The 144,179-nt window shown below is 42.8% G+C and overlaps 2 protein-coding genes across 2 annotated transcripts; one reads left to right on the top strand and one right to left on the bottom strand.

The window, feature by feature from the left end:
- Positions 1-53,493: 53,493 nt before the first annotated feature.
- On the top strand, positions 53,494-119,471 carry PYM (partner of Y14-MAGO). Its single transcript, XM_086527568.1, has 4 exons — positions 53,494-53,741; positions 53,910-54,026; positions 118,678-118,902; positions 118,983-119,471. The coding sequence occupies exons 1-4, from the start codon at positions 53,544-53,546 to the stop codon at positions 119,109-119,111; spliced, it is 669 nt and encodes a 222-aa protein (XP_086383694.1). The 5' UTR covers positions 53,494-53,543; the 3' UTR covers positions 119,112-119,471.
- Positions 119,472-123,756: 4,285 nt separating this feature from the next.
- LOC147445080 (uncharacterized) lies at positions 123,757-125,053 on the bottom strand. Its single transcript, XM_086527567.1, has one exon. It carries the CDS (start codon positions 124,341-124,343, stop codon positions 123,840-123,842), a length of 504 nt encoding a protein of 167 aa, XP_086383693.1. The 5' UTR covers positions 124,344-125,053; the 3' UTR covers positions 123,757-123,839.
- Positions 125,054-144,179: the final 19,126 nt, after the last annotated feature.

The raw sequence follows: 144,179 nt of genomic DNA, 5'->3' as shown, positions 1-144,179 counted from the left end.
ATGCACAAGCTATGGCTGTGATTGCCTTAATCATAAAGAGGACAATCACACCACATATCAGATCTTGCAAAACTTCTAAGGATGCTTGGGACCCTCTGCAAGCTATGTTTGGAGGAAGAAACGCTGCTAGAATAGAGTTTTTGAAGAAACAACTTGACAAAATACAGATGGACGAAGGTGACGATATCGTCGAGCATCTTACAAAAATCAGGGATCTTAAAGAGAAATTGCTTAGCATTGATGAAGTGATTCCAGAGAAGGACTTGGTTTCCAAAACACTCAATTCACTACCACCATCTTATTTGACTTTTCAGACTTCTTTGACTCTGTCTTTGCGAGCTAATCCTGAGCCTCTTCGTTTTGAAGAGTTAGTGGCTTTGCTATTGCAGGAGGATCAATCACGTAAGAACAAGTCTTTACAGGTGGATGGTATGGATCATGCTCTTGTTGTACAGAACAAAAACAAGGGTAAAGAGAGTGCTCATCACTCCAAGTCTGGTGCAAGACAGTCTTCAGAGAAGTCTAAAGGTGATTCCGACAAGTCCAAGAAGAAAGGTAAATGTCACTACTGCAAGAAACCTGGTCACTACATTAGTGAGTGTAAAAAGCGAATTGCTAAAGAAAAGAAGAAAGAGTCAAGTTTGGTTGTTTCAGCTTCTGGTGATTCTTCTACAGCTAAAGAAGAGTCTGCAAACTTTGTGCAGGTTTCTTATGCTTTCGTAGTATGTTCAGATTTTTTTGCTTACAGTGTTGACGAGACACAAATGATTTGTTACTTTGATAGTGGTGCATCCAGGCATATTACCTCAAGGAAGGATTTGTTTTGTTCATTCGATGCAGCTCCAGCAGGAAAGAAGGTGACATGTGCAAATAATGCTTCTTATCCAATCAAAGGCGTTGGTAAGATTTTGATCAACATTTCAGATGGTTTGGATTTATGCTTGCCAGATGTCTTATATGCTCCAGGGATCAAGAAGAATTTGTTGTCTGTATCCTCTCTTGCAAAAAATGGTCTTCGGGTCATTTTTGAGGATGACAGATGTGTTGTACGAGATCGAGAGAATGGTTATTCTCTTATCACTACAGGTACACTGGAAAATGGACTATTTGTGCTAGATCGTTATGAAAAGCAGTTTCAGGTATGTATTGCAGAAACAAAGACTCAGGCCATGCAGGATGATGAGTTGTGGCATGCTAGATTTGGGCATGTTGGTTATGGCAGTTTGTTGACTTTACAACGTCATAATATGGTGCATGATTTGTCTTTATTGGAGATGCCACCAAGACATGTATGTGAAGGTTGCGTTCTTGGAAAGATGCACAGATTTGCATTTTCGCAGGATGGTTCAGTTAGAGGGACACGAAAGTTGCAGCTTGTAGACAGTGATGTATGTGGTCCTATGAGGACGCCATCTTTGGGAAACGGCCTTTATTTTGTGACCTTCATTGATGACTTTTCAAGGTTTTGTTGGGTGTATCCACTCAAAGCAAAGTCAGATGTGTTTGCAATTTTTCAACATTATGTCGCCATGGTTGAAAATGAAACAGGTTGCAAAGTACAGACTCTTCGTACCGATCGAGGAGGTGAATACATGTCAGGTGCATTTAAGGATTTTTTGGGAAAGAAAGGCATTAAACACCAATGCACTATGCCATACACACCACAACAGAATGGTGTTGCAGAAAGGAAGAGCAGGTCTTTAATGGAGACGGCTAGATGTATGCTCAAGGCTAAGAGTTGGCCTCATAAGCTATGGATGGAGGTAGTTGCTTGTGCAGCACATGTTTTGAACAGGTGTCCTACTCGTGCCTTGAAGACCATTACTCCATATGAAGCTTGGTATGATAGAAAACCTTCAGTCAGTTACCTTCGTGTTTTTGGTTTTCTTGCTTATGCTCACATCCCTCATCAGTTACGTGGGAAGCTTGATGATAAGGCAATCAAATGTATATTTGTGGGGTACAGTAGTGGAAGTAAAGGTTATAGACTTTACAATCCTGCTACAAACAAGATTTTTGAAAGTCGTGATGTAATTTTTGCAGAAACTACTGCTCAACCTATGGTTGCTTTTGATGTACCTCATATGCAGACACATGATGTATTTGAAGATTTGCTTCCTTCTTTTGTGGAGAATCAAGAATCACAACAGGTTGATAATCTTGATCAATCTTTTGATCAGCATGTGACACCTCATGATGTAGAGAAAATTGTGCGTGAAGAGCAAGAAGTTCTCAGGGAAGAAAGAACCTTGCCTAAATGGGTTTAGAAAACTTTGCAGAATAGCAAGTTGGATGCACCGTTACCATGAAAAACACGTGCTGGTACTACTTTTGGCAGAGAGCAAGTAGATTTGGCTTGCTTTAGCACTCTTTGTGATGCAGATGAGCCTGATTCATTTGAACAAGCTTTAGAGTGTGTTCAGTGGAAAGATGCTATGCAGCAAGAAATTGATTCTATTCATAAGAATCATACATGGGATCTAGTGGACTTGCCTACAGGTAAAAAGCCTATTGGTACAAAGTGGGTTTTTAAGGTAAAAAGGAAACAAGATGATATTGTTGACAGGTACAAAGCAAGGCTTGTGGAAAAAGGCTATGCGCAACAGAAAGGCATAGATTATGATGAAACCTTTGCTCCTACTTCTCATGCGTCCACAGTTAGATCACTAGTTGCAATTGTTGCTCATCATGGTTGGAAAGTGCATCAGTTGGATATCAAAACTGCTTTTTTGAATGGTGATTTGCAGGAAGAAGTTTATGTAAGTCAACCAAGTGGTTTTGTTGTAAAAGGTCAAGAGCAAAAGGTATGTAGATTGTGTAAAGCTTTGTATGGTCTCAAACAGGCTCCAAGAGCATGGTATGAGAAGATACATACTTATTTGATTGGCCAGGGATTTCAGAATAGTCCAACAGAAAGTACTTTGTATGTCAAAAAGAGAGATGGAGTTCGCATTATGCTAACACTTTATGTGGATGATATGCTTCTTACAGGCAATACTGCAGATGAAATTGAAGCGTTTAAAGATGCTTTGAGAAAAACCTTTGAGATGTCTGATCTTGGTTTGCTACATTATTACTTGGGTATTCAGTTTGTGCAATCAGAGGATGGCATATACATGTTGCAGGCAAAATATTTGCATAAAATTTTGGACAAGTTTGGTATGCAAAATTGTAAACCAATCTCTACACCCGTAGAAACTGGATCAAAGTTGAGCATGCACGATGCTGGAGAACCTTTTGATGTACATACTTATGCAGCAGCGGTTGGTTGCTTGATATATTTGGTAGGCAACACTCGTCCAGACATTCAATTTGGGGTTTTACAAGCAAGCAGATTTATGCACAACCCAAGTATGCATCATTGGCAGGCTGTGAAGCGCATACTTCGTTACCTTTCAGGTACCCTTAATCTTTCCATGTTCTTTCCAAGGGGGGATATGTATGGAAAGCACAGTTCTATGCAGCTTCTTGGTTACAGCGATTCATATTGGGCTGGTGATTTTGACACACGACATTCCACAAGTGGAAATTGTTTTTTCTTGGGAAATGCATGTATATCTTGGCTAAGAAAGAAGCAACCCACAGTGGCTACATCAACTTGTGAAGCTGAGTACAGGGAAGCTTTCACGGCAACAGTTGATTGTGTATGGATACGCAGGTTATTGGCAGATCTTTGTGAGTGTCAACAGGCACCCACTACCATTTTCACTGACAGTCAGAGTGCTATGGCAATTGCAAGGAATCCAGTATTTCATGCAAGAACAAAGCACATAGAGGTTCACTACCACTATGTCAGGGAAAGGCTACATGCAGGGGAGATCACACTAACTTACTGTCCTACACAGGATAACATTGCAGATCTATTTACGAAGGCGTTATCACGAGAAAAGTTTGAATCTTTCCGAAAAGCTTTGGGCTTACTCTCATACACATGATGATCTGCTACCTTGTACGGATTCACACTATCACTACAGGGGGGATTTGTAGACATGTAGTAGTGTTAGTGTGTATACGCGCTTCACCAGGGGCACTTTTCTCCCACTGGGTTTTTCCCCCTGGACATCTGGTGTGAAAGGACACCTTATCTCTTAGGGTCTAATATAAGCTTTGTAGCTCTGAGTTTGTAAATACTCTATTATTCTAATACAGAGAGATAGACTACAGAGATCTCGTACGCAAGCTCTGTGTCTTCTCCTTCTCCATCTTCTTCCTACTCTGAGTTGCTGTCTTCCTTCTCTTTCCTGTTTCATCATCTTCAACAGTAAAATATATTCTCTTCAATTGATCTCTATTGAAATGCTCAAAAAATAGCCTAGTTTGAAAAACATCATCACATCCTCATGCCAATAGTCACCACAAATAGTGCATCACTTTGTAGATCATCATCTACAAATCGCTTATTCACCTTTTTGGAAAATATTTGGCCTCCTAGTCACATTCAATGTACTCCTCCATAGCCATGGGAAAAAAAATCATTTTAAACTTCCAAGTATGGAGGCTATCTGTTTTTGTTTTTGAAACACCTACACAATTTGCTTGTGTAGTTTGAAGGCTAGATAAAATTTTTGAATTTTTAGTAAATAATAATCACAATGTTAAAGATACATCATAATAACTATGGTGCACTCTCATGCAACAACCACTATGTCTATACTTCCAAATGTCTTGTCTCGAAAGTCACAAAACATAGATCTACAAAATCTACACAATCACCTACACCACATGCAAATTGATGTAACTCATAAATGAAGGCCAAAATGTGACCAAAATTAAAATTTGGCCCCAAAATTGTATACTAATCCACAAAGTCAAGATGCTTCATCTCTAACAAGAAGCTCCTCAGTTGGAGATAGTTTACTCAATATTCACAAGTACAATACTACAACAACCCCTTCTACTTTCCTTGCTTGATGTTCATAGATCCACCGACATAGCTAGGCTCCAAGAGGATGAAAACGTGAAAGAGAGAAAATATCTTGAGCTCTTGTAAGCATGCATTTACACACACACACACATGCATGCATACACAAACTACAATAATCCAAACACAAGGTGAAAGGCTAAAAATATTTTTCTTAATCTTCACTAAAATAAAAAGAGATTACATATAAGAGATTAAAGTGTGTATATACAAGTGGTTTGTAATATGAATCCATGGGAGTGATAGGTAGGTAGAACTAGCAGCATGGTCAAGTTGTATAATCCATTGTGGAAGATATGTTGGTGCCACATGCCGCCACAAAGAAGTGAATGCAACAACCATTGCAAAAGTCATAATTTCCCGCTCAGGTTGACATCTCAACACTAATTTCATTTCTCACACTTGGATTGTCATCATTGTGGAAACTTACAACTTGAGCACCATGGATCATTAGTGGTCTCATAATGATGGACTATTGAGCATATCAGACATCCCTTCAATGCCTTAATGTCTTAATGTGAACCAACTCCGTCGCAAGTTATCAAATGTGAAAGATGTTGAACTGAACTATGAAGCATATCAGACACCCCCTTCAATGTCTTAATGTGAACTAGCTTCGTGGCCAAATGTCAATGATGAAACATGTTGAATTGAACTTTATCCTCTCCAACTTCCTTTGTGAAATATCAAGACCATTCTTTGCTATTGGACAATGGGCAATTTCCATGATCCTATCCTCAATCAGCTACCATATGTAACGATACCAAATTTCAATATATTTGGTACCTGCATGGAATACTCAATTCTTGAAAATAACAATGAAACTTTGACAGTCACATGTTAGCACCATCAACCCTTTCTCATATACTCTCCTATGCCATAAAATCCTCTTGAGACACACTAACTTCACATGATTGACTTCAGATGCAATAAAGTAAGATGTTTTGTAAGATAACACCTTATCATTAGAAATAAGATCTCATACCCAAGAGATAAGAAATACCTAGAATTTTATTTTTGGAATCATTATCTCATGTCCAATGTCGAGGAAATTTATTCACACAAGAAAGGTTGGATATACACCGAGTCTCTTTGCAAACAGAGAGTACGACAAACTAAGCACAACATGTATTAATAATAAAATATGTAATTGAAAATTTGGTCCATCATATGTGTGTCCTAAATGGTTTTTCTTTTTCTCTCTCAAATCGATTGAAATATGAGTTCTTCTTGGGAGAGAGGATCTTCGTTCGGGTTGCCTTCATACTGATTCTCCTCACACCAGATCTTCTTTTGTCTTTTGAGTAGTGTATAACTATATTCTCACTGGCTCTGTAGATCACTCGACTTTAGTAGAGCACAGCAAGCATTGGATGTTTCACGGGTCATCGCGATGGATGTGTAGCCTAGCAAGAACTCCAACAAACATGTATGCCTATGACTCGACTAGTGCATGCAAGCGACTACGCATGTGTCAGATGGTAGTCGAAGGTCGCACTAGTAAACCAACATGACCTAAATGTGGACATCTACCTGTATTCTAATTAATGGGTTCCTGTTGGATCAAGATGTAAGTCTAAACTAGAGTCTATTGCTCACAAACTACCTACCGAGAAACATATAAGCACACAGACAAAGCGAAATAGGAAAAACATGAATCTAATTTGTCAAGATGGAATCCATCTGTAAGTCAACAAACCTAGTAATCTATAGGTCATGCCTAAGAAGTATGAGCATAAGAAACTAATTTAATCACACTTAGTCAAGCAAAAAACCACTAATTAATCCTTAATTACACACATTAGCCTAAGCATGAAAACATGACATAGATCATATGAAACAAAGAGCTTCAAGAGTAGAACAACCTACTTTAATTGGAGTTGGATTTTGACAAATACACCATGTTTAGCGATTGATAGAAAATTAGCACTCTCACAGCTTGTTTCGTTCTTACACAGCTCGATCTAAAAAATGACCTTAAAATTTGACTAATACCAAAAACTTGGGCGATCGGACACAAATTGACCGACTTACTATGGGACATCAATATTTACAAATTGGAAGTTTATTCTCTTTTGTTGCTGTGTTGGCCAGAAATCTACTTGTCAACTTAGCGAAGGGTGTGAAGATACTCGTACATATTTCAAAGAACCCTATATAGAAATGCCTCCTTCCACATGACTATGTAATGTGTAGGTAGGTATGACACCTTGGCATAAAATCCATAAAGGATTTCCTTTGGTAGTGCATGGATCATGTCTAGTTCAAATGCAATCCCCTCTTTGCCTTCTGGGAACCAGTTCCACTTGTCTTGCACTTTATCCAAGTACTCAAACTTTTTGAAGCACACTAATAACATCCTTGGAATCTTGACAAACCTCTTGCATGTGAAATCTGGAACTTCCCTAAGTAGATTTATGTTGTACTCTAAGGTGGTGATGACATACTTCTTAGTTGGATTTCCTCTAGGAGGGGTCATCGTCAAATAGTTAAGATATTGAGGGTTCTCTTTAGTGATGCATTGGTAGTCCTCCCATGTGCGTCTTTGTTTGATGGGACAAAAGAATAGATCTACCCTCGGTTCTCTCAACGATCTCTTATACCATAACTTTGTAAATGGGTGATCTTTGAACCATACTCCTCTCCACAGGGTTGTGTCTTGCTGAAGGCACTTATGTTGAAAGATTCTTCCGAAGTGTCTTCATAGCCTCCCACCTGTGTAGGGTCTGTAGAAACCAGATTCTCCTTCTTGAATAGGTATGTTTCCTTTTTCAGTAATGAGTAGGAAAAGAGTTGCAATTATGTAATCCTTGAGGTCTTGGCATGTTAGGTATGAGTGAGAAGCCGATTTTATAGAACTCTTCCTCCCACTCTACATTCCATCTTGCATATAGGCTCCTTGTTGGTCTAAGGGATTGATATACCTTGAGTGGGGACTCAATAAACTCTTCTTCTTGTTCATTTCTTCCATGGGTGGTGGAGAGTGAGGGATAGGATGTCTCAATGTTCCGTCCTTTGGTATGATAGCAGCAGTAGAAGTAATGGGAGGGATACCAACCACCTAGTAAGTGTGAATTTTCTCTTGTAGCTTGGTCACTTCCTCTACATGCTTCTTTTCCATGTCCTTAATTAGGTGCTCTTGCTAAGCGCATCTAGCACATAGATTTGTTACTTCTCCTCTTGACTCTATCACCGTGGATGTGGAGCCAGTAGGGGATGCTATCCTTCTCATGATTAGGTCTTGTGTGTACTTTTTTGAGCCTCTAGCTTTGTCTTATAGAACTCCTAAATCTCTTTGGTTCTCTTTGTCTCACCGATCTCTCTTCTAAGGTACCCATATGCAGTGTCCTATTCCTTAATCCTTTCTTCAAGCCTAGCCACTTTTCTTTGAGAGGCTTCCAGTTGATCTATAAGTGAAATGCTAGAGATTAGAAGAGAGTTGGCTTCCACCAAGATCCTCTTCTTATCCTTCTTGATTGCCTCATTTTCTTCATCCTTGGCTTGCATTTTTTGTAAGTACTTCTCCACATCTTGGCGTCCTTTGAGGAGCAGTGTGTTGAGAAGGTTAGAAATATTGGCTCCAATTGTGTCAAAGTCTTCCTCCTGCATAACATGTGGTTGTTCCATGGCCTTTTCCTTCTCATGATCACTTGCTTTCTCAATCTCATGCCCTATTACTCGATCAAGTTCTGGCTATGGCTGTGAGATGAGGATTTTTGGAAGAGGTATATCCTCCACATGATCTTTTGGTAGGTGGGAGGGGAGTATTCAAGGCCAAATGCGAGACAACTCCACCCACTTTTGACAGAATCCCACATAGGCTAACCTCATTGATTTTTCATGCCAAATTAGCTATAATTTGTAGAAAAGGGGCTTTTAAGCTTCCAACATTGTACAAAGCCTACCTAGACGAGCCGTAGAATTCAAATTCGATTTAGGTAGTAGTTTTTAGCCCCTACTATACAAGCCAATTTTTGTATATTTTTAGTAAGTCTTGAAATCTACAAAAGGAAGAGCAAAGAGAGCGGATCTGGCTTTTGACACTCATTCCAAATTGTAACCTTATCCCTTTTAAATGGTGATGAGTTCTTTGTGTTCCCCTTAGTCTCCTCTACGTGTTGTCGTATGCATTTAAGTGTTTTGCCATGAAAAATCACACACAACAAAGAGAGCATGCATGTCAAAAATCTGCTATCTAGGATGGTAGAGTGATCGACTTGATGATGCAATTAGATAGCAGTGACCTTAGAGACCCTACGCACTAGAAGACTTAGCACCTAGCTTAGATCCTGAGCTCCAAAAAAGATTGCTCTTTTTTGCCTCTTGCAAGACGATATCGGGATTCATGCTTAGGTAGATTGAGTCCCTATGAGTCTTTAGCCCTGCTTCTAGTTAGCGCATGCCCCTAGCCCTAGTGGTTTGCCCTAGATTGCACTTTCCCCTTATAGATAGAGTATGTGTTGTTGTAGAAACCTCCTCCCTCTAACTCCCCTTGCGCCTTCCATTGTCTCCTGACACTTACACAGCTATTTCCACGTACTAGTTGGGTCAACTTCATCCTTGGAGCACATTATGTCTGTGAGTTCTCGCTAGACTACACCATCCATTTGGTGATCCACAAACACTTACACAAATTTTTCCACGTACTATTTGGGTCAACTTCATCCTTGGAACACATTATGTCTCCGAGTTCTTGCTAGACTACACCGTCCATCCGGTGAGCCGTGAACACACGTCTAGAATTAATTGTGGTTATCCGGGCATGCCAGATCCATTTGAGCCACAACCAATGATTGCATGGATTTGCATTCCAAGATAAAGTGTTGTTGATGTAGGCTTACTCCACCACATGAACGTTAGCTTGAAATGAGAGGTGAGCATGCCTTTTTCTACACATTGTACACATACACAAGCTAGTAGAGAGGAGGGAAAAACTCGAGTTTTTGTGCATGCATGTGATTGGACCTTGCATGAGCCTAGCCAATCACATGAGCCTTGGCCAGGTGTAGCATTGTGCCAAGTGTTCCCCTTCCTCTTCTAGAACGACAAGATTTGCTTAAATCCTATTGGCTAGAAAAGTGGCTAGCCAACGAGAATCCCCATGTAGAAGTGCCTTGTGAGCAATGCATGGTGGGCTTCCAGATGCCTTAGTGCATGGTGGGCTTCTAAATGGCAAGGTGACATGCCAAATACTCCCTCACACTCACGATGGAGAAGCCTCAATTTTTGAATTTAAGTATGCATGGGCATGTGGCAAGCCCACTTGTCCACTTTCCCACCCTTCAAGATTTTTACTTGAGCCATGTTCACCCCCCCCCCCCCTTGGACTTTTGCTTGGGCACCCTTGGAACCTTAAAATTAAGGTTCCTAGTCAAATCAAATAACTCGAAACTAGCACAATGGGTTCTAGAGGTTGAGGTTCTTAAAATACGTGAAAATAAAACCTATTATTTCTGGCACAAAATCTCGCATAAGTTAGTAGAGCCCCTACCTGCTAAATTAAGCAAGGTTTTCACCTGCTTGAAGCATGTAGAACCCCTAGCTATTTAATCCTTAACCAATGTGAGTTCTTTCTAAGGTCTTTTGCAATGTCTCTTGGAGGCTAAATGAAGCTTTTACCCTAAGGTCTTTATTCCTTCTCATAGTCTTTTCCACTTTGGTCTGCATACCTTTGGATCAGAACTATGCGTACTTTTACCCTAAGGTCTTCATTCCTTCTCATAGTCATTTCCCCTTTGGTCCCCATACCTTTGACTAGACCTATGAGTGCTGAATTAGTTTTTCTTATTCCCTTATTTTCTACTTATCATAAATGGCCAATTTATGATAGAAAATACTTTTGGAAGTTGGAAATCAATTTTCATGACAATTAAAAATGTCTTCATTTCTTCTTTCAACAATTGAGTGCTATAGCTCTCTTCTGAGGGGTTTGGGAAGTGTGTATCGAGAGCTTCTTCAATGTACTAGATTTTAGAACAGTCCTGGTCTTTAAACTTGAGAAGTTAGTTGTTTTCATACATATTATGGATTAGTAGATGAAAATGGCTTCAAAATGTCATGCCTTGGCTATTGCCATAATTCACTAAGCCATCATTATTTGTCATACAGTATAGACCCCTTATTGGTGTGGATGCATCATGATACTCATCAAAAAATGTGGCTAGAGACGGGCAACGTGGATGTCCGTTGGAAGGGGGAGGAGAAGGCTCCACCACATTAGGGCCTAAAGAGCTACCCCCCCTCCACCCCCAACCAAAATAAGAATCCCAACAACCACCACCCCTCAATCGAGAAGGGCGACACTCAGATCCCAGACACCAAGAATGATCACTTGATTGTGTGGATGAGCAACACATATCTGATGGGGATGCTTCGATAGAAGCTGTAGGCATGGGATTTTGAGATGGATGAGGTGTGACAAGTGTGTAAGGAAAGATCAAAGCTGGTGCAGTTGGAGGGAGGCTTTGCACAAATGGGGTCCTGAGTGGGGTGGGATTTGGGGAGATTCCAAGAGCAGCCAACTGATGGAGGAATATTGTCTGGAAATTCCATGAAAAGCACGTGTATACTCCTCTCATAAATGGAGTAAATACTCTACATCAGGGTCCATGGGAATAGGGTTCCCACTAGAACTAGCACGATCATGCCATGAACTCTTTGGCCGCATCTCATTTGGTAGTGTAGGATTATTTAATGCATTTATAAACCAATAAAAGTTTCCATGTCCTCTATGTGATGACATACCTACATTCATAAACTCTTTGATGATATAACTACGTAAATGTACACCGCGATAACTTATACATGTATATATATTGATATATGTGTGTGTGTGTGTGTGTGTGTGTGTGTGTGTGTGTGTGTGTGTGTGTGTGTGTGTGTGTGTGTGTGTGTGTGTGCGCGTGCACGCGTGCATGTGTGTGTGTGTGTGTGTGTGTGTGTGTACACATATACCTATACACTATTCAACCTAAATAGGGACCAATAGTTCTATGTTCCCTGAACTTAGTACCTACATACATACATATATAAATACACATAGACCAATCCATATATACTATTAGACCTAAGTACGGGCTAGTAGTACCACTTTCACAATCTCAATCGTGATAAAACCAAAGGTACATTGTAGTCCATACAGAAGTGGACGGAGATGGCAATGTCATGATTAAAAAGGGGACTATAGTCAAGAGGAAGCGCTCACCTATTGGGTGATATGCTCCTTGACTTAGCACCTATGTTTATGCATATACATACATAGATCAATCCATATATACTATTAGACCTAAGTAGGGGAGGGGGGCTCTCATTGGCTAGCCACCTTTTCTAGCCAATAGGATTTAAGCACCTTTTTCATTGTAAAAGAAGAACGGGAGCACTTGGCACAAGGCTACAAAATTGCATGGGATGGCCAAGGCTTGTGTGAAATGTAGCTAACCCAACTAGTGCGGAGGTCACACTAGTGCGACAACATAACCTAGATGCGGATGTCTACCTCTCTGCTAGCTAATGGACACTTATTGGATCAAGATGTGAGTATAAGCTAGATAAACTACCATGCAATACACAAGCACACAAACAAAGCAGAACAATAGAAACACTAATCTAATCTGTGGGGATGAAATCCACTCGCAAGTCGACAAACTAGAAAATGATCACCTAACCACACAAATCTATATGCAGTGCAAATCTAGAAATCTATAAGTCATACCTAGCAAGTATGAGTATAAAAAACTAACTTAATCACACCTAATCAAGTAAAAATCCACCCTTAATTACACACCTTAATTTAAACATAAAGCAAAGGGGGTAAGAAATCATGCAAATGATTGAAAATGTGCAAGAATTTCCTTCACTCTTCAAAGAAGCAAAGGGGATAAGAAAACGTGCCAAACCAACTTGCATTATAGAAGCATGAAAGCCCATAGGGGTTAGGGCATTCTAAACAAGCCTAGTTGTGGCCAAATTTGGCTAGTTCCACCTCGAACACTATGTGTGCAAGGATCATTTCCTACACACACACACACACACAATGCATCCACACAGAATTCGTCCAAACACCAAGTGAAATATTTCAAGCAAATAAAAAACCAAGCAAAATTTTAAGACTCATAAGAAAAGTTTCTCAAATCTAGCTCTTAAACTAATTCTCATTAACCATAGTGTGGTGCTTTTTGTATGGTTACATTGGTAATGGTCTAGTGTCAATGTAATTTGGTTCTTGGTCCTCCTTTTCAAATAATAAATTTCAATCTTTTTCACATTTAATGCTTTTCAAGAGCCAATGTTTCAATACGCTCTCTTAATGCATTAAGTCTCTCTTTTGAAGGAAGCATCAGCTTCTAGAGACTCATTGCCATGATCACTTGGATATTATAACTCATGTAAATAATTTGAGTGGTATCTTGATTGACAAAAGAAAACCTTATCCTTTTTCTTAGTGTTTTCTTAGTAGTATACTGGGATTCTTGTTATGTTTATTTTAGCTTACCATATATTTTTCTAGCCTTGACAACATGCTCTAGTTCAAGAGGCTCAACACAACAAGTACCACACTGCATATACTAGAGAGAAGTAGGAAAGAAATTTTTTTGTTCTAAAACTTAAAGATATTATTGAAGAATCAATGTCACATGCATGCTTAGGATATGTTGCATACACTTCATATTCTAGTTTATAATCAGCATAGTAAGTCAAAAGAACCTTGATTGTTCACCCTAAATCATGAGTCAATCATGACTGGTGGGAGGAAAATCAATTTTTCTACAATTACGGTAAGAAAATTGGAGTTGTCCACCTATCAATAGGGTATTTTTGCACATTTGATTTCTCTCAATCTAGGATGAATTTGGAGGAGCTTCTAGAATCTAGCCTCCTCACATTTTGATCTCTACAAATAGGCCCTAAAGTGTTGTTTTTTTACAGTAGCACCTACCTATGAAGCTCTATATAAAGAGCTATTTAATACATGCTCATAGGAGGTGAGAAAGAGGGTAATCACAGAGGTTTAAGGGCCACATTAGAGACTTATCGGTACTTTGTGACTGCGAATTGAGTTTACTCTCCCATTGATTATTTGGATACACACAAGTCCACATTGTGTTGATGATTCAAATGTATCCTTAACTGCTCAAAATATGACAGGAAGCTTTCCACAAGAGTCAAGTTTCAAGTTTATTAAATAAAAACATATATGCCATAAAAGTTGAAGATAAGGTCAAAGTATCACTATGGAGTGCTCTTTTCAGAGTTTGCAGCAATCTTGGTTGATCGCTCGATGGTTGTGGTAGAAAAGAGAACATTTGGATAAGAGTTCCGTCAAAGCTATAATGCCATATTTCATAAGAATGTTTGTATATTTAGAAATAGGTAGTGATAAGATCCATTTGATACAAAAGTAAGAAAATTTAATCCAATTGTAGGGATAAGTGAACGTTCTCATAAAAATACTCCAAATAACATCAATGTAAGTACATCAAATTGAGACATCTACATCATTCATATATCTATGGTCCCCAATGCCACCAGTTATAACTTAATGGTAATCAGTCTCATCTAATTTTAATTTCATCCAATTAAACGATACAGATCCAAATTAGATTAACTTACTAGGCTTCATTACACACATATATAGCTAGGTAGGTAGATCCAATGCTACTCAAATTCACACCTCTGAACCCATTTGAAACCAATCTTTATTGGTCAGACTCATTTTGCTAGAATGGAACTTGATTTCACTTCTCTGAGTCCACTCATCTCAAATGGTAGGGACATATGAGTCAAAGCATTCATCACATCAAGATATCAAGGTCACCCATTTTTTCTCAATTGCACTCAATTGAAACTTGATCTTGTTACACTTGATTGCACCCAATTTAACTCATGTAGGACCAAAAAAAAAAAATTATGAACCAGATTGAAAGTCACTTGGCATATTACACTCAATGGTACTCCAACAATTCCGTTTGCACTGAATTTAATACTAATGGGCTTAATGCCACTCATTTGATGCCTTTAGACCTAGTTGTCATTTATTGGGGGTCTAGGAAAACTTTATTTAGAATATTAATGATTGGAAGCATTTGGGTCTAGCATTTGGATGTATTTGATTAGACCTAGATACTTGAAAATGTACACACTTGAGGCCTCATGAAGACTCCAATGGATCAAATTCTTTCAAATTGAATTCATATGATCCAATTATATTGGTTTGCACTCAATTTGATAGAATGGAACTTGATTTCACTTCTCTAGATTTGCTCATCTTCAATGGTATAGTCTCATATGAGTCAAAGCATACATATCTCAAATCAAGATATCAAGCTCACGCATGTTTTTTCAATTGCACTCAAATGATTCCATTTGCATTGGACTTAATTCAAGTGGGTTCGGGTTCAACGCAACTCATTTGATGCATCTACCCCTAGTGGTCATTTATCAAATTCAATTTGGGTCTAGGAAAACCTTATTTGAAATCCTATTGATTGGAAGCATATGGGTCTAGCATTTGGATGCATTTGATTGGACTAATTTCTTGAAAATGCACACACTTGAGGCCTCATGAAGACTCTAATGACTCAAATTCTTTTCAAATTGGATTGTGATCTAATTTGAATCAATTCTATTGGTTCGCACTTAATTGGACTCAATTGCACCTAACTACACTAACTTCTTCTTGATTGCAGAGATAAATGTTGCAAATAGAAGAAGAGATTCTTCTATTGTAATTTCTCAATACCTAGGCAAATTCAAAAGTTCATGTTCTCTTTATCATTCAATTGCAAGTGGCTTCTTCGAGAAATAAAATAGGTGCAAATAGAAGGAGAGATTCTTTAATGCAAGACTCATTTGCATTGTAATGTCTTAATACCTAGGCAAATTCAAAAGTTCATGTTCTCTTTATCATTCAATTGCAAGTGGCTTCTTGGAGAAATAAACTAGGTGCAAATAGAAGAAGAGATTCTTTAATGCATGAACATATAACCCACCAAGAAAATAACTTAACAACTATAAGCTTGCCTTGGAACAATAATGAAGTGTGCTATAGCTCAATTTGGCATGATTGAGTTTTGAATGTTTAGAATTTAAGGCCAAATTAGATCCAATTGAATCAAATTGAGTTAAAAGGAGTGTAATTGAGTTTACTTGTGGCCAACATAGTTCTAGTTAAACTTAATCAAACTAAACTACATGAACTTGTGTTCATATAATTGCAATTAGCCACATGAGATCCAATGGGCGTTATAGGGTGCAATGACTCCAAAGTTTCAGCTTGAAAGTAATGCTCATTAATTAATGGTTGTAGTATTGCAGAAGACTCACAGTGTGCCTGAAGACACCTACATGTAGCTTTTGTATTGTCCATACACCAATGTGCACATCGTAATATGTTCTTGATGTCTCCTTCATTGCACCCATGCTCCAACTTGATTCACCCCTTTGTAGATAAAGGTATCACTTCAATAATGATGATTTCACTTTGTTTGCCTGCATATTACATTCCTTATGGTTTATCGCCACCTTCACATTGTTTAAAATTTCCATCGCTATGGAGCTTTTGAATTGTTAAATTTTAATTTACTGATAACATATTCTTCTAACTTCGCTAGAGAGATTTTTTTTGCAAGGATTCTCATCAAATTTTGGGATACAACAGCCAAAATTTTAAAGGTTTTTCTAGCGAGTTCAAAGTGTACCAATTTTCCATTGTAGCCACATTTGTTCATGCCAACAAGTATATGATCAATTTTCTCGACCTTTCCAATATTAACATCTTTTTTTTAGCAGTACTCACCCAAACATAGTGAGTTGATGAAATATATTAGCAAAACAAGAAAAGGAATTACATTTGCTCCTTGCTTAGTTTGAGCCATGGAAACCATACAAAGACATGCGGAGCATATATATTGATCCATACAATCTGGCTTTTTTCTCTACTCGTTTTGGTTGACTCCTAGGTTGTGTGCATCTCTGGTGGGGTGATACATGACACAAGCTTTGGTTATCAGATGATGTGGGATGCCAATATTAACATCTTATTCTATAGCTTACATATAAGTGCTCAAAAATCAACAAGTTTCAACACATTTTTTGAAATTTAGAAAAGTGGATGGCACATGCTTTGGTTATTAGATGTGGGACGCCAATATTAACATCTTATTCTAAGGCTTACATACAAGTGCGCAAAAATTGACAAGGTTCAACACATTTTTTGAAATTTATAAAAGTGGATTTTTCTTCAATTTGGTGGCATGAAAGCTACGTAATTGATTTAAAGCAATCAACGCTTTTCTTTAGTAAAAAATCAATCAAGTTGGGGAGTTACAAGTGCTTTGCTCTTGCTCTAGCAACCATGATTTCATCTTGGATTGCTCACATAACAATTCTTTTGAGGTAATCCATTGCTTTTTAGCATGCACTATGGGGGCACTATAACCATGGCTTCAAACTTACCACCACTCAATGTTTTGACTCCAATCAAGGCTTCCCAACTCATGAGTGAGTTGATCCTCCATTAGAGGCTCACATGGCTAGCACAGACAAGGGCATCACTTATGATGCATGATTTGATTTAGTCAAAACTCAGGATTTCATAGCATTTGAGGCACGCATAGAAGCTTAAGAGACACAAATGGCTACATTTAATGAAGGTGTGACACATCTCATTGACTTTATTATCAATTTCATGAATCAACAATTTGTGGTAGGAAAACAACTTGGACAAAATACCCAAGGGCCTAATGCCTCTCATGAGCCTGGTGTATTTTCACCCTTGCAATTTACCAATGTGGAAAAATTACCCAAAAGTATAAAGGTGCCATTTTTTGGGTAGGATAGGGATCACAACAATGATACGACCGATTTATTCCTCTATAAGGTCCCCAACCCAGAGACAATTTTATATTTATGCCTACCCTTTTTCTTTTCCTCCATTGATGACACCTTACTCCCATTTAGAAAAGGAAGCATACGTGCAACAAAAGTGAGGGAGGCCTCTATCCTTATTGTTCATGAAGCTAAGGGTCCTACATCACAATTCAGGTCAATAGCTCGAAGGTTATGATGGGAGCTAAAATTTATTATAGCTAGACTAAAGTCTCAACTTACCTAGGATCTATAGATGACCTATTTTTACCAATGTTTTAGAGCCATAGCTGCCATCCATAAACTCTTAGATATGTGTAGGAGATTTATCCTTAACTAGTAGCTAGCTTTGTGAAAAGTACCCAACTAATTGGGTCCACCCATCTGTAGACATATTTCCAATTAGATACTGGTCTCCAGTTGTCCAATCGGACTTGCCCATTTCTTTAGTTTTTGAATTACTACTCCATTGTTTTACATGTAATAAGGATTCTTTTATTAAATCGTACAACAACATCATTCACACAATCCTTTAAACATAAACAATTCTTTCTCAAAAAGGTATAATGAAGACAACCATCTCTTTTAGCAAAGCTGCCATCCATAAACTCTTAGATATGGTAGGAAATTTATCATTAACTAGTAGCTAGTTTATGAAAAGTACCCAACTAATTGGGTCCACACATCCATAGACATATTTTCAATTGGATACTAGTCTCCACTTTCGAACTGCACTCACCCATTCTTTTAATTTTTGAATTACTACTACATTGTTTTACATGTACAATAAGGGTTCGTTTATTAAATTCTACAATGATTTCATTGACACAATCCTTTAAACATCACCCAAGCAATCCTTTCTCAAAAATAATATAATGAAGACAACCCTCTCTTTTAGCAACATGACATATGCACAATTATAAAATATTACCACTCTCACGGAATATCTCTATCTGCCTTTGCAAAGGTTTTCTCATTTGCTAGCTGCGAATGGAAAAGTCTTCCCTTTTTGGCACACTGTTATAAGCACTCGCTCACCAAGAGATATAAGAGCTGCTAGCCATAAATTATTATTTGCTAAACATGGTATTTCCTCACTAACCATAGGATCCTCTAGTTATTTGTGAGTTCCATCTGACAAGAAGATGCGTTATCAATAACTTCCTTCTAAAGGGATCCATTTCAATAGATTGATCAAACGCATTACTTAAAGCTAGGCAATACTTTCATCAAAAACTCTTTCAACTTGATTTACAAAACTCATGCTCATCTCTCATAATGAAATTCACATTCTTGGCCGTTTTTGGGACATCATAGGCTTCTGTCACTAAGGTCAACTTATGCATGAATAATGCAAAAACCTGACAATTTGACTTACCGAGACAGGTGTGAGTGCAACAATGGCCTACAACTGAGGATGGCCATTAGTAACTTTGTTCATTGGTGCGATATGTTGAGAGTTCATGGAGCTTTGCATATTCCTCCTTGGTGGTGCCGTATCTCACACAACACATAGAAAAGGCAAAAGGGGATGATACTAAAATCAATCAAAATTGCTTGGATGCTAGTTGCAAATGAGATACATGAACAATTAGAAAAAAAACAAAACGATTTGACCCTAATGTAAAGAAATATGCATCTATATACCTAGGAACACGTTCTAGCGCACATGCAACAATAAATGAAAAGAATGAACAATTAGAAAAAAAACAAAACGATTTGACCCTAATGTAAAGAAATATGCAGATCTATATACCTAGGAACACATTCTAGCGCACATGCAACAATAAATGAAAAGAAAAACCATGCTATACATACCAATTTCAAGTAGCTAAGAGGGAGAAATGAAGGAAGACTAATAACAACATGGAGGGAGATTAAGGTAAACAAATCACAAAAAAAGAAGAGATTCTATCCCCTATTTACTAGTGCGGGCACACCCACCTACATGCACACTTAACTAGTTCTATAAATCTCTTCAAGTACTTATTCTATAGATGGTTTATCATAGGTAGATAGGAGAATCAAACTTAATCTCACATCCTTTTATGGATTTAGACATTAAAAAGTTTTAGCTCAATGTCAATTACCTTGAATAAGTGCGCTCAGATCGAAACACTACTTGGGTGGGTCGCCATCGAGAAGTTTTGACTTTGGAGTGAATGGTTGTCCCTCACTTGCAGACAACAACACTAACAAAGCCTTTGAAGCATAATTTTCAAGGAGTGTTAAGGAATACCAAGGACTATACCAAGGCTGATTACCTTGGAGGGAGTCATGGAGGAGAAGGTGGTTGGATTGTAAATTCAGTATGCTCTCACCGCCACGTAGAAATTTGTTGCAAAGCTCTATTGTTGTTTCCCTCCTCAACCTTTATCCTCTACCTCTCTACATGGGCCTCTGAGGTGTGCTTTTTTTATGCATGCTTTTTGGCTCTATATCTTGCATCACTAGTTTCAGTTGCATATCTTTGGCACCTCTTTGTTTTGCACAATCAACTCTAGCTATCCTCCGCTTTTAGATGCACGTTTGTCTTGGCATTTCTTTTTGGAGATCTTTTCTTTCAGTTATTCCAGCGCCATGAAAATATACAATCACTTTCCTAAATTAAGGACTTCTAGAGATTTCCCATTTTTCCTAAGGTCTAAAACATAAAATTAACATAACTCTTATCTACGATGTTCAATTTCAAATCTAGTTGTTTTGGACATAGTCCCAATCATTAATACGATTAGAAATGCTTCTAAAAATTGAAAATGTTGACTTGAGTGGATGTAGAATTTATTGAAAAAATCTCAAATACATTACAGACTCTCCAACTTAGGGCTTCAACATGTTCTAATCTTGAGAAGAAGTAAAGGTAGTCCTTCTCTAAGGCGGCTTCATCTTCCCATGTTGCATCTTTGTTCGGATGTCCTACCTTTGGACAATGTGTTCTCTAAGAATTCTATTCCAAAGTGTTTTCTTTAGAGATTTCAAAATTCCATAGAGCTAGATCTCCAAGATGTTTGGGTTAGCATGACACTTTGTTTATCATCAATAAAGATTTTCTTGACACTAGGAAGATAGGTTTTCAATAAGCTTACATTGAATACATCATGGACTCTGAGATATGTTGGTAACTTGAACTTGTAATTTTTAGCACCTATACACTTTATGACTTCCTTTGTACGGACCATAGTAACATGAATTCTTGTACCTCCCAAGTGATAGGTTACTACTCTCTAGGTGTATTGGAAGAAAAACCTTATCTCCTTCCTTGAATCTTCTTCCAAACGTCCAACCATTGGCATATTGTTGTTGGCCTTAGTTTGCAAAGTCTTCCATCTCTTCAACCATCCATTTAGAAGCTTCAACTCTTATATATGCGTACTCCACTAGAGGTAGAAATCGAATCTATCACTTTAGGTCCCTACTATAATAAACCCTGAGAATATCTTCAATGACTTGATTAATCTATTTCATTTGCCTATTCGATTGAGATGGTAGGCAATACTAGATTTTCATTCTACTCCAAATTGCTTTAATGGGGGAGGTCCAAAAATTTGAGTAAACTTCACGTTTGGATCACTGACGATTTGTTGAGGCAAATCCATGCCATATGAAAATCTCCTCAACAAACAGTAATGCAACGTCAAACATAGTAAAGGTTGTCTTGACTAGAACAAGATGTGTAACCTTGCCAAGTCAACTATATCCTTTTTGGACTGTAGGTTATCCAATAACTACACTTATACATTCCCACTTTATTTGGGAATATCAAATGGTATAGTTTACCAGGAGACTATATGCCTTTTGCCAAATCCAATAGAAGTTTTTGTGCATAGCATTGAGGGTCTTTTGGATACCTCGGTGTTAGTTTCTCAGCTAATAGGGATATAAATTATTATTTTTTTGGGCTAAATCTGTTGTAATGTATCTCGGTTATTGAATGGTGATCTTGCCAAAGTCCAATATTGCTGTATCCAATTATTCATTTGGATATTTAAAATAGGTAAACAAGGCCGAGGGCTTCTAACTTGTAATTACATTTGATTAGATGCAATGATTAGCCCCATTTCACCCCTATTTTGACTCAAAAACCCTTATTTGTAAACCTCAATTAAGGTATAAAAACCAATTTTGTAAAAATAGACATAAGCTTTTGAATTATAAAAGTGAGCGTACAATTGTTCTATCTACAAAGTCTTCCCTTTTGTTTCTCTTATTTGTATATCCCTTGTATGGCATTGCATTTCACTTCTGAGGTTTGCTACATGTTCCTAGGTGAAAGCTCTTTTATTTAATGTAAGTTTTTGGTGATAGCTTTGTGGTTTAAAGTGTCCCTATCTACAAGCTATTTATGCTCATAATGCACAAAACACATAGACAAATCAATTTTAAAGCATAATAGTGGATAGAGCATGCTTATAGGAAGTTATTAAGCACTTCTAACATCCAAAATGGCTTGCTAAAAATAGGTCAGTTTTGCTATTAGGCGTGATTTTGCCCAAGTGATCCAATGTAGATTCAAGTTTTTTGAGAGGATAGCAAACTTCTTGTAGCCTCTATTCATTGGTGGGCCAGCTATGTCCCACGGCTTGACATATTAGTGAATGTGGTTCTTGCTTTGCTACCATTAATATGGTGAATCTTGGTAGCCGGCTAACATTTTGGTGTCGTTCCCAAGGACAAAGCAACCTAAACTACAGAAATACCCCAAACAACCACGAGTAAAATCCATTACTTCCTCTAGATTACTCTAGAGTAGTCATCTTTTTTATTTTGCATGGTTGAAAGGCAACTTAGTGACTGTGTTTGAGAGTGGGTAAACTTACCAAGGGCCTTGGCAACTTTAAAATAGTTAGGATAGGGTTGGTGGATGCTACTTGAAACTTATGTTGATTCGGTAAGAATAACACCAAGTTAGGAGGTAAAAATAAAAAAATTGTGATTTCATCTTTATTTTTGTATAAATTTATAGTTTCACTAGGAGTAGGATAAGTAAAAAATTGTCAAGATTGCATTTGTGCTAAAATTGTATGAAGTTGTATCAAAATCATCAAGGTCACTTTTAAGCACTCTTGATATACATCACCTTGATCTTTGACTATTTGTGATTATTTGACCACCAAGGCATAGAGAGTATCAATAACACATGACTGGATAAATAGCTCTCATTTGAGCATAAAGCACATAACCATACATGCAAGTTATGAGAATTGTGCTAAAAAACGCATCCCACAAATTTGCCTTCAAAATTGACAATTGTACAAATTTGTACCTTTAAGCATGTAGATCCTGTAAGCACTGACTACCTAGACACTGTATGTACAATCAAAATGTTTGTCGATAAAAAACAATGCATACTATAAATCTACTTTTAGCCACTGCAAGCATGCTATAAATCTCACTTCTACAAGAGGGGATACGAGAACACTAACAAGCTAACAAAATCTATCAAAATGAGAGTCAAAACTCAATCACTATGAAAGTGGGAGTAAATCAACTACTATACCATCATAGAATAAGGTTGAAGATACATGCAACGTATGGTGTGGCAAGAATCTAGGAAAAATTGAACAAAGTCTCCCCTCCAAAATGAGAAAAATCTCAAAGCAAACCTCAACCATAAAAAATTGCATCCAAGATTCCAAAGTGGGAGATGATCTTGACCACCACAAAGTGGCCAAAAAAGTTGTCAATTGCTCAATATAGATAGACTTCCATAAATGCCAACAATGGCTTCACAGAAGTATACAAAGGTAGGAATAGCATGTAACATACATACACAACAAAACTTGCTATTAAATGTAGTAGGACATGTGCTCAAATTGGCTCCTTGTGATGTGAACAATACATGTGGGGATACATGCTCTCAACAAAGCACAAACTGCACTTCTTGGTGCCATACACATAAAAACTATATGCATAAACTTCCCACACTTGTGAACTATTGCAAAACCATAACCTACCATAAATTATCAAGAGTTGTGATATCCAACTAGGCTGGAGCAATTCAATTCTTGGCTTTGATGTCATACATCAAAGCCAAAAATGCATATGGCAATCAATGCAAATCTACTCTCAAAAGCACATGGAAGAGCTCAAGACATCTGTGAATGCACGAAACCTGTCGTGAAGGGAAACATATAACTCCATCTTGTGTGTTTTTTCAAGGCCTTCAATGTTGAAGTTGAGATGAAGCTATGTCTTTCTCTCTCTACACTTTCTCTCCTCTCTTACACAACTCAAATGCACAATTTGTCTTGAGAAAACAACCTCTGTGTTTTTTATTTTAGATATACATGCACTTCGGACCAACTGATGAGCTCTTCTACAAAACTGTAGAGCTTAAAGAGATCTCTGATTTGAAAAAAAAAATAAGTTTTTGAATCCAAATTTTCTAGCTCAAGTCATGAGCAAAACAATGGCTTGTTGTCAATCTGCCCTAAATTGAGCAATTTGCTTCTCTCTTTGTTTGAACTTATAGAAAACTCAATCTCTCTCCTCTTGTAGCTTGTGATGTTCAGCCCCTTGCCACCTTGATACGTGAGATGTATGTGTCAAGCTCACAACGCCTTCATAGCCATGGAAGCTCTGAGCTTTAATATGTTGCCAATGTGAAGCTCATCAAGAAGAGAGAAACACTGAGAGAGGAGTAGCACCACAACCTTTGGCTTTGATACCACTTGTGTGTGTGTGATGCATGCATGTGAAGTGTAGGAAGGGGAAGAGGAGAGACGCTCTGTGTGGGCACAATGAGCGGCCGAACATCGGAAGTCTGGCCCGAGGCAAAGGCACATATTCCTTTAACCCCAACAAGTAACAAGGATAATGGGACCAACACCACATTGGTAAGTGAGATCAATGGATTTTCCCCAATGGATGAAAAAAAAAGACGAGAATGGAGATTCCCTTAATCACTTAGAAATATTTAATCTAATTTTCAATGATGAGAAAATCTATGATTTTCACATGTAGTATGAAGGTTTCGGTTTGACACTTGAGGATAAGGCAAAACAAGAATCAAACATAACAATGTTGCTTCAAATAAAAACCAAGAGAAACATATGAGATTGTTCAAGTTGATTTGAAAAATGCATGGCAAGAGCTCCTAAAAGAGAACTACTTGGACATGAAAGCCTAGTATCTTTGTTTTTAGAGGGTATGCTCAACAAAAACTTTCATGTGAGCTCATAAAGTATGAAACATGGGACATTCAAAGCTTGCACATGTGATGCAATAGATTTCAAAGAAAATTGTGAGATCTCTTCCAAAAAAGAGGAGGGATTAGACACAAAAATTGAACGAAGAACAGATGTTGTGCTCACACAAATTGGACCTATCATAAACCACCTCCCCAAATACTAGCTCAAGTTTGGAGAAAATCCTTATAAAGACAATTACACAAACTCTTACATACTTACAAAGACATATACCCGTGAAAGCACAAGGGCAAGGACAACTTCTTGTCCCACCACTAGCATAACCAATGGCTCCTCAACAAAACAAATGGTGTGCCATAGAGGAAAAATGGACCAATCATGAAACAAATGAGTGCTATTATTGACGTAAGTATGATAGGAATGTGCAATACATGCCCATAAGACCACAAAGACAACCTCTTTATTGATATCCACCCAACATGACACAAGGGCTTTGACCTATAGGGGCAATGGAGAGACCTCAACCTGTATTGGGGCAACAACCCCCTTTGCTTGGCAGTAATGCTATTCTAGTTAAGATTGTACAACCTGAGGAATTGTGGGAAGAACATGTGCTAATTATAGAAATTCCTTTTGAAGAAGCTAGTTTTTCACGAGCGGTAGAGGAAGGTTGATACGAACCACAACCAATTCCTATGTATGAGACATTACATTATGTTCATTCAAGACCCTCCAGTTTACTTCATTACAAATTAGGGAGCCAGATCACCAATGGTAAGACCGCTAAAACCTCAACAAAGAACTAGGGGATGTCACAAATGCGAAGCAATTGCTCGTTGAAAGAATGAGTGCCCAAAATATATAAAGGTTAGTGCCACCACCAATTTATTGCATAGAGTGTAGCAAGAAGGGGAGACACTTTCCTAAAGGCCGTCCAAAAAATCCAACAAACAAGGGAAAGATGCCTATGAATCTAGTAGAAGGAGTTCCATCAAGTTCATCAAAAAGATACCTATGAATCTGGTAGAAGTAGTTCCATCAAGCTCACCAGACAATGACCTGATAATACCTAGCAAGTTACTCACTTGGGCAAAGGTAAAAGTGTCAAACCGGATAAAACCAAGGGTACATATGATAGCATCAAATTTTCATTTGGGACTCAAAAAGCCAAAAGACAAAGGTATGAATAAAGGAAATGGAAACTCACTACTCAAGTTAAATATTTTTGGTTGATAAGGTCTACAAACCCATCAATGCCACCTTAGAAGCAGGCATACAGGCTGAACAAAACCTAGAAAACAAATGGAAACACTACCCACACCCAAAGCTTAAAGCAACAAAACTTGCAGGTTTTCAAAAGTTGGTGAAAATAACCCAAGAGCTGCTGGAATCCCCAAAAAAATACCATAACAAAAAGAGGAAAAGGAGACAAATGAAACAAATGTTGAAGAGATTATTCTCTCAGACCACCTAATTGAACAACCATTGAGAAAAATAGTTCAAATAGTGTCAAACTCTGAAGATGGGCTTGGAGAATTATGCCTATTGATGAAGATTAACTAGCATAATGATGGGAAAGGGCTTATATGGGGTGCAAACAATTTGAACTTGCAAAAGTGATTGGCTACTTTTGAAGAGATTTGCTTGAATCAACCTCCTTTGGATATAGAAATGTAACCTTTATGGGGTTTGGGGAACATAACAGCATCCAAGGCCACCCTTCGAACTCTACCATCATTTTTAGGAGATCACAAAGCGACATCAATTGTTTGCAAAACTATGAAGCTACCTACGATGGAAAAAAACCTAGATGTCAACAACTTACATTCTATTCTATTCACACCAATCAAATGTACCATCACAATGAGGGAATTGTTGAGGATTAAACACATTTGTGGACTAAAATTGCAAAGTAGTCTAGAGAGAATGGGAGTGAAAGGGTTGACCAAGGAACATATTCAACACTTAAAACAGGATAACAAAACTAAAAAAATATTCAAACATGTACTAAGCTAGGGTATGGAGTGACCTTGGTGAAGCAAGCTTTAGAGCGATCTTTTTTTTTCGAGCTGCCCATCCACCACTAATGATGCTAACTTTGGCCAATAGAGTCACCGCCGATGACACCCATGATTCTTCTCCATACTCTCCTCTCATGTTGCACTCTCCTCCTCCTCCACCTCCACCTACCCTTATCCTCCTCCCTATTTTGTGAGTGCTACTTGCCTCTCGTGCCCTCTCCCTTCCCATGCCTACACCCCTCTTCCTCACTCACTTCTTCCCTCTTTCTCACCCCCCCCCCCCCCCTCCCTACTTCCACATCTCTCTCTCTCTCTCTCTCTCTCTCTCTCTCTCTCTCTCTCTCTCTCTCTCTCTCTCTCTCTCTCTCTCTCTCTCTCTCTCTCTCTCTCTCTCTCTCTCTCTCTCTCTCTCTCTCTCTCTCTCTCTCTCTCCTCACTCTCCCCCACCCCCTTCATCCCCTCACTCCCTTGTCGCATATCCCACAATCTCACTTCACTATTCTTTGTACATTACATACCTCTCTTGCTCCCTCCCTCCCCTTGCATCATCATTTATTTATCACTAATTGCTTTCCCTCTCTCTCTCTCTCTCTCTCTCTCTCTCTCTCTCTCTCTCTCTCTCTCTCTCTCTCTCTCTCTCTCTCTCTCTCTCTCTCTCTCTCTCTCTCTCTCTCTCTCTCTCTCTCTCTCTCTCTCTCTCTCTCTCTCTCTCTCTCTCTCTCTCTCTCTCTCTCTCTCTCTCTCTCTCTCTCTCCCCCCCTTCATCCCACTCACTCCTTTGTCGCATATCCCACAATCTGACTTCCCTATTCTTTGTACATTATATACCTCTCTTGTGCTCCCTCCCTCCCCTTGTATCATCATTTATTTATCACTAATCCCTCCCCCCCCCCTCTCTCTCTCTCTCTCTCTCTCTCTCTCTCTCTCTCTCTCTCTCTCTCTCTCTAAATATCTCGCTCAAATAATTGGTTAAACTCCCTCTCTCCCCCTCTCTACATTTGAGTGAGAGATTTAGAGAGAGAGAGAGAGAGAGATAGAAAGATAAACAGACCAAGCACTATATGAGGTTAATGATAGAGAAATTTGAAATGGTTCATGAAAGCTTTCATTTTTAGTGGCAAAAAAATATCCCATAAAATGCTAACATATACAAATGTCAAAGGCCATAGATGGTTGCCACAATATCTATGCGGCACCAAAGACATAAGGTGCTCCCATCTCCACACGGTCCACTATTCTTTCAATTCCCACCGGTTAACCTATACACAAACCAGCATAAACAAAATTTATCATTAGTCATCGAACAATAATTTCATTCTTCTATGCATGAAGCAAACTATCAAGTGTTAAGAAGCGTGATCAATATTGTGCAAATGAATGACATGGTTTTGTTGCAAAACTACAAGAAACCAATCAAAACCAAATGCTTTCATCAATTTCCTACCCTTAATGTAAGGCTTTTGTTGGACAAAGCTTGATGCTAAACCGGGATATGCATGTAGCTTTCAATCTGCTTGCCTTCACAATGACCTTGGTTTAAGCTAAATTTGAAGTTAGCTTTCCATACCTTGCATCATGATGCCTACTTTTCAAAAAATCAAGCATTTCATTCAAGTTGTGCTCTTGCATGGAGCTTCACAGCCCAATTTCAAATAGTTGGAACACCACCCTGAGAAAAACCAAGAATCTAGGCCAAAGCAAAACGACCTTTTCTACCTACATTATGCATGTTTAAGGGGCACTTTCCTTGCGCAAGCACTTTAAAAGGATGCCATTCACATTGAACACAAGTAGTTTTATCTGGAAATTGCATTACTCAATGATGCATGTGCCTTCAAAATAACTATTTTCAAAAGAGAGATACTTAATGTCTTTCACACTCTTAGCACATCTGGGTCATTATGCCTACATTTTGACACACATCACTTTAGGATTTTGTTCTAGAATGTTACCTTTAAGTAGATGAGGTAGTTCACAAACCACCTCCTCCCTGCTGCATGTTGATCGAGTCATAAAATCACCTACCTTAGGGATCCACTATCAGCAAAGGCTTGTAGTATGACATACCTTCATTAGTATACATGCTAAGCACCATATCATGAGAGTTTGGACCCCTTTCCAGTCCCACCACAACAAAAAAATATGAGAAACTTGAAGTTTTCATGTCATTAAAGTTCAATCATCTTATGAGCCTTGTTGATATTACCTCACCACGTTGAGCCATCCTCTCTGCCTCCAATGTTGCTCCTCATGCTAGTCAAAGAAAACATGGTTGTCATACGTGCTAGTAGCTTGTTGGGTGACTAACTAGCATTTGCATTTGCACATCACACCCATTACACTATACTTTTCTACATTAAGGATGTCAAGACTATTAATATCATGGTAAGGTTTGCACTTACCAGGCGTCCTCTTGTGGTACCTTATGGCATATAGCACATCACAATGATTGAATGGTCCTAGTAAATACTTCGCCATGTGAGAGAGAAGATAGTTGCAATGATCTTTGCATGCTAGTAGCACTAGATTGCCATTCCAGTCAAGGTACTCCCTTGCCAAAACAATAAAAGTCTACAAGATGCTTCACATCTAGATGGTCACGATGGAATTCCATCTCCAAAAATCCTAGTGACATGTGTTTGTGGACAAATTATGAATGTATCACAACCAACCATTGTCTCCTATCCGTCTATTCAAAAGATTCATCTTGCCTTTTATGAAACCCTTAAAAGTAGCATGCCAATTTTTCTCTTGCTTCTAATATCTAATGCTTTGATCGGACCTATTGCTAATAATACGTGCTTTTTCAACTAGCTATTTTCATTAGACATGGTGTATTGGCTAACAAGATTTCTTTGGAGTTCAAGTTGGAAATACCAAAAGAAGGCGTTGGTGGCAAATGTGCTCCTTTTCACAAAAGGGTGTTGCATTGCACAAAAACATATACCAAGGAAAAATCTTATAAGTACCTCCATTGATGCATGACTTATAATTCTTGACATGCATGGGAGTGATCTCACCTCTTGACACGCATGGGAGTGATCTCACCTCCAACAATAAACGCGGACTCTCCGCCTTGACCTCAAACCTCTACCACCGTTGACACGACATTGGTCATTTGCTCCTCTAAGAATCCTATAGCCAAAAAAAAGGGGAAATGAGGTGCACCGTAATCATCAATGGCCGCTTGCATTATTGAGCGCTTATAGAATAATCCCACTTTTGGCACACCCATTGTAGATTGAGGGTCTAGAACTTTGCTGAGGGTGTTGAGCTTGAGGATGCCAATGTGCCATGATGAGCTTCACCCTTTTACTTGTTTGTCTTTGTTGAGGTCAACTCTGCAATACTAAACAATTCAAATCCATACCCTATCTCTATTACACAATCTAAAGTTTGGGCTCACATTACTCTCACTTGGCAATACACTGGACACTTGTGGTGGCACGCAGCTTCCAAGTTCTTGTGGTTGGCTTGCTTGTAGAAGCATGGCAGGTAGTTGTGGAGTATTGCTCAACTGGGAACTATAACCTTCCTAGGAACCTCAAGGTGGTCTCCACTTTGTCAATGGCCTCTACAACACTGGACACTTGTGGTGGCACGCAGCTTCCAAGTTCTTGTGGTTGGCTTGCTTGTAGAAGCATGGCAGGTAGTTGTGGAGTATTGCTCAGCTGGAACTATAACCTTCCTAGGAACCTCAAGGTGGTCTCCACTTTGTCAATGGCCTCTACGAGAATAAGATCTCTCCAACCGATAGTGCATCTAATTCTCTAGTCACCAAAGGGCCCTTAGGATGCAAAAGCACTACTGGTTCTTTAGTCACCAAAAGACCCTTAGGAGACAAAAGCAATGATGTTTTATTCCTTAATTTATCGTTGCTCTCCTGTACCAATCACAATAAATCTAGATATAGTGGTCCAATAGCAAACTTAACCTATCAAAGAAGGCTTAGACTAACCTATGTTCATTGCATAGCCTTTGTTATAGAGCATGCAGGTAAGGTGGTGGATTATCACTCAGGTTAGCATCATCCACCTCATCTCACTAGTGGCCTTAAAATTTGAGGGGGACTCTCCCTCACTACCTCTTGGTCTTTGATCCTCATCCTCCTCCTTGTCTAGAAGTCTTCCATTACTTTTTTCTTCCCTTTCAATGATCATAAATTTTTACCCTACAAGAGCATTATTTTGAGCAACGACTTGACTTGATAATAGTAAATCAACAACATATCAAAAAGACATGCAATTCCATTACCTCTTGCTAGTGTTTCATGATTTTCATGCATTAGCATCTTGAAAAACCTTGCTCCTCAGCCAAAAAAGTATCTTTGTGAAAATCAAGAAACAAAGGGTAGGCTTCATATATGTCTTTGGCCATAACGTGGCTCATTGCTTCTCAACATAGATGCAGATGCTATGATTTAAATTTAATGTCATAAAATCTAATATCTAACCAACCCAAATGATTTTCTCATATTAAATTGATCATTTAATGCGAGATAATAAACGAGAACAAGGGTTAGAATATAGACATGTGCTTACGGGTCTATCTCAACATGGAGCCAATGGTAAAGGGGTCCAAATGAGAGATGATATGTCAAAGAACAAGGCTAGTTAATGTAGCTTAAAATACCTTAGGGTTAGCTTCATTAAAGACCTCCAATGGTTAGTGTTAAAAGTCCTTTGACCTTATGCAAGCTAGGGTTGTGCTTGAGGTGGGAACCCGGCCCAAGCTTGAGGTGCTTGATGATTGAGATGCTTGAGGTGCTTGTCATGCTTGAGATGCTAGGGTTGTACTTGAGGTGGGAACTAGGCCCAAGCTTGAGGGGCTTAAGGGCCAAGCTTATGGTGGGAACCGGGCCCAACGTTGAGGGGCTTGAGGTGTCACAAAAGACACCAAAAATCCCTACAAGGAGGGGGGCAAGCCATGCAAGTAGGGGGGATGGTTGGATGACTTTCCTCTCTTCCAAAGGGCACCCCTTGTTGAAGAGGCAACAAGGACACATGTGAAGCCCCTAGCTAGGTTGCCCTCAAGGAGTGTCCCAAACCTATTGGTTGATCCTTAGAGAGGTCCAATGAAGATTTAGTTAATTTAATCAATTGTTTATGCATTTATCAAGTCCTCTGTCTCAAAGAGGAAAGGGAGACACTTGTCCCAAGGCTACACTTGTTGCTTGATATGCACCAAGCTTGTGAATGGCTAGGCTTGGGAAGGCGAATGAGCTTTGATCTTGAGCTAGAAGAGGGGGGTTGACCCAAGCAAGGAGCGGGCCTGCTTGCAGGATATACTCTCTCTCTCTCTCTCTCTCTCTCTCTCTCTCTCTCTCTCTCTCTCTCTCTCTCTCTCTCTCTCTCTCTCTCTCTCACACTCACTCACACACACACACACACACACACACACACACACACACACACACACACACACTCATTGTGTGAAGTGCAAAGTGCAAGAGCTCCATCTCCTTCTCCAAGCTCTAACCCTAACGTCTTTTAATCTCCATTAACTAGCCTTGCTGTTTGATAGATCATCTTTTATTTGGACCGCTTTACCATTGGCCTCGTGTTGAGATAGATGCTTAAGCACATGTCTATATTCTAATCCTTGTTCCCGTTTATTATCCCACATTAAATGACTAGTTTAATATGAGAAAATGATTTGGGTCGGTTATATATTAGATTTTATGACATTACCTCTCTCTTGAAATCATAGTCATCCTCGACTATGAGGTAGAAGAGATAAAGCCTTAGTCACTAGTCAATGTTTCTTAGCAGGTAGAGGATCCCTTTTTACCCTACAACATCTTTCCAAGATGGATGACTAATCCATTTGGTGCTTGGGAGACATAGCTACCGCAAGCATGTCTACTCTTTAGTCCATTTCATTCTCCCAAAGTAGAGTGACAAATCTACTTGTTGTTTGAGAGACGTCGTCATTACAACATGATTCTAAGCATGCCTACTATGTAAACTTGTGCACAATAGAAATAAAATTAGTCTTATAAGACAAAACTATTGGTCATTCAAAAGAAATTTGTATATTTGCTTACTCTAATTTAGCATTGTAAGCATTGACAAGGTTCATACTATCCTTGAGCTGTATTACTTGCATCCATCTAGCATCTTCAAAAGGAGAATTTTTAACCTTAATAAGATACCATCGAATAATCTTACCATGTCGTAGTACCTTGTCTTCATGCCGAAGGATAGCTTCGGGTTGCAGCAACTCTTCTTGGTCTTGGATTTTGGGAGGGTCTTCAATGATTGGTTCATTTGGTGGCTCTCCTTTGTAGGGCTTAAGTAGGCTGACATGAAAAGCATTGTGTATGAGCCAATGGTTATACAACTTGAGTTGATAAGCCATCTCATTGATTGGCTTCAAGATTTGAAAAGGACCATAGTATCTTTTTGCTAATTTAGCATATTACTTTTGATGGTCTGTAGGATTTTTGCCTGTCGTTTGCCTCAATCAAGCCTTCAGAAACTTAAGTAAGACCCAATCATTTTCTTTAAACATTAAGGCCCTTATGTGCTTGTCATCATCAGATCTTTGCCTTTGTTGAGAGATGGATATAGCCTCCTTAATCTTTTGGAAAGATTCTTGTAGGTCAAGGCTATACTCATCGTCGACATCAAAGATCTTCCCATGTACTTTAAGTAGCAAGGGACTTTGAGGTCTTCCCTCTATGATTTCAAAAGGTGCTTTTCCCGTAGAAGTATGGACAATATTATTGTGCGCATACTCTACAAGAGGTAAGTACTTTTCCCATTATGAGAGTTGATCTACTTCTATAACATAAGTCTTTAGTAGATCAAGAATCGTAAGATTGGCTATCTCACTTTGGCCATCCATTTGTGGGTGTTAGGTCGAAGAGAAATTCAACCTTGTACCTAGAATTTCAAAGAGACGTTTCCAAAAATTGCTGGTCATTCAAGGATCTCTATCTGACACGATGGATGTTGGTAATCCATGGTGTTAAAATCTGGGATATGAAGAGAGTTGCCATTTGGTGTGCCTTAATTGTTTTTTTAACATGAACAAAGTGTGCTTGCTTGCTAAACATGTCGACTATTGTCCATATTCCCTTATTGATAGACTTGGGTAATCCAAAGATAAAATCCATGGATATACTCTCTCATGCTGATTAGGGATTGGCAATGGCTGGAGTAATCCAGGTTGCTTCCCTCTATCATACTTAGTCTTTTGGCATACCACACATTTTGAAACATGCTCTTGTATGTTCACTTTCATGGTAGGCCAATAGAAATATGTCTCTACTCCTCAAAGAGTAGGCTGAATGCCTCTATGCCCCGCATAGGGAGGAGCATGGGATTCATACATGACTTTCTCACGAAGGGAGTGGGTAACACATTGCCTATTGCCATGGAGAATATAACTATCCTGCAAGGTGAATGGTTCCTCTTTCTTCCCCAACGCAAGGGCTGACATTATGTGTTTAAAGTCAGGGTCAATAGCATACTCATCTATCATAGAAGATAGATCATTGTGAGTTGCAATAGACACCACATTAACTTTTGGTTGTCGTGAAAGTGCATCGGCCACGTGATTGTGCTTACCAGCTCTCTTTTGAGGGTAGATACAAAGTGGACATGGTGTTCAAGCACTCTTGTCGCCTCGAGCACAACCCAACCCTACAGAGCACGATACGAGAATGGTAGCATCAACATAATGACAAGATGTACGAGATGAAGTGCAAAAAAGTTGAAGGGTGGATCAAAGGCAAATAAGCTTGAGATGCTTGTCGTGCTTGATGACTGAGATGCTTGAGGTGCTTGTCATGCTTGAGATGTTAGGGTTGTACTTGAGGTGGGAGCCCGGCCCAAGCTTGAGGGGCTTAAGGGCCAAGCTTGTGGTGGGAACTGGGCCCAAGGTTGAGGGGCTTGAGGTGTCACAAGAGTCAACAAAGATCCCTACAAGGAAGGGTGAGATCCATGCAAGTAGGGGGGATGGTTGGATGACTTCACTCTCTCCCAAAGGGCACCCCTTTCTCAAGAGGCAAGAAGGACACATGCCAAGCCCCTAGCTAGGTTGACCTCAAGGAGTGTCCCAAACCTATTGGTTGATCCTTAGAGAGGTCCAATGAGGATTTAGTTGATTTCATTAATTGTTTATGTTGGAATTAGGGTTGCAGAGAAACGCACACAGCTTGGAGAAGACGAAGGAATCTCAAAGCACACAATAGAGAGTGTGTTACTTAGTGTGCAATAGAAAGATAGATAGCCCTAGAGTGATGGGCGTATATACAATGCTCGGGGGGAAAAACCTCCTAAAGAGGGGAAAAATGCCCTAGCGGTCCTAGTGTGTTCGCACACATCACTACCACTGTATATGGTAACAAAATCCCCCCTGGAGTGATGTGGTGAACGAGAGCTGGCACATGAGTAAAGGAAAGTGCCATGCCCTGAGGACGTGATCAGTCTACAAAGGGGAGTAAGCCCAAAGCTTTACAGAAAGGTTCAAGCTTCTCACAAGACAATGCCTTTATGAAAAGATCTGCAAGGTTGTCCTGTGTTGGCACATAAACCAAGCTGATCTTTCTACTGAGAGCCTCTCCCTGACATAGTGGTAATGCACCTCAATGTGCTTTGTGCGAGCATGAAAAATTGGGTTCCTCGCAACTGCCAATGCGCTCTGACTATCAGTGTAGATAGTTTGGCAACAGTGTCCTGTCCAACACCCAAATCAGCCATAAGGCGTCTGAGCCATACACACTCAATCTTAGCTGTGAATATTGCCATGTACTCAGCCTCACAACTCGAAGTGGCCACAGTAGGTTGCTTCTTGCTCAACCATGATATACATGAACTGCCAAGCATGAAACAAAAACCACTTGTGGACACTCATGTGTCAAAACAACCAGCCCAATCTCAGTACAAAAAAGCATGTAAGTCTCGCGGCAATGATCCCCCCTTGGGATAAAACAAGCCAAGATGTAAAGTGCCACTAAGGTAGCGAAAAATCCTCTTGACAGCCTGCCAATGCTTAGACCCTGGGCTATGCATAAATCTGCTGACCTGTGAGACTGCAAACTGAATATCTGGTCTCGTGCTGCATACATAAATGAGGCAGCCAACAGCAGTTTGATAAAGAGTGATATCAACAGGATCGCCAACATCATGTAGACTCAACTTCAAACCTATTTCCATGGGAGTGGCAATAGGTTTGCAATCCTCAAGTCCAAACTTACGTAGCAATGTCTCTATGTAACTTTTCTGACACAAGGCAATACCACCATCACACTGCTTAAACTGTATACCCAAGTAATGATGCACCAGCCCCAAATCTTTCATCTTGAAAGTAGCATTCAAATCAGCCTTAAATTCAGCAATATGTCTCTCATTTGGTCCAGTGATCAGCAAATCATCGACATAAAGAACGACAATGAGAAGTACATCACCCTCACGCTTTACATACAATGTGCTTTCTATTGGATTGTTACGAAAGCCTCGTTTGACCAAATGAGTGTCAGCTTTCTCATACCAAGCACAAGGAGATTGCTTCAAGCCATACAAAGCCTTCTTACATCTGCACACTTTGTCCTCTTGTCCTTTTATGACAAAACCGCGAGGCTGCGTTACATAAACTTCCTCAAATATGTCACCTTTCAAGAAAGCAGTAACAATGTCTGATTGATGTACATCCCAACCAAAATGACCTGCCAATGCACATAGAAAACGCACAGTAGTCATACGACAAGTGGGAGCAAAAGTCTCTTCATAATCTATGCCTTTTTTATGTGCATAACCCTTTGCAACAAGTCGAGCCTTATGGCGATCGATCTCACCATCTGGCTTGCATTTCAACTTGTAAACTCACTTCATACCAATGGCCTTTTTGCCAGGAGGCAAAACACATAAAGTCCATGTGTCATTTTCTATAAGTGCATCATATTCTGATTGCATGGCAACCATCCAATTTTTTGAATTTTGTGCTTCATCAAAAGACAGAGGCTCCTCAACATCATGTAAGCTAGACACAGCCAAAGCATAACAATCTGATGCATAAGATGCATGGCGAGAGCCTGAACGAGTACGACTAGACAAAGGTGCATCCAATTTACTGTCACACAAAGTGTGCACCAGCCATTTTGGCATACCTCTAGCCTGCTCATTTTCATCCCTTTCCTCATCGGGTACATCATGTACATCTGCATCGCTGATCTATAATATTTTCTGAAACCCCCATAGGCTGTACATTTGCCTCATTGGAACTTACACTCGTATTTCCACCACCGAAAAGAGGCAACAAAGTGTCATAAATGTCCTGTGAGCTTACATTACTGTCTCTAGTACATGGCAGCAAGGGCTGAACAGAATCTTCCACAAACACTACATCCCGTGTTACTAGAATACGTTTTGTTTGCGGATGATACAACCTGTAACCTTTTCTTTCAGCACTATAACCAACAAAAATACATTTGAAAACCTTATCATCCAATTTTTTGCGCCGTGTTTGTGGCACCAAAGCATATGCCAAACAACAAAAAACATGCATGTGCTCAATAGAAGGCTTTTCTATCATGCCATGCTTTATATGGAGTAATAGACTGCAAAGCTTTTGTAGGACACCTGCTTAGTACATAAGTGGCACACATGATGGCCTCAAGCCAAAAAGAATGCAGCAAAGCTTGATTTTTGACCATACATCGTGCCGTTTCCATAAGTGACCTGTTTTTCCTCTCAGCAACACCATTTTGTTGAGGTGTATAAGGCACTGTACATTGGTGTTTTATCCCATGACTAGCCAGAAATGCATTTGTGGAGTAATCATCAATGAAAGTCACGAAGTACAGGTAATTGCCCAAGGACGGAGTTTGCATGGGCCCACAAACATCACTATGCACAAGCTGCAACCTGCATGTGGCCCGAATTGAACCATCCTTTGGAAACTTAGAACACTGCATCTTACCCAAAATACAGTCTTCACAAACATGTTTGGCACGTGCTTCAAGAGGCGGCAAAGAAGCAACTATATCATATTTTTGCAAACGCAGCAAACTGGCAAAATTCAGATGACCAAAACGTGCATGCCAAAGTTTTGCATCTGAAATAGCCCTTGAATCTACAACAACATTTGCAAAATTTTGTCCACACTTGTCATACAAAGTGAGCTTATATAGCCCACGTCACAAAAAGCCACATGCAACAATTTCATCACCAAAACTGAGATCATGAACTGTACATCTGTCGTCCACAAATTTGACTACAAGTCCAAGTCTAGCAAGTGCGGATACAGACAAGAGATTCTTCTTGATCCCAGGTACATAAAGTGCATCAGTAAGTGTGAAAGAACTGCCATTAGCAGCAAAAAGCACAATCTTTCCAACTCCATGAACTGGATAAGAGGCATTGTTGGCACAAGTGACAGAATTCCCATGAGGGACAGACTCGAGAGAGGTGAACAATTCACGATGTGAGGTAATGTGTTTTGTAGCACGACTATCGAAATACCACACATCTGAATCTGCAGCAACTGACAAGCATGCAGCATGGACAACAAGATTGTAAGTGCACTCTACGCTAAAAGCCCATTCTGCATGAACATCAGCAACACAGTCTCCTTTCACAGAAGACTCAACAATGGCTGCATTTGTAGTTGAACCAACATTTGCAGTGGAACCACCCTCTTTCTTCTTAGCCTCTTTGGCCTTCAACTTAGGACACGACTTGATCAAGTGATCATTAGCTTTACAATAATGGCAACACATCTTCTTTTTGCCCTTATCACCAGAATTACCAGAAGAAGTGCTGCCAACAGAAATATTAGGAACAAAAGATTTTCCACTCGCAGCAGAACCATAAGAAGTGGCTGCATTGCTGCTACCACCCTTTCTTTGAGAAGCAATAAAAGCTTGTTCAACTGCATGATGTCTAGTCCTATTTTTTTTGGAAAGTGACTCTTGCAAGAGCAATGTGCATAATGCATCAAACTTGACAACTTCTGGATTTCCTTGGGTCATAAGTCTCCAAGTACTAGCAAAAGTCTGGTAGGAATCTGGTAAGGCATCAAGAACAGTTTGCACAAGGGAACTGTCTGAAATGACTTCACCTACAAAAATAAGTTGCTCATTGATATCCTTGACACTAGCAAGGAAAGTGTCCATATCATCTTCCTCATGCATAATCTTCGACTCCAGCTCTTTACGCAGCAAAGCAATTTTAGCCTCATTGCGGCTTGCATAAAGACCTGCTAGAATGATTCTATGGGTCCCTTCAAAAAAATTACTCCAAGGAAGAATAGGTATATATTATTGGCCACTTGTTATGTGACCAAATGGGTAGAAGCTAAGACTCTTCCCGACCACACGGCAAAATCCACTGCTATGTTTCTATTTGAAAATATTGTTTGTCGATACGGATGTCCTGTGCAGATTGTGTCAGACCAGGATACACACTTTATCAATGACACTATGGACATTCTCATGGATATGCTTTCAGTCAAGCATCAAAAGTCAACACCATATTATCCTAGATGCAATGGGCAAGCCAAAAGTAGTAACAAGACTATCAAGACTATTCTCACTAAGATTGTGCAGAAAGAGCCACACCAGTGGGATTTGAAACTTCAAACTGCTCTCTGGGCATATCGAACAACTTATAAGGTCACTATGGGATTGACATCATTTAGAATGGTGTATGGCACTGAAGCTGTTGTGCCTATGGAATTTGTCATACCCAGTCTCAGGATGGCAGTCGAGTATGGGTTAGATTTTAATCACACTCTGAAACAGAGACTGGAGGAGTTAACACAGCTGGATGAGTTAAGGCAGAGGGCTATGCTGGAATAGGAAACTGTTTAGCAAAGAAGGAAACACTAGCATGACAGACGAATCAAAGTTAAGGAGTTTCAGAAAGGAGATTTGGTTCTGTTATATCAATCGAAACTAGGCCCTAAGAAATCGAACTTAAAGATAGCTTGGGCATGTCCATATGAAGTTGATTGGATGTTCTCCAATGGCACAATAAGATTGAAATATTTATCTGGATTATTTTTTCCAGGGGTATATAGTGTGGCCAAAATCAAGCTCTATTATTCAGAAGACAGAGAGACTTCCAAGGGTAAGGGTACTGGTAGTCTGGGAACTGAAGACCGGGAAATTCCAGAATCAGCTATTTTAAGCCTTTTTCATGTACAGCCAATTCTAGAGCCAGACAAAAGGTCAAAAAAGTCTTAGTACGACAAAACCATGTAAGTACCAGAATCACTAAAGTGTCAAAACCAGTATCAGTTTTTATGGAGAAAAGGGTCAGTTGGACTATCAATAGTAATCATTTCAGAGAAAATGGAGAGTATTAGCCAATGCATGTGTGCCACGTCATTTGTGGTGCACAGGACTCTAGGAACGATAAGTAGTGGAGCTTTTATGGTGCGAACGCGTATAACAGTAAGGCGAGTAGGTATTTTTCCTTGTAAATCTCTTGCGCGACGTTTGCCTACAATTATCCATTCGCCATTGCCAAGCTCTGAAGTTTTGTCACTGCAACCACAAACTTCTTCGTCTGGGGAAACTATTGATTGGTGTCTATCTTTACCAACCACACCAGGATACGGGTTTGAAGGTTCAGGTAAGTCCTCTTCTTCTTCCTCTAATGATTCATCGTCTTCACGGTGTATGGGTAGAAAGAAAATGTCGAAAAAGATGTAGGAAACTATAGAGGAAACCCAAACACTTATTACTGTTGCAAAAGCTTCCCTTCCACTTATCCCTCACAGTAGAATACAACAGTATGTGTTTACTGAGCAAGCCGAGGCATTACTCCGACTATGGGATTTGCATGTGGTTGTGCAAGCCACAAGAATTGAGTTTGACACAACTATCATTAGACAGGTTCTTGATTCCTTCAATGTTGATGAAGGAAGTGTTATGGTATATGGTAGGAAAGTGTCGGTAACACCTGAAAATATTTCTTTTGCATTCAAGATGCCAAATGAGCCAAAGCCATCTGTAGCAACAGCAGAACAGACCAGTGCAGCTCTGAAAGAAGATGATAATGCCAAGAAGAAACGCAAAGCCAGTGCGCAAGGGGTTCTAGTAGCGGGTCTGGACATTCCCGCTACTTACCGCTTTGTAGCTGAAGCTGTGAGTCTCAAAAACAACCCAACTCATGTGTCAGAAAAACTGTTTGCTATGTTACTCGCAAAAAGATTGGACGCCATAGTTTCAATAAATCTATGTCAGATTCTGTCACATAATGTGCTTCAACAGACTGCTAAGTTGAAGTCCCAAAATGTTTTCAAAGCCTGGTATGTTTGGTGGTTCCTTTACTGGGCAACTTCTTCGGACGCTCATAACCAGGTAAGGATAGCTTGGAGCCAGAAGCCCTTTCCAGTAACTAACAATTGGATTTATCATCAGATAAGAAGCCCCAGATAACCAGTTAGCTCTCACTGGACAAAAGAGGAAAGCCACACAAGAGAAAGCTGGCAGTTCTAAAAGACCAAAACTACACTGGCCAAAAGCAGCGCTCTCCTTAAGCAGCTAGAAAGTCAGGTCAAAACAGTGTCTGGTGAAAAGACTCCAGCAGACCAGACTTCAGTTGACCAGCCCGACCAGCCTCCAGTCCAGACCATTGGTGGAACCAGCCAGCAAGCAAGGCAAAGTTCAACGACCACCAGTGCAGGAAAAGACCAGTCAGACAGGACCAGTGCTGAGCAACCGGTGGGTCAGACTGATAAGGGAAAAGGACCAGCACCTTCGAGTACATTGGGTAAAGTTTCCATCCCTTACAGTGAAGCGGATTTGGCTTTAACCAAGAAGGACCAATTACAACAGCTGCAAACTCATCCTCTCAAAGGACGCCTACTCCTACACAAATCTGATTATGCTACACTACCATATATGGCTCCTGTCAGTTTATGAGCTAGTTGCCCGTGACCCAACAATGGTGAATGATGGTTGTTTAGTACTTATTCAGTCGTCCTGGAACACTAGTGTGAATGTTATAGGACAAATGTTGGATGCCTCAGTGTCTAATGATGAATTGACCAAGTTAAAGGCCGAACTGAGGGAGACTGAGCAACAAGTTGAGAAGCTGGAGCAGGATAGAGGAGCACAGTCATTGCGGCACAGTATCCTTGAAAATCAATCAGCTAGGACCATTCAACATTCAGAAAATAAGTTGTCAAAGATGGAGTCTGAGATGAGGATGCTTAGAGAAGAAAAGGTAGAGGCTGAAAGGGCTGCTGATAGATTCAAACCATGTTGCGAATGAAGAGAGTTGATTTCAACTCATTGCTGACCAGCCACACTGCATTGAAAGCCACTTTAACTAAAAGATATATCTATAATAATTTGGCTGAGATACTGAATCTAGAGGGGAATGTTGTTTTCAATATAGATAATATGAGGGCACTCATGGAAACAATGTTGAGTGCTTTGCAGGATAAGCCTTCTGAATACAACAGTGCTTTGGCAAATCAAGCTATCCTTGACTATAATGAACAGCAGAACAACCTCGATGAGGATGACGATAAAGCAGCAGAAGAGGAAGAGAAGGAGGATGAACCAACAGAAAGGCATGATGATGATGACTCTCCTCCATCTCCACCTTCAGGATCTGGTGCTGGTGGAGCAGGGGCCACAGGGGGAAATCAGACCAATACAAACCAGCCAGACCAGTATAGGGGTCAACAGTCGGGTGATCAGCAGGTTGGAGATCAATAACCCAGCAACACTGGAAATTCACTAGTACACCAGTCACAACACAATTCGGATGAGAAGGGAAAGGTAAAGTTGTGACTGAGGTTCTGGAAGGTGATGAGCAACATTCGTTTTACAGCTCATCACACTGAACAAGAGACTAAGACATCAGCAAGCTCCTATAACTAGGATGTATCTGGAGGATGATGCTCTTCTTTTTTATCTTAAATGATTTCAGCGACTATATGTCAGCGTCAGAGAAATGGTCCAACATTGGAAATCAACTGCTTTCCATGACCAAGAGGTGTGCCAACTACCTGAGCATCCTAGCAGAATTCAAGTGCTAGAGAGAGTACCTGAATGGGTACTAACCTCTGATGACAAACTAGCTAATCCACATTGGCAACGGTAGTCTACTGCAGACTGTTATTCCCTAGCCATCGAATTAGAGCTCCTGCTGGGGAACATGCCAACATATAAATGTATGAAAGACGTAAGAAGTCAATTCAAAGAAGTTTTACTGCAAATGCGAATTGCCAGGGGCGTTCTGGATCAGAGCGTACAAGCTATTATTGAAGATCAGACTACCACCAGTAAGGGGCCTCCAACTCAAATGACAGTAGGAGAACAAGCAACTACTCTCCAAAGACTGTTTCAGCTGGTTAGATCAAGTAGAAAGATGATACAGTAGGAGAACCATGCTGTCCTCAATTTTTTGGAGTTTGTACCCGATTCCCTAGTCCTCATGTATGCTTTACCAACTAGGGAAGCTGAGCTGCCTAGGTTTTTCCCAGCATTGTATCCTCAACATCCAGAACCAGTAGATCGGCTCACATACAATAATATTACTGATGATCTTCAGGATTGGTATGAGCGATCCACTGTAGAATGGAAAACCTAGCAAACACTGCTCAATGATGCTCTTCAATTAAATGATCCTGGGGAGGAGATACAGAGGATTAAGCTGTGTATGGGACAATGGAAAATCCAGCTTAGAGGTCTCACCAAGATCACAAACCAGTTGCTGCAAGTTACTATGGAGTCCTCTAAAATCCCTGAAAAGGATGTTACGGCTAAACCAGGCCTGGGACCACAATAGAGAGAGATGGCGGAGATTCTCTTTGAAGCTAGGATTAAAACAAATCAGCCTCTTCTAGAAGGATGGATCCATACAGCTTCGCGTTGTCATAAATTGGCCAGAACTCGTCTAACAAAAGGCGAACGCACGCTCTATGATCCCGACACCAAAACCTATCATCCTCTCATGCCTTATGAATTGGAAATGACCATAGAAAGGCGGGATCAGCTTGAGCAGGAGGCCATTTACAGACTTATCCAAAAGGACAATGCTGGCAGCACTGGGACTTCTGAAACACCAACACGATCGAAGGGCAAGAGGAAGCAAGTTCAGTGGAAGGATACTGGGTAGTTCCATCTCAGAATCCGATGGTGGATTTTTCCAGCCGTTCTCAGAATCAGACGGTGGATTTTCCCAGTAAGGTGCTGTAATTTCTTTGGCTGGACACCCTTGGAATTACAATTATAGGGGTGTCAAGCACTCAACAAGCATGAAGTATGGTATAAAGTTAGCAATACCAGGAGAGTTAGCAACTTCAAAAGAGTACTATCATGAGGAACATAGGCCAACTCATGAGGAACATCGGCCAACCCAGCAAGCAGGCAAAGAGGTTCCTCAACACCTCAGAAGAATCAGATGGTGGATTTTTTTCAGAAATTTTGGAGTCATACCAAAATTCAAGAAAGGAAGGACGGATGTAGACGGCGAAGACGGTCTCAACTGGCGGGAACTATCTCTTAGAAGCTGAACAATGGATCAGTCAGTAATTACCACGGCAGTTACCACAATAACTTCGAGAGGCTATAAATAGGACTCATTACATTGTAATTGGGCTACTTGTATTTTGACTTCTTACTCCTAGTCTCTTGGTTTTAGTCTCTGAAGTTGTTCTTGAGTTACAATCTCTTCACTTGTAATTCTACTCTATAATCATGACTACAGAGTAGTCAATTGGGTTTCAGTCTGTTGTACCTTGTACCTGTTCTTCATAAACTCTGAATCTAAACCTGAAACACTTTTCCAGTCATTTAGTTTGTTCCTAGTCCCAGTAGAGTATTTCAGTTCAGTTAACTATTCTAGTTCAGTTTCCATATTCTATTCCAATTTCACTGACTGAACTGACGACTTTTGGTAGCTGTAAATTCTAACACTAGAATCAGCTATCTAAAGAGATCAGCTCCAATTCCATCGTCAATGTACAAGATTTAATGACTGTTGCAATATGTGAGATGAAAGACAAAGACATAAAATCATAAGTCTTGTTCTAGCGACATTTCATTGAAGTGGTCAAATTTAATAGGGTTTCGGCACTTGGCTTTTTCGGATTCATGGTTGACAAAGCCCAAGCAAACCGGAATGCAGTACACACGATTTCCAGCAAAGGGTCCAATAAAGCGATGGAAGGGTGTGAACGATCATGCCTTTTCAGTTGGGAACAAAGTCTAACTATCTATACCATAAAATATGTTGTGAGTAATTTCCAGGATGAACTTAAGTGACTTTGTCGTCTATGGCATTGTGCACATATCTTGGAGGAAAGCAGAGAGTCAATATAGATGCATACGATCATGGTGGGCAATAAGTAAAGTGGCAGATGGTAATCAAACACCTATGGACTAATAAGGTGGTGGCATGTTAGGTATCCACATTGAAAGAAAGAAATTGTGGGAATAAATCCTATCCACTTACATTTCCATTTTTGGTGGGTGATGACATCATGAATGTGGTTTAAATATGTGCACTTATACTGTAGAAACTGAATGATCATTGCGAAGTAGTCCCATAAAAAACATGTCACATTCACGTCATGCATCATGGCTTGCCGGTGAAGGTTATTGATGCAATTGTATTTGATATTGGGAACATGTTGCTCCAACAAGAAAAACATATGGCTTATTTAAAGAGCAATCATATTGTAAATGGTCCAAGCATAACCAAGATGAGGGACAATGCAGCATCACGACAGTTTCATACTCCTAGCCCAACCCAAAGTAGCCGTATGATCAATGATGCAATGTAAAGCACGTACCTCCCAAGGACGCATGAATTCAGGGGGGACAATGTAACAATAACCAAACATCACAAGAGTGTTGGTATTGTGACAGAGGTGGATGCAAATAGTTCTTACATGCCTGATATATTAGTCACAATGCCCCTCAACAAAGAAAAGCGAGGAAGTTATATTTTGTTGGACCATCTCATGCACAAACTGCTCATTTAGGAGATGAGGAGGATCCATCCCCAGGGAGATGAGTCATAGAGGCCAACATTGATGATAACATGTGGGCCATATGAAGATGCAAGCCCGATGCAAGGTTCATGTGTTAAGGAATTCTTCTAAGGGAGGAAAGTGCAAGAAGAAAGTCAATGTGTGCAAAGAAGGAACAACAACGCCATCTTTTTTTGGGTAATGTAGCTGGGATGAGCACAACACGGATACATGGGCATGGTTTTGTGGTGAATATGTGAGGCGTGTGTGGAATGTTTGACCACACCTTGTCATGAGACCACCTAGGCCTCCACTTGAATGGCCAGTGGCACATGGAACGACCTTGTCAGTTCAACAGATAGATGCACTATAACTTGTTGGTTTTCATTTGATGATGGAGGTCATGGAGGGTGAATGGCAACAACGTCCAAGTAGATATTGGCTAGGAGTTTCTAAAGAGGCTTAAAAAAGAATTGACAGTGCTCTAAGCATTACAATTCTCGTTGAGAAAATGAAGTTATCAAGAAAGGGAAGCACGAGGTGTTCATAACGGAGATAAAAAACTCAAAAGCTTCGTGGGGAAAAGTACCGAGCGATAGTTGCTAAAAATCCTAGTTGCACCTGTCGCTCGCGGGACTTTCAACAACGAGTGGACAAAGGCTTAACCTTTGTGGCATGCAAACAAATGTACTACATTTACATGGAAACTTTTGGAATGGACATAAATCATAATAAGTTCATCCACCAATTTAGTTTGGGTGATCATGAGCTCAACATTTTGCCATAAGCCAAGAGGTTGATGTAATATATTTCTTGAATTATTGTAAAATCTCTATGTGTACAATGTTGAGAAAGCAATTTTAAATTTTAATTACTATGAATAATGTGTTTGTCAAGGCTCATGTTTTGTTAGTAGATTTTATGCATTTGACTCAAACTTTTATGTGTAGTGTTTTCTCACATAAAGACATATATTGATGAGACCAACGGGAATAGTTATGTAAATGCACTAAAGCTACACAAAGTCCTTGCTATAGGTGAGCATCGTGATGCTTCTTGAGAATATATAATGCACAAAATGAGAGAGATAGGGTACACGGAGAAAAGAGAGAAAGAGCTAGAGAGATGTATTGCACAAAGAGAGAGAGAGAGAGAGAGAGAGAGAGAGAGAGAGAGAGAGAGAGAGAGAGAGAGGGTGTTAACAACCTATAAGAAAATTAGGGAGAGAAATGGAGACGGATAGATAGAAACGTTGCTACTTAAGAAAAATACATATAGAAATGGAGGGAGGGAGAGCAAAGGATAGAGATAGAGAGATAGAGGAGGGATAGAGAGAAAGAGTGTGTGTGTGTGTGGAGAGAGAGAGAGAGAGAGAGAGAGAGAGAGAGAGAGCGAGAGAGAGAGAGAGAGAGAGAGAGAGAGAGCGAGAGAGAGAGAGAGAGAGAGAGAGAGGGAGAGGAAAAAGGAGAAAAAAAGAAAGGAGAGGGAGGGAAGAGAAATCAAGAGAGATAGTATGGAGATGGAGAGGGACATGGGGAGAGAGAGTGGGCGGTTGGAGGTTGAGAGAGAGAGAGAGAGAGAGGAGAAAGGAGGAAAAAAGAAAGGATAGGGAGGGAAGAGAAATCAAGAGAGATAGTATGGAGATGGAGAGGGACATGGGGAGAGAGAGTGGGTGGTTGGAGATAGATAGATAGATAGTTCTATTATCGTCCTGGGAGGTCAAATATGACCTATGGGACAAAATGAACATGTCACGTGGTGTGAGTGGAGTTCATAAGTGACTCTCGATGCTCAAAAATGGCTGAAATGAGCGTCGCAATAGAGAGTCCACATCGTGGTTGGGAGAGGAAGGTATGTAGGGAGAGATCATGGCTGAATATATGGGGAAAAGAGGACCTAATGTGGTCAAAAGCTGAGCACTCAAGTAGTGTGTGGTACTCACTCTCTCGCACTTGACGAGGGCATAAGGTGCAAAGTCGATGACACTCCTCGCCAGTGCCCCAACATCCTGTCTCGCAGCGTAGAGAATGGGAGCTAAGACAAATGGAGGCAATGGTGCGGATCACACTCAACGGGATGGGCTCAAGGATGTAGGAATGGGTTTGGTTACCTCATTCCGAGAAGAAGAGAGATTTGTAGTTTGGGGCAACGTGTGTGGTGTAATGGCTGAAGCGAGAACCTCCGGATTTCTCCCAAGCCGTGATACATTGGCGTTGTAAGAAGGCCTCATTAACTTGGGAGTCGATCGATGCATCCTTGACCAAGTGACATGCATCCCATCTTCCAAACCATTTCTTGATATCAAGCATCCACCCCGAACTTAGTATTTTTCTCTTGCATGTCTTTTGAACCATTTGACTTGCTTCATATGCGATTCTAGGAAGTCGATGCAAAGGGCTACGTTGTGTCTTACGCATGTACTCCACAACCCTTTGCATGCCCAAGACCTCAATGGGAAGCAATCAGGACTCAAGAAGTAAGAGCATGTAGGGTGTTTGTGTCTTGACTTGGAGAAAGTTGGTGAGAAAACGCTTTTGGACATTCTCAAACTCTTTCCAAGTAGACTTCCCGATGCTTCCACCTTGCACCTCCACTCCATAAAGAAGCACCGGTGTCAACAATGTGTCAAAGAGGTACTTTTTGAGAGCCCAACACTTGATCTCTCCTGCATTGCACATGTTCTCAAATGCATAATAGGCCCTCTTTCCGGCTTCCAAGCGACGCATTGCACAATCCTTCCATTTATGATTGGATGGAACCTCAAGGCCAAGGTACTTGAAGTGATCTACCACTTCAAGTTTCTCATTGTTATATACAATGCATGGATTTTCATCATTGAGGGTCTTTACAAGCATAACCTTGGTTTTGGATCCATTCACGATCATCCCGCTATGTAGGCAAAAGCGTTCCAAGACACTCATAAGCTTTTGTGCATCTTCTAAGGTATGTTCCAAGAGCACTACATCATCGGCATAAAGCAAAAGCATGATCACCGTATTTCCAATCTTAACCTCTTCTATGCCTTCTTGCTGCATAAAGTCAAGAACCATGCATTCCAATTCATCAATGAGTAGCCCAAAGAGGGTTGGGGAAAGTGGGCATCCTTGTTTGACACCAATAGTGCTTGCAAAAAATTCTGAAATTCCATCTCCCATACGTAATCGACATATCACTTTTTGGTAGATGCGAAAGACTGCATGCATAAATTCTCTCGGCACTTGAAGGCTTTGCATACGTCTCCAAAGATTTCCTCGCGGTACCATGTCAAAAGCTTTCTTGAAATCCACAAAGCAACAATACAACTTTTTTCCTTTCAATCGAGAAGCTTCCATAAGAACTCGAAGAGTGACAAGGTGATCAATAGTGCTATGATGCTTTCGAAAACCTGCTTGGCCAAGTGTACGTTTGCCATTCTTTTCAACCCATTCATTTATCTTCATCTCCATGATACATCCAAATAACTTTGCCATTAAAGAACCAACCATTATAGTGGGATAGTTGTTCACATTGTTTACATCTCCTCCTTTGTGCAAAGGTTTGATCCAATTTGCACTCCAATCATGAGGCATGCCATACTAAAGTGCCAGGTTAAACATATCGCATATCCAATATCGTGTTTTCTTGCTTGCCCATTTAATCATTTCAGCCTTGACACCTTGAAGGTCACTTGCCTTGCGAGTAGCAAGTTTCTCAAGCGCGTGGCATACATCTTCAATGGTAAAGAAGGGAGACATAAACGGAAGGGAGCTACAACACTCCATCTTATCAACATTGCGTTGCTCATAGAGGTTCTTACAATGCATATACATATCCTCAAGAGTCAAGTCACCAAAGCTCTCAACGCGCTTGCCTTTTAGATTTTGCCAAAACTTGCCACATGCATGTGCTTTCTCTTGTGCTAAAAGAAGTTGTTTTTCGACTTCCCACCTTCTCCTCTTCTTTTGAACAAGTGCTTTGTATGTGTGTGAACATTCCAAGTAAACTTCCTTGTCTTTGATTGCATCCAATCTTAGCAAGTGTTTTCGGGCTTGACTACATTCCATGTCAAACCATTTCTTCTTAGTGCTACCCTTCTTAGACCTTTTGCAAGACATGTGTTTCACCGAAAAGCATTCCTTCACACAAGAGAAAATTACTTCTTTGAAAACTTTCCACTTGCATTCTAATGTTGGGCTCTCTTGATGCTCTATCATGCTTAACATTTGGTCCACCATATCAGCATATATAAGTGCTCGTTTGAAGTCTAGACGTAGGTACAAATGATTCACATCATGATTGGAGGCTACATGCTCGGGCCGTTTACCACACTTGAGGTCAATACATAACATCCTATGATCCGATTCCGGATTCCATTCACCAAGTGTAAAGCTTTGTATGCATTCTAGAGTGGCTTTTGAGAACAACATATAGTCAATCACGCTAGCACCGTTGTGCTTTCTACATGTAAAGTCATTGGTGCCTTGCCATAGAGATACACCATTTGCAATGAGCATTCCGGTACTACTGCACATATGTAGAAGTGACTTTCCATAGTGATCCACTTCTTTTGCATCATTAGAACTTCGATTATACATGTATGAGTCATCCATTCTTCTTGAGACATGCGGCATGTCTACTTGTTGTGTGTCGTGTTGTAACATATTTGTGCGAGCATTCATGTCTCCAAAAACAATGAATTCACCTTGATCCTTGTAATGAGCAATGTCTTCCTCTAGTTCAACAAAGGGCTGATCTCTATCCATATTCAAGCAAGCATAAAAGTTGGAGTCATAGTGAGGAATGTAGCAACCGGCCACAAACATGATTTGACCATTTGGTGGGCTGATTTTCAGCCATAAGTAGCGTTTATACTTATCTTCTTTGACAATGGAAACATCTTTCAAACCCTTTTTGGTCATACATGCTACGCCTCCTTGGCCTCTTCGTTGCTTTGCATTTTTGGCCCACATCAAAGAATGCACATCGTATTTGTCAAATCCAAGAATTCGTTGCGCATCATGCTCCCATGTTTCGACAAGAAGTATCACATCGGAGTCATTGGTAAGCTCATCAATGCCAATTCCCGCATTCCATGGATACCCGTTACAATTCCAAAAGCTTATTCGCAAGCGTGAGTTGGTCTCATAGATCATGTGTCCCTATTTGTTGGGTGGACTTGCATCGTCCTTAAGTGGCTTTTCTTCTTGAGGTGATACCTTAACCTTCTTGCTTCTTTCCTCATATGCTTTGCGACGTACATTTTGTTGCATAAGAGTGCGATCCTCATATACATTACAACCTGTTCCTTTGAGGTAGATCCAACCATTGTCAAGGATGATCTTTCTCTTTACCTCATCAGCCATGGTACATACAATAGGTCTTTCTCCTGAGCGAGGGACTCCTTGTTTTCCAACTCGATGTACACCATAAGCCATGATTCCTGACATGCCAAAGTGTGTAGCAAAAACCTCTTCAATAGCAACTGCAAGAGATTGGGGTGTTTCCATGCTTTCCTCCTTGATTCCACGAATGACGATGTTCTTTGAGCGTTTTTGTCGTTCGTGAAATTCTTGAGTGTCCACATTCTTTACATTCTTTGCTTGGACAACGGCTTGCGTGATAGGAGATGTAGAAACCACATTATCCTTACATATATCAGCCCATGATTTGGATGCATTTTTCATCTCACATACATCATGTCGTATTGTATCTATTGTTTCCTCTTTCAATACATGATCACTCTCAACTTTGCTCAAGCGCTCTTTCAATACATTCATGTCAACAAGAGAGCGTTTACATTCTTGAACTTCATTCTCAAGATGCATCAAGCGTGCTGTTTGCATTTCAAGAATCTTGTTGAGGTGCTCATTCTCCACAACGAGAACTCTTAAAGTACCATTCTCCATTGCAAGTGCGCACAACTCTTCACCTTGTTTGTTGACGGTTTCTTGTAACGAGATCAAGTAAGCCATGATCATTGCTTTCGTTGTTGTAGATGATGTGGTTGGATTAACATCCAAATTCCTTGGAGATTTTGCATCATTCTCCATGGCGAGTGTGGCTTTTCCACCCTTGCGAGTTTTGTCTGACATTGCCTTCAAGTCGACAACAAAAACGCAAAGTTTTGACAGTTTTTTCAGTTCTGAGATGCTGTTACAGCAAAGCCTTCCATTACACAGAAAAATTCTGTCTTTACATCAATGCGTAGAGGGCTTCGTGCTCTTCGATTGAGGCTGTAGATCACCTAAATCGGAGAGAGAGAGAGAGAGAGAGAGAGAGAGAGAGAGAGAGAGAGAGAGAGAGAGAGAGAGAGAGAGAGAGAGAAAGGAGAGGGAGGGAAGAGAAATAAAGAGAGATAGTATGGAGATGGAGAGGGACAGGGGGAGAGAGTGGGTGGTTGGAGGTTGAGAGAGAGAGAGAGAGAGAGAGAGAGAGAGAGAGAGGAGGAAAAAAGAAAGGAGAGGGAGGGAAGAGAAATGAAGAGAGATAGTATGGAGATGGAGAGGGACAGGGGGAGAGAGAGTGGGCGGTTGGGGAGAGAGAGAGAGAGAGAGAGAGAGAGAGAGAGAGAGAGAGAGAGAGAGAGAGAGGGAGAGGACGTTACCCAAGAAAATTAGGGAGAGATTTTGTTTTGAAATCTCCAAACTAACTAGATACTAATGTCAGGTAGTCAAAAATTCATCTATGTGCAATACATATAAAAGAAAACTACAAAAATACTCCAAACTTAAAGATCCCTTATGAAACACCAAACTCCAATCAAGCAATGTGATTGCCCCATAAGTAAGTACCTTGCAAGTGCCACGTGAAACTTACCTAATGAGATTAAGGAAGTAGCAAAGCAACTTGAAGCATGCCTAACACAGGTGGATATTTAAGATAAAGGCATGGCATGTGTAGGACTTATCACTTTGAGTGGTGATTTGCACACGTGCTTTGTTGGAGTAGTCAACCATCAATTGTGTATCAGAGCAAACAAGGCACGATCAAAAACTTGCTTGGAAAGTCTATGGGCTTTTAAGGGGCTAAACTGGTTATTGTTGGTTATTGACATGTTGCTCATGCCACTATTTTTAAGACAAAGACACCACTGCCTGATGAGCGAGCCAAAAATCTATTGGAGATTAAGAGCTAACTAGATGCACACATCCCTTCATGAAAAAGTTAACACTAAACACGTTTATGAAATGTATTAAGAAAACAAGCACCACGGGTCATATTCAAGGTTTTAGCCAACGAAGGAAATGAATAAAAAGGGATAGCTGCAAACCAACATATGTTGCACTGATAACGAGTGCTAGCTCAGTTGGAAGAGTTATAGCCTATGAGCTCCAAGGTGGTGGGTTCAACACCTTTTGATTGCTCGAAACATATTCTAGCCCTTAGGGGCATTTCCCATGTGGTTTGGCCAACCCTATCCGGCTGGGAAGACTCACCTTAAGAGTCGGGCCTACCTCCACCTATGAGGGTTAGGTGTGTGTGTTGTAATTTCAAAGTTGTAAGTAACTCCAAACAAAGAAAACATGTGTTGCATTTTTTTGTGAAAACAAGCTTCTAATTCATGAATGTCCAAACTGCATTGACTCACGAATGTCCATAAATCATTTCACTGTTCCTGCTTGTTAATAATAACTCCACATTAACTCCTGCACCGTAGGGAAATGAATGATGGCCACGCCATCACAGCATCAGAAGCTTGAGGAACAGCAGCAGGTTCCTAGCTTAGATCGGCCGTTGAAGGATGGGGAGCGCCTTCTTGCTCCCTCTCGCCGCCCCGATGGTACTCTGCGTAAGCCCATTCGCATCCGTGCTGGTTACACTCCGCAGGACGAGGTTGCCATATATCAATCCAAGGGTACCCTGGTAAGAACCCGAGAGAGAGAGAGAGAGAGAGAGAGAGAGAGAGAGAGAGAGAGAGAGCTTGAGCTTTTGACACTCGCACTTATTTCCTTCTGTGGGCATGTCAATCTAACAGTCCTCCGTCAATGTTTAGTAGTCTTTAATGGTGATGTTCATCCTTTTCGAACGCAGTTTCGAAAGGGACTACCCCATGTGCCCCCTGGTTATGATCCCATAGAGGATGGTCCTTCAAAACCCAAGACAAAATCTGCCAAGAAGAATCAGAAGAGGAAAGAAAAAAAACATCAGGTAGCTTTGTGGCAACGTTTTTTATCCGAGTACTCATTGACAGTCCCTTTTTTCTGTTCTTACTCGAGAAGCAACAACTTCTGAAATTCCATTCTATCTGTGCTTATCAACAGAGACATTTTTCTTCCTCTTAAATGCTTGTATTTATGCCTGTGCAGTGTGTGCGTCTGGAAAGGTGCCAACAATGTGGAAAATGCTGTTGGGTTTTGTTTTGTTAACAGAGTTTTTTTAATTTGAGAAGTTTGTGTATAAATTTCACTTTTGATGCTTTGAAGTTTGTAGACGATGTCAATTATGTAAGGCATTCAGATATAGATTGAATTTTGCTCTCATCTTGATGGTAACTTTGTGTAAGTGTGTGCATGTCTGTATTAGCACGACAATGTGATGGGATGTGGTCATGTCATAACTTTAGTTTCCCACCTGCGATGACACTTTATGAGTTTCATCGCTGAAACTTGCACCAAGCAGCCTTTTGTACCAGGTAAGATCCCTTTCATGTTTATTTAACTTGGAGAATGAAACATTTGATCTGTCTATATCTTCCTCTCTAACATGATTTTTTGACCGTCAAGCCAATTATTGATACCACTAGGATTCTTTCCTTTAGGCATTCTCAAAGCCTAAGTAGCATTTTTCAACAAATAATAAGCTATCAAGTTTACATGATTACTTAGTGGAGGAAAAGAGGCATCAGTAAAAACTCCGCTGAACACTTCTAGTTTGGACATGAACCTGATTGGGTAAATAGTCTCTACAATTGCGATACTTTTTGTGTAAAGCCTTGAGACGTTTCGTTGACTATCAATAAGCTACCATGTGAAACACATGCCGATTCACCAACAACAAGCTACCATAGTTTTAGATTCTATGTTTCACAATGCTCTACCATTTGAATGAAACAATTTATACGAAGCACCACCTTTTGAGTGATGTTGGCAGCTAGAGAGAAAACAACACTTTGAGAGAGAATAGTAAAAAGCAAAATTTACATCTAGAGCATTTTAAAGAATCAATTTCAAACCTGTTTCCATGGGAGTGGCAATAGATTTGCAATCCTCAAGTCCAAACTTATATAGCAATGTCTGCTTGTAACTTGTTTGACACAAGGCAATACCACCATCACACTGCTTAAATCGTATGCCCAAGTAATGATGCAACAACCCCAAATCTTTTATCTTGAAAGTAGCATTCAAATCAGCCTTAAATCCAACAATATGTGTCTCATTTGGCGAGTGATCAACAAATTATCCACATATAGAACAACAATGAGAAGTACATTACCCTCACGCTTTACATACAAAGTGCTTTCCGTTGGACTGTTACGAAAGCCTTGTTTAACGAAATGAGTGTCAGCTTTCTCATACCAAGCACGAGGAGACTGCTTTAACCCATACAAAGCTTTCTTACATTTCTACACTTTATTCTCTTGTTCTTTCTTGACAAAACCGTGAGGTTGCATTACATAAACTTTGTCAAATATCTCACTATTCAAGAAAGTTGTAACGATGTTTGATTGATGTACATTCCATCCAAAATGAGCTGCCAATGCACATAGAAAATGCACAGTAGTCATACGACAAGTGGGAGCTTCATAATCTATCTTCTATCATAAAGACATGCTTGCTATAATGGCCTTTCCGCTTTGCATAGCCTTTTGCAACAAGTTGAGCCTTATAGCGATCGATCTTACCATCCGGCTTGCGTTTCAACTTGTAAACCCACTTCGTACCAATGGCCTTTTTGCCAGGAGGAAAATCACATAAAGTCCATGTGTCATTTTCTATAAATGCATTATATTTCGATTGCATGGAAGCCAGCCAATCTTCTGAATTCTGTGCTTCATCAAAAGACAGAGGTTCTTCTATATCACATAAGCTAGAACAGCCAAAGCATAACAATCTGATGTATAAGATGCATGTCAGAACCTGAATGATACGACTAGACAAAGGTGCATCCAATTTACTGTCACGCAGAGTATGCACCAGTCATTTTGGCATACCTCTAGCTAATTTTCAACCCTTTCCACATCAAGAACATCATGTACATCTGCATGAGAAATTGGCTGATTCGTAACATTTTCTGAAACCCCTAGAGGTTGCACATTTGTCTCATTGAAATTTACATTTAAGTTTACACCACTGAAAAGAGGCAACAAACTGTCATAAATGTCCTGTGAGCTTACATTACTATCTCTAGTACATGACAACATAGGTTGAAGAGAATCTTTCACAAACACAACATCATGTGAAACCAAGATACGCTTCATTTGTGGATGGTATAACGTGTAACCTTTGCTTTCAATACTATAACCATTAGCAACACATTTGACAGCCTTATCATCTAATTTTCTGCGCTATGTTTGTGGCACCAAACCATAAGCTAAACAACTAAAAACGCATATGTGATCAATAGATGGCTTTCTGTCATGCCATACTTCATATGAAGTCATAGACTGCAAAGCTTTCGTAGGACACCTGTTAAGTACATAAGTAGCACACACGATGGCCTCAAGCAAAAACGAATGTGGCAAAGCTCGACTCTTGACCATACATTGTGCCAACTCCGTAAGCGACCTCTTTTTCCTTTTAGCAACACCATTTTGCTGAGGTCTATACGGCACTCCACATTGGTGTTTTATCTCACAACTAGCCAGAAATGCATTAAATTCATGAGACATACACTCCCCCTCTCGATCTAAACGGAGGGTGCCCATAGTACATTTAGGGACATTTTTAACCATAGCCAGAAATTGCTTGAAGCACATAAACTTTTCGGATTTTGCTTTAAGCGGATACACTGTCATGTGCAGCGCACACAGAGCTCTGATACCAATGTTAGGTGCAGTGGAAGTGTTTATGAATTTAGCTCGAATCTAGTTTTCCGCACAAACGCAAGGGACACTTTACTTGAGAGAATTGAATTGAACTGAACTGAAAGAAAGAAGACACATGAGAGAGAGAGAAGAGAGATGACACGGGATGTCGCGTCCCAAACCCTCAAGGGCCCCCTTGCTCTGTTGCCAGAGCAAGTACTTTCTTTATTCTTGCACAATGCTGATACAATGTCTAAATGTTGAGATGCTAATGGTAATGGGTACTGAGGCTACTGATGCTGGTTAGTATTGAGATATTGATGGGTTGTATGTCGACGACGACGGGGTATTGCTGGGTTTGTGTCGATGACAATAATGTCGACGACGAGGTACTGATGGGTTTATGTCAACGACGATGATGTCGACGACGAGGTACTGATGGGTCTATGTCGACGACGACGGACGAGGTTCCGATGGATGTTGTGGATCCTTATGCCGAGCCAAGGCACAAGGGCCCAAGGTGTACTAGGTGCTGGGGTACTGTGTCGACGACAACGACGGTCTATGGCTGAATGCTGAAATTTGTTCCGTCGACTTAGCTGTGATGGAACGACCGACTGTGTTGAGGGAAGGGCTGATCTACTGGGGGTGCTACAGCGGGAAGCCGGGAAAGGCAAAAATGTTGGCTGTCTTGGCTGAAAACGTTGATCATCAAGGCTGAAAACGTTGATGGAGAAGAAGGTTGAAAACGCTAGGTGCTGGCTTGCGATCCCCAAGTCTTCAGGTTCCTCTGTTGTTGCTGCCTCTTTTGTCTTCCACTAGCACCCAAGGGATTTCTTTTATAGGTCCTTTAGCCATTTGCCCCTAGGGTAAATGAAAAGTCACTTATTAATAAAATGGCTTAAGAGGCGGTAAAATGCCTATATGTTGAAATGCTGTCCTGTGCAAGAGAGGGTATGCAACCATGACCTGCCCGGACATGCACGTCTTGCTAGAGGCTCACACTAGAGGCTCACACTAGAGGCTCACAAAGGTACCAGGCTAGGTCCTAAGCTAATGACTCATGCTAGACTGTAGCAGATGCTAGACTGTAGCAGAAGGCTGAAGCATGTCCACTAGTGCAAGTGAAGTGTGCTATGGGTCTATGTCGACGACGAGGTATTGATGGGTCTATGTTGACGACAACGGACGAGGTTCTGATGGGTCTTGTGGATCCTTATGTCGAGCCAAGGCACAAGGGGTACTAGGTGCTTGGGTACTATGTGGACGACTACGACGACGACGACGATGAAATCGGCCCGTAGGGTGGTAGACTTTGGCTTTCGCCCGAAACTTTACTTTAGACTTTAGGACACAGAGAAACTTTGCAAATAGAATTGGTAACTGGTAACCGGAATTAACACTTTGAACACACAAGGCTTGGAAGCTAGAGCGCTACGAAGCAGATGCCAACCACCTGTTGGCCCCAAAGATTGGCGCCCCTTTCGGTATTTCTTTATTCTTATTGCGAATAGTCGACCTGAACACTTTTACCTATCTCTCACCAAGCTGTCCAAACCTGTCCATGGCTGTAATTGCAGGATTTTGACCCAATTTCGCCAGCATAACGGCGCAAAACCCTATGTAGGTCAAAAGTGCACGTCAAGGACACTTTCCCTTGCGGTTAGGACGCTTTCAAGTGAGTTGCAGGTCAATTTCGCGTGCTGTAATTCCCTGTTTTGACACTGTTAGGTGCCGCCTGCCCAAAGCCTTGTTTAAGCATCCCAAGGCTTTCCCGAGGCTCCCTTGATGTTGTCTTGTAGTTTAGGTGCGAAACCCTAAACCTGCAGAAAAACACAGCAGGCTGTAATTTTTTTGTTTTGGATCGTTTTGGGCGGAGCGAACACGTCTACGCGTGTCTCTGGTGCTCCCGCACACAATGGGACAGTTCCCCTTTGCAACGGATGAGTTATCACGCGAGAAAACTCTCCGTTTTCGCAATCCTTCGTGATGGAGAACTGTGCGTACCTGTGGAGGATTAGCAATTAGCTAATCTGGATCCTGTTCAGAAGGCTCTTGCCTTGGCAAACACAAATAAAACCCCCAGAATTGTACATGGTCGTCTGAGTCAAATTTTATAAATTAAAAAAAAAAATCAACATGTAGCACGGGATTTTGGAAAAAGCCAATGTTGGAAGTTTTATGAGCCTTCTCTCTTCCTCATGGGCGCCATCTGGCATAGAAGAATCACAAGCTAGGTATAAGTGAGGTAGCGTTACCTGGTGGTGACTCTCTCTTAGGAGTATAGAGTCTAGACACACTCAAACAGTTCAGCCCCCCCCCCCCCCCCCGGAGATGATTTCGTACTTTGGTTTCCGTGTAGAGGCTACAAAGCTCACTCGGAGGTGAAGGGCAGCTGTAGAAGCTTGAGTGCGTCCCTTTGGGAATAGCCGCACTCACGGGCTGTCCATGCAGATTTAAAAGCACTCTAACGAGTTCCTAACATAAATTTCAGCCAAGATGCCCTTGCTTGGGTATCCCATGAGCGATTAGTTAATAGCAGTGACCGCTCTCACATAGAGGAATCCAGAATGAAATAGACATGGCCGTTTTTGGCTACAGGTAGATCAAATTTCAGCCATCACGCTAATGATTCACGTGCATTTTCTTGCATCAGAATTATTCTGGGTCGGAGAACAATGCACGCTACTACGGTTTATGTGTTTGTAAGAGTTAAGTTGATAATAGAAAATCTCCTCAAGGGGGCACGGGGGGGGGGGGACCAACCCATCTTCGTGTCCCCATTGTCGTGTTCCCGTTGCATTAGTTTCTAAGTATTATTTAGTGTGGATTCCTACATGATATAATTGAATAATTTTGAAAGTATTCAAGTGCACGCTTCTCTTTCTGTGACAGTAGGTGATGTTGTCGAAGTGTTGTACGGACTTGTCCGCGATTTGCGGAGCTTGTTTAATCTACTGAGTATGTGTAGTTCCTCCTCGACGAACTCAACGACATTCTCTCGAAGAATCCTTAGCAAAACCTCCCGATTCTGCAGATTTTTTAGTAGTTTCTGAACTACATGTTGCCTCCTTTGTTGCCTTAGGCTTTCCCTTCTCCGCCGACACTAGATAGCACACGGGTTTCTAGGCGATAGCCAACTTAGTCATCTATTTTGATCGGAGGAGTTTATGGTGCAACTATTTGATGCTTACCCGTGCAACTGCCCCTACCACCGCCGTTCCCCACTGTCACCTGGATACAACGTTAGAGTTTGTATGCCTACCCCTATTATCCACATCCTGGATTTGCACTGGATCAGCCCAAGGACTTCAAGGATGGTGGATCGAGAGTAAAATTTCTCACCTTTCGGGCGTGAAAGATACCCCGTGCCACCACCGTTTCCATCACCTCCCCCTCTGCCACCTGGAGACAACAATTGGAGTCCATATGCCTACCCCTATTATCCACATCTTGGATTTGCACTGAATCAGTCCAAGGACTTCAACTGGGTGGAGTAGTGAGAAATGATGTTTGAGAATGCTTGCACATACTCATGGCCCAAACCCTTGTGGTTATTTGCGGGGGGAGTGTTGAATGCTTGAAAAGTGCTGTTTTTACTCATGGCCCGAACCCTTGTAATTATTTACGGGGGGAATATTGTTGTTGTTATTCATAGTAAAATTTTTCACCTGTTTAGGCGTGAAAGATAGAAAGAAAGCCTTATAGTTCTTGCAATAGTTTGAAAATCTCTCCAGCCGCCGGTTTTCTCAAAGCTAATGCTATGGAGTGGTGGACTTCTATAGCTACCAAGCTGCATCCTCCAAGGACTTGGCAAGCTTTCAAGAGTCTTTTTGCTTGGAGCCACATGACATCTCTCTTTAAAGTATAGCTTCTGGCAGAATGGGGTAACCTGAAAATTTTTACTATAGAAACCATAGAAGACTACAACCAAAGGTTCCTCGACGTTCACCTTCCGGTGTCTTTCTTCAAGTTGATAACCTTGGAGGACCTGTGCAAAGGCTATACCATTGAACTGCCATCACCTCTATAGGAATAGTGTTGGTCAAAACAAGTTGCCATTATGCAGGAGCTTATGGACCATGTTGCAGTCAGCTACAAGCTTATGAAAGGGCAATTGGAGTTTGTTATGGAAGATCGAAAACACCCAAAATCCCCGACAACAATGCTCAAATTCTCGAGATTCTCGTGACAATTCGACCCAATGAGCAAGATCTTGTTTGACACCTCACTAATGAGAAACTCTATTGCAAGAAGGCAGATGCTTTGAATGTTTCCAGATGGCGCACAACTCCTATGCATGTCCTATAAAAGGGGATAAGGCTCCAATTCAACCTCCTGCTAAGAAAGTTAAAATTGCAGTGGGACTTGCTCCCGACATTTATGGCATCTCCCATGATGGTTCCAAAGAATTATGTAGAGCATATGGAAAGATTAATGGCTAAAGGCACTTATCTTCTTTGACCCAAGAGCCACTAAGAATTTCATCCATCCAGAATTCTTGAAGTAGATGGACTTTGAGTATGATCAGTTTGTTGGTGAACGTGAAGCTGAGCTGTCACAAATTGCTAACGTCTCAAGCCACTGAAGAACAGAGCCAACCTGCAGATCCCAGTCGAGTCGAAACCCTAAGAGAAGCAACAACACGAGAAGTCTTACCAACTTACAGATCCTCGTCGAGTGGGGTAATTTTTAAAGAAGTTCCTACCAACTTATGGGACTCCGTCCGATGGGGCCCAAAGAGTGATCTAAGAGATTAAATAAAGCAAGACACACACACACACACACACACACACACACACACACACACACACACACACACACACACAGATTTGTGTGGAGCATGACGACGAGGCAATTGTATGGACGCTTGCATTTTGCATTGACAGTGTCACATGACAGATTGTACGGACCTCCGCAATTTGCACTGCTGATGTGCAACTATACGGATTTCCTACTTCTGCGCTGGTTGCTTGTCAGAGGCTTGGGCACCCGGATTTCCTACTTCTGCGCTGGTTGCTTGTCAGAGGCTTGGGCACCCCAAGTCGGAAATCTGGCAGGACACTCGAGAGAATCACTTAAAATACTTCACAACTTTAAAATTTGAGTTGACACGGCTTGAGGTAGTTCCGTGCCCAGAGGTATTGGCCCCAAAAATCTGGCGCCCCTTTCGGTATTTATTATTATATTAATGCTTGAGCAAAGTACAACTTGTGAGGGGTTCTCTGCTCTTAGACTTTGCGTCTAGATGCTGTCACCAGCGTGTGACTACTATCTATCCTTTTTGTTGATTTCTTTCTTATTATCTATTTACTTTCACTTTTTGGAAACACCCCTCGGGAAATCTAACTGCCCTGCATTGCATAGCTAGTGTGGAACTGTCCAGAGGGAGTCCAGGCCTGAGGGCAAGAGAGCACTAAGGTTGGACAAGGACTATGGTTAGCCAAGTGGGGTCATTGACTAGCCAAAGTGGAATCCTTTGCTACAAAGGCTACATTTCAGTTTTGGGTGTGGCTGTAGTGTACAAAGGGGGTCGGATGACCTAGAAAGATACAATGGCAGCATCTCCTAAAATTTAGGGAACTGCTATTTTGGGACCTGAAAATGTGTTTGCGTCAGAAGCTCCGGAATGCCAAGAGGAACATTTTATTACTCTGCTGTCAAGTCAAGTGACGCACCAGTTGAGATATTTTTAGCCCAGTTGGCCAAAATCAGAAACTGGGCGAGGTGTCACTCTGTGAGCCTTCTTCCACTTCTGGCCAGAGGAGGGGGCGCCTAAAATGAGAGACGAGGCTGATTTTCAGAATTTGTCACGCGTTAAGAGCTATGGAGTGCTTGCTTTCCCTCTTATGCACAGTGCGGTGCCAGGAGTGATGCCCTGCACGCTATGCACTGCCCTCTCTCTCCCCTTTGGCAGTATGTTATGCCCCACTAGTGGGCTCTTCATTTGACCAATGTACAGTTGTGTGGGTTCATGCACGATTGCCGAGGCAAGAGCCTCTTGCACAGGTACTGGATTAGTTAGCGGCTAATCCCCCCGCAAGTACAGGTGAATTCGAGAGAGGTTTCACGCCAGAAATCTCGTTCGATTCAAAGGGCAAGTAGCCCTACAGGTGCGGGAGCTCGAGGACTTGCTAAGGATGCGACCGGCACGCGAAACGGAGCCTGAAACAGTAAATTACAGCCTGCTGTGTATTTTTGCAGGTTTAGGGTTTTGGCCCTAAACGGACCCTAATACCCCCAGGAGGTTCGGGGACGCAAGGGGACCGCTGTACAGGCGATCTGGCGCATTTTCAGGGCTGAAAACAGAGAATTCAGCGTGCTGCAGATTCTCGCCAGGTTTTGCAAAGTGCCCGTGAAACCGGCCTGTTCAATCCAAAAAGGGCGGTAGACTTTACTTTAAACCTTGATTTAGCTTTCACCCATTATTAGTCGTCTATTTTACCTGTACTTTCAAGACACAACAAAGGGGAGAGGGATACAGGCTGCTAGATTGCACCTGTATGAGTAGACAGACACCATATTGGCCCCTAACTTAGGCGCCCCTTTCGGTATTTCTTTATTGTTCAAAAGAGGGAATAAACGTTGTGGTTCCTACAAGCTGCCCCGCACAAACTCGGCTGAATTTCCACTGTTCCAGCCCGATTTCGGCAGCATAACTGTACTAGAACCCTTCACGGTCAGTATTCCCACGCATTGACTGACTTTCCCGACGCCTACGGGCACTTTGCAAAACCTGGCGAGAATCTGCAGCACGCTGAATTCTCTGTTTTCAGCCCTGAAAATGCGCCAGATCGCCTGTACAGCGGTCCCCTTGCGTCCCCGAACCTCCTGGGGGTATTAGGGTCCGTTTAGGGCCAAAACCCTAAACCTGCAAAAATACACAGCAGGCTGTAATTCACTGTTTCGGGCTCCGTTCCGCGTGCCGGTCGCATCCCTAGCAAGTCCTCGAGCTCCCGCACCTGTAGGGCTACTTGCCCTTTGAATCGGACGAGATTTCTGGCGTGAAACCTCTCCGAATTCACCTGTACCTGCGGGGGGATTAGCCGCTAGCTAATCCAGTACCTGTGCAAGAGGCTCTTGCCTCGGCAATCGCGCATGAACCCACACAACTGTACATTGGTCAAATGAAAAGCCCACTAGAGGGGCATAACATACTGCCAAAGGGGAGAGAGAGGGCAGTGCGTAGCGTGCAGGGCATCACTCCTGGCACCGCACTGTGCATAAGAGGGAAAGCAAGCACTCCATAGCTCTTAACCTGTGACAGAGACTTGCAAAATGAGCCTCCCAGCTATAAATCACGTTTTTGCCTTCTCTATAAGTAGTAAACTGGCCTCAGAGTGCCAAGTGTCACTCATTTGTGCATTTTCCCGCTTTAGACCCTCGGGTCTAAAAATATCTCACCTGCAGCCTCTGTTGACTTGGCCACAGAGTAACAAAATGATCCCCATGTCAAACTGCACGTAATGACGCGAAGACATTTTCAGGTCCCAAAATAGCAGTTCCCTAAATTTTAGGAGATGCTGCCATTGTATCTTTCTAGGTCATCCGACCCTCTTTGTACACTGCGGCCACATCCAGAACTGAAATGTAGCCTCTGTAGCAAAGGATTCCACTTTGGCTAGTCAATGACCCCACTTGGCTAACCATAGTCCTTGTCCAACCTTAGTGCTCTCTTGCCCTCAGGCCTGGACTCCCTCTGGACAGTTCCACACTAGCTATGCAATGCAGGGCAGTTAGATTTCCCGAGGGGTGTTTCCAAAAAGTGAAAGTAAATAGATAATAAGAAAGAAATCAACAAAAAGGATAGATAGTAGTCACACGCTGGTGACATACCCCCCTCTTGAAATCTCAAACGTCCTCGTTTGCATCTATGTCGTACATGCTTACTGTCAACACTGATGTATTCAACACCTGTCGACACATATACGACACATACATGCTCATTGTCAACCCTGGTGTATTCAACACCTCGTCGACTCATGTATTGCCTGCGTGTGAACCCTGTCCCAATGACATAGTGGTAGCTTCGCACTCTGCCATTGCTTTGAGTCACTAACTTTCCAATGACAAAATGGTAGCTGCACATTTTGCCACTGTCTTATAGTACACGTTGGATCCCGTAACACTTTCGAGCATACCCAAACCGACAGTTTAAGAATGCAGTTACACATGTACTCTTCAATAGAAGTAATCCCTGTATCCTTGACAAACTGACAAGAAATACTCACTTCTATAGCACTAACCAAACTTTTGGACATTCCATAAGAGCAATTGCCAAACTGACAATCTGTACAGCTCTAACATTCATGTAACAGGTATTTCATTTGAGCTCACTTTAAATACCATGTACATCATTTGTTTCAGAAGCCATTGTCACACTGACAATCCATGTAGCTTTGAAACTCAAGGGGTCAAGGTAGGTTGCAAATCGAAGGCTTCCAGGTAAAGTGATAACACAGTTGGTGACTCTGCAAGTTCACCTTCTTCCATCCACTTAGCATCCATTGGTGGATAGTTTCTGAACTTTACCAAGTAACGCCTAGCAACCTTGCCTTTCACTTTCCTTTCTTTGTGTGCCAAAATCTGTTCAGGGACCAAGATTTCGTCAAGTTCCTCGACTTCCGGCTGATCTTCAGCTGGCATATCTTCTGGCACATCACCCACATAGGGTCTGAGAAGACTCACATGAAACGCATTGTGAATCTTCCAACTGTCAGGCAATTTCAGCCTATATGCAACATCACTGATTATGTCGCACACTTGAAAAGGCCCATAGTAACGCATGCTGAGCTTTGGAAACAGTCTTTCCTTGCCCTTCATCTTCTTTAACCTTGCCTTTTCAAAACGTAAAAGCACCCAATCACCAAGTGAATATACCACTTCACGACGGTGACGATCAGCTGCTTTCTTTTGCTTTGCCTGAGTCCTTTCTAAGGCCACTTTGACCTTCTTGTACATTTCATCCATGTCCTGAACATACTTATCTGCTTCAAATATCTTGTCCTTTGTATGCAGTATGGGAGGAACTTTCTTGCCACCTTCAACTATCTCAAAAGGTGCCTTGCCAGTTGATGAATGCACTGTATTATTGTATGCATACTCCACCAATGGCAAATATTGCTCCCATTTTCCTTTATGCTCTGACACATAGCACTTCAGCAGATCTAGGACAGTAGAATTTGCCTCTTCTGACTGCCCATCTGTTTGAGGATGAAATGACGAAGAGAATTTGAGCGTGGTGCCCATATTCTCAAACAAGCCTCTCCAGAACAAACTAGTCATGCGTGGATCACGGTCGCTAATAATCGACTGTGGCATGCCATGATACTTGAAAATATTGCTCATAAACAAGCGTGCCATCTGATCTGGCTTTATCTTCTTCCTGACAGGAATAAAATGAGCCTGTTTGCTGAATCTGCAAATAATGGTCCAAATACCATCATTTCCTGTCTGCGTTCTTGGAAGATCAAAGATAAAATCCATAGCAATACTTTCCCATGGTTTATCTGGAATAGGTAGTGGTTGCAATAACCCTGGTGCCTTTTGCCTGTCAAACTTGACCTTTTGGCATATTAGGCATTCTCGCACAAAGGCATCCACATCCCTTCTCAATGTAGGCCAATAGAAGAATGTCTCAACCGCTTTAACTGTAGCATCAATACCACGATGCCCTGCATACGGTGGGACATGACTCTCTTCCATAACTTTGCGTCGCAATGGCTTTGTGACACACAATCTGCCATGCATCATCATGAACCCGTCTTTAAGAAGATAGTGTTCATGACGTTGTCCATCCATTAGTTGCTCGAAGACCCTTGCAAAATCTTCATCATTTGCATACTGTTCTCTCATATCATCAAGTTCATGATGATAAGGAATCGACACAGCTGAAATTTGTGGCTTCCTTGACAAGGCATCGGCCACAACGTTCTTCTTGCCTTCCACATGCACAATCTGAAAATGGAACATGGACAAGATATTTGCCCATCGCATATGCTTTTCAGATAACTTTGTCTGTGTCAAGAAGTATCGCAAGGTCTGATGGTCCGTTTGGACAACGAAATCTGCACCTAGCAGGTAGTGTTTCCAACTTAAGAGCGCATGAATCACAGCCAGTAACTCTTTCTCATAGACCTGCATGGTCATCTCTGGCCCTTGCAAAATTCTGCTCTCATAGGCTACTACCCTGCCATCTTGCATTAGCACAGCACCAATGCTACTACCGCAGGCATCACACTGGACCACAAATGACTTCCTAAGATCTGGCAACACAATGACTGGATCTGAAGTCATCTTTTCCTTTAAGAGATTAAAAGCTGAAATCTCTTTCTGTGTCCATCTGAAGGTGACTGCCTTCTTTTGAAGAGCATGTAAAGGTGAAGCAATCTCAGCGAAATTTCGGATAAACCTTCTGTAATAGGAGCATAGTCCCAAAAAGCTTCGGACATCATGCACCGTCTTCAAATTTGGCCATGACTTGATCGCTTCAACTTTTGCAGGATCCATTCTGACACCGTCCTTTGAGACAATGTGTCCCAGAAAGTGAATCTCTTCCAGAAAAAACTCACTTTTCTTTGCATTGATGAGCAACCTATGACTGCGTAGCTCTTTGAACACAATGGCCAAGTGATGCCTATGCTCCTCTTCATTCTTTGAATAGACTATCATGTCATCAAAGAACGTACCAACAAACTGCTGGTGTGGACGGAAAATTCTGTCCATCATCCTATTAAACGTAGCAGGAGCATTTGTGAGACCAAAGGGCATCACTAAAAATTCGTAAAGGCCAAACGTCGTTCTAAAAGCAGTCTTGTGCACATCCTCTGATCTAATGCGGATCTGATGATACCCACTCTTTAGATCTATCCTGCTAAACATAGCTGCTCCTTCTAATTTGTCCATAATATCATCAATTCTAGGTATAGGGAACCTATTCTTGATGGTATTCTTGTTCAGTGCACGGTAGTCGATGCACATACGCCATGGTTCCATCGACGGGACTAAATCACTTTTTCCCATAGAAGTGAGCCTTGGTCAGTTTTCGGCTTGAAGACACAGGGGATCATAGACGAGACACAGGGAATTGTAATTATGGCTGACAGACCAGATGATGTGACTGAAGAGGTTTCCTCTTCACAGGGTCAACAGACACATGAAGTGGGTGAGTCCTCAAGACCACCACAGACTGATGATGATATATTCAGGACCCAGTTGGCTACTGCTGTGGCTATGTTCACACAAGTAATGCAGAACCCAAGGTTTTTAGCCTTTCTGCAACCTCTTGTTCCGTCTCAGCAAGTTGGGTCACTGGATCATATTCAAAAGCCTGTTAAGGCTCGAGCACAGGTGATTCATACCGCACAGTCAATGGAAACACCTGTACACTTGACGGAGAACATGCAGTCTCCACAACCTGTGCCTAAGGTGCAAGAACAGGTGGCTGAGATGCCAGTTTTTCAAGCTGTACCAGTTCAGCCCGCCACCTTTCAACAGCCTATAGCTGGTTCTAATGGGCAGGGAAGCAACCTACAGGCTATGCAACAGGTCTTCCCACCACCTTCAGTACACCCTGGCTATTTTGGAGGTGGATCGGTATTTCAGAGCATGGCTGGTCATGCACCTGGAAATCAGTTTTATACGCCAGGAACAGTGTTTGCGGGTGCTCAAACGATGATGCCTAACCCCATGTACAGTGTCATGGGTATGCAACCAGGGTTTCAAAGCACTCAGGGACAATTTGGGATGCCACAAGCAAATTTTGGCATGGCTGGAATTACAAATCAGCAGCCAAATATGGCATTTCCAGGTCAAGTTAATAGCGGCCAAGGAACACAGATGAACCCTAATAGTGTTCCCATGTTTCAGTCACTTCCATATGACAATTTAACGCCGCTGGAGAGGCCAACTCCGTACAAAGAAGGTGGCAAAGGAGTGTCATTCACGACCTTTACAGGGTTTGATGACAGGAAGAAGGCTCTTTCATTCCTCCAGCAGTTTGACAAGGCCTATGCAGGGGGAAACTTTACAGAGGCTTCAAAGGTCCGCAAGGCAGCCACTTTCTTGACAGGGAATGCGGGACAATGGTGGACAACTTTATTGCTTCAAGGGCAAGCTCCGTCCACATGGATTTACTTCAAGCAGATTTTTGCAGCAGCATGGTTATCTGATGATTTCGAAGCAGATGTCATGACAGAATGGCACCAGCTTAATGCTGCCACTTGCAGAAATCTGGATGATTACAATCGGAAGTTTTGGAAAGCTCTACTTCCAGTAACTTCCTATAGGTTTGTGCCATTGACAGAACAGATTGAAAAATACTGTTGTGGCCTACCTAAAGGATTGAGAAAGTACTGTACGAAGACAAAAGTCACTACTTTGACGCAGCTCATCGAGGTAGCAAACACTGGCAATGGTTTGCTCAAGGGAGAAGATTGTGAATTTAACACTGGCGTCAAGGCAGGATCAGGCAAGAAAAATTCAGCCAAGAAGCACGTTCCCAATGAGGCTCCTAAAGGGACTCAGGAGTCAGCCAACACAGGGAAAGACAAAGCTACGGCTGAATCAGAAAAAGGACCAGCAAAGAAATGGAAAAGACGTTTTCCTCGCAAGTCAGAAGAGCAAAAGAAGGTCCTGAGGACAGAGAACAAATGCTTTATATGTGAGCAGCCTGGCCACATTGCTTACAACTGTCCTACAAAGAAAAGGCCAGCTGATTCTGAAGACAAGGAAGACAAGAAAGGAAAGAAGCCCATGGCTGGTCTAGTGCCAGATATGGTGGGCGACAAGCCAAATTCAGATGCAAGTGAGCTTTGCAGAGCATGGGGAAAGGTTAGGGATCAAACAGTGCTTATCTTCTTTGATCCAGGTGCCAAAGCCAACTTCATTTCCCCAGAATTGGCTTCAAAGTTGGGAATCAGACTTGAAGAGATGGGGTATACAGCAGAGGCAGGTTTGGCATGTCCTGGCCATACAGAGGCTGTGACACCCATCATTGGAAAGTTGCGTCTACATATCCAGTCCTATGTAGATGCTGAAGAATTTTACATCATGCCACTGGACGGATGTGATGTGTTGTTAGGTATTCCTTGGTTATTTCGTGTACAGGGAATCATGGATGCCTACAACAAAAAGATCACTGTACAGAGCAGGGGAAAGACTCACATTCTGGATGTAAAGCTTAAAGGGGAGTCTATTCCTACTGTATCAGCTTCTGCTATTACTTCTGTAATGAAAAAGCATCTTTCTGCGTACTTGGTTTTTGCACGTGAAGTGTCAGATTGTGATGAATCAAATTTATCTGTGCTAGATAAAGAAAGGTCAATGTTTTTACAACAGTATAGTGACTGTTTTTCCGATTCATTACCGTCTCAATTACCGCCAGAGAGACCCGAGGACCATGCGATAGATTTGGTGCCAGGCAATAGCCCACCAAATAAGCCTCCGTACAGGGTTAGTGCGGCTCAGCAGAAAGAGATAATGGGCCAAGTACAGGAGCTGTTAGAAAAAGGGCTGATTCAGCCCAGTTCATCTCCATTCTGTTCTCCAGTGTTGTTGGTGCAGAAAAAGGATCCGGCAATGGAACCATGAAACCGGCCTGTTCAATCCAAAAAGGGCGGTAGACTTTACTTTAAACCTTGATTTAGCTTTCACCCATTATTAGTCGTCTATTTTACCTGTACTTTCAAGACACAACAAAGGGGAGAGGGATACAGGCTGCTAGATTGCACCTGTATGAGTAGACAGACACCATATTGGCCCCTAACTTAGGCGCCCCTTTCGGTATTTCTTTATTGTTCAAAAGAGGGAATAAACGTTGTGGTTCCTACAAGCTGCCCCGCACAAACTCGGCTGAATTTCCACTGTTCCAGCCCGATTTCGGCAGCATAACTGTACTAGAACCCTTCACGGTCAGTATTCCCACGCATTGACTGACTTTCCCGACGCCTACGGGCACTTTGCAAAACCTGGCGAGAATCTGCAGCACGCTGAATTCTCTGTTTTCAGCCCTGAAAATGCGCCAGATCGCCTGTACAGCGGTCCCCTTGCGTCCCCGAACCTCCTGGGGGTATTAGGGTCCGTTTAGGGCCAAAACCCTAAACCTGCAAAAATACACAGCAGGCTGTAATTCACTGTTTCGGGCTCCGTTCCGCGTGCCGGTCGCATCCCTAGCAAGTCCTCGAGCTCCCGCACCTGTAGGGCTACTTGCCCTTTGAATCGGACGAGATTTCTGGCGTGAAACCTCTCCGAATTCACCTGTACCTGCGGGGGGATTAGCCGCTAGCTAATCCAGTACCTGTGCAAGAGGCTCTTGCCTCGGCAATCGCGCATGAACCCACACAACTGTACATTGGTCAAATGAAAAGCCCACTAGAGGGGCATAACATACTGCCAAAGGGGAGAGAGAGGGCAGTGCGTAGCGTGCAGGGCATCACTCCTGGCACCGCACTGTGCATAAGAGGGAAAGCAAGCACTCCATAGCTCTTAACCTGTGACAGAGACTTGCAAAATGAGCCTCCCAGCTATAAATCACGTTTTTGCCTTCTCTATAAGTAGTAAACTGGCCTCAGAGTGCCAAGTGTCACTCATTTGTGCATTTTCCCGCTTTAGACCCTCGGGTCTAAAAATATCTCACCTGCAGCCTCTGTTGACTTGGCCACAGAGTAACAAAATGATCCCCATGTCAAACTGCACGTAATGACGCGAAGACATTTTCAGGTCCCAAAATAGCAGTTCCCTAAATTTTAGGAGATGCTGCCATTGTATCTTTCTAGGTCATCCGACCCTCTTTGTACACTGCGGCCACATCCAGAACTGAAATGTAGCCTCTGTAGCAAAGGATTCCACTTTGGCTAGTCAATGACCCCACTTGGCTAACCATAGTCCTTGTCCAACCTTAGTGCTCTCTTGCCCTCAGGCCTGGACTCCCTCTGGACAGTTCCACACTAGCTATGCAATGCAGGGCAGTTAGATTTCCCGAGGGGTGTTTCCAAAAAGTGAAAGTAAATAGATAATAAGAAAGAAATCAACAAAAAGGATAGATAGTAGTCACACGCTGGTGACAGCCCGTATGCGTCGGGAAAGTCATTTAATGTGTGGGAATACTGACCGTGAAGGGTTCTAGTACAGTTATGTTGTCGAAATCAGGCCAGAACAGTCAAAATTCAGCCAAGGTTGTGCAGGGCAGCTTGGAAAGAACCACAACGTTTTTTTTTCCCTCTTTTAAACAATAAAGAAATACCGAAAGGGGCGCCTAAGTTAGGGGCCAATCTGGTGTCGGTCTTCTCATACAGGTGCATTCTAGCATCTGTATCCCATTCCCCTCTCTTGTGTCACTATAGCGCAGGTATAATAGACGACTAATAATGGGTGAAAGCTAAATCAAGGTTTGAAGTAAAGTCTACCGCCCTTTTTGGATTGAACAGGCTGGTGTCATGGTTCCATCGACGGGATTAAATCACTTTTTCCCGTAGAAGTGAGCCTTGGTCAGTTTGGGCTTGAAGACACCGGGGATCATAGACCAGACACAGGGAATTGCAATTATGGCTGATAGGCCAGATGATGTGATTGAAGAGGTTTCCTCTTCACAGGGTCAACAGACACATGAAGTGGGTGAGTCTTCAAGACCACCACAGACGGATGATGATATATTCAGGACCCAGTTGGCTACTGCTGTGGCTATGTTCACACAAGTAATGCAGAACCCGAGGTTTTTAGCCTTTCTGCAACCTCGTCTTCCGTCTCAGCAAGTTGGGTCACTGGATTATATTCAAAAGCCTGTTAAGGCTCAAGCACAGGTGATTCATACTGCACAGTCAATGGAAACACCTGTACACTTGACGGAGAACATGGTCTCCACATCCTGTGCCTAAGGTGCATGAACAGGTGGCTGAGATGCCAGTCTTTCAAGCTGTACCAGTTCAGCCCGCCACCTTTCAGCAGCCTATAGCTGGTTCTAATGGGCAGGGAAGCAACCTACAGGCTATGCAACAGGTCTTCCCACCACCTTCAGTACACCCTGGCTATTTTGGAGGTGGATCGGTATTCCAGAGCATGGCTGGTCATGCACCTGGAAATCAGTTTTACACGCCAAGAACAATGTTCGGGGGTGCTCAAACGATGATGCCTAACCCCATGTATGGTGTCACGGGCATGCTACCAGGGTTTCAGAGCACTCAGGGCCAATTTGGGATGCCATAGGCAAATTTTGGTATGGCTGGAATTACAAATCAGCAGCCAAATATGGCATTTCCAGGTCAACTTAATTGCGGTCAGGGAACACAAATGAACCCTAATAGTGCTCCCATGTTTCAGTCACTTCCATATGACAATTTAACGCCGCTGGAGAGGCCAACTCCGTACAAAGAAGGTGACAAAAGTGTGTCTTTCACGACCTTTACAGGGTTTGATGACAGGAAGAAGGCTCTCTCATTCCTCCAACAATTTGACAAGGCCTATGTAGGGGGAAACTTTACAGAGGCTTCAAAGGTCCGCAAGGCAGCCACTTTCTTGACAGGGAATGCGGGACAATGGTGGACAACTTTATTGCTTCAAGGGCAAGCTCCGTCCACATGGATTTACTTCAAGCAGATTTTTGCAGCAACATGGTTATCTGATGACTTTGCAGCAGATGTCATGATAGAATGGCACCAGCTTAATGCTGCCACTTGCAGAAATCTGGATGATTACAATCGGAAGTTTTTGGAAAGCTCTACTTCCAGTAACTTCCTATAGGTTTGTGCCATTGACAAAACAGATTGAAAAATATTGTTGTGGCCTACCTAAAGGATTGAGAAAGTACTGTACGGAGACAAAAGTCACTACTTTGACGCAGCTCATTGAGGTAGCAAACACTGGCAATGGTTTGCTCAAGGGAGAAGATTGTGAATTTAACACTGGCGTCAGGGCAGGATTAGGCAAGAAAAATTCAGCTAAGAAGCACGTTCCCAATGAGGCTCCTAAAGGGACTCAGGAGTCAGCCAACGCAGGAAAAGATAAAGCTTCGGCTGAATCAGAAAAGGGACCAGCAAAGAAATGGAAAAGACGTTTTCCTCGCAAGTCAGAAGAGCAAAAGAAGGTCCTGAGGACAGAGAACAAATGCTTTATATGTGAGCAGCCTGGCCACATTGCTTACAATTGTCCTACAAAGAAAAGGCCAGCTGATTCTGAAGACGAGGACAGGAAAGGAAAGAAGCCCATGGCTGGTCTAGTGCCAGATATGGTGGGCGACAAGCCAAATTCAGATGCAAGTGAGCTTTGCAGAGGATGGGGAAAGGTCAGGGATCAAACAATGCTTATCTTCTTTGACCCAGGGGCCAAAGCCAACTTTATTTCCCCAGAATTGGCTTCGAAGTTGGGAATCAGACCTGAAGAGATGGGGTATACAACAGAGGCAGGTTTGGCATGTCCTGGCCATACAGAGGCTGTGACACCCATCATTGGAAAGTTGCGTCTACATATCCAGTTCTATGTAGATGCTGAAGAATTTTACATCATGCCACTGGACGGATGTGATGTGTTCTTAGGTATTCCTTGGTTATTTTGTGTACAAGGAATCATGGATGCCTACAACAAAAAGATCACTGTACAGAGCAGGGGAAAGACTCACATTCTGGATGTAAAGCTTAAAGGGGAGTCTATTCCCACTGTATCAGCTTCTGCTATTACTTCTGTAATGAAAAAGCATCTTTCTGCGTACTTGGTTTTTGCACGTGAAGTGTCAGATTGTGATGAATCAAATTTATCTGTGTTAGATAAAGAAAGGTCAATGTTTTTACAACAGCATAGTGACTGCTTTTCCGATTCATTACCGTCTCAATTACCGCCAGAGAGACCTGAGGACCATGCGATAGATTTGGTGCCAGGCAGTAGCCCACCAAATAAGCCTCCGTACAGGGTTAGTGCGGCTCAGCAGAAAGAGATAATGGGCCAAGTACAGGAGCTGTTAGAAAAGGGGCTGATTCAGCCCAGTTCATCTGCATTCTGTTCTCCAGTGTTGTTGGTGCAGAAAAAGGATGGCTCATGGCGTATGTGCATAGACTACCATGCACTGAACAAGAATACCATCAAGAATAGGTTCCCTATACCTAGAATTGATGATATTATGGACAAATTAGAAGGAGCAGCTATGTTTAGCAGGATAGATCTAAAGAGTGGGTACCATCAGATCCGCATTAGATCAAAGGATGTGCACAAGACTGCTTTTAGAACAACGTTTGGCCTTTACGAATTTTTAGTGATGCCCTTTGGTCTCACAAATGCTCCTGCTACGTTCAATAGGATGATGGACAGAATTTTCCGTCCACACCAGTAGTTTGTTGGTACATTCTTTAATGACATGATAGTCTACTCAAAGAATGAAGAGGAGCATAGGCATCACTTGGCCATTGTGTTCAAAGAGTTACGCAGTCATAGGTTGCTCATCAATGCAAAGAAAAGTGAATTTTTTCTGGAAGAGATCCACTTTCTGGGACACACTGTCTCAAAGGATGGTGTCAGAATGGATCCTGCAAAAGTTGAAGCAAGCAAGTCGTGGCCAAATTTGAAGACGGTGCATGATGTCCGAAGCTTTTTGGGACTATGCTCCTATTACAGAAGGTTTATTCAAAATTTCGTTGAGATTGCTTCACCTTTACATGCTCTTCAAAAGAAGGCAGTCACCTTTAGATGGACACAGAAAGAGATTTCAGCTTTTAATCTCTTAAAGGAAAAGATGACTTCAAATCCAGTCATTGTGTTGCCAGATCTTAGGAAGTCATTTGTGGTCCAGTGTGATGCCTGCGGTAGTAGCATTGGTGCAGTGCTAATGCAAGATGGCAGGGTAGTAGCCTACGAGAGCAGAATTTTGCAAGGGCGAGAGATGACCATGCAGGTCTATGAGAAAGAGTTACTGGCTGTGATTCATGCGCTCTTAAGTTGGAAACACTACCTGTTAGGTGCAGATTTCGTTGTCCAAACGGACCATCAGACCTTGCGATACTTCTTGACACAAACAAAGTTATCTGAGAAGCATATGCGATGGGCAAATATCTTGTCCATGTTCCATTTTTAGATTTTGCATGTGGAAGGCAAGAAGAACGTTGTGGCTGATGCCTTGTCTAGGAAGCCACAAATTTCAGCTGTGTCAATTCCTTATCATCATGAACCTGATGATATGAGAGAACAGTATGAAAATGATGAAGATTTTGCAAGGGTCTTCGAGCAACTAATGGATGGACAACGTCATGAACACTATCTTCTTAAAGACGGGTTCATGATGATGCATGGTAGATTGTGTGTCACAAAGCCATTGCGACGCAAAGTTATAGAAGAGAGTCATGTCCCACCGTATGCAGGGCATCGTGGTATCGATGCTACAGTTAAAGCGGTTGAGACATTCTTCTACTGGCCTAAATTGAGAAGAGATGTGGATGCCTTTGTGCGAGAATGCCTAATTTGCCAGAAGGTCAAGTTTGACAGGCAAAAGGCACCAGGGTTATTGCAACCACTACCTATTCCAGATAAACCCTGGGAAAGTATTGCTATGGATTTTATCTTTGATCTTCCGAGAACGCAGACAGGAAACGTTGGTATTAGGACCATTATTTGCAGATTTAGCAAGCAGGCTCATTTTATTCCTGTCAGGAAGAAGATAAAGCCAGATCAGATGGCACGCTTGTTTATGAGCAATATTTTCAAGTATCATGGCATGCCACAGTCGATTGTTAGCGACCGTGATCCACGCATGACAAGTTTGTTCTGGAGAGGCTTGTTTGAGAATATGGGCACAACGCTCAAATTCTCTTCGTCATTTCATCCTCAAACAGATGGGCAGTCAGAAGAGGCAAATTCTACTGTCCTAGATTTGCTGAAGTGCTATGTGTCAGAGCATAAAGGAAAGTGGGAGCAGTATTTGCCATTGGTGGAGTATGCATACAATAATACAGTGCATTCATCAATTGGCAAGGCACCTTTTGAGATAGTTGAAGGTGGCAAGAAAGTTCCTCCCATAATGCATACAAAGGACAAGATATTTGAAGCAGATAAGTATGTTCAGGACATGGATGAAATGTACCAGAAGGTCAAAGTGGCCTTAGAAAAGACTTAGGCAAAGCAAAAGAAAGCAGCTGATCGTCACCGTGGTGAAGTGGTATATTCACTTGGTGATTGGGTGCTTTTACGCTTTGAAAAGGCAAGGTTAAAGAAGATGAAGGGCAAGGAAAGACTGTTTCCAAAGCTCAGCATGCGTTACTATGGGCCTTTTTAAGTGTGCGACATAATCAGTGATGTTGCATATAGGCTGAAATTGCCTGACAGTTGGAAGATTCACAATGCGTTTCATGTGAGTCTTCTCAGACCCTATGTGAGTGATGTGCCAGAAGATATGCCGGCTGAAGATCAGCCGGAAGTCGAGGAACTGGACGAGATCTTGGTCCCCGAACAGATTTTGGCACACAAAGAAAGGAAAGTGAAAGGCAAGGTTGCTAGGCGTTACTTGGTAAAGTTCAGAAACTATCCACCAATGGATGCTAAGTGGATGGAACAAGGTGAACTTGCAGAGTCACCAACTGTGTTATCACTTTACCTTGAAGCCTTCGGTTTTCAACCTACCTTGACCCCTTGAGTTTTAGAGCTACATGGATTGTCAGTGTGACAATGGCTTTTGAAACAAATGATGTACATGGTATTTAAAGTGAGCTCAAATGAAATACCTGTTACATGAATGTTAGAGCTGTACAGATTGTCAGTTTGGCAATTGCTCTTATGGAATGTCCAAAAGTGTGCTTAGTTCTATAGAAGTTAGTATTTCTTGTCAGTTTGTCAAGGATACAGTAATTGCTTCTATTAAAGAGTACATGTGTAACTGCATTCTTGAACTGTCGGTTTGGGTATGCTCGAAAGTGTTACGGGATCCAACGTGTACTATAAGACAGTGGCAAAATGTGTTGCTACCATTTTGTCATTGGAAAGTTAGTGACTCAAAGCAATGGCAAAGTGCGCAGCTACCACTATGTCATTGGGACAGGGTTCACACGCAGGCAATACATGTGTCAACGAGGTGTTGAATACACCAGGGTTGACAATGAGCATGTATGTGTCGTACATGTGTTGACAGATGTTGAATACATCAGTGTTGACTGTAAGCATGTACGACAGATGCAAACGAGGACGTTTGAGATTTCAAGAGGGGGGTATGTCACCAGCGTGTGACTACTATCTATCCTTTTTGTTGATTTCTTTCTTATTATCTATTTACTGTCACTTTTTGGAAACACCCCTCGGGAAATCTAACTGCCCTGCATTGCATAGCTAGTGTGGAACTGTCCAGAGGGAGTCCAGGCCTGAGGGCAAGAGAGCACTAAGGTTGGACAAGGACTATGGTTAGCCAAGTGGGGTCATTGACTAGCCAAAGTGGAATCCTTTGCTACAGAGGCTACATTTCAATTTTGGGTGTGGCTGCAGTGTACAAAGGGGGTCAGATGACCTAGAAAGATACAATGGCAGCATCTCCTAAAATTTAGGGAATTGCTATTTTGGGACCTGAAAATGTGTTTGCGTCATAAGCTCCGGAATGCCAAGAGGAACATTTTATTACTCTGCCTCCATGTCAACTGACGCACCAGTTGAGATATTTTTAGCCCAGTTGGCCAAAATCAAAAACAAGGCGAGGTGTCACTCTGTGAGCCTTCTGTCACTTCTGGCCAGAGGAGGGGGCGCCTAAAATGAGAGAGGAGGCTGATTTTCAGAATTTGTCACAGGTTAAGAGCTATGGAGTGCTTGCTTTCCCTCTTATGCACAGTGCGGTGCCAGGAGTGATGCCCTGCACGCTACGCACTGCCCTCTCTCTCCCCTGTGGCAGTATGTTATGCCCCACTAGTGGGCTCTTCATTTGACCAATGTACAGTTGTGTGGGTTCATGCGCGATTGTCGAGGCAAGAGCCTCTTGCACAGGTACTGGACTAGCTAGCGGCTAATCCCCCCGCAAGTACAGGTGAATTCGGAGAGGTTTCACGCCAGAAATCTCGTTCGATTCAAAGGGCAAGTAGCCCTATAGGTGCGGGAGCTCGAGGACTTGCTAAGGATGCGACTGGCACGCGAAACGGAGCCCGAAACAGTAAATTACAGCCTGCTATGTATTTTTGCAGGTTTAGGGTTTTGGCCCTAAACGGACCCTAATACCCCCAGGAGGTTCGGGGACGCAAGGGGACCGCTGTACAGGCAATCTGGTGCATTTTCAGGGCTGAAAACAGAGAATTCAGCGTGCTGCAGATATTCGCCAGGTTTTGCAAAGTGCCCGTATGCGTCGGGAAAGTCATTTAATGCATGGGAATACTGACCGTGAAGGGTTCTAGTACAGTTATGTTGTCGAAATCAGGCCAGAACAGTCAAAATTCAGTCAAGGTTGTGCGGGGCAGCTTGGAAAGAACCACAACGTTTTTTTTTCCCTCTTTTAAACAATAAAGAAATACCGAAAGGGGCGCCTAAGTTAGGGGCCAATCTGGTGTCGGTCTTCTCATACAGGTGCATTCTAGCATCTGTATCCCATTCCCCTCTCTTGTGTCACTATAGCGCAGGTATAATAGACGACTTATAATGGGTGAAAGCTAAATCAAGGTTTGAAGTAAAGTCTACCGTCCTTTTTGGATTGAACAGGCCGGTTTCATGGTTCCATCGACGGGATTAAATCACTTTTTCCCATAGAAGTGAGCCTTGGTCAGTTTGGGCTTGAAGACAAAGGGGATCATAGACCAGACACAGGGAATTGCAATTATGGCTGATAGGCCAGATGATGTGACTGAAGAGGTTTCGTCCTCACTAGAGTTCCATTGAATCAATCATGATTCAAATTCATGATTCTTTTCGTTATCAGGTTTATTCGAGAGCTGTCATTACTCCAAAATCATCTCATTCTCGATCCTGTTATATGCACACAACTAGCACGCTCTTCCAGAAAAGATTTATTTCATACATAAATCAAATTCATCTTGGGAAATTCTTATTTCAAAGTTCTTCATTCACACACTTGGTTCGTACTGATTAAAGTGTTTCAATCATCTAGTCATCTCATCCGTCTAGAAGTCTTGATGCACCTAGATCGCTGTGTAGCCTTCTCATCCCGCAGGAACTTTTGATGCGCTCATCATAGTATCTAGTCATCTCATTCATATGGGAATCTTGAGGCACTAGAATCATCATCATTCATTTAAAGTTCATGATTCTTATCTGGAATCGTGATCGGGTTCATTTCGGAGCTGTCGTCACTCCCAATTCGTCATCATCTTATTATCGATTTCACATGCAAAACAGACAAAATTTTAAGCAAATGGTTCACCTCGTTGCAAAAGCGTCGAGGTTCAATTCCATGTTTCCAAATGCTTTCATATGCATGTTCCTCGCTTCTACTAGGTATTTGAACACATTCAACAAGATATAAGTATCCCTTTTAGTTTCCTTTCCAAAATTTGTTATGGAGTGAGTATTTCCTCGCCTTGTAATATCTCCTCTGAGAGGTGTTATCTCTGTCAAATTCCCCACGAGAACCCTTGTGTAATCTGGGATTCTTTATGGCTTATGCCCTGTTACAGAGCGATGAAGATGGGAGCGCGCCTGATGTGCGATGAAGTAAGGGTGGGAGTGCCTAATAAGTCCGGGATCGGGGCTAATAAAGTTCTTCAATAACAATTTCCAAAATTGTGCTGAAGTGCCCTATTTGCTCTTTGATAGGACCCGATCGGAGCATGAAGATTCTTCAATAACCATTTCCGAAATTGTGCCCAAGAGCCTTGTATATTCTTTGACAGGACCGGTATGCTTTGAGAAAAGCACACGCTTGATGCTCTGATACCACTATCACAAGACGGGCATTACGTGCCCAAATTGTGACAATTTCCAAAATTGTGCCTAAGTGCCCTGTCTGCTCTTTGATAGGACCGGTATGCTTTGAGAAAAGCACACGCCTGATGCTCTGATACCACTGTCACAAGACGGGCACCATATGCCAAAATTGTGCGGCCCAGGGTTGTTCTCGTCCGTCGTACGGCTCGTACCGTCCCGTCCCATCCGGTGTCGTCCCGTCCGTTCCGTCCGGCCAGTTTTTAGTCCGTTTGACCGGCTTAAAAAACGTTGACTACGCTTTTGACTGCAAGGAATTTACGCGACTTTTTGGCATAGGATCCCTCCTAGGATCCCCCCCCTCACCTCCCACATGCCTTGAGCATTGCTTTGGATTCCATTAGCTCCTCTCTCTCCCTCTCCCTCTCTCTCATTGCTTTGGTCCTTTACCTTGAATTCCATTAGGGCCTAGGCTCCTCTCTCTCTTATCTAACTCTCTCTCTTATCTAACTCTCTCTTGTGTTCAAGCCTCAAGGGCAAGTGTGTACACTCTAAATCTATATAAGGATGCCCTCTTTCTCTTCTTCTCCATTATGTTCCAACTCAAGGCTCAAGCTCATGAGTCATTCTCAAGCTCTCAAGCTCTCCATTCCTCCATGAAGCATTCCTCCATAGCTCTCAAGCTCTCCATTCCTCCCAAGCTCTAGCCTCTCCATTCCTCCCTCAAGCTCTCCATTCCTCCATGAAGCATTCCTCCATAGCTCTCAAGCTCTCCATTCCTCCCTCATAGCTCTCCATTGGCATTCAACTTTCGAGCTCTCCATTCCTCCATGAAGCATTCCTCTATAGCTCTCGAGCTCTCCATTCCTCCCTCATAGCTCTCCATTGGCATTCTCAACTCTTGAGTGTCGGCACTTGGCACTTGCAAGTTGCATTCTTGTCCAATGTGATAATCAATTGTCTATTTGTCTTAAGTGTAAAATCTAGGGTTAAGAATTGCGTGTTTTTATTTTTGAACGTACGTAACCATGTCGTATGACATAAAATTTTTTAGTTCGATGAGTACCGTACGTCTTCGTACGTGGACAAAACGTACGTGACCGTACGAGACCACCCCGATTGTGCCCAAGTGCCTTGTTTGGTCTTTGATAGGATCGGTATGCTTTGAGAAAAGCACATGCCTGATGCTTTGATACCACTATAGCAAGATGGGCACCACGTGCCAACGGAAAAGAACTGACTGAACGAACTTATAGCACTTCAATAAGAACTGAACTGAAAGAGATGGATGACAGGAGACGGGGAGTGGCGGAATTCCATCCCAAGAGAGCACTGGCCCCAAACCTTGGCACCCCTTTTGGTATTTCTATATATTACTTGAACTCTGTACAACGTCGGTACTCCATCTTCTGCACCTTCGTACTGAAGCATGTCACAGAATGAGCCCTCTGCACATATTTAAAGGCCCTTGGCCTTGAAAAACAATTACCTGAAAAGCAATCAAATTCAAAAGCAACTGAACCCAAAAACACTAGCGCCAAAAGCTGCCAGCGCGTTTTGCGGAAATCCGTACAGCTGCCACGTCAGCATGTCAGCACAAAAACCAAGATTCAGTGTCATCATTTTTTACACTCTGTGTGTGTGTGTGTGTGTGTGTGTGGCCCCACTTTAATTTTTAATGCCTTTAGGTCACTTAGGCCCCATCCGACGGGGTCCCATAGGTGGTGGGAACTCTTTTAAAAAAAATTTAGGCCACTTGGCAAGACTTTGCAAGTTGGTAAAACTTCTTCTGATGCTTCTAGGGTTTAGGCTTATTGGCCGGGATCTGCAAGTTCTCTCCGTTCTTCAGTAGATTGACACGTTCAGCAATTTGTGACATCCCCTCCTCTTGAAAGAAAGTAATTGTCCGCGATAACAATATATCTACAAAACAACTCAAGTTAGCTCAAAAATTTCTGAGGGTCTTTCCGAGGGACATTCCAAGGGACAATTTGAGAGACAATCAATTTTCTCATTCCAAATCGGAGCTCTTGATTTTGTGGGTCGCTGGCTTCCCAGAAGAATCTCATCCAATAAGGAGTCTCATTTCATATCTGAACTCTTTGTTATCCTGGGTCGTTGACTTCCTAGAAGTATCTCATCCAATAAGGAGTCTCATTCCAGATCGGAACTCTTGATATCCTGGGTCGTTGACTGTCCATAAGTATCTCATCCAATAAGTAATATTTAGTGGTTGACACATCACAATGCAACACAAATGCTCACATATACATGTTATAAGACATAGAAACATAAAGCCGCCGATGAACACTCCTCCCGCATAACCTAACAAGGTCCGGGTTTGGAGATATTCAACAACTCTCTCGTCACTTCTCTCGCATAACTGGGAGATATAGAGGCCTTTTACAACCAAACGCCCCCCAGACCGTAGTCTGCGTCGTTTGGAGGTGCTGAGAGTAACCTCTGCTCAGACTTCTGAGTACTTCCCCCCGTAAATAACCATCCAGGTCCGGGCCATGAGTAACAACAACACTTTTCAAACATTCAATACTCCCCCCGCAAATAACCACAAGGGTCCGGGCCATGACAAGCATTCTCAAACTCACTACTCCACCCGGGAGTAAAATCACCAATCATTGAAACCAGTATTAAAACCGGAGTCAAACAAGTCAAATCGGCACAAGACAGTTTAAAACAGATACCATCCATTTCAAACAAATTCCAAACAGGATCACCAAACAAGTTTTCAAATAGTGCAATCTCGACATCAGTCGAGCTCGGAAAGTCGACTGACTTTCCATCCTGAAACTTGCACCAAAATTAGGGATAAATTTCTTCCACAAGGTTGTAGCTGACCGCAACATGGTTCATAAGCTCTTGAACAATTGAAACAAGCCTCGACAGATAAGTGTTCCTGTGGTGGTGATGGTAGTCCCAAGACAGCAATCACATTGGACCTCCAAGGTGTTTAGCTCAAGAGCAGACACCTGAGAGATGTCGAGAAATTTCAAGTCGGAATCTGCAAGGGTTTCCGTGGCAAGCTATAACCGGCTTGTACAACATAGACGGCGGTATTATTTCAATTACCTGATAACTTTACACAGAGCACTGAGAAGGAAAGAGAACACAGATGTGTCCAGCGACTAGAATGTCACTGCGTACACGAGACCGACACCTTGTAGGCCCCAAAGATTGGCGCCCCTTTCAGTATTTCTTTATTCAATTTAAGGTAGACGATCCGACCACTTAGTACAAGCTTTCACAAAGCTGTCCAAACTTGGTGAGGGCTGAAAACGCAGGTTTCCGACCTAATTTCGGCAGCATAACGGCACAAAAACCCCTGTAGGTCAAAAGCACCTGTCTAGGATAAATTCCCTCGCTATCTCGAAGCTTTCTGGTGAGCTGTCACAGAAATTCAGCATGCTGTAATTCTTTGTTTTTCATTGCCGGGTGCCCAAAAGCCTGTACACGCATCCCAAGGCCCTCACAAGGCTCCCTTGGTGTTTCCTTGTAGTTTAGGTGCGAAACCCTAAACCTGCAGAAAAACACAGCAAGCTGTAATTCCCTGTTTCGGATCGTTTTTAGTGGAGCGAACACGCTTACGCGTGTTCTAAGGGCTCCCGCATGCAATGGGACATGTCCCCTGTGAGTTGGACGAGTTTTCACGCGAGAACTCTCTCCAAACTCGCAATCTTTCGTGATGGAACTGTGCGTACTTGTGGGGGGCTAGCAATTAGCTAATCCGGTTCGTGTTCAGAAGGCTCTTGCCTTGGCAAACGCGCATAAATCCCCAGAACTGTACATGATCAACTGAGTAGCCCATCTAGTGGGGCATTACCATATGTGCCAAAGGGGAGAGAGAGATGCAAATCATCGCGCTACATGAGACAGAGGAGAAGGCAAGCTTTCCATTAAAGCTGTAGACCTGCATCCACTACTCACACACACACTGTAGGTCACTTATGAGGCTAAAATCAGCTCCAGCCTCAAAATGGGCGCCCCTTCTAGCTGAGGTGTTGTGCAGACTGCGCTCCTCCTGCCAAGTGTCTAGTTTGCCCCTTTGAGTTAATTCCCTAGTTCCCACTCACTTATAAAGTTGTGACTTTCCGAGTGGCCCAAATTTCATTTGGCGCGCACAGGCTTCCATACTCATCAGAATTTAGTGCTAACTGGCCCAACCAGTCCCAGATTGGCCAACCTAGACTCCCGATGCGAGAAACCTGTTCGGTCGCAACCGTTTCACACTTGCCATACAATGTCCACTTGCACTTGCATCTTTTCAAGGGTTCCGGGGAAAACAAGTAAAAATAAAAATATATAGTACTTATTTACGGAAGGCAACAGGAAAAATACACCTCCTGGTGACACACCCCACCCTTGAAATACTGCAAGCGACCTCGCTTGCATGCCAGCAATACATGCAGTATCTCCTGATATCACATATATTCGATGATGGGTATCCAAGATATACATGCTTCCGGAAATGTAGCGTTGGACGATTAAACAATCCTACCAACCTGAGTGACACATATATCAAGCATAGAAGTTCTTTAGTGTACTCTCAAGCTGTCACAAAGTGATGACGTGGTTGCCAAAAACCCTAACCCTAAAACCAAAAACCCTAATTTTGTTGAAACCCTAATCCTAAAATAAAAAACCCTAATTCTGTTGTAAACCCTAACTTGAAAAGGTTGCAAAAAAATGCTGAGGTGGCAGTGCCAGCAATACGGCATCTCCGCAATTTACGGCATGATTTCCGGCAGTCAGAACCAGCGGCAACCTTTTTTGTGGGCAGCTTTTTGGCATTGCTTTTTTCTACGCAAATTGCTGAGAAAGAGAGAGAGAAAGAGAAAGCCTCTGTGCTTTATTTTAGCAAGAGAGAGAGAAAGAGAAAGCCTCTCTGCTTTATTTATCAAGAGAAAGAGAGAGAAAGAACTATTGCTTTATTTTCAAAGCTTTTACTTGAAGCTTTTGATTTCAGCTTTTGGGGCTCTGCTTTTGGCATCCCTTGTAACTTTAAATATGTGAGCAGGCCTCTCACAACTCAGAGCATTTGGACGCAGAGTCTGAGTGTGAGCGCCTGCCCGCACTCTTGTACTTTGAACTCAGACTAATACAAAAAGAAATATCCAAAGGGGGGGCACTGACTTCCCGCGCTATTTGGGTCGTCAGTCTATGTAACAAACTGTTCACATGTCGAAACCCTAATTCTGCCCAAAACCCTAATTCTGCTGAAATCCTAACCCTAAAATCAAAAACCCTAATTCTGTCCGAAACCCTAATTCTGCTGGAACCCTAACCCTAAAATCAGAAACCCTAATTTTGTCCAAAACCCTAATTTTGTTGAAACCCTAACCCTAAAATCAGAAACCCTAATTTTGCCCAAAACCCTAATCCTAAAATTAGAAACCCTAACCCTAACCCTAACCTTGATTTGCTGATATGACGGGCTGACACGTGGCCTGCTGTACGGACACCAGCGCGATTTACGAAAAGCTGGCAGCTTTTGGCATTGCTTTTTGGACCAAGAGCTTTTGAGTTTTGAAGGCTTTTCACTGTAATTGCTTTTTAGGCCAAGGGCCTTTAAATATGAGGTTAGGGCTCATTCTCTGGCATGCTTGCTGGAGAAGGTGCAGAGTCTGGCGTACCGGCTTGTAGTGTGTTGATGCAATATAAAGAAATACCGAAAGGGGCGCCGAGGTTTGGGGCCAATACTCTCTGGGGTGGAATTTTGCCACTCCGTGTTTCGTGTTCTCTCTCTCTCTCTCTCTCTCTCAATTCAGTTGTTATTTAAAGTGCTAAAAGTCTGTTCAGTCTGTTCTTTTCTATTGGCACGTGGTGCTTGCCTTGTGATAGTGCTTGATCATACTCATGGCCCAGACCCTTGTGGTTATTTGCGGGGGGAGTATTGAATGATTGAGAAGTGCTGTTTTTTTTACTCATGGCCCGGACCCTTGTGGTTATTTACGAGGGGAGTATTGTTGTTGTGGCTCCCGGCCCGGACCTGGATGGTTATGCGGGAGGAGTATTAAGAAGTCTAAGCAGTGGTTACTCTCAGCACCTCCAAACGATGCAGCCTGCGGTCTCCGGGGCGTTTGGTTGTAAAAGGCCTCTATTTCTCCCGGCCCGGACCTTTTTTAGGTTATGCGGGAGGAGTGATGAGGGAGTCGCTGAATATTTCCTGGCCCTGACCTTGTTAGGTTATGCGGGAGGAGTGTTCATCAGCGGCTTTATGTTTCTATTTCTCGTAACATGCATATGTAAGCATTTGTGCTGCATTGTGATGTGCCAACCACTGAGTATTCCTAATTGGATGCGATTGCCTGGGTATGTAATTTTAGTGCATCAAGACACCCGTGGAAATTCAGTACGTTTTGGGTGTGATGGCTAATTTAACTACGCCGGAATATCAAGAGTTCCGATATGGACGAAAGGAGAATCTAACTCCTTGATCAAAACAGCCGAAAGGAGACGCTAACTCCTTGATCAAAAGAGTAGAAAGGAGAAGCTAACTCCTTAATAAAAAGAGCGAACTGATTGTCCCTCGGAATGACCCTCGGAAATTTTTGAGCTAACTTGAGTTGTTTTGCAGATATGTTGTAATCGCGGACGATTACTCTCTTTCAAGAAGGGGAGATGTAACAAACTGCTGACGTGTCGAAACTTTAATTCTGCCCAAAACCCTAATTTTGTTGAAACCCTAACCCTAAAATCAGAAACTCTAATTCTATCTGAAACCCTAAAATAAAAAATCCTAACCCTAACCCTAACCTTGATTTGTTGATATGACAGGCTGACACGTGGCCTGCTGTACGGACACCAGCGCGATTTACGAAAAGCTGGCAGCTTTTGGCATTGCTTTTTGGACCAAGAGCTTTTGAGTTTTGAAGGCTTTTCACTGTAATTGCTTTTTAGGCCAAGGGCCTTTAAATATGAGGTTAGGGCTCATTCTCTGGCATGCTTGCTGGAGAAGGTGTAGAGTCTGGCGTATCGGCTTGTAGTGTGTTGATGCAATATAAAGAAATACCGAAAGGGGCGTCGAGGTTTGGGGCCAATACTCTCTGGGGTGGAATTCTGCCACTTCGAGTCGCGTGTCGTCTCTCTCTCTCTCTCTCTCTCAATTCAGTTGTTATTTAAAGTGCTGAAAGTCTGTTCAGTTTGTTCTTTTCTATTGGCATGTGGTGCCCGCCTTGTGAAATTCTACTTTTGAAAAAGCAAGAAAGCAGAAGAAGCGTGTTCGATTTGAAGGAGTATCCAATTCTTCTTCTTCTTCTTCTGACAGTTCTTCTAGCTCATCTGACTCGAGTGAGGAAGACCGAAAAGGTAAAAAAGCGAAGCAGAAAGCAATGCTTTGGAAAGGGCAAGAAAAAGGCAAAGAAGTCTAAATCTCGCCTTGTGAGTGACAGTTCTACAGAGGACTCGTCTACAGACAGTTCAGAAAGGTTTGACACAGAACGGAGTCCCTTTCTCGTGGGGACCCACAGAGGTAACTGCCTTGCAGGCTTTGAAAGAGAAATTGACTACAGGACCAGCTTTAACTTTGTCGGACTTGCAGAAGTCTTTTGAAGTATATTGTGATGCTTGTGGTCGTAGTCTGGGTGTCACAAGAGGGGCACCACATGCCAATAGAAAAGAACAGACTGAACAGACTTTTAACGCTTCAATAACAACTGAATTGAAGAGAGAGACGATACGCGATACGGAGTGGCGGAATTCCACCCCAGAGAGTATTGGCCCCAAACCTTGGCGCCCCTTTCGGTATTTCTTTATATTGCATCAACACAGTACAAGCCGGTACTCCAGACTCTGCACCTTTGCCAGGAAGCATGATAGAGAATGAGCCCTAACCTCATATTTAAAGGCCCTAGGCCCCAAAAGCAATTTTACATGAAAAGCCTTCACTTAAAAGCTTCTGGTCCAAAAGCAATGCCGAAAAGCTGCCAGCGTAAATCACGGAAATGCGTACAGCTGCCACATCATCAGCCAGTGCAAAACGCGGAATTCCGTACAGCTTGCCACATGATCATGCCAGTGCAATTTTCGGAAATCTGCCACGTCATCATTTTTTTTTTTCCGCGTGTGTGCGGGTCCCGCTTTATTTTTATGTCACTTGGGGCCCATCGGACGTGGTCCCCATAAGTTGGTAGGACTTCTTCTGTTACTTGTTCTTCTTAGGGTTTAGGCCCCTCGGCCACATCTGTAAGTTGGCTCCATTCTTTAGGCTTTGACACGTCAACAGTTTGTTACATCTCCCCTTCTTGAAAGAGAGTAATCGTCCACGATTACAGCATATCTGCAAAACAACTCAAGTTAGCTCAAAAATTTCCGAGGGTCATTCTGAGGGACATTCCAAGGGACAATCAATTTGCTCTTTTTATTAAGGAGTTAGCTTCTCCTTTCTGCTCTTTTGATCAAGGAGTTAGCTTCTCCTTTCGGCTGTTTTGATCGAGGAGTTAGCTTCTCCTTTCGGCTATTTTGATCAAGGAGTTAGCTTCTCCTTTCTGCTCTTTTAATCAAGTAGTTAGCTTTCTCCTTTCTGCTCTTTTAATCAAGTAGTTAGCTTCTCCTTTCGGCTGTTTTGATCAAGGAGTTAGCTTCTCCTTTCTGCTCTTTTGATCAAGGAGTTAGCTTCTCCTTTCGTCGAGATCGGAACTGTAAGGTGTAGTGGAAGTGAATGTTTGAACTTTGCTAAAGATGAGTGCTCCGAACTGTGCTCAAGGTTCCTTTTTCTTAGGGAAGGGAGAGCCTTCCGTTCTTTAATGAGAGAGTGTAAGTGATCACAACAAAGTGAATAGACACTGTGCGAGAAGGTGCTGAGATTGAGAGATAGAGAGAGAAGAGAATACGACACCGGGAAGTTGTCAAACCCTCCTTCGAAGGCCCCACTCTCTATGGCGAGAGCGGTCTACTTATGATTGCACAAATCTCTACAATGCTTGGACTTGCCCACGATGTCGACGACGATGAGGATGACGACAAGACGGGCTGAAATTTGAAAATGCTAATAGCCGAAATCTGCAAATCTTTATCTGCTGAATTCTGACTCTATGTAGGTGACGATGTCGATGACGACAATGTGACGACGACGCACTGAAAATGCAGATGCTGAAATCTGCGTTTTCCGGGCTGAAACTGCAAACTTCACTAGATCTGACCGTGCGGCGAGGATCTGCTGCGGGAAGGTGAGATCTGCGAGGTTTAGGGGTTCTACTGCGGAGTCTGACTGCTGAAAACTGAAAACGGTGGTGCTACTGCTGCTTCTGTCGCGAAGATCTGCAAAAACGCTAGGTCTCTGGCTGATCCAAAAACGCTAGGGCTGAAAATCGAACTTGCGGTGGAAATCTGCTAACGCTAGGGCTGATCTGTTGTCGCTGTGCAAATCTGCTAACGCTAGGAGTCTTCTGCTTTTTGCTATCGCCAAGTTGTTGCCAATGCAAAAACGCTGGCTGATTTGGTCCAAAAACGCTAGTCTTCGGCTGTGATGCAAAAACGCTAGGCCTCTTGGGAGTTTTGCTAAGAAGTTGCCTGTTGAGCGTGTGCTCCTGCTGCCTCTTCTGCCAGAAAGTGCTAGCGCTATGTTTGCTTATATACAAACTTAGCAAAATTGCCCTACACTTTCCAACAAAAGTCACTTAAAAATAATAAGTGAAAAATGTCAAAAATAGGAAAAATAGGTCTTTGCACTGTAGACTGGAATCTGATGGTCATGCGGTGTGCAACTAGAGGATATGCATCTAATCTAAGTGTTTGGTCATGCACGGTCTGCGAACAGACTCACAAAAGTGCCAGATCACTTCGTATTCTAGACTGACTTGACTGACTGAACCCTTGTGATGCTCCACAAGAGGGCTCCTCATTTGATTGATGTACAGCTGTGTGGGTTCATGCTTTTGTGCCGAGGCAAGAGCCTCCTTGAGCAGGAACAGGGGTAGCTGATTGCTACTCCAAAGCAGGCACCGGTGAGGGTCATAACCTCACCGTACAGGTGCAAAATCAGCGCTGTATATGCGCTGTAAATTGATTGTTTTTCAGCCATACGGACGCCAGGACCATTGGGAATCGTGCCCCATTGGCAAAGGACAGCTAGGGGACTGTTTGGGGCTGAAAACAGGGCAAAAACCAGTAAATACAGCGTGCTGAATTTACTGTTTTTGGGCAGGAATCAGAGGGTATACGCCAGTAGAAGCGAGTTCTAGCAGGGGAATTGATTTCGTGCAAGTTTCGGGATTGTTATGCTGCCGAAATTTGGCCAAATCAGGTAGTATCTTGCGGGATACAGGTGAAAGATTCCCGGGACTCTTCTTTGTAATTTACCCTCCTAAAGAATAAAGAAATACTGAAAGGGGCGCCAATTTTGGGGCCTACAGGTTGTCGGCGTCTGCTCGGGGCATTCTAGCCTCCGAGCCGTGTGTGTATTCAAGTGTTAATTCCCGTAGCAGCTTTCCTTTGCACGTTCTCTGTGTGTGTGTCTAAAGTAAAGAATTTCGGGTGAAAGCCAACGCCTACCGCCCTACGGGCCGGTTTCATGGTTCCGTCGCTGGGACATCAATCACTTTTTCCTTAAAGAGTGAGCCTGGATTGTTTTGGGTGAAGACAGAGTGAGGAACGCAGGATTACACTATGGCCGACAAGGGGAAGGGCATTATGGAAGAGGGTTCCTCTTCAAAGGACAGGCAGGAGATTCCTATGGTTTTTGAGATTGGCGAGAGCTCACGGCCATGTCAGTCTGTACCTCTTGTCAACGTGAATGTCCCTCCAGTAGCACAGGGCTTTATGTCTGGGCAACTTGAGGATGATGCGTTCAAGACTCAGTTAGTTGCCGCGGTGAATGTCTTTTCGCAGCTGGTGCAGAATCCAAGGTTTATGGAGTTCTTGCAAGCGCCACCAGTGCAACAGCAAAATAGGCAACCTACGCCGCGTACGGAGCTTGTTGATGCTCAAGCCCAGGTGCTTCATGCGGCTCAGGAGGACAGGGAACACTCGCATGTTGCGGAGTCACGGGCTCCAAAGCAGGTTCCTCCTGTGCTTGAACAGGTGGCTAGAACGCCTATTCCACAGGTTATGCCAGTTCAGCCCGCCACCTTTCAGAGCCAACATGCTGTCTTGAATGGACGGGGACCTAGATACCAGGCTATGCACTCACTTTTTCCACCACCCACGGTACATCCTGGGTATTTCGGGGGTGGATCAGTGTTCCAAAGTATGGCTGGTTATGCGCCTGGAAGTCAGCCGTACATGCCAGGAACGGTGTTCGGGGGTATGCAAGGCATCATGCCAAACCCCATGTATGGTAGTATCGGCATGCAACAGGGTTTTCAGAGCAACCACGGCCAGTTTGGGGTGCCACAAGGTCATTTTGGCATGGCTGGTTTTTCTGGACAGCAGCCAGATATCGCACCTCTGACGCAAAATGTGAATGGCCAAGATGTGCCGATCATGCCTACTACAGTGCCCATGTTGCAGACCATTCCGTATGACAACTTGGGGGCACTAGAGAAGCCGAAGGCTTACAAAGAAGGTGGTGCAGCTGTAAAGTTCAGTACCTTCAGTGGTTTCGAGGATAAGACAAAGGCCCTCACTTTCCTCCAACAGTTTGATATAGCTTATGCGGGAGGGAATTTTACAGAGGCCTCGAAGGTCAGGAAAGCTGCCACTTTCTTAAAGGACAATGCGTTTACATGGTGGACGACATTGTTAATGTAAGGACAGGCACCCGCCAATTGGGTTTACTTCAAGCAAATGTTTGCATCTGCTTGGCTGTCAAATGAATTTGAAGCCGACGTCATGACAGATTGGCACCAGCTTACTTCAGCTTCGTGCAAGAGCTTGCTGGAGTACAATAGGAGGTTTTGTAAAGCGTTTCTCTTAGTGACCTCCTACAGATTTGTGCCATTGACAGAGCAGATAGAGAAGTACTGCCGTGGACTGCCTAAAGGGCTTCGCGATTACTGTACAAAGTGTAACAGACTTGGACACTCCAAGTCAAGAATCAACCGCGACAGCACCAATTAACCACTTCAAAACAATTCACAGATCACAATAGATTTGCACTGGCCCGGCGGAGTTCCGTGCCTAGAGATATTGGCCCCAAAGACTGGCGCCCCTTTCGGTATTTCTTTTTATATTAATCAATCATCAAAGTACAAGAGAGCGGTTAGGGTTTCACTCTCAGACTCTGCGTCCAAATGCTCTGAGAAGTGAGGCCCTCACCACTAATTTAAAGGTTACAAGGGATGCCCAAAGGATCGGGATGCCTCCTTTGAGCCGACGCCCACCTTGGGTATGGCAGTCCTACCGGACATCCGCTGGACGGGGGCCTTTTTCTACCAGGCGAAAATCCTGGAGTACCTGGGCAAGATTCAGTACGGTCTATGAGTTACAAGGGTTTGTCCCTCTCTCTCAGCCTTGGTCCTTAAATGCATCATTGAATTCGTTTGGTGATTTCCCGACGTTACCCTCGGGTGGCGTGACTAACAAGGGAACATGGACTGACTAACATGGCATGAAAAGACTTTTTACTCCCCCGAGGGGGAAACTTGCTTCCATTCCCCGTTGACATGCCACGATACGGCATGGAAGCGCTTTTCCCTTTGTCGGTAAGTCCGCAAGGAAATTTGTCTTTGACTCGTTTGCGCGCACGCGAAGCAAAGGCAGCTCCTTGCTGGCTTACCGGCTCTAGCCCAAAAAAGTAAAAAGTAAAAAGTAAAAAGGGATGCCCAAAAGCAGAGCCCCAAAAGCTTTTAAAATCAAAAGCATCAGTTCTCTCTCTCTCTCAGAGAGTCTTTTCTCTTTTTTCATAAAAAAAAAGCAAAAGCAAAATTCGCGTCGCTCATCATTTTCCAAATTTTTTTTTTCTATATAATAATCCGCCTCCGCGATTTCCGGAATTTAGGGTTTTTGGCAAAAATTAGGGTTTGCAGGAATTTTAGGGTTTCTGGCAGAAATTAGGGTTTTTGCTGTCCGCCACGTCATCACTTTGTGACATACCCCCCTCTTGAAAGCATTGTAATCGACCGCGATTACGCCTGCAAAACCGACAAAAGCCATAAACCGTCTTAGCAGACACTGACTGTTAGTACCTACGTACTAGGAACACACATCTAGCACATGTACAAAATCGACAGTCACATCACACGACATCACAGGACATCACCAGACATCACAGGACATCACATGACATTCAACATTCATTCGGATCTTAGACCATGATTTATCGGCAATGTAGCTAGCAATCACATCTAGGTCCAATCGGGACCTCATTGATGTCCGATTGACTAACCCCTATTGCAACCATGTCTATTCGAGATCAAGTAGACCAAAATGCTGCAGTCATTTCGTCTATCAGTTCCTGCACTCACAAGAAGTCAAGAACAAATCAGTATCATAATCAGGAATTCCATTTCATAAAGTCATCCAGTAGAATACTGTCAGCTCTCAGTATCTCTGAAGCTCAAAGAGACATCAGTGACTTTAGTATCAAAATCGAGGCATCTGTTGACAAAGGAGTGGAGTAACTCCCCTCTTGTGCATCCCACTGCACCAGATCTTCGGCCAAGCTGAGTTTCTGGGTTCCGTTTGGAGTAGACTATGCTAAACCAAAACATCGAGGTAAAGTTTCACAATCCGAGGAGTATCTGCTAGGTCCTCCTCCTCCATCCACTTCGCATCAAATGCAGGAAAGTTCTTGAACTTAACCAAGAACCGCCTTCAGACTTTACCTTTCTTCGTATCATTATGTGCCAAAATCTGTTCAGGAACAAGGATCTCCTCGTTTTCTTCCACTTTGGGTTGCTCATCAGGCTCCCCATCATCAGGCACATCACCCTTAACAGGTTTCAAGAGACTCACATGCAATGCATTGTGAATCCTCCAAGTATCTGGCAGTTTCAATAAGAAGGAGACTTCATTTATCTTTTCAGTAATCTGGAAAGGGCCATAGAATCGCATACTAAGCTTTGGAAAAAAGCCTCTCCTTTCCCTTTTTCTTTCGTAGGCGTGCCTTCTGAAAACGTAAGAGCACCCAATGATCCTCCTTCAATTTCATGTCGCGACGATGGCGATCCGCTGCCTTTTTCTGTCGTTCTTGAGACTTCTGTAAAGTCTCGCGAACCTTGGCAAAAGCCGTATCCAAATCTCGCGAATATACATCCGCTTCAAATTTCTAATCTTTCGTGCTCAGGAAGGATGGAACCTTCGCAGCAGTTTCAACAATCTCTCATGGCGTCTTCCCCGTCGAAGAGTGTATCGTGTTATTGTAGGCAAATTCCACCAAAGGTAAGTTCTTTTCCCATTGAGTCTTCTGATGCGAGATACAAGACTTCAATAAATCTAAAATCACTGAATTGGCAATCTCAGATTGCCCGTCAGTCTGCAAGTGGAACGATGACGAGAACTGCAACCGCGTGCCAATGTTCTCCCAAATTGCCTTCCAAAACAAACTCATAAATCTGGGGTCTCTGTCGGAGACAATCGTCTCAGGCGTGCCATGTAATCGGAAAATCATCGTGATCATTCTGTATTCTCGGGAGATTAAAAAAAAAAATGAAATCCATTTCAATATTTCCCAGGGGCGGGTGGGTATGGGTAAAGGCTGTAACAATCCCTGTGCCTTATGCCTGTCAAACTTGACCTTCTGGCATACCAAGCAACTACGCACAAACTCTTCCACATCCTTCTTCAGTCTCCGCCAAAAGAAATCTCTCTCTACCCCTTTCATGGTGGTAGCAATGCCGCGGTGACCCGTAAAAGGTGGACAGTGGCAATCAATCATAACCTTTTCCCTCAACGGCTGTGTAACGCACAACATAGTCTTTTTCATCGAGTAGCCTTCCCGAAGGGAGTATCCAGCTACTGTCTCCCCATCCCGTATCCGTGTGAAAATATCTGCAAAATCTGTATCTGTGGCACACTGATCGACCATATCCTCGAAGCTCCTATGATGTGTCGCGGAAATAGCCAGAACCAACGGTTTTCGAGACAAAGCATCTGCCACCACATTCTTCTGTCCCTGCACATGGACAATCTGGAAGTGGAACTGTGACAAGATGTTCACCCACCGCATCTGCTTTTCCGAAAGCTGCTTCTGTGACAAGAAGTAGCGCAAACTCTGATGGTCTGTAAAGACAGTAAAATCCGCTCCGAGTAGGTAATGCCGCCACTGAGTAAGAGCATGGATAACCGCCAAAAGCTCTTTCCCATAGATTTGTGCTGTCATCTCCGGCCTAGAGAACAAACGACTCTCGTAAGCTATGACATGGCCTTCTTGCATCAAGACCGCACCCAGACTACGACCACAAGCATCACAAAATACTTGAAATGACTTCTGCAAGTCGGGCAAAGTCAAATCTGGTCCTGTAGTGAATTTCTCTTTCAATGTCCGAAAGGCAGTCACCTCTGTGGGTCCCCACGAAAAAGGTACTCCTTTCTGTGTCAAGGTATGCAAAGGGGAAGCAACCTCTGCAAACTGTCGTATGAACCGCCTGTAGTACGAACACAGTCCCAAGAAGCTTCTAACTTCATGGACATTCCTCAAATCGGGCCAATCACGGATAGTCTCTATCTTGGCCGGGTCCATTCGCACTCCTGCTGCTGACACAATGTGTCCCAAAAAGTGTATCTCTAGTAGGAAAAATTCACTTTTCTTTGCATTAATCACTAACGTGTGATCTCGTAATGCCTGAAAGACTTGAAGCAGATGATCTCTGTGTTCTGCCTCATTCTTGGAGAAAACAATGATTACGTCAAAGAAAGTGCCAACAAATAGTTTGTACTCTCGAAAAATCCTGTCCATCATCCGGTTAAATGTCGCAGGAGCATTGGTTAAGCCAAAAGGCATCACCAAAAACTCAAATAACCCAAAAGTCGTCCGAAAAGCTGTCTTGTAGACATCTCCTGGTGCTATCCTGATCTGATGATATCCACTCTTCAAGTCAATCCTGCTAAAGCACGAGGATCCCTGTAACCTGTCGAGTATATCATCGATCCTAGGAATCGGAAATCTGTTCTTGATGGTGATTTCGTTGAGAGTGCTATAATCGATGCACATTCTCCAAGATCCGTCTTTCTTCAAAACCAACAACACTGGAGAGCAATACGGTGAAGTACTAGGCTGGACAAGACCCTTTTCCAAGAGGTCTTTCACTGAGTTCATAATCTTTTCATTCTGTACTCGGCTCACACGATAAGGTGGCCGATTCGGTGGCGTGCTTCCAGATATCAGATCAATGGTATGATCTTCAGGCCCTCTCAAAAGCAATCGGCATGAGCGTGGAGAAAAAAAAATCTTGGCGTTCTTTTCTTCAGGTCAAAACATATTCAACTTTTATCCATCGTTCAGTTCTCCCAAAAGGATGAGTAAGAAAACTGAAGCTCATCAAGTACAATCTCTAAGCCCTTCATTTATCAAAGTCGCTTTCTCGGCCCGGTAGTCAACCACGGCGTAGTTCTTGTGGTACCAAGGGATCCCGAGTAGAACGTCACTCACGTGCCCTGAACACCCCTATCATTGCAAACGAAGTTTGCCAATGCTCGGTGTAATGGCAACATCCCATCCGGGTGCCAATCGAACTACCTCCGCCTGTGGCGTCAGTCTGTCGGGCGTAGTTCCAAATCGAGCCGCCAATTCCAAGTGAAAAGAACTTGGCCTTAGCTCCTTCAAAAGAGCTTCCTGATCCTTCGCTTTGCCCCGAAAGCGGCAAAGTTTGTACTTTCATTCATTAGATTCGGTGCCGGTCCCACGCCATGTGGTACCAGTTCTACTTTTCTATCTGCCTTTTCTGCCACATCCCTCAGCTGCTCTCGAACTCTCAGACCTGTCGTCGTCTTTATCATTCTGTTCTTTCTGTGCCTTATCAGGGCACTTCGCGGAAATATGTCCATGTTCCCCGCATCCAAAGCACTTCCCCTCTCTGATGAAGCGAGCTCTCTCCTCAGGAGTAAGCTTGGGTCGTGCATCCTTTTTTTTTTTTTTCCTATGGGTTTCTCTTTTTCATTCTACTTTCATTCCCGGAAGTCTGTTCGGCTCGTTGTGTCATGGCCTCATCTATGGGGTAGGTCAGACTGCCAAAGTGAATGGCAAAGCCCCGCTTCGCATGACTCATCAACTTTTGAATAGAAGCCGACTTTTGTTCCAAGCAGTGATCTCGGATCTCTGTAGGTAGACCCAAGGTAAACCGCTCAATCTGTTCTCTGAACGAGATCTTCTTGAATGAAGAGGCGGGTAGAAAAGAGCTCCAGAATCTTTCACAATAAGAATTCACTGTATCGCTCTTGGTCATCCGGAGATGGTTCCAAGCAGCTCGTATATCTCGCTCAAACTCTTGAGTCAACCAAGAAGAAATAAAAAGCCTCTTGAATTTCAGCCATGTAACTGGCACAGTCTTGCTTAATAGAAGCGTGGACCACCAAGTACGAGCATTCCCCTTAAAGTAAGAGGCAGCTCTCCGAATCTTGGAGTGCTCTGAATAGCGTCCTCCCGCGAAAGCGATGTCAAACTGCTGTATAAAAGACAAAGCCTTCGAAGCATCTGAGTATTCTAAAAAGTATCAAACTTGATCGAGTGGCCACCTTCCTTAAACTCTCGGACTTTCTTGCTTTTATCTTCAAGAAAGTCATACTGGTTGGCCTTGTAAAAAATTCTTCTTGTTCGCATAAAACTTTCCGTCATCGGAATCTGAGCTGTCTGTAAACGAGTCCTCAGTAGAACTGTCAGATGTAGCCTTCTTTGCCTTTTTCTTGCCCTTTCCGAAGCTTTGTTTCTTGCTTCGCTTTTTGCTTTTTCTGTCTTCTTCGCTCTAATCCGAGGAGCTAGAAGAACTGTTAGAAGAAGAAGAAAAAGAACTGGGTAAGTCTTCAAACTTGACGCGCTTCTTCAATTTCTTTGCCTTGTCAAATGTCAACCGACGACCCAAATATCCCGGGAAGTCAGTGCCTTTCTTGTGCTTTTTGCCGTGCTTTTTGGCTTTCTTTTGCGTGTCAAAAAGCTGAGCAATCCGTGCATCAACCACGTTCTCCAGTTCCTTCTCCGTATATTTCTTGGAGGCAAAAGGTTTCTTGAGAGCGGGTTTCGGGAGTGGTGTTGTGGTTCTCTGCCACTCCATCTGTACCTCTTCCAAAGAGGTCTGGTTCATATATTTTGCCATCTTCGGGTCCTTGGCAAAATTGAGCATCATCTTTGTTGCATCGCCGATCAACTGGCGACGCTCTATCTCTCGCCGCTCCGCCTAAGTAGGCCAAGGCGGGCCATACTCTCTGCCTGAATCTTCGTTGTGATCCCAGCCCGCATCTCCAGATGCAGAGGGAGTCGACTGATCATTGCCTGAAGCCATATGTGCCGCGGAAAAAAATTCGGGGATCGGATTTCCCGTAGAAGAGAAATCGGCCGTGCTCTGATACCACTGTAACAGACTTGGACACTCCAAGTCAAGAATCAACCGCGACAGCACCAATTAACCACTTCAAAACAATTCACAGATCACAATAGATTTGCAATGGCCCGGCGGAGTTCCGTGCCTAGAGATATTGGCCCCAGAGACTGGCGTCCCTTTCGGTATTTCTTTTTATATTAATCAATCATCAAAGTACAAGAGAGCGGTTAGGGTTTCACTCTCAGACTCTGCGTCCAGAGGCTCTGAGAAGTGAGGCCCTCACCACTAATTTAAAGGTTACAAGGGATGCCCAAAAGCAGAGCCCCAAAAGCTTTTAAAATCAAAAGCATCAGTTCTCTCTCTCTCTCAGAGAGTCTTTTCTCTTTTTTTATAAAAAAAAAGCAAAAGCAAAATTCGCGTCGCTCATCATTTTCCAAAATTTTTTTTTAAAAAAAATAATAATCCGCCTCCGCGATTTCCGGAATTTAGGGTTTTTGGCAAAAATTAGGGTTTGCAGGAATTTTAGGGTTTCTGGCAGAAATTAGGGTTTTTGTTGTCCGCCACGTCATCACTTTGTGACACAAAGAACAGAGTGGCTACCCTCACTCAGCTTATGGAAGTTGCGAACACTGGTCTTACCTTGTTGAAAGGAGAGAACAGTGGATTTCCGAGTAGTGACAAAGGAGGGCAGCAAAAGAAAAATTCAGCGAAGAAGCCCTTTGTGAAAACGGCTCCTGATGCGTCACAGGGGTCAGAAAAGGCCACCAAAGACAAGGATTCAGCCGGGACTTCTGGGACTTCTGGAGCACAGGCAAAGAAACAGAAAAGGAAGCCTTTTGTGCGCAAGTCGCTCGAGGAAAAGAAGGTCCTAATGGCTGAGAACAAATGCTTTATATGCGAGTAGCCTGGTCACTTTTCTATCAATTGTCCACAAAGGAAAAGACCAGCTGACTCAAAGGATAAAGAAGACCAGAAAGGCAAGAAGCCTAAACCCATGGCAGGTTTAGTGCCAGACATGGTGGGTGACAGGCCCAACACAGATGCCAGTGAGTTATGCAGGGCATGGGGTAAAGTTAGGGATCAGACGGCACTCATCTTCTTTGATCCAGGTGCCAAAGCCAACTTTATCTCACCAGAGTTAGCTATGAAGCTGGGCATCAGAGCTGAAGAGATGGGGTACACAGCAGAGGCAGGGTTGGCATGTCCTGGCCACTCAGAGTGTGTTACTCCCATCATTGGAAAACTGTGTTTGCATATTCAGTCGTATGTGGACACAGAAGAGTTTTACATCATGCCGCTGGAAGGTTGTGATGCCTTGTTGGGGATCCCGTGGATGTTCCGAGTGCATGGAGTCTTGGATGCCTACAACAAAAAGATCATTGTACAACATAGGGGCAAAAGTCACATCTTGGATGTAAAGCTTAAAGGAGAGTCAGTCCCTATTGTATCTGCTTCTGCTATCACTTCTGTAATAAAGAATCATCTTTCTGTGTACTTGATTTTTGCACGTGATGTCTCAGATAGTGATCAGTCAAATTTATCTGTGTTAGATAAAGAAAGGTCAGCATTTTTGCAAAAGTTTAGTGACCGTTTTTCTGATTCATTACCGCCGCAATTGCCGCCAGAGAGACCTGAGGACCATCGGATAGATTTGGTGCCAGGGTGTCGCCCACCAAATAGACCTCCCTACCGGGTTAGTGCGGCGCAACAAAAAGAGATTATGGGCCATGTTGAGGAGTTATTAGAGAAGGGGTTGATTCAGCCTAGTTCTTCACCCTTTTGCTCCTTAGTGCTCCTAGTGCAGAAGAAGGATGGCTCATGGTGCATGTGTATTGAGTACCGTGCGTTGAATAAGAATACCATCAAGAATAGGTTTCCTATTCCTCGAATTGATGATATTCTCGATTGTTTAGAGGGTGTTGCAATTTTCAGCAGGATAGACCTTTAGAGTGGGTACCATCAGATTCGTAGAAGGCCAGAGGATGTGCACAAGACTGCGTTTAGAACGACATTTGGTCTTTATGAGTTTCTAGTGATGCCGTTTGGGCTAACAAATGCTCCTGCCACGTTCAATAAAAGGATGGACCGGATTTTCCGCTCGCATCAACAGTTTGTTGGAACGTTCTTCGATGACATAATAGTGTATTCGAAGAATGAAGAGGAGCATAGGCGTCACTTGACCATTGTGTTCGAAGAGCTGCTCAGTCACAGGTTACTTGTCAATCCTAAGAAAAGTCAATTCTTCCTCGAAGAGATCCACTTTCTTGGCCAGACAGTCTCAAAGGATGGTGTTAGAATGGATCCCTCAAAGGTTCGAAGCTATCAAGACATGGCCAGACTTGAAGACTGTGCACGATGTCAGAAGCTTCTTGGGATTGTGTTCCTACTATAGAAGGTTTATCAGAAACTTTGCAGAGATAGCATCGCCTCTTCATGCTTTGCAAAAGAAAGAGGTCACTTTCAGATGGACCCTTTTAGTCTCTTAAAAGAAAAGTTGACTTCAGATCTAGTTATTGTTTTGCCAGATCTCAGGAAGTCATTTGTGGTCCAGTGTGATGCGTGTGGCAGTAGCATCGGAGCAGTGCTAATGCAAGATGGACGGGTAGTAGCTTATGAAAGCCGAATTTTGCAAGGGCTAGAGAGGACTATGCAAGTCTATGAGAAAGAGCTCTTGGCCGTGATTCATGTGCTTTCTAGCTGGAAGCACTACCTCTTAGGTGCTGATTTTGTTGTCCAAACAGATCATCAGACCTTGCGATACTTCTTGACACAATCAAAGTTATCCGAAAAGCATATGCGATGGGTAAACATTCTTTCCATGTTCCACTTCCAGATTATGCATGTGGAAGGCAAGAAGAATGTTGTGGCTGATGCGTTATCAAGAAAGCCACAAATTTCAGCTGTGTCAATTCCTTATCATCATGAGTTAGATGACATGAAGGAACAATATACTGCTGATGAAGATTTTGCAAGGATCTTTGAACAGTTACAAGAGGGGCAACATCACGAGCACTACCTCCTCAGAGACGGTTTTATGATGATGCATAGCAGACTTTGTGTCACTAGGCCATTGCGACATAAGGTCATGGAAGAGAGTCATGTCCCACCGTATGCAGGGCATCGTGGCATTGATGCAACGGTTAAAGTGGTAGAGACATTCTTCTATTGGCCTACCTTGAGGAGAGATGTGGATGCCTTTGTGCGAGCATGCATAGTTTGCCAAAAGGTCAAGTTTGACAGGCAAAAGGCACCAGGGTTGTTACAACCACTGCCGATTCCGGATAAGCCATGGGAAAGCATTGCTATGGACTTTATCTTTGATCTTCCAAGAACGCCAACAGGGAATGATGGTATATGGACCACTATTTGCAGGTTCAGCAGGCATGCCCATTTAGCAAGCAGGCCCATTTTATCACTATCAGGAAGAAGATAAAATCTGATCAGATGGCACGCTTGTTCATGTACAATGTGTTTGAGTACCATGATATGCCACAATCGATTATCAGTGATCGTGATCCTCGCATGGCCAGTTTGTTATGGAGAGGATCGTTTTTTGAGAATATGGAAGATGCTACGAAGGTTCCACGCTTCCTAAGCACGAAAGATAAGATTTTTGAAGCCGACCAGTACACGAGGGACTTGGACACCGCTTTTGCTAAGGTCCGGGAGGCTTTAGCAAACTCTCAGGAAAGACACAAGAAGGCAGCAGATCGACACCATCGCGATTTGAAATTAAAGGAAGACGATTGGGTGCTCTTACGGATTGAGAAGGCACGCCCGAGAAAGAAAAAGGGAAATGAGCGGCTTTTTCAAAAGCTTAGCATGAGATACTATGGACCTTTCCAAATAAAAGAAAAGATAAATGATGTCTCTTTTAGACTGAAGGTGCTCGATACTTGGAGAATTCACAATGCTTTTCATGTGAGTCTCTTGAAGCCTTTTAAAGGCTATGTGCCCAATGATGGGGAGCCAGATGAGCAACCCGAAGTGGAGGAAAGCGAGGAGAAACTCGTTATAGAACAGATACTGGCACATAAAGATAGAAAGATTAAAGGTAAAGTGATTAGGCGGTTCTTGGTTAAATTCAAGAACTATCTTGCATTGGATATGAAGTGGATGGAGGAGTAGGACCTAGCAGATACTCCTTAGATTGTGGAACTTTACCTTGAAGCATTTGGTTTAATAGTCTACTACGATAGAACCTCGATTTCAGCATGGGCGAATCTAGTGCAGCGGGTTTGCACAAGAGGGGAGTCACTCCGCTCCTTTGTCAACAGATTGCTTCGAGTTTTGATATAGAGTCATTGATGGCCCTTTGGGTTTTAGGGATACTGCTGGGCTGACAGTATTCTGCTGTATGACTTTATGAATTGGAATTCCCGAAAATGACTATGATATTGATTGATTTATACTTGAGTTGTTTGAGTGCAGGAACTGATAGACGAAATGACTGTAGCATTTCGGTCTCATAAATCTCTATAGACATGATTGCAATATGGATTAGTTAATCAGGCATCTGTGAGGTCTCGACTGGATCTAGATGCGATTGCTAAATACATTGCCGATTAATCATGGTCTGAGATTTGGAATGATTTTGAATGTGATTTGTCATGTGATGTCCTGTCCTGTGATGTGACTGTCGATTGGTACATGTGCTAGATGTGTTGTGCCTAGTGCGTCGGTACTAACAAACAGTCAGTGTCTGCTAAGATAGTTTATGGCCTCTGTCTATTTTGCAAGCATAATCGAGGGCGATTACAATTCTTTCAAGAGGGGGTATGTCACAAACTGGTGACGTGGCTAACCCCGGGATACACACATACCTTGCTGATACAAAATCTGCCCGGAAAATGCGCTGACAGCAAACACGTGGCCACACAGAAAATGCGACGCAGAATACGCTGGTAGGCTGACGTGGCAAATTGTACGGAAATCCGCTTTTTGGGTTGATTGCCGATGATGTGGCAACGTATGGATTCCCTAAAATTACTTTGGTTGTTTTTATGGCAGCTTTTGGGCAAATTGCTTTTGAATTTGAAAAGCTTTTATTATTAAGTTATTTTGGGGCTCTGCTTTTGGGCATCCCTTGTATCTATAAATTAGTGGGCAAGACCTCACTTCTCAGAGCATCTGGACGCAAAGTCTGAGAGTGAGCACCTACCCACTCTCTTGTACTTTGAACACAGATTAATACAAAAAGAAATACCGAAAGGGGCGCCAGTCTTTGGGGCCAATACCTCTTGGCACGGAACTACACTGGGCCGTGGTCGACTAAAGTGTGAATTGTGAACTGTTTTTGAAGTGAATCTCTGCTGTGTCGCGGTAGAATCTTGACTTGGCGTGTCCAAGTTTGTTATAGGACCAGCGTTTTTCTCAGCGTTTTCAGCAACAACAGCGTTTTTGCTTTTCCCTCGGCGTCCCGCAGCAGTACCTCAATGGGCAGCCGTAGCCTGGTCGCGGTTGCCCTGTCCGCTGCGATTTCAGCCAGCCCTTCAGTCAGTGTTTTTCAGTTTTCAGCCTCGTTGTCATCGACGACAGCAGATCAGCCCTTAGCCTCTTTGCACTTGCAGAATCCGATTTCTCGTCAAGCATCTCAGCATTTAGAACTATTTGTGCAATCTAAAGCAAATACCTCTCTAGCAATAGAGAGGGGGGCCCTTGGAGGGGGGGTTTGGGACCCCATCTGGTGTCGATCTTGTCTCTTTCTCGCTGTATCACTCACAACACTTTCTCTCAACTCTCCTCGCCGGATAGATCTTTAAGGTCTCTTGAGATAGTTTCCTACGACGTTAAAATTCTCTTCTTCTTCTTCTGCTTCTCACAGTTTTTGAGTCTCTCTTTTGTTTTGGTCCATTGCACAATCTCTCATTAAGTTAAGGGGGGCTCTCTCCCCTTCAGTAAAAGGAACCTTGAGCACAGACTAATCACTCATCCTGAGCATACTCCATCATTCACTTCCGCTGCACATTACATTGGTATCAGAGCTCTTTGGCAGTGTTTGGTATCATCACTCAAGGAAAGAAGCACAAAGGACCAAAGTTTTTTTTTTTTTTTTGGCTTATTGTGATTGCACGTAACCCAAGACCACTTGGGCGTGTCGATCCCTAATCTGTGTTTTTGAAGAGTGGTAGGTAACCCAGAAAAGAAGGGCTTGTCCAACCTCCCCTTGTTCCTCTTTTCCACTCATTGAGAGCGGATCTTGCACTTAACAGCGGGCCAATCGACGTGAGGTGGGAAAAAACAACCTTGGTGTGAGCGCAAGGCCGCCAAGGGGTGCACTTGCAGGAAGGAGTTGAGCTTGGGTAAGAGAAAAGCCTTCTTAAACGTAGATGCAAGCCAAGAACCCAAGTTCCCAAGAACCCAAGTACCCAAGAACCCCAATTACCCAAGAACCCATGTACCCAAGAACCCCAAGTACCCCAAGAACCCAAGCACCCAAGTACCCAAGTACCCCAAGAACCCAAGTGGCAAGTACCCCAAGTACCCAAGTACTCAGTATATGGTCATCACCAGAAGCGGAATGGATACTTTGCGTGAAGGTGATGAGAGTGGAGTTGGAGGAGACAAAGTCTCTACACTAGGAGGATTGTTCCTCGATCCTCCCCAATCCCCATCCACGCCACGGATTGCACCAAGCCCTATGGAGACTTTGGTCAAGTCGATGATGCTACAACAAGAGCGTAGAGCGCCACCATGAATCGAGACCGCGAAGAATGAAGGGTAGCTATGGAGCTCGAGCGTGAGCAAGCATGTGAAGCTCAGTGCATAGCGGCTGAAGAAAGAAGGGCAGCTATGGAGCTTGAGCGTGAGCAAGCGCGCGAGGCTCAACGTATAGCGGCCGAAGAAAAGCGGGACCAATGCCTGCACGAGTTGCTTCTATAGGTACTCTCCTCGAAGACCGAGTCACTCAAGGAGGCCGACGAGTCATCACGTAGTACAGGTAGAGGCGACGACTCCAACAATCCAGTCATTGAGAAGTCAATGTTCAATAAGTATGATTGTAAGATGGATGCTTCTGTGATTCAGTCTTGGTTGCATCAATTTAAAGCTTACTTTGCGACTAAGAAGAAAACCAGCAACAATAAAGTTTTGACTGCTGCCATGTATCTAGTGGGTGATGCCATTAATTAGTATCAAGCTTGGCAAGAGTCACAGCTGGCCGAGCATCTTGAGCATGCCAAGGATGGCGTACCCCTCTCTCTCAGTTGGGTCGACTTCCAAGATAAGCTCAAGGCTCATTTTATGCCACGACAGTACCTTGATCGGTTAAAAGAAGATTGGCACGGCATTAAGCGAAATGATACTCCTGTTATGTCTTTTTCTAACCATATTTTGCAATTTGGAGTTCATTTGCGCAAATCGGATGCAGAACGAAAGGAGGCCTTCGTTTTGGGTTGGATGAGGACATCAAATTTGATGTGCAAGTCTTCAACCCTACGGACGACACTGCTGCAGTGGCGATAGCTCTCGCCCAAGAAATGAAGCACAACAAAGGTAAGCCTAAGGAGAACAAGCCATCTCAAAGTAGCTCGCAGAACCCTCAGAACCAACAAAATGGTAAGAACAATGGTAAGCATAACGGTAATTCTTCTTCTTCTCAATCTTCCTCTACACCTAGAGCACAAAACTTTCACAATGATTATAAAGGAAAGGCTAAAACTCAAGATAAACCTAAGTTGACACCTGATAAAAAATCTGCTCAAGGAATCTTAGGAAGATGGTTAACTCTTGAAGAACGAATCGTTTATGGAAAAGAAGAAAGATGTTTTCAATGTCACACTAAGGGTCATATGAAAAAAGATTGTCCTAAGAAAGCACCCCCAAAAGCAACCGTAGAACCAAAGTGATGACGTGGCATGCCCAATGGAAGAGAAATGGCCGAGTGAACAAGAGAGATTGAACTGACTAATTGAAAGAACTTATGAAGCACCGACTGTGGGGCCCAAAACTCTAAAAGACAATAGGTTGGACTCTAGGAGAGATTTTTGTAATCACACTGACATGCTGACATGGCAGGCCGCACGTATTTCAGCGTTTTGCGTTGCTGGTGCCACGTGGCAGGCTATATGGGTTTCTGTAATTTATGCTGGCTGCTTTTGAAGAGTTCAGCGCTGGCTTTTGAGAGCATATGCTTTTGGGTTAAAGTGCTTTTGAATCTGATGCTTTTGGGGATCTGCTTTTGGGCATCCCTTGTACTATATATAAGAGCCCTTGGGGCTTCACTGTGCAAAGCATCTGGATGCAGAGACTGTGTAATTGGCATGTTCAATCCAAAAAGGGCGGTAGACTTTACTTCAAACCTTGATTTAGCTTTCACCCATTTAATTTGTCGTCCACTTTACTTGTACTTTCAAGACACAACAAAGGGGAGGTACTTTCAAGACACAACAAAGGGGAGAGGGATACAGGCTGCTAGATTGCACCTGTATGAGTAGACCGACACCAGATTGGCCCCTAACTTAGGCGCCCCTTTCGGTATTTCTTTATTGTTCAACAGAGGGAATAAACGCTGTATCCCTACAAGCTGCCCCGCACACACTTGGCTGAATTTCAACTGTTCCGGCCCGATTTCGGTAGCATAACTGTACTGGGACCCTTCACAGTCAGTATTCCCACGCATTGACTGACCTTCCCGACGCATACGGGCACTTTGCAAAACCTGGCGAAAATTTGCAGCACGCTGAATTCTCTGTTTTCAGCCCTAAAAATGCGTCAGATCACCTGTGCAGCGGTCCCCTCGCGTCCCCGAACCTCCTGGGGGTATTAGGGACCGTTTAGGGCCAAAACCCTAAACCTGCAAAAATACACAGCAGGCTGTAACTCACTGTTTCGGGCTCTGTTTCGCGTGCTGGTCGCATCCGTAGCAAGTCCTCGAGCTCCTGCACCTGTAGGGCTACTTGCCCTTTGAATCGGACGAGATTTCTGGCGTGAAACCTCTCCGAATTCACCTGTACTTGCGGGGGATTAGCCGCTAGCTAATCCAGTACCTGTGCAAGAGGCTCTTGCCTCGGCAATCGCGCATGAACCCACACAACTGTACATTGGTCAAATGAAAAGCCCACTAGAGGGGCATAACATACTGCCATAGGGGAGAGAGAGGGCAGTGCGTAGCGTGCAGGGCATCACTCCTGGCACCGCACTGTACATAGGAGGGAAAGCAAGCACTCTATAGCTCTTAACCTGTGACAAAATCTGAAAATGAGGCTCTTCTCCCTTCAAATTCAGCGCCACCTTCTCTTGCATGAGGAAAGTGCACCAGAATGTGCCACTTGGCACATTTACAAGCATTTTCCCGTTTCGGGGTTGCCGCCTAAAAATCTCCCAACCGGTTGCCCAGTTGACTTCACGCCAGAGTAAGAAAATGTTCCCTTTGTCATTCCGGAGGTAATGACGCCAACACATTTTCAGGTCCCAAAATAGCAGCTCCCTAAATTTTAGGAGATGTTGCCATTGTATCTTTCTAGGTCATCTGACCCTCTTTGTACACTGCGGCCACATCCAGAACTGAAATGTAGCCTCTGTAGTCAATGACCCCACTTTGGCTAACCATAGTCTTTGTCCAACCTTACTACTTAGTGCTCTCTTGCCCTCAGGCTTGGACTCCCTCTGGACAGTTCCACACTAGCTATGCAATGCAGGGCAGTTAGATTTCCCGAGGGGTGTTTCCAAAAAGTGAAAGTAAATAGATAATAAGAAAGAAATCAACAAAAAGGATAAATAGTAGTCACACGCTGGTGACATACCCCCCTCTTGAAATCTCAAACGTCCTCGTTTGCATCTATGTCATACATGCTTACAGTCAACATTGATGTATTCAACACCTATCGACACATGTACGACACATACATGCTCATTGTCAACCCTAGTGTATTCAACACCTTGTCGACACATGTATTGCCTACGTGTGAACCCTGTCCCAATGACATAGTGGTAGCTGCGCACTCTGCCATTGCTTTGAGTCACTAACTTTCCAATGACAAAATTGTAGCTACACATTTTGACACTGTTTTATAGTACACGTTGGATCCCGTAACACTTTCGAGCATACCCAAACCGACAGTTCAAGAATGCAGTTACACATGTTCTCTTTAATAGAAGCAATTACTGTATCCTTGACAAACTGACAAGAATACTCACTTCTATAGCACTAACCAAACTTTTGGACATTCCATAAGAGCAATTGCCAAACTGACAATCTGTACAGCTCTAACATTCATGTAACAGGTATTTCATTTGAGCTCACTTTAAATACCATGTACATCATTTGTTTCAGAAGCCATTGTCACATTGACAATCCATGTAGCTTTGAAACTCAAGGGGTCAAGGTAGGTTGCAAACCGAAGGCTTCAAGATAAAGTGATAACACAGTTGGTGACTCTGCAAGTTCACCTTGTTCCATCCACTTAGCATCCATTGGTGGATAGTTTCTGAACTTTACCTAGTAACGCCTAGCAACCTTGCCTTTCACTTTCCTTTCTTTATGTGCCAAAATCTGTTCGGGGACCAAGATCTCGTCAAGTTCCTCGACTTCCGGCTGATCTTCAATAGGCATATCTTTTGGCACATCACCCACATAGGGTCCGAGAAGATTCACATGAAACGCATTGTGAATCTTCCAACTGTCAGGCAATTTCAGCCTATATGCAACATCACTGATTATGTCGCATACTTGAAAAGGCCCATAGTAACGCATGCTGAGCTTTGGAAACAGTCTTTCCTTGCCCTTCATCTTCTTTAACCTTGCCTTTTCAAAGCGTAGGAGCACCCAATCACCAAGTGAAAATACCACTTCATGACGGTGACGATCAACTGCTTTCTTTTGCCTTGCCTGAGTCTTTTCTAAGGCCACTTTGACCTTCTTGTACATTTCATCCATGTCCTGAACATACTTATCTGCTTCAAATATCTTGTCCTTTGTATGCATTATGGGAGGAACTTTCTCGCCACCTTCAACTATCTCAAAAGGTGCCTTGCCAGTTGATGAATGCACTGTATTATTGTATGCATACTCCACCAATGGCAAATACTGCTCCCACTTTCCTTTATGCTCTAACACATAGCACTTCAGCAGATCTAGGACAGTAGAATTTGCCTCTTCTGACTGCCTATCCGTTTGACGATGAAATGACGAAGAGAATTTGAGCGTTGTGCCCATATTCTCAAACAAGCCTCTCTTGAACAAACTTGTCATGCGTGGATCACGGTCGTTAACAATCGACTGTGGCATGCCATGATACTTGAAAATATTGCTGATAAACAAGCGTGCCATCTGATCTGGCTTTATCTTCTTCCTGACAAGAATAAAATGAGCCTGCTTGCTAAATCTGCAAATAATGGTCCAAATACCATCGTTTCCTGTCTGCGTTCTCGGAAGATCAAATATAAAATCCATAGCAATACTTTCCCATGGTTTATCTGGAATAGGTAGTGGTTGCAATAACCCTGGTGCCTTTTGCCTTCCAAACTTGACCTTCTGGCAAATTAGGCATTCTCGCTGGCAAATTAGGCATTCTCGCACAAAGGCATCCACATCTCTTCTCAATTTAGGCCAGTAGAAGAATGTCTCAACCGCTTTAACTGTAGCATCGATACCATGATGCCCTGCATACGGTGGGACATGACTCTCTTCCATAACTTTGTGTCGCAATGGCTTTGTGACACACAATCTACCATGCATCATCATGAATCCGTCTTTAAGAGGATAGTGTTCATGACGTTGTCCATCCATTAGTTGCTCGAAAACCCTTGCAAAATCTTCATCATTTTCATACTGTTCTCTCATATCATCAGGTTCATGATGATAAGGAATTGACACAGCTGAAATTTGTGGCTTCCTAGACAAGGCATCAGCCACAACGTTCTTCTTGCCTTCCACATGCACAATCTGAAAATGGAACATGGACAAGATATTTGCCCATCGCATATGCTTCTCAGATAACTTTGTTTGTGTCAAGAAGTATCGCAAGGTCTGATGGTCCGTTTGGACAACGAAATCTGCACCTAACAGGTAGTGTTTCCAACTTAAGAGCGCATGAATCATAGCCAGTAACTCTTTCTCATAGACCTGCATGGTCATCTCTCGCCCTTGCAAAATTCTGCTCTCGTAGGCTACTACCCTGCCATCTTGCATTAGCACTGCACCAATGCTACTACCGCAGGCATCACATTGGACCACAAATGACTTCCTAAGATCTGGCAACACAATGACTGGATTTGAAGTCATCTTTTCCTTTAAGAGATTAAAAGCTGAAATCTCTTTCTGTGTCCATCTAAAGGTGACTGCCTTCTTTTGAAGAGCATGTAAAGGTTAAGCAATCTCAACGAAATTTTGAATAAACCTTCTGTAATAGGAGCATAGTCCCAAAAAGCTTCGGACATCATGCACCGTCTTCAAATTTGGCCACGACTTGCTTGCTTCAACTTTTGCAGGATCCATTCTGACACCATCCTTTGAGACAATGTGTCCCAGAAAGTGGATCTCTTCCAGAAAAAATTCACTTTTCTTTGCATTGATGAGCAACCTATGACTGCGTAACTCTTTGAACACAATGGCCAAGTGATGCCTATGCTCCTCTTCATTCTTTGAGTAGACTATCATGTCATCAAAGAATGTACCAACAAACTACTGGTGTGGACGGAAAATTCTGTCCATCATCCTATTGAACGTAGCAGGAGCATTTGTGAGACCAAAGGGCATCACTAAAAATTCGTAAAGGACAAACGTTGTTCTAAAAGCAGTCTTGTGCACATCCTTTGATCTAATGCGGATCTGATGGTACCCACTCTTTAGATCTATCCTGCTAAACATAGCTGCTCCTTCTAATTTGTCCATAATATCATCAATTCTAGGTATAGGGAACCTATTCTTGATGGTATTCTTGTTCAGTGCATGGTAGTCTATGCACATACGCCATGAGCCATCCTTTTTCTGTACCAACAACACTGGAGAACAGAATGCAGATGAACTGGGCTGAATCAGCCCCTTTTCTAACAGCTCCTGTACTTGGCCCATTATCTCTTTCTGCTGAGCCGCACTAACCCTGTACGGAGGCTTATTTGGTGGGCTACTGCCTGGCACCAAATCTATCGCATGGTCCTCGGGTCTCTCTGGCGGTAATTGAGACGGTAATGAATGGGAAAAGCAGTCACTATGCTGTTGTAAAAACATTGACCTTTCTTTATCTAACACATATAAATTTGATTCATCACAATCTGACACTTCACATGCAAAAACCAAGTACGCAGAAAGATGCTTTTTCATTACAGAAGTAATAGCAGAAGCTGATACAGTGGGAATAGACTCCCCTTTAAGCTTTACATCCAGAATGTGAGTCTTTCCCCTGCTCTGTACAGTGATCTTTTTGTTGTAGGGATCCATGATTCCTTGTACACGAAATAACCAAGGAACACCTAGCAACACATCACATCCGTCCAGTGGCATGATGTAAAATTCTTCAGCATCTACATAGGAATGGATATGTAGACGCTACTTTCCAATGATGGGTGTCACAGCCTCTGTATGGCCAGGACATGCCAAACCTGTCTCTACTGTATATCCCATCTCTTCAGGTCTGATTCCCAACTTCGAAGCCAATTCTGGGGAAATAAAGTTGGCTTTGGCCCCTGGATCAAAGAAGATAAGCACTGTTTGATCCCTGACCTTTCCCCATGCTCTGTAAAGCTCAGTTGCATCTGAATTTGGCTTGTCGCCCACCATATCTGGCACTAGACCAGCCATGGGCTTCTTTCCTTTCCTGTCCTCGTCTTCAGAATCAGCTGGCCTTTTCTTTGTAGGACAATTGTAAGCAATGTGGCCAGGCTGCTCACATATAAAGCATTTGTTCTCTGTCCTCAGGACCTTCTTTTGCTCTTCTGACTTGCGAGGAAAACGTCTTTTCCATGTTTTCGCTGGTCCCTTTTCTGATTCAGCCGAAGCTTTATCTTTTCCTGCGTTGGCTGACTCCTGAGTCCCTTTAGGAGCCTCATTGGGAACGTGCTTCTTAGCTGAAATTTTCTTGCCTAATCCTGCCTTGACGCCAGTGTTAAATTCACAATCTTCTCCCTTGAGCAAACCATTGCCAGTGTTTGCTACCTCAATGAGCTGCGTCAAAGTAGTGACTTTTGTCTTCGTACAGTGTTTTCTGAATCCTTTGGGTAGGCCATAACAGTATTTTTCAATCTAATCTGGCAATGGCTCGAACCTATAGGAAGTTACTGGAAGTAGAGCTTTCCAAAACTTCCGATTGTAATCATCCAGATTTCTGCAAGTGGCAGCATTAAGCTGGTGCCATTCTGTCATGACATCTGCTTCAAAATCATCTAACCATGCTGCTGCAAAAATCTGCTTGAAGTAAATCCATGTGGACGGAGCTTGCCCTTGAAGCAATAAAGTTGTCCACCATTGTCCCGCATTCCCTGTTAAGAAAGTGGCTGCCTTGCGGACCTTTGAAGCCTCTGTAAAGTTTCCCCCTACATAGGCCTTGTCAAATTGTTGGAGGAATGAGAGAGCCTTCTTCCTGTCATCAAACCCTGTAAAGGTCGTGAAAGGCACACTTTTGCCACCTTTGTACGGAGTTGGCCTCTCCAGCGGCGTTAATTTGTCATATGGAAGTGACTGAAACATGGGAACACTATTAGGGTTCATTTGTGTTCCCTGACCGCAATTAAGTTGACCTGGAAATGCCATATTTGGCTGTTGATTTGTAATTCCAGCCATACCAAAATTTGCCTATGGCATCCCAAATTGGCCCTGAGTGCTCTGAAACTCTGGTAGCATGCCCGTGACACCATACATGGGGTTAGGCATCATCGTTTGAGCACCCCCGAACACTGTTCTTGGCGTGTAAAACTGATTTCCAGGTGCATGACCAGCCATGCTCTGGAATACCGATCCACCTCCAAAATAGCCAGGGTGTACTGAAGGTGGTGGGAAGACCTGTTGCATAGCCTGTAGGTTGCTTCCCTGCCCATTAGAACCAGCTATAGGCTGCTGAAAGGTGGCGGGCTGAACTGGTACAGCTTGAAAGATTGGCATCTCAGCCACCTGTTCATGCACCTTAGGCACAGGATGTGGAGACCATGTTCTCTGTAAAGTGTACAGGTGTTTCCATTGACTGTGCAGTATGAATCACCTGTGCTCGAGCCTTAACAGGCTTTTGAATATAATCCAGTGACCCAACTTGCTGAGACGGAAGACGAGGTTGCAGAAAGGCTAAAAACCTCGGATTTTGCATTACTTGTGTGAACATAGCCACAGCAGTAGCCAACTGGGTCCTGAATATATCATCATCCGTCTGTGGTGGTCTTGAAGACTCACCCACTTCATGTGTCTGTTGACCCTGTGAAGAGGAAACCTCTTCAATCACATCATCTGGCCTATCAGCCATAATTGCAATTCCCTGTGTCTGGTCTATGATCCCCGGTGTCTTCAAGCTCAAACTGACCAAGGCTCACTTCTATGGGAAAAAGTGATTTAATCCCGTCGATGGAACCATGAAACCGGCCTGTTCAATCCAAAAAGGGCGGTAGACTTTACTTCAAACCTTGATTTAGCTTTCACCCATTTAATTTGTCGTCCACTTTACCCGTACTTTCAAGACACAACAAAGGGGAGAGGGATACAGGTTGCTAGATTGCACCTGTATGAGTAGACCGACACCAGATTGGCCCCTAACTTAGGCGCCCCTTTCGGTATTTCTTTATTGTTCAACAGAGGGAATAAACGCTGTGGATCCCTACAAGCTGGCCCGCACACACTTGGCGGAATTTCAACTGTTCCGGTCCGCGATTTCAGCAGCATAACTGTACTGGGACCCTTCACAGTCAGTATTCCCACGCATTGACTGACCTTCCCGACGCATACGGGCACTTTGTAAAACGTGGCGAAAATTTACAGCACGCTGAATTCTCTGTTTTCAGCCCTGAAAATGCGCCAGATCACCTGTACAGCGGTCGCCTCGCGTCCCCTAACCTCCTGGGGGTATTAGGGACGGTTTAGGGCCAAAACCCTAAACCTGCAAAAATACACAGCAGGCTGTAACTCACTGTTTCGGGCTCCGTTTCGCGTGCCGGTCGCATCCGTAGCAAGTCGTCGAGCTCCTGCACCTGTAGGGCTACTTGCCCTTTGAATCGGACGAGATTTCTCGCGTGAAACCTCTCCAAATTCACCTGTACCTGCGGGGGATTAGCCGCTAGCTAATCCAGTACCTGTGCAAGAGGCTCTTGCCTCGGCAATCGCGCATGAACCCACACAACTGTACATTGGTCAAATGAAAAGCCCACTAGAGGGGCATAACATACTGCCATAGGGGAGAGAGAGGGCAGTGCGTAGCGTGCAGGGCATCACTCCTGGCACCGCACTGTACATAGGAGGGAAAGCAAGCACTCCATAGCTCTTAACCTGTGACAAAATCTGAAAATGAGGCTCTTCTCCCTTCAAATTCAGCGCCACCTTCTCTTGCATGAGGAAAGTGCACCAGAATGTGCCACTTGGCACATTTACAAGCATTTTCCCATTTCGGGATTGCCGCCTAAAAATCTCCCAACCGGTTGCCCAGTTGACTTCACGCAGAGTAAGAAAATGTTCCCTTTGTCATTCCGGAGGTAATGACGCCAACACATTTTCAGGTCCCAAAATAGCAGTTCCCTAAATTTTAGGAGATGCTGCCATTGTATCTTTCTAGGTCATCTGACCCTCTTTGTACACTGTGGCCACATCCTGAACTGAAATGTAGCCTCTGTAGCAAAGGATTCCACTTTGGCTAGTCAATGACCCCACTTTGGCTAACCATCGTCTTTGTCCAACCTTACTACTTAGTGCTCTCTTGCCCTCAGGCCTGGACTCCCTCTGGACAGTTCCACACTAGCTATGCAATGCAGGGCAGTTAGATTTCCCGAGGGGTGTTTCCAAAAAGTGAAAGTAAATAGATAGTAAGAAAGAAATCAACAAAAAGGATAAATAGTAGTCACACGCTGGTACCCTCGGGAGTTGTACATTGATATGAGCAATAATAAAGAAATACCAAAAGGGGCACGAGTCTTTGGGGTCAGTGTTTCTGGGCGCGGAACTCCGCTGTGTCGTGTCGACTCTCTCTCTCTCTCTAGTTAAGTTCAGTGAAGTTTCTGTTCATGTGTTGCTTTTGATTTCTCGTTTGGAGTGTCCAAGCCTGTTACACTAGGTAATTAAGAAAAATGATAGTATATATGTAAGAGAGAGAGAGAGAGAGAGAGAGAGAGAGAGAGAGAGAGAGAGAGAGAGAGAGAGAGATTGCGGGGAACAAAGTGATCATACTCTCACTAGCCGGCACCTATTTATAGACGGAATGTTTTATTGCCCTTGATGCTTAACTGGGGAAGCTTGCTAGGAATCTTCCGGTGGGGAAGCTTAATTGCCCTTGATGCTTAACCCCCTTAAGGGAAAGTTTCCCAAAAAACTTCTTGTAGGGAGGCGTAACCGCCCTTGGTGCTTAGCCGCCTCAAGGGGCAACTTCCCAAGAAACTTCCGGCGGGGAAGCTTAACCGCCCTTGGTGCTTAGCCACCTCAAGGGGCAGCTTCCCAGGAAATTTCCCAATTATGACACAAAAAGCATTTGGAAAATATATCTCTCTCATTGCCTGTTCTCCGTGAGCCGCTTGCAAAATAAACATATTCCAGAATGTGAAATTCTCTTACAATGACGTGCACGCTGAAGGTATTGCCATGTCCTAGAAGGCAGCTCCCAAGGATGCCCTTGCACGAACGGTAGTCGAAAACTTGAAAAGCACACCCCGCAACCATGTGACTATCGCTAGCATCAACCTCCACACATGAGAATCCATGTGCAAATCACAAAAAGGAAAAATAGATGTACCATAGATTCTCACCATCGGCTTGCATGTGCCTCCCTTGCTCTCTTCTCTTGCTAGTAGCGTCCCATACCACCCTATGTAAGAGGGTAGAGGGCTTGCTAGGCTAGGCTATCACGGCCTCATGAGCTCTAATGGTTCTTTGCACGTTGCCATGACGTATGTACGAGCAAGAAGAAGCTCTGATACTAGTGTTAGTCCCTCGCCGAATCCATCCTGCACACATGACATGACACAAGCCATACTCACTCAAAGACAAGCATGAGAGCGGACATCAGACTCACCTCCCAACCATAGAGCCAATATGGGCTCACGCACCCTCGAGCTTGGGATCCTGCAACTAATGGGCTTAGGCTTGGTGTCCCATACCACCAAGCCCACACCAAGCGGGCGTGTGGGTAGAGCTGCCAAGGGCCTAGAGTCCAAGAGTGGTGATCACACAAGATGTCTTACAAATGAGACCTCTATCCTAGTTATAGGACTTCTTAACTGTCCTTCTTAACCTCCCTTCAACCAAGGGTGTGTTCACACTGGCCGGGCATAGCTTAGGCGCCCATCTTGATGTCTAGGGACGTAACCGCCTCTCCACCCCAAAACACACACACACACACACACACACACACACACACACACACACACAAATAGAACATAAAAAACTCAATAGAGATTGCTGCTAAGAAAAGCCCATAAATGAAGATGGGTTCACTGACACGAAAAAAAAGTAGTGAAAAAATCATCTGTTTTTTGCATATATGTCCGTCTGGGACTGCTCTAGGGGATAGCGGCACTTGTGTGTGTGCGCACGCGTGCACATGTGTAATGACAGATTAACCGTTTATTGAGCTGTGCAGGGTAGGAACGGTGAGAATAGGCAGTGTTAGGATTTGAAGGGCACTGTACTCTTTCAAAAGACAGGCACTCGGAGATAATACACTTCCCTATGTAAGGGCTTATTTTCAGTTTGCCCGCCTCAAGACAAGATATCAAAATTACAATTCATTTTTTGCAACTTAGCGACATGTTTGGCGAAGAATTTAAGAAGGCAATGTGTTTGGTGAACAATAGAGTTTTTATTTACAAACATGAGTGTAAGTCAAAACATTCTCCACTAGCATTTTGGCAGTGCATGAAAAGTAGAAGAGACTCCTATTTCACATACTACTTTCCTGTTTTCAATGTTATCGCATGTTTGTGTTTTCTAGTTTATATGGGCATCTTACTGTGTTCCCCTTCCATTGGCAGATACCCTATTTTACTCCCCTTTCCTGCAGAATTTGTCCGTCGTTATCTAGCCAAAATTTGAATTTGCATGTGTTTGTAATCAGAAGGGTGGATGGGCATCAAATCTATCGTACATCTGAATAGGCCCATTTATAAGAGTTGACTGAATTTTGACCTTAGTTTCCAAAACTCTTTGAAACTCTTCCCTTCTTTTTTTTTTTGGTTTCTGTTCCGGTTCCGGTTTCCACCTCCCTCATTCCCATTCCCCTGCTTTCCATATATATAATATGAATTGCATCCAGCTGGCCACTTAATATAGTAGTGATTGCCTATATTTGATAAAGGAAGCATAACACTAGGCTCTCTCTTTTCTATAAATGGTTGCCGTTTCCCCTTTGCCTGCTGGAGGTGCCAGTGCTCCACTGCTGCCTTCTCTCTCTCACAGTAACTTGCATCAGTTGAAAGTTTTGTTCTAGCTGCTGCGATGTGTCATTTTGGCTCTTTGAATCTTTCAGTATATTCAGTATAAGTAGTTGATCCACATCTTTGCCTTCATATGATCAGCTTATGCATCTACTTGCGTGTCTATTAATAGACAGACACTGCATCTTTTGTCAAATATGGAGAAGCTGCTGAAAGGTCTATTTCAGATGATACACTCGACTCCGGCTCGCACGACAGTAACAGAGAAGATGTAGAGGCTGTTGCTGACCAGATGAGCTCATTATCTGTTTCTGCTCAGAGTGCTGAAAGGTCAGAGAGAGCGAGCGATCTAGAGAAGGTGAACGTGGAAAAGCGCATCCGAGCTTTGAAGAAAAAGGTTTATAGCTTCTGCTTTGAAGAGCATGAATATTTTATCTATGCTTCTATTCACCAACTTGACTAGGTTTTTTGTGTTAGATTCGTGCAATAGAATCGTTGAAGGAAAGCACCGGAGCTCTGAACTCTGAGCAGGCAGAGAAGCTTTCAAGGCTTGAGCTTTGGCAAAAAGAGTTGAGTGACCTAGAGGCTCAGTGGACACCACTCTAAAACACTTCTCCATACAGATGGGTATTTGGCAGTCATATTTGGCATGCAGCGAGGCGATTATGTGTGCAGACTAACATTCAACAATTAAAGTGGCTACTTAAGTGGACTTCTAGTGGAGCATCTAGAACCAAAGGATGCTTGTTCTGCTTGTACGCTGGAGTAACCGAAAAAGGGCCCTGCAACAAGTACATTTATCACTGGTGGATGCCAAAAGACCAGCAGTAAAAAGAACTAATCTCTGCCTCTTGCCTTGCTCTTTAGTAACTAGGCACTGGGAAGCCTCTTATGAGTTTTCTGATACTGAGTGAGCTTACTGGAAGTAGATGTCTGTAATTGATAGGGTTCTGGAGGTTTTGTGCTTGTCCTGCTTCTGTCCTCCCCCCCCCCCCCCCCCCCCCCCCCTCTTGGTTGCTGTGAAATTCTTTTTTGGGTAGTTCTCTCTTCTTAAACCCCACTTGTCACTCACACAGCCTGACTACAGAAAAAGCATTTGTGTGAATGGAAGGTATGTGCTGGTTGCACACCAGCAGTTTTTACGACTAGTTGTCATATGTTGCATGTATGCAAATTGTGTTGGGGCTGTTTACAGATTGAACCAGCAGTTTTGAGGAATATCGTTATGTGCTGCGTTTAGCAGGTTGCTTTGCGTCTGTATATTGTAAGCATGTTTTATTGTGAAATTATAAGCACATCTTAATATTTCGTACTGGATGTTCCACTGATGCCTCTCTCTCTCTCTCTCTCTCTCTCTCTCTCTCTCTCTCTCTCTCTCTCTCTTGCACGCGCGCCCGTGTAAACTTTCTTTTGCAAGCTTGTTTGGACGTCAAGATGTACCAGTTGTTTTGAGGACAGGTTTGTGAGACGGCATAGAAATGATTCCACTAGAGCCAGCAGCTGTTAATAGAGATCTCCCCTCTTGATATTTTGCTACTTATGCTCAATGATTTTTTGAATGTGAAGCCTATGGCTCTTCCAATAGGCCATTACGGTAGAGCATGGGAGAGTCCAACCCCATGATGATATAGTCGTTGAGAATTTTGTATATATTTATGAGATTTTTCCACCACCAGTAGCTCACATATTTCACAATATAGCTCACAATCAGAAGGGCAATTTCTGAGAAATTTTTCTTAGGTGGTCATATCATACAACAGTTGTACTATTTAAGAGTGAAAATCTGCTAGTTAGGATCATCATGATTGGCCATCTCTTGGCTAAGATATATACTTCTATTAGGAGCAGTTTGACAAAGGTGCATGGGATGTAATCAAGAACTGAGGATGGGCTTGGAGAAGGAGATGCTGCATTTGTACTTTGACAGCAGGCATGATCCATGGTAGAAGAGGCGCTTGTGGATCTCTTCAAAAGTAGTTGATCTGGTGCTACCTGCCAGATTGAGGATGAGGCTATAAGACGTTGAGGGATTTGTGGTGCTATATGTGAGATTGATGGTGATGCTATAGGATGCTGGGGGATTTATGGAGATACACTTGAGCAGTAATTTGTATGATTGTCATGAGCAGAATAAAAGAAATGTTGGATCCAGTTGGCAGTAAATTGGAGTAATTAGGGGTGTCTGCTTCCACCTCCATTTTCTGGGCTTTATGTGAGTAGGTTTAGACTATACTGGTAGAGGAGGGGTGGAAGCTCGCTTAACCGGTATTTATATGCATATGATGTCATACGCTTCTGCTGCATTCAAGGGACTACAGAGCCATTTGAGGGCTTTTGGACAAACAGGGACCTCTGGGTGATACCTCATTGGTGATGAAATCTGCTTATTGGTTTAATTTGGTGGCGAGCCATGGGAATTTCTAAGACAATAGTATTACTATCGAAGGGCCATTATTTCATTAGCACGAGGGGTCATAGGCTCAACGCGGTCAAGCATATGTGAGCCACTCACCAATTTGTGGTGTTTTGATACGTCCATTTCACTGGCACTTTGCAATGGGAAGGTTTTGAGAACCATGCCTTGTTTGCACTTCAGGACAACCTTCAGTAGAGTGTGATGGCCCATAGATGGAGTTCTACAAGGATGGGAGAATATGGAGAGACCTTTGGTCATGATGATACCAGGTAAGATGAGGCTCAAAAATCTTGCACAAGATCGTTGGAACAGAGATGGGAGCCTCTTTACAGAGGGAGTAAGGACTACATATGTACTCTAGATGGACAATTTATCGGCCTGTCTGTTGGTCTTACATGAGAGATACATTTGCTTGTGTACTGTTTCGGTCTCATAGGCCACATTATGCTCTTTTTTTTCTCATCCACAGACGTGCATGCACGCTGCACGCGCACTCATGTGTGACATACTTGGTGTATATGTAATATGTTTGGCTTTTTGCAGGTATCTGTTGGCTGGTTGTCAAGGAAGTTATATTTTAGTGGCCTGGTGATTCCTAATGTTAAATTTGCCTTCGCCAAGAAGTATATAGGGTATGGAGCGACCGTGTACCTACGCAGACCTATTCGGAGACTTATCTAGTGTATGGACAAGGGAACAGTGTTTGATTGAAAGGCATAGGTAGACGTCGCACACATAAAAGACATTGGCAGGCATTGCACTTACAGAGAGATGGACTGTGTGTGATTGCAGGGAAGATTGGATGTGCAGCGCTAATTTGGTCATAACGAAAGCACCTGTCGTCGGAACGAGAGAGAGGAAGAAAAAGAAAAGAACTTTTTAATGCTGGGGAGAGAGAGAGAGAGAGAGAGAGAGAGAGAGAGAGAGAGATGAAATGAAATGTTATATTAACGACTTCAAAAGGCCAAAATGACCTATGAGACCAAAAAGTTACAATTGGTGAATCTGATACCATGTTTGAGTACGGAAATTACAAAGTTACAAAGAACTAACACTAAGACGCTAAGGAGAAAGGAAATGGGGGGGGGGGGGGGGGGGGGGGGGGGGGGGGTGTTGTGGGTTCGGATGAAATTTCTCATCGGTCGCTGTCGGATCTCATTGACCTCCTCCATGGTCAGTACTCTGGTTGGGCGTCTTGCATGTCGAGCTAGAGTGATCTGTATCTTCTGTTGCAGCCTTCGTCGGTAGTGGGAGACCCCCCGAGGTCGTGGACGTATGGACCTGCCAAGTTTTGTGGCTTGATCAAGCAGTGTACCTCCAGTATGAGTAGGCTCTGAGATTTGCTGTAGTGATTGCTTTGTTGGCTCTCCTCTGGCTGGTGTAAAGAAATCTGTGATTCGTCTCTGAGACCATCTTTCCTCTGATGTTCTCAGCAAGCTCTCCCTAAGTTTGCGCAGCTCTAGCAGGAACAATCCGAGACACCTGTGATCCTTGTATCTCATGACTCTAGAAAAAGGTCCGAACGCTTCTCTGAACAGGCAGTGGAAGCGGCCGCGTATCTCATAGTATGCTGGGCAGTGACATGTGTAGTGCAGCTCTGCCTCTGGCTCTAAGTTGCATAGGTGACATATCCTAGCTCCTGTCAACACCCCTCGAAATCGGCCAGTCTCGATTTGGAGCTGATGTGAGGATGTGCGTATCTGTCCAGTAGCGCATCTTATCCCATGAGATAAGTGTGTGTCCATGTATGCAGGCCTAGTCACAAAGCCGTCCTCCGTGAGTTGGAGAAGATGTTCTCTGTAGAAGGCCATCTTCGTGCCCAACTCCTGTGTCGGTTGTATCCATGTGCTCCTGGTATTTAGCTGAATCAGAACCTGACGTATGAGTCTGGTGATCTCTGTCCGTGTGAGAGATAGGGAGGGTGCATCCAGGGAGTATTGAAACGGAGGTAATCTATCCATCTTGAGACCATGCGACTGAAACCATGCTGTCATTTGTCCATACCAACATGCTGTATCGCCTTGTAGAGCTAGTTGTCGAGATGACTCCAAGGCAAGCCGAGCGTATCTCTCCCTAGGGAGATCCCATAGACAGTGCATGAAAGAAATTGATCTCGTCAACGCCTCCACCACGAGGGGGGGGGGGGCGGCTAGCTCGGCTCGGATAATCTCATGTGGTACTGAGGCTTTAGCCCGAATCATCCGAGCGATCATAGAGACCAGAGGCCTCTCCATACATCTCCATCCATCTGTGTTGCCAGATCTCCCATGGTGGTCTACTGAGGGTCCCCATACCTGAACTCCATAGAGCATAGCTGGAGTCACTAGAGTGTCAAAAAGCCAAAGCTTTGTTCGCGGTTCCTGAAACTGAACCTGCGAACACATCCTCTCCAGTCTCCCAAAGCTGCATATGCTCTCGTCAGTCTAGCCTCTGATGCTCTCCTTAGTGAAAACACAGGTCCACCGAAGACTACCCCAAGATAAGTATATGCATCTGTGTACTCCACAGTCTCATGGCCATACATAAATGTGGATGCTGACCTTCTGACCCACTGTGGTGTGGTGTTGAACACCATAACCTTGGTTTTCCCCAGATTGATAGACAATCCACTGTCACGAGCAAATGTATGCAGAGCATCCAAGTGACGCTGCATCCCCTCTGGTGAGTCAGAAATCAGCACAATATCATCAGCATATAGTAACAGTTGAATCCATGTCCCTGCTAGCTGAGCCCCCCGTCCCCCTGACGCTCTACATAGTCCGAAAACTCATCCACATACATCTCAAAAAGAGAGAGAGAGAGAGAGAGAGAGAGAGAGAGAGAGAGAGAGAGAGAGAATTTGCATTCGAGCTTGAACTACAGTTCTGCTCATCAGTTAGCAGTATTAAGGGTTGAATAGCTAGGAGGTTGTATGGGAGTTACACCAATATGAAATCTGAGGGGCTTGTTGAAGGGGAGGATGATGATGAGGAGGAAGGGGAAGGGGAGGAAGAAGATTGCAGCTCAACAATAGATTGGTATCTTTGGAGGAGGTTTGCCATGGAGATTGAGTTGCTGTGCTGCTCCATAGCTGAAAAAGCTTGCTCATTCTTGCTACGCCTTTTCTTACTCCAGCATTTTGTGAAACTCGGTGCTTGCTTGGAGGCTATCCCGAAGGCTTTAGGTGCATTTGGGCTGTAAGAGAGACACTTTCCACAACTTTCTGTCTCCCTTCTAGAGTCTGTTGGGTCATCTTCATCACAAATATGCAGGTGGCAATTGATGTTATATGCTATGTATTGAGAATTTGGGATTTTTTCATCAGCTTGCCTAGCCACATTAGCTGCTTTCTTTGGCTCAACATAACCGTGTTCTAGGCTTGACGATTGCTTCTTCACTCTTTGGTAGACTGATACTGTATCGACAGAACCGCAATATTTCATTCTTGCTAGTAATCCTACAAATGTCACATGTATAGTTCTAGGATGTCCAGAGGAAGAGAGTGACAGAATGTGTGAGTTGGAGGTAATTGATGCACAGCCCAGTTATTTGGATGTGAATGTACATGTGTCAAACTTTGATGGAAGATGGATTGAGCCTAAATTTATAAGATGAGTTAGTGAGAGTTACAATAGATTGATTGCTGGATGATTGCTGAACTTTGGCTCTCAAGAGGGGCAGAGCAATGAATGAGTTCGACGTAGAGGACTTGAACTGATTTATAGGACGGATCTTGTAATTAAGCAGGAGAGCTAGCTTACCCACTTGTGTCTGATCAAGGAAGGATCGCTCGATGTGCCTCTAATAATCCTCATAGAATCTAGGAATAGTCGGATGGAGAGAGGCAAAAGTGTAGCAAAATGACGGAGGGCTGCGTTCAAATGTATGCACATACACATTTATAGTCCGAGAGAGAGATGACAGACTGGTGTGAAGAATGAAAGCCAGAGATGGGTGGCCACCGGCTGGCTGAAGCTGGTGCCCACCCCATCATCTATGGATGCTAAGGACAACCCAAAAATTGCTGGCAAGGGCGACACAAAAGTGCACTTTTCCCAAGAGAGAGCACTCTTGAAAAAGACACACACACACACACACACACACACACACACACACACAACGTGATGCCTTGTTGTCGTTGTCGTTGTTGTAGCTGTGCAAATTAAATATGTAGATAGGTGTTCCTATGAATATGATGATGCCTCCCTCTATACCAATAATCCAGCTAATCATGTCGAGTGTGTCGCAAACGTGAGCTTATAATGCCCAGATTATATTTTGTATGTACATTGCTTGATCTTTCCATTTAGAAAGCGCAAAGTGCGCTGGCGTGCTCGATCGATTCTCACAACAAGTGCTAAATAGCTATGCCATTATCCATATGAGCGAGCAACTGTGCCACCTTTTCCACTCCACTGCCAGTCTCCGAGTGAGTGGGTGCCAGCAACTCCATTGTATTTCATATCTCCACAATGCGCGTGGCTGAGTAGAGACGTGTGTTGCAGGCAGAAGCACCCACTACCTAAATAACCTATCCTTCTACGTTCATCATCTTATGTCACCCTTCGACAACGCGCTCTCTCTCTCTCTCTCTCTCTCTCTCTCTCGCGCGCGCGGAAGACGCGAGCATAGGCTAGTAATAAAACCTCGCTCTGATCTCGACGGCTTGTTGTTGCTTTTGATGGAGAGAGAGAGAGAGAGAGAGAGAGAGAGAGAGAGGAGATGCTGTTTGCGGCGAAGGGGACAGCCCCCACCGTAAGGGCAAACGGCTTTGAAAAGAACGCCGGACGGGCCCTTGACACCTCTCCGGCGCTAACCATACGGTATCAAGTTTCTTATAAAGTGAGAGATACCTGGAGACAAATAGATAGATGGGAAAATACCCCTCTAATTTATGGAAATTCCAAAAATACCCTCAAATTTCAAAAATTCCCAAAGTATCCCCATAATTTGTCATAAATTCCCACAATGCCCTTCAAATTTTCCAAAATTCCCAAAATACCCATGGTTGTGAGAGTGAATTTCTCCAAAAACAAAACAATTTGTAGCTTTTCATAAGAAAGAGTGATTGTCTACCATAGAGGATGCTAAAACTAAAATTTGAGTTGGTTATGTAGGCTTTCGGAGATGAATTGCTTCATTATTTTTAGACATAATTGCTTTTTTTTGCGAGGTAATTTGCGACAAATTACATGCTAAGGACTCAAAAACCGATCTCAAAACAAGAATAAAGATTAGAAAATCTTGAAGAATCCAACAAAAATAGATACAAGGGTATTTTGGGGATTTTTGAAATTTTAGGGGTATATTGGGAATTTCCACAAATTAGAGGGGTATTTTGGTAATTTTCCCTACATAGATAGGTGATATTACATGCTGGAAGCCCAAATGTGGCCGGCCTATGGGACCAGCCAAACATGTCACATGCGCTGTGGAGATGAGGGTGGTGTGGCCACGAGTGAAAGGTTATAAATATATATGGGGTTCCACTTTCAAATTTGAGGAAAACCTGTTTTCTGATTTTTTTGCACATTGTGATACACATGCATTGTAGGAAAGCCTATTCTCTCTTGGTTCTAGTGATGCATCATAGAGTTTTCAAAGTTGACGATGGGGAAGCGTAGGGTTAGAAAGGGAATGAAGAAGAGAGAAACAAAGAATTGCTCCCAACCAACCAACTTGGCAATGAATTAGATTGATTATACGATGGGGCTAGAGTGCTTCCCTTATACCTACTTGGGGGGACTTAAGTAGCCCCCCCCCCGTTTGCTTGACCCAATACCATGTCAAATAAGTAAAATAAATAACTAAAAGACAAAAAATAATGGGATCGTATTCGAGATTCATCGACTTTAACACCCTCTATGAACGTATGTAGGAAGGCCAAGTTGATACCCCAACAAAGGCCGCGAATTGGATACACTTGAGATTTTTAGCCACCTACTTGTCACAGAAAAGAATGCCATCTTGAGCACCATTTTCCATATAGAAAATTGAACGGTAGACCACAATACATCCAAGAATCCCCAATTGTTAACCGTGAAACATCACGTCCAAGATTCAAAGATAATGAACTTTGAAACACACTATTTCCATAATCCGGCCAACAACAATGGATTATGTGCACAAAATCCATAGTGTTCTGTATACGTCATGTTGGTTCCTTGCCAAATGCAATGTGATTTGAACTTCGACACACATATTCAAACATCGAGTATTGGGAGCTCCTATTGCCCATCTATCGCTCATGTGCCTCTTTTTGGCTGAAGCATGTTGTGGCAATCACCACGAAACTAGAAAGCTGGTGCGGATGCTTGTGTAGTCTATGCCACATCTGCAAACTCCATTGAGTCCTTGGTCAAATCACTGGCACTACTATCCTCATTAAGCCTTTGTCCTTTTCCTAGCTCTTGCCCTTCCCTTTGGATTTGCAATCCCAAAACAAATGACAACGCTTTTCTTAATTATAACAACAATTCTTGCAGTTCATTTTAGTTTCTAAAGTTTCACAACTCGAACCTTGCCTTCCAACTTTTACTTTGTGAATTGCAAGCGTATTGTCCTTGCCACTGTCTTTCTTAAGTATCAATGCAGCTAATTGAGGACTAGTCAATGCACTTTCCATAGCCGAGTGTTGATCATGGCCATGGTCGATGATATTAGAAGCTACCCTATTGTCAAGTGTCTCACAACACTGCCTTTGGAGAAAGCAGGAAAACATGCCTTGCTTGAGCAAGGGCACGTCGAAACATTCCTGGCCTTCTATGATAGCATTTCAAAACGCCCTGGAAAAACACAACTCTTCTATTGCGTAGTCAAATTATAGGCGGCCCTTCTCTTGCGCAATGTTTCAAAATGCACGCAAAATGTAGGGCCGATTAGGATATGTCTCAAAACACAATAGTCACCTAAGACCATCACAGAGCCAATTCCAATAGTGTTTTGAAACATCTGTTGGAAAACGGGTTTCCAACATACAAGCGTTTCAAAATGCAGGTCTTCTGAGACATAAAAACTGTAGACCTCTCTACAACTTTCCAAAGCGACAATGCGCAACGTAACTATCTGCCTACTAACATACTAGAATCAATACACAGGGAGTTGACTTGATTGGGCACGGAGATTATGTTGGCTTATTAGGCATGATAGAATGAGCTATTCACACCGACTACTGAGCTAACATACAATAACAAGATCTCAAGACCAACATATAGACAATCTCGACTACATTGCCTACTACATGATCTCAACACCAACATATAGACAATCTCGACTACATTGCCTACTAACTAGATTCTCAAAATGCAACAAAACAAAAGGGGAGTGATATACAACATTAATACAACATGCTAAAGTTGAAAAAAAGCATTCTGGGTGTGCAAAAAATCACGTGACCCATTTCTATTGTGCTCAAAATTGATGGAGTAAGTGTAAAGTGTGAGCTTTATCCTAGAGTACTAGAGTATGAGCCAAGGAGAGGAAAGGTGGATTTATCCTACATGCAATGGTGCAAGGTTGTAGAGCTACTTAAAGCTCATTTCATGAATGAATAAACCATGTATTTTGCATTACATCTCTCTTGTTTACGGTGAGCTTGTGGTGACTTAGCAACAACTAAAGATCATGTTTATGAGTCCAAGTTAATTAATCTTGGAACCTAATTCACTTGAGTGATAATCTAGCCAACATACACTCACTTGTGTGCACGATGTTTCTCTTTCATCCACCCTAGCTAGCACGATCCATTCCCATTAAGTGGTATCAAAGCACCACAATTTGATAGATAGGTTTTGTTGTTACACTTTTGTGTGTTAGTGGTTAGCATCTCTATTAGAGAGTGATTAGTATTTCTTAATCATCGTTACAATCCATTAGAATTTCCCTAGCTATTTGCATCTCTCACTAATTAAGTCCTAATGTATCTATGTGAGGGCATGTCCTTGGCACACCCAAGAGGCCACTACCCTCCATGGTTAGGTAGACTTGATTAGGGAGAAGATTAGCACCCATTATTGCTTTTCTAGTTTGTATGTGTGTGTGTGTGTGTGTGTGTGTGTGTGTGTGTGTGTGTGTGTGTGTGTGTGTGTGTGTTGATTTTCTCCTATTTTTCATCTTCAATTAATCTCTCTGCCTTTGAAATCACTTAACAATATTCACATCATCTTGAAGTGCTCGACGCAATCTCCCCGATGAGCCCCCAACCTCTGCATTCCGAGCGCGGGAGCTCTCTCATCCCCAATTCCCAATTTTATGCTAGAAAAAAAGGTGTGTGTGTGTGTGAGGCTCTCTCTACTGGAATTGATTTATCATACTATTTTTGGAAGCTATTCACAAGCAAGACCATGAGGTTTGTTGGCTAGCTGAACTTTGTATAGTTGTCCTTGGTGAGGTGGGGTCGTGGGTCAACTATCCCTTAGTGCGCATAGGACGGATTTCATCCACACGGTGAGCTACATTTTTTTGCATTTTTGGGTCCGCCAGGTGGTCATTCTCACGCCGCAACGCACAAGCCCAGTCGACCGTGGACTCCACCCGAGCACTGCATCGCATTCGAAAGTTTTCTCGGGTCCGTCCCTATGGGCCCCCCCTTCCCACGGCGTTGGTGCACCCAAGCATCGCACCCCAAGCATTCAAGTGGCGCCTTCCCATAGGATCATTCCCCAAGGTCTCAAGTGGCGCCTGTTAAGCACGCAATCCCATAGCCATCAAGCAAGGCCTCGAGCAGGCATCCAAAGCTTCCCAAGGCTCCACCAAGGTATTCAATTGCAACATTAAGCTTCAAGCGCGAAGAGCATCAACTATTTTTCCATCAAAGTTTCAACTAGATTTGAAAGCAAACTTGAAGGCGGGTTTTCCAAGCAATCCAAGAAGACGATTTTTTTGTGAAGAGTGGCTTCACCCCAGGGAAAAGGAGCTTAAAAAAATTCAAAGCAATTTTCTCTTTCTCTCTCATTTTAAAAAATTAAAATAAAATAAAAATTCAAAATCTTGCAGCCAAGCACAATAACTTGCAAATAAATTTTTCATATCCTAAGAGATATTTGTGCTCATGTAAAGAGGTAGACACTGGCTAGGAGAGTCTCCTAAGCTAAGACCCCTCTATTAGCTCAATGGAAGAGAAAGGGCTTAGAAATTTGACGGAGAGGTCTTTTACACTTGGCAAACCAAGTTGAAAGGCTACTTAATGAAAAAGTAGTTGTGGGGAGTAGTCAAGACATCACTCACTGATCCGACATCTATTGCTGGTGCACAAAGTATACTGACACGAGCTATGAGTGCACAAAATCAAGCCAAGGACGAGTAGGCATTAGGAATCATAATCACTGCACTACATGACAATTATGTACACTTTACTGATGATTGTGATACCTCATCAGCTGCATGGGAAGCACTAGAAAAAAAACTTTGGAGCTAGGAAAAAGAAGAGCAAAGTGAGCTTAAAGAAAGATCTATACAAATTCAAATGGAACATAACAAAGATATTGCAAGCTTGGTCAATCGCTTCAAAAGCATGACCACACAACTAGCTTATGTAAACAGTGTAGTACCAGAGGAGGATAAAATCGCAATTCTTCTAGGAGCCTTACCATCTAGCTTTGACCTGATAATGAACATCATTGAGGAGAAGGATCCAATGCCAGATTTCCAAGGTGCAATCAACTCTTTACTGGTCGAGAGGAGAAGAAGCGAGGGAGATATGCTACTTCAGGAGTTAGAGCTTTTACAATTAGCTCTAGTAACAAAACTTGTTTCAAGTGTGGCAAAGAAAGGCACCTAGCAAAGGACTCTCTAGCATCAAGGACTTGTAGGATTTGTGGGTCCAAGAAGGGTCACCCTCCTTCCAAGAGTTTCAAAAGGGACATAGGAAGCACCAACAGAAATCCAAGGCCCAATGTCTATTTGGCATAAGAAGACACAGATGAAGATGAAAAAGAAGGCGGCAATAGTCATCTAGTCTACGACGACTTTCTCTAGTTTTTTGTTTTGGCCTTTCCCTTTCAGTAGTATTTGTTTGGAGATAGCTTGGAATAGCTTGGTCTTAGTTGTATACATCTGTTTGAGGGGAGGTGTTGAGTATCTCTTGGATTAGAGATAGTTTGTCTCCTAAATTGGAGATGGTCTCCTGAATTGGAGATGTTCTTTTTCTCCTAGATTGGAGTGTGCCAGAGATGTAAGTTTCTTCAGTTTCTTCCTAGTCCCAACCTCAAGGGGAGGATTGTAAAGTGTGAGCTTTGTCCTAGAGTACTAGAGTATGAGTCAAGGAGAGGAAAGGTGGATTTATCCCACATGCAGTGGTGCAAGGCTGTAGAGCTACTTAAAGCTCATTTCATGAATGAATAAACCAAGTTTATTTTGCATTAACTATCTCTTGTTTATGGTGATCTTGTGATAGCTTAGCAACAACTCAAGATTGTGTTTATGAGTCCAAGTTAATTAATTTTGAAACCTAATTCACTTGAGTGATAATTTAGCCAACACACATTCACTTGTGTGCATAATGTTTCCCTTTCATCCACCCTAGCTGGCACAATCCATTCCCATTAGTAAGCTTACATTAGCTTAGGAATACCCTCGTAAACCTTTTCTGACTTATTTGTATAGTGTATCGCTAAGATCAAACAATGACCTCTAAAAATGAGTTAAAAATTCTTTTATACCTAGGATTTTTGAAAAGATTGAATTCCTAAGGTTATATAGGTTCATTACTAATTCATTTAACTCTTATCTACTCATCTAGGATTATCATATGTGAATCCACTACAAGTTGGAAGTCTTATTGTACCCAAGTAGTTTTATTTCTTGCTTTACAAAAAATATAGTGAGATTTTACATGAACGAAAATTATAAATTATCCACATCACTATTTGACTTGGGCAATTAATTTGATCACTCCAATCTTCTAGCTATCTTTGCATCCTTGCTCCAATATGTTAAAAAAGCGTTATTTTATGGACTTTCTTTTGTAACCCGTAACACCTAGCTATCTACAAAATGGTGTCCCAATTCTTGAGCCTATAATGCATTGATATCCAATGAGGAGACATCCTACACATGAATAAAATGATGTTGTACAAGGGTGCTTTATTGATGGGTGGTTTAGAAAGAAGGTGAAGGTAGGAAAGCATATGGCCGCTTGAAGGCTTTATGAGCTAGCACCCCTTTACAAAGACTTTGTTTTGTGGAGGCTTTGTGCATGAGTGCAAGACCCTACACCACCAATGAAAATGTTTATAGACTTTGATTCGAATGCTCATTTCTAAGGTGTAAGCAACATGACAATTATGCTCAAATCTTCTAGCTGGAGTGAGTTTATTATTTATAAATCTTATTATAGAGGTTAGTATGACTTTGAAGCTTTGGGACTAAGCATTTTCTCATTTATAAGTTCAATTACTTGACTTTGGCTATATCAAAGAGTGGTTTTTTCACCATGGTGACTTGACTTATATTCTCAAGCTTACCACAAACATGTCATCAAATACTTGTAGGCTTGAATCATTAAATAAATGGCAAAACAGTTTTTGTTTAATCAACTTTTACTCTACCATGTGCGTGTATGGGACTTCTCACGGGCCACGTAGCAGCTCATCTCATAGTGTCGACTCCAAACCATCTTTTGACCTTGTTGATGATGTGAACTGAGGTTGCAAAAAATCGAGAAAATCACCTACAACCATCCCCTCGGGCAAGTGCCCCAAATATCCACATGCCATAACTAGGCGCTCAAGACTCAAAATGGAGAGTTGCCACTTCTTATTAGTCCCATGTGTTGCCCACCACACTTGCAAACCCCGGCAAGCTCTAAAAAACATCAAATGGCACAAGGTCAAAGGCAGTAAAATCGGCTCAGAATCGGCCCCCGACAAACCCTTATCGCCAATCTGAAGAGACCAACCGGATTCATAATACAAGCTGTACAACCATTACTTCGAATTGACTCTGACCACCTACCATTATTTGCCCTGTCCATTCAGATCTACAATGCACTTCATTTTCAGACAGTCATAACTTCCTTGCAAACCATAGCTTCGTTTGACGAGCTGTTTGGGCCAGCTTCTAGAGCACCTTGAATACTACATTCCAGAGCATTAATTATGCACTTGGAACACATGGAATTACCATCCCAATTGGCCCTTTTTGGAGCCCCTTTGCCCTAAGAAACCACATAAAGCATACATTTCAGCTGCAGCTTGCCTGCCCATGCCTCATATACCTACTTCAGCTCTTCCCCTTGCACTTACCAGCATCCTCAACTCTGCATAGTACACCTTTTTGTAATGACCAGCTTTCCTTGTACCATCATTGCCCACCCCTTGTTGAACATTTATGTTCAACCAAAAAAAGCTTGATTGAACTTGAAACCTGCAACATTCTGCTAGCACTTATTCAAATTGAAAAAAAAATGACCATATATACAATATATACAAAATTGTGTATCCATTGCACCCAATTCTGTCTAGGTGGGTTGCCCAACCCCCTAGCTATAATTTGGTTCACATTTGGTACTAGATTCCTATTGAAGTACAACTTAACCTGCACTCCGTTCACCCTATTTCTAAGTAGCTTACCATTTGTCCGCACCAATTGATAGGTTGCGTTTATAAAATCATTCTGAACCTTGTTTGGACCCACCCGCTTCTTCTTGAGCTTCTTCTAGAAGGTAAAGTCCAAGTAGCTCCCGTACTTCATCACCGGTTCTCCTTCCTCTATCTTTTTATCTGGCAAGCTCTGGTTGAACTTAGCAATCCGCTTCTCCCACTGCTTCACATAATAGTCCACGGCCACCTCTGTGTCCATCCTCAAAGCTTCAAGATTGACTATCCGATCTTGCTGAACTTCCTACTATGTGACACATTAAAGTTTCTTCACCAGCTCCCGCATAATCTTGCTTCTAAATCCCTCCTTAACTGCCTTCACCTCTAGCCACCTGGTAAGGTAGTTAATAGCTACCACAATGTATTTATTCCCACTTGTGGACTTCAGGAGTGGACCAACGGCATCCAAACTCCATTTCTCAAAAGCATTTTGGGCCACGATAGCCCCCCTCTGATTCCGCTATCAACCTCCTCTCACCCATTGTCTGGCATTCGTAGCAGGTTTTGCACCAATAGTGCACATCTCCTACTACTGAAGGCCACCAAGAACATGCTCGTAAAACCCAAAATAGAACCCGGTCTTTACCTTGATGCTTGCTTTCTTCATGGCACTGTTGCAACACCATACCATTTTCTTCTTTGTAGAGTACCCTCTGCAACACTTCATCCCATTCATAGACCATCAGATCCTCCCCTATCAACGTGAATTTGCAAGCTTTTTGCACTATTCTTCCCCTTTGTAGCTTGGACAAGCTTTTTGGACACGTCTGAACTGTGTTTAAAAAGTCTTCAATCTCCTTTAAGGTTTCACGACTTGCATAAGTGGTTGGAGTCACATACATACCTACAACCTGCACCTTTTCTTTGCTGCTGGCAAGCTGATCCGCCTCATGGTTCTGATCCCTTTTAACATGCTTGAATTGAATCTCCTCAAAAAACTTCAACATACTTTCAATAGCATAACTCCAATGCTTCAAAGAATCCCGCCTAGCTAAAAATATGTTAACTTGATTCTGCGATGCCTTCTCCTCTTGCTAGTCTGGGGAAGTCCATATTCTGAGAAAAAAAAACCGAGCGACATATTTTCTCGAGCAAAGCTTGTCAAAAACTTGATACAAATGCATATATTTGCTTGCTGAAGTTCTATAGGCTAACAAAAAGCAGCTTCTCAAGGGAATGATGGTATGGTCAAACTCTAGCTCCTCCCTGCCCCTAGAATAGCTCTAGTTTCGTTGGTGTAGCATGATGCACAAACTCATGAGCACACAAGCAAACACAAAGTACATGTGTTAGCTTTGCTTGCATGTTTCAAACCAATGAAATCCTGTCAAGGAATCTTGGTTAATTTTTACCTCCAATCTCTCATGTTTTCCATCTTCAAATTTACAATGAAAAGATCTAGGTTGTGCTCCACTTTGCCTTAAAGGTGACTATTGGCAGGTGCTACTGCATTGCTAACTTGCACAACAAATTCATTTTTTTACAGCATCTCAATGTCCCATGGCAGAAGGCAAGTTCCTTCATCCACAAACCATGTCTCAAGGGAAGGTCTAGGAGGTCTAACAATCATTTCATCAATATTCCAAGCATGAGTGTTGTTATTGTTGTAGAACCACACAAATTCCTCCACAAGCCCTCTCTCCTGGTTTTGTGCCCATTGCTAGCCAAAATTAGGCTGTTGATAACCCATTTTTAACATTACTTGAACTTGTATTTATAGTTCTACTATTCAACACGAATTCTTACTAGGGAGAACATTGAAACATGTCATTTTCTTGCCACAATTGTTTGTCAAATTGCCCAAATTGTTCTAGACAGCTGCTGTTCTGACCATATCTTTAACTCAAGTCTATGGTTGGATTCTTCAAGAGTTTCTTTTGGATTTAGAAAGATTGGAAGTGTTTTGTGTACACGCTTTTTACTTATTGAATCTCTATCATCTCTGTGCTTGAAATTTTCATTTCAAAAACTATAGATTGAGTTGTATCTACTAGTCTTTTACTGGAGGTAGTCCTAGATTGTTTGCTCATAAATTGGGTTGCAAGGTTTGTCATGATTGGTCTTGTGGATGTTTGCATGTCCTTCAAGTAAGCATTGTAGTGCACACTTTGTAGCAATGCCAAAAGAAGTATTTGCACATTTGGCTTCATAAAGGCCTATGTTTGATTTGTAACATATTGAAACATGTAAACTTACACATTTTTCTCAACAAGTCTTAGGTAATGTGAAAGAGAATATGATCAAGACACCAACACTCTTTTTGGTCTTGCTCTTGTGTGACTATGGAAGATTTTTTCTCTTCCTTGACTAGCCCTTCGGTCATGTGCAACGCTTGGTGTTCTATTTTGCTCTTGTGTGACTATGGAAGATTTTCTCTCTCCCTTGACTAGCAATTTGGTCATGTGCAACACTTGGTATTCAACCTTGCGGTTGGGTGCTCCTATCTCTCATTGAGCTGCTGGCTTGTCCCAACTCACTGAACACTCGCAAAGCTCCAAATCTTTCATTGCAACAATCACATACATTGGTTTTGGACCCCTCCCAACTTGGCTACTTCTACCTTCAAGTCTCCCTCTCCTTCCTTCTCTATCATGCCTGAGACAATGCACAAAATAGTCCCGTAGTGATGGGGGACTGTTTCATGCAATGTGTTGTGCGAGAAAAGTGTGCCTCAACTTAGCCTTAATCCGGTTTAGAAATCAAAACATCCGGTTGAAGGAGGGGGACAAGAGAAAATGGGCTTGAAAAATTTAAGAAAATAGAGTTAAATTGCAAAAAATTCCAATAATTTTTGAAAATTTCCTCTCTGAATCTACCCAAAAGGGAATTTTGTGTGTCTGCAAAATTGATTTTTCGTGAACATTGATGCAATGTCTCGGGCATGCCTAAAAATGAAGGCCATAAGGAGCAGGACCAGTCATTTTGACTGGTTCATTTCTTATATTAGTCGTTGTGATCAATCTTTCCATGAGTTGATGTCAGTGTTGTCGGCCATTTTTTATAGTGGACCTATGTGCCGTTTATGTGCGTAGAAATTCACCTTCTTTGTTGTCATTATGAGCATGCAAATTCATTATAGCTCAGGGGGTTCATTCCCCTCTTCTTGCCCTAATCCTCAGCAGGGTGCCAGTATTGTGTCCTAAAGTATGCAGCGTTGGCGCCGAATGGTTTCGAGCACCTAACCAAGGCAAGCCGCTTCTGCCCTAATCTAATCCTCAGCATGGTGCCAGTACTGTGTCCTAAAGCATGCCGCGTTGGCGCAGGAAGCAAGCCACTTCTAATCCTGAGCATTGTTCATATGCATGTGCTCTCTACCCGTATTGTGTCCTAAAGTATGCCGCGTTGGCGCGGTAGTGTTTCGAGCACCAAACGAGCTACTTAGCAGCGTGTGATGTAACAATTCAGATTTTGCAGTGCTTGAGGGTCGAGGCGTTCTAATTAGGATCGTGTGGGACTCACCTCTCAAAATGATTCATTCGCGCTGATCTCTGACGTCGGTACTCTGCCCGAAGGTATGATGCATCGGCGCGCTTGTGTTTCAAGCTCAAAGTTACGAGGCAAGCTTATAATATATAGGCATTGTTGAAGATGGCTCCAAGGGCTTATCTGTGTTGTGTTGTACATGATAGACAATAACCGTTCATGTTTGCAAGCTGGAGAAGTACTGTATCCACCAAAATGTATCGGGCTCCTTAATGCACCACCTCCATGGGCACTTTAATAGAGTATCCCTCCAAATTATAATATGGGTCTCTCTCTCTCTCTCTCTCTCAGGACATGTGCATAGACTAGTTATCTTTAATGATGTCGTTGGGCATCACCGTGCTGTCTGCGCCTCGATTGGCTGGTGTCAACGATAGGCTGTTACTCAGGGCCATTATAATTACTCGGCTGGGTCACCTGGTAAACATAGCCTGGAGCTACACAATGGCTGTAGCATGAGGCCATGGGGCACCTTCTCTGCAACTCCCTTTCCTTCAATTCTAGGCCCGTGACAGTGAGAGTACGTCCCCATTTTCTCATGAGGGCATCGCTCCATGTGGGAATATAATTGCCTCATGGAGGTGCTTCCTCTTCTCGCAATGATGCGGTCTACGAGCAAAGGACTATGTGCCGGATTCTTCCATAGCAGCCGTACATCAGAACAGTGTATGATGCGGCAAGTAATTATGACAACTTGGACTCCTGGTCCAATGTTCGGACTTTCACGGAGGAGAAGCTACGGCGAGAGCAAGAAATTGTGCAGCTGGACGATGACCATTAGAATGGCAGCAAGGAGTTTACGACGACTCTGCTTAGCCACATGTCTGCATGGTTGGAGAGGTATGCATGCGACGTGCTTGCCGATTTCAATTTCAAACATGTCGTTGAATCCAAAGGGAAAAGGAGAAATTAATTCCGTCCCAAAATAGAGAAAAATAGTGTAAAACCCTAAAAAATAAACTAAAATTTCCTCTTGGAAAAGGAGTTTTGTGTGTTTGGAAAAATGAATTTTCCCAAACACCGGTTTGAGGATATGCCTGCATAAATTCTCAGGGGTGTATTGACGCCTCTCCAACACATGTATCCGCACACAGATTTGTGCGAGGCACTTGTGACACAGCTTAAGAGGTTGCAAATGCATACTATAATGTATTTACACTATGAACCATTTGGAGCAAATGGGACACCCAATGGTGTGGTATCAATGACATTGGACGTCTTTCTGCTTGGGCACGGATGCTACATTTCTTTTTAGCACAAACTCAACTTTGATTGTGACTTTGCTATTGAAATTTTGGATAAGTTATAATCATTTTTGGATAAGCCATAGGACATGGATTCTAATATAGCTTGGCAGGGGTCCATGCGGTAGCATAGTCCTTCATTTATATCCTACATATTGGAGCTCTTGTGTCATTCTAAGCTCCTATGTTTATAGTTTTGTCGTGAGATTGCTCCAATTACTTGAGCATGGTTGTCCACCAGTCATGTATGGGCACCCTTGGATAGTGATAAGGCTTTGATTTTGACATTTGTGTTGCCTCTTCTTTGCTCTCAGACTTGAGGGTGAGAGAGATAGCAGGCATTGACATCTGCAAGTGTGGTGGATGTGGGAGACAAACCATTGGGTGGAAACCCATCTGATAACTTGTAAGCCTTCTCATGGAAATTTATGCACATGGGAATACCTACAAATATCATTTTCTATTTTTATCTTTTGACATACAGTGTGGTTTTACAAGCCTTGTATATTCACTACCATGGTATGAAAGCATTTAGGAAGCTATTTGTCTAGTTTTAAGTTATATTATGCTCACTTTATTTGCACCTTTTTTCCTCAGTTGATTTTCTTTGATGTGTTAATTTGAGTTTCAATAAAGTGCTTACATTGAGGTGGAGGCAACAAGGGTGGTGCGATTAAGTTTTTCATGTGTTCTCTTTATGATAATGATATGATACTTTGTATTTTATGAAACCCAATGTTGGACTACTTACATTTTTAGGAAATGATGCTCGATGTCTTGTAATGTCCTCTTGGTTTTGGAAAATATATACTATCCTAAGCCACACATATAAATCTCTCTCTCTCTCTCTCTCTCTCTCTCTCTCTCTCTCTCGCTCTCTTGTGGGTCTCGGTTTTATCATTTGCTCCATAAAGTTTGCTCGGTGTATGGTAAGACTCGCTAGTCTCAGGTTGCTCTTTTCCCTTGTACACCCTTTCTTTACCTTTACGAGGCCTGGTTTCCCTCTCGGTCTTCGTCTCCTTTTTTGTCCTTGCTCTTTTGTTGGCCAAGACTTCAACCTTGTGCTTGTCAACTACAATGATATTCACATGTGGACCTCACCACAATCAGCTTGATCCTGTTGCCTTGGATTTTTCTGTTGCTTGCTCCCTTTGACCATTGTACTGTCCTTGTCCCCTACCTCTACCAAATAGTGGGTACATACCTTCTCGTTCTCTTGGTGGTTAGGGACAATCCGGTGCATAGTGTCCTTCTTCTCCACAATTGTAGCATCGGCCAGGTGATGGTCTCGCCTTGCCTCTTGTTCCTCTTGGTTGATCCCTGTCCATCACACTCAATATTAACTCCTGCATCTGCTCTAACAAGCCTTGGACTGTCTGCAACCAATTTTTTGGCAAAACTGCTACACCTCTGTTGCCATGGTTCTCTTCTTGGCCTGCTTCTCTAGGACTCTGAGGTTGGGCACGAATCACCGCATAAGCTATTACACCCAGCTCAATCTTCTTCTTTATTTTCCTGCTTTTGGATCGTGCAATTGCCATTGCACCATTGTAGTTTTTTGGACTCTCAAAATCTACCTTCTCTCTAACCTTGGATGTTAACATGCCATAAACTTTTCCAGCTTGAAATAGTCTCCGTTGGCCAACTGCATAGCCCAACATGCTCAAAACGGTTTAAAATAGATTAAAATCTTCACTTACGTCTTGCTTAAGAACTTTAAGTCTGGCATCCATCTCGATTGGAGATGCTTCCCTATAGAAATCCTGCAGGAACTGAGCCCATAAAGCTGTCCATGTCTATCTCGGCTCGCCTTCCATTGCATCATACCGCACTTTAGCTTTACCGTGCGTCACCAATGGAAAAGTCTGCATCCTGCTGTCTTCATTCGACATCCGCAAAGACAACATATACAGTTTGAAATCAACATTTCACTCATCGGGATTCTCCTCGCCTGTGAAAATTGGACCATAACTTTAAGACGCCATCTTCACCAATGCGGACAACTGCACTTCTTCACCAAGTCAAGAGAAATTAGTGTACTTCTCAGTGGGGGCACCAAAAGATGGAAAGGGGGAAGGGGATACACACCCAAAACACACAGAATATGCCTCTCTACAGCCCAGGGCAAACACAACACCCCTAATCACTAGTTTTCACCTTCACAAATCGACACAAAATCAATAGCACACACCTGTTTTGATGCACCGACGCACACACACGGTTTTCAAGAAACTCCAACACATATCACACATTCAAAACCTCCGTTCCACCTTGCAAACACACACAACCTCTCTCTCTCTCTCTCTCTCTCTCTCTCTCTCTCACGCATGCACACGCACACGCACACGCACACGCACACACACACAAAATCTCATAATTAAAAAATTCCTTATATGTGGTCACCCTTCTTCAAAAAAAAAAGAAAAAAGGAAAAAGGCGGTTTTAGCTCGTGCAACTCATTTTGAGCTTCATTTAGAAGTTTATATTGACTTCACACAAGTGGCACACCCATTTTAGCATGCATTACGTGTAGTCGCCACATCGGACACTTTCTACCTTCCAAAGCATGTGGACCGCCCCTTGGATCATCATCTCGGCTCCTTGCCCTTTAAGACAGCACATGAACAACCCCCTAGGGCCAACAACGATGCCGTCGTTGCTCCCTGAGGTCCTCCTCAAAAGGATTTTGGCTTGTGTGAATCGACCCCTTGTAGGGCCTGCCACATCAGCAGCACTCGCGTGACGTCGACTAGATGCCAAAGACCAACAACGACAACTCTTGCTTGCCAAAACCGGTCCCAGCCGCCACTAGGGTCACCCAAGTGCGCTCATCGCACCACCCATGCAGCTCCAATAGGGTATCGCCATGGCTCATGAGCTCCAAGAGCTCTCTCCATGTCTCATACTTTAAAGGGCGTCCTCTTCTGGCCTTTATACACCATGCCTCATAGTGCATATGGGACTTCTCACGGGCCATGTGGTAGCTCACCAAGGCATTGCCCCCAAAGTACTTCAAATACCTCATTTAACACTATTAAAAAACTAATTTTTTTGCCCAACTTCACCTGCCCGGTCCACGTCGTCTTTTGACCTTGCTGATGATGCAAACTGAGGCCGCAAAAAATCAAGAAAAGCACCTGCAACTATCCCCTCTGGCAACTGGCCCAAATTTCTACAGGCCATAACTTGGCTAAAAAAAGAATGCCGTCACTTCCTATTAGCCCCATGTGATGTCCACCACACTGCAAACCTTGGTGAGCTCCCAAATACATCAGACATCACAAGTTCTAAAGCAACCAGATCGGCTCAGAATGGACCCCTAGCAAAACTTCAAAGTCCTATAACTCGACATCCAGGACCTCGATTGCTGATCCAAAAAGACTGGCCGGCTTCATAATACAATCTCTACATATCCATCACTTTGAATTGACTCTCACCACCTCCCTTTATCTACAATGTCCATCTCAGATCTGCAATGCACTTGATTTTCAGACATCCATAACTTGCAAATCATAGCTCCGTTTGACGAGCTTTCTGGACCAGCCTCTAGAGCACCTTGAATACTACATTCCACAACATTGATTTAGCACTTGAAACACCTAGACCTACCATCCCGATTGGCCCTTTTTGGATCCCCTTTGGCCTAAGAAACCACATGTACTCACCAACATCTCTAGCTCTTCATAATACACCTTTCTGTACTGAGGAGCTTTGCTTGTACCAACATATATCTCTCCAACTCTTTGTAGCCAACAAAACAGAGTATCTTTACCCATACTTTTCAAGCATGATTACTTGGGTATCTCTGCCTTCTTTGTATGTAAAATCGTACAAGATTTTTTGCTTCACTAACTCTCCAATGTAGGGCTCATCACATAATAGAGCATCTGCTAAGAGATCCCCTTACCCATGGGTCTATGCAAATAATATACAATTTACACTTTTATACAATTTCAATATACATCAGAGTTGCGAAAACATTTGCATAGGGCAGGAGTTCTGAGCGTCCGACCTAGCATGGCATTTAGGCCATGAGTCAAATTGCATCCAAAGACACCTAGAGACTAGTGCTACCTCTGATTGGTGATATGAATAAAAACGTACTCAAGAAAATAACTTTGTGGAGGGTCAATATATGTATACACCGCATTATGGGAATAGAGAGAGAGAGAGAGAGAGAGAGAGAGAGAGAGAGAGAGAGAGAGAGAGAGAGAGAGAGAGAGAGAATAGTAGAGGGTGAAATAGAGTGCACAAAGACACAGGAGAATGACGAAAGAGAGAATCTTTGATTGTCCCATCTAAATGAAACACGTAGCCATGAATTAATACAATAACAAAATCTGGGTATACCATAACATCAAAAATAAAATAAAATGAGTAGCAGATCACCGACACTGTGTAGGGATCGATCGGGGCACCCATCCACTTTTGCTCTACTATGGACATAGAGAATTTCACTTCACAGGGAGCGAGCGCCCAAAACACCTTCAACCTACAGTGAGCTAGACATAAACTGATGCTGCTTCGCCTCCCTTCATGAACCTCAGCTCTAAAAGGATTCCAAATACAATAAGGTGGTAGGGTATCAACACCAACCATACTAGTTTAACCGCCATGCCTCTTTGATGCCCAACATTAGGTGTTTAGGAAAAGCTAAGGCAAGATCCCTGACGTGTCAGACGTGTAGATCATTCAACCCCCAATGCACTAACCGTGTAGATGAGCCTAATAAAAAAAAAAGACCTAGGCAACACCCCCAATCCAACAAAGCCCCAGGTCATTGACCCTTTTGTCTAAGACTAAGCGATGTAGGTGATCCTAGTCTTGTAGCCACACTGCCATGAGAAACATAACACATGAGTCCAATCACAATAAGCATCTTTCATATGCACAAACAATCTTTTCCAAGCTAATAGACTATACATGATCTCTACCCTTACACATCCACCGTAAACCATCAAACCACTTCACGATTCAATCTTTAAACCATAAACCACGATCTAATCACATCAGATGGGGGAGCACTCCACCCACTCAAGGTGATGCACATCTAATCCTGCAAAACCACTTTAGCACATAACATGGCTGTAAAAATTTCAACAGCACAACCATATCCCAAACAAGAGATCCAAAAGCCAGCGTCTGGCTTTCACAATCAAAATCACAACCATAATTCATGAGGGATCTCAACCTTGGCCATAAACCATATTCCATATTGAACCGACTCCCACACTTGGAGTTTGACATATCCACTGCAATCAAACTGAGCCCACATGCATGACCCTTAAGACATGAACTTTTTATGCATAAAAGAAGTTTGACCAGTGACTAAACATGACTTCAAAAATCAAATTTTTACGATGTTTAACCATGCATCAAAGATGCACTGTGACTGCACCTCCCCCCCTCACATATAGAGCTAGTATTAAGCTTCAAAGGTGGAAAGCAACATACACATGCACATAACATTAACCATAACATCACATATATGCAAAAAAATAACTTTTTTCCATTTTTGGGTGCATGTATAACATGAAAATGGAAGTGTATGACCTCAAATCAATGCATCAAGCTCAACCCCATAATATAGACCGACACCTTATCACATCACTTTGCCCATATGAGACTCATGCAACAAACGGCAACACAAAAAAATCCACCTGATTCATATTTTCCTACATGGTTTCGATCGGCTAACCATATAACTCACGACGTCATATGGTATTCCCCCTTGGTAGCACCCCTACATGCGCAGGTAACCTCAGGTTAATAACTCGCAATCACAAAGTAATCTCAAAAACTTAAATACATTTATATGTATGATTGATCAAGCTTTTGATTTGGCTAAGTGGGTTCTCTCATCCGATAAATCTATATAGTGGTTCTCCAAGGAGCCTGGGGTCCAAAATTTTGAATGTGTAAAGTGGACAACAAGCTCTTTTTTGACCATAACTCT

This window comes from Adiantum capillus-veneris, chromosome 13 (assembly GCF_014529385.1).
Source record: "Adiantum capillus-veneris isolate H3 chromosome 13, ASM1452938v2, whole genome shotgun sequence".
Lineage (NCBI taxonomy): Eukaryota > Viridiplantae > Streptophyta > Polypodiopsida > Polypodiales > Pteridaceae > Adiantum > Adiantum capillus-veneris.
This window is presented reverse-complemented; position numbering and strand designations above follow the sequence as displayed.

What these genes read in the sequence shown, in the direction of transcription:
- PYM (XM_086527568.1), top strand. Translation starts at nt 53,544, where the DNA reads ATGATGGCCACGCCATCACAGCATCAGAAGCTTGAGGAACAGCAGCAG. An exon ending in ATCAATCCAAGGGTACCCTG is followed by an intron (nt 53,742 to 53,909) that starts GTAAGAACCCGA and finishes TTTCGAACGCAG; the next exon opens with TTTCGAAAGGGACTACCCCA. An exon ending in TCCGAGCTTTGAAGAAAAAG is followed by an intron (nt 118,903 to 118,982) that starts GTTTATAGCTTC and finishes TTTTTGTGTTAG; the next exon opens with ATTCGTGCAATAGAATCGTT.
- LOC147445080 (XM_086527567.1), bottom strand. Translation starts at nt 124,343, where the DNA reads ATGAAATATTGCGGTTCTGTCGATACAGTATCAGTCTACCAAAGAGTG.